Below are 119,740 nucleotides of genomic sequence, written 5' to 3' on the forward strand. Positions count from 1 at the left end.
AAGCTGAGCATCCTACCCTCCTAAAACAAGGCAAATAAGGTGCCTTCGAAATCAAAGGTCTCTCTGTTAAAAAATGATAGGGCTGAGCTTGGTTTCAGAGAGCCAGGATGACAGAGGGAGTTGGAAAGAAGCTGATCCAGGTGGAGAAGGAGAAAGGCCCTTCATCGGTGTGCCACAGTGCACAACCCATGGGAGAGGTGGAGAAGGGGTTTTTGAGCTAGGGAGAAAGTGACAGGAAATGGAGATTCTGGATAAAGAGGCAGCCTTCTAGTGTTCGACTGCTAATGAGTTCAGGGTAATGCAACCTTGTACATGGGAGGTACCATCTAACTTCAGAGACAACTGAATTATCTATCAGCCTTTTCTCCTCCATGGAATAACTTTTGGCTTTGGTCATTATGTCATATTTAACTGATGGAGAAAAAGCAGACCAATTTTGGTCACTGAACAAGAGAAAGCAAAAAAGTCCTCTAGTGAATATAATGCACATCCAGAAAGTTTTCTTTAGCTTAAAGAGTGGGTGATTTTGGGCTTGGGGCTACACTGACCCTCAAGATTTCTGCCAAGGAAGACTTCATGCTCTGCCCCTTTTAGCAACACTGACACTCCACACTTCCTCTGGGCTGTAAAGCAAAGCTCTCCACACTCCCAGCTTGGGGAGGAAAAAGATGGACATTGGCAAAGAGCAGCAGGGTGAAGGTCCTGGCACCTCCCAATTAGCATGTCAGCTCCCTTCAGAAAGTCACATATCCTTGTTCAGATGTGGCTGGGGACTCAAGGGGACAGGAAAGTTTTACATTTCACCACTGAGACTCCCAGAGGTTTTGCCAAGTACTTACCAAGTTATTTAGAAGAAAAACAAGAACTTGTCTGGGCTTCTCCTTTGTTTCAGTCCTGCTCTGGGTTCAGGCACCTGAGCTGGCAGCTGCATCTCTTTCTAATGACACGAGAGAGAAGGGACATTCATGCTGTCATCCCTGCTGGCATATCCTGTTTCTATAAGTTCACATCTTGTAACTAGCCTAAGCTAGTCAGCACTGTGTTTTTCAAGGAAAAGAAAAACATCTGAACTTTGGCATCAAAACTGCTCTGGAAACTGTCCATTGCCTAGGACGTAACCAAGCCCTTCAGCTCAGTTTTCATTACAGCAAGATTTCCCAGAACAAAGTGTCTAGAGGTCTGACAACAAGGAGTTTTCTTAGGATTTACAGTGTCACAGACCAGGTTTCTGCAGCACTAAAACACACAGACACACCACCAATCCCACTCAAAAGCCTTTCACTGACCCACATGACCTCTGCTGGCAGCACACAGCTGTTATCAGCCTCCCCCCAGGCAAGGTAGGAGGGTGCCTGAGGACCGGCTGGGTGCCAGTGGCAGTGAGCAGGCTCTCCCAGGCATCCCTTTCAATGTGGCAGCAGGCAGCACAAAGAACAGACGGGGGCCAGGGTCCAGGCCCAAGCATGGTGCCAGTGATGCCAAGGAGAGGTACCCTGCCCCAGCCAAGGCCTGTAGGGTCACTCCCCGCAAGGGAAAATTGAGGATCAGACCAGACCAGCAGAGTCTGACCCTGCTTCCCTACATGAATTTGCAAGGTTACACTCTGTCCCCTAGCATTATTTAATCTACAAGGTACACTGGCCAGCACCAGGTCCCAGTGATAGCAACAGCCCCTATATGGCTCCAGGCTCCACAAAATAATAGAGCGGGGCAAGTGCCTCATAGTGGACAGACGCACTGCGCCGTTTGCCATTCTAATCTCTTCCCACCATACCTAGGAATGGTTATAAAGATAAAAGAGAGGCTGGAAACTGTTATTGTATCAAAGCAGATCTGCCATATCCAGATTTTGTGTGGTTCTATCGTATTCTCCTGTGCTGGCTCTCTATTTTTAAAATCTGAGGTACAAAAAATAAATTACTCTCGACCTGAGTGTGAAAAAGAGTTTTCTTTTATACTGGAATCTTAACTTTATCTGATAATGAGACCCAAGTAATTTCCTTGAGTTTCAGCTGCAGAAAGTAATGAAACAGTGAAATCTTTCTTCGCTGATTAACAGTATTAGGCTTCCAGGGAACCGAAGCAATTCTCCAGTCTCAGGGAACATTAGAAATTTGCAGGTAATCCTAACCTCATCCATGTCCCCTCTGACTCCCCAGTTTCTGTCACACTCAATATGTTAGATTGGCAGCAATGCAGCAGAACATAACTTCCCAAATCATTAAACTGATTTAAACCTCTTGAGGAGAAAAATTATATGGGATTTGTGTTGTTGTTTTCCAGGGTTTCAAATCCTTAAGGGACACACTTCAAGATTTCTCCATAACTAGGAAAGAAGGCCTACTTAGTCTCCCTTGGTATTTCTAGTTGTGTCATCTCAGCTAAAGTACATGGAAACTCAAGGTGAGACGTTCTAATAACTTCAGTGGGCTCTCAAGCAGTAGGATTATGTCAAACACCAAACATTGTTTTCATCCAGAAAGAAGCCTATCTGCCTACAAACCTATGTCTGCATTCAGGCTGTGCTGTGAATCCACATCTTAAACATATAAATTACAGTTTGATTATCATATAATTATAAATTATCTGCATTTTAATTATATAAATTCCACATCTTCTCTTACAGGTTTTCTGATACATCAGCACATACTCCAAGCCTCAGCACTCATATTTCAGTGATCATCAGCCAATCTCCAGTTTTCTTTTTGCAGCCAGGAGATCATGGGCACTCACAGGCAAAAGCAGTCACATTTTGGGAAGAAGTAAAAATGTTGTAACCGAGACCAATTAAGACAATAACCAGAAAATTTCTTGTTACAGAAAGAATAATCTGGAGTCTTTATAGAGAAGCTTTTTGGAAAATACCTAGCCATTTTGGTGCCAAATGGGATATAAGCATCTGGTTTCCAAAGGACACTGAATATCTGTTCACTGGCAATAAGGAACCTCTGCAAGTTTCACAGGCTAGCCTTTAAAAAAAAAAAACAAAAAAACAAAAGGGCACCCCAAAATTTATCAACCACTTGGCTGCAGCTCGTTCTTTTTCATAGTTGAGACAATTATGTGAGATGATGAAGCTGCAGACAAAACTTCCAGAAGGTTTTTTTTTTGTTTCCACATGCTGTATCCTCCGTGCCGATGCTTGCAGACCTGCTGCTCATGGTGCCTGTGCAGCAGCGTATGGTAACTGAGCGTGACATTAATGTTCAAGTCTGTGGCAACCACATGCCTGCCTGCAACTGAAGTCAGTTGCACACACTCATGTATAAGCCTACTATTTGGGTATTAATTGAATAAGCTTTCAGAAATAGTTTAAGCAAATTAGTTCCTGACACATTGCACATCTTGAGCTTTCCATTTGTGGCCTTTCATTCATAAGCGATCATCCACAGAGTGAAAAGAAGCACACTTCACTCTAATTAGGGAGGAGCTAATTATCCTCCATCAATTAGATCCTACAACACTTATCTGTAAACAGTTGCTGGAAAGGTACATAACAGATTAGTGACTGAAGACCTAATTAATAAGGAATAATGAGCTCCTTCCTGCAGGAGATGGAGGAAATGTGCTCTCAATCCTTGAAAATGCCTAGTGATAAGAGCCATAAAACAGACCATAAACGTGGCAGGAGTCATTTTGTACATAAGAGTTTTCTAATTTTTACATCCGATGTGCAGCCTGTGCCTTCCCGACTTCGCTGTGCAGCCATGCCACACACTCTGCCTGCCACCAACAGGGCTGTGCAAATAAAGGGAAGGAAATGTTGGATTTCCCAGCTCTTATACCTCATCTGCTATTTGTACTTCTTTTCATTAAATTGAACATGATTTCCTCTGCCTATTTATAGAAAGGTGGCATTGTAGAATTTTTTTCCTAATTGGCTTCACATTTTTCCGATTACACCCCAGCAGTTTTATGCTGCTCTGTTGCAGTCACTGTCAGTTCCAAGCCCCCATTTCTACCTGTCACATAAGTCCCTTTGATTTCTAGGGCTTGGCTCATGGTGTGGTTGGATGCTGCTCTCCTTCTCGGTTTCCCCTTTCTTTCACATCAGGATAGCTTACCTTTCTGCTTTTGTTAACAGCAGTTTCAGTAACTGACAGTTCATTTATCTTTAGGATTATCTTCCCAGAAGACACACATTTACCTGTTTCCCAGGCTTGTTGACGTCTGCTTTTTGAAGTTCACTGCTCTTTTTCTGCTCCTTTCACTCCTTTCTTTCCCCAGAACAGTGATTCTGTTGTTTCATGGTTGCTTTCACTCAAATTTCTTTCTGACTCTGGTTTATCTCCATCCATTCCTCCCTTGCAGAGTCAAATTTTAAAATAGACACTGCTCCAATACTTTCAATATTATAAACTCTGATCTTGGATTAACAGGGAAGTTGAGTAGATATGCATGAAAGTGATGCTCTGGTTTTTATGCACCAATGTGTCTCACCAATATGTTTCTCTTACACTGCATCCAGTGGAAGAAACTCATCAGGTTACAGGAAAACCAAACCCTGTATTCCTTTAGAATTTCTTAACTCTACCAGTATTCAGTTTAAAAATATCAGTTAATATATATTCTGCAGATAAATAAATTATATCAGTCAATGTAAAATTCCATTAATGTCCTACAAAAATTGTTCTAACCCACATCAAACAAAAGTCTAACTTTGAAGCCTTTGAAAAAGTAGGAAAATAAATTATTCCTGAGGAATCACTGAGTGAGGTTACATAGAAATAAAGCGAAAGGGCAAAAAATAAATTAAAAAAAAAAAAGGAAATCACTCAAAAGATCTCAAAAAACCCAGAAAATGCCCTCTTAGTAGCTGCCTGCTCCTGTTAAAGAATCTCCACTAGTGATTATAACAGTGCAGATGGACAAATATTTGTAAGATGGACCTGGTCCCAGGCTGCTCCAGATTTTAGACCAAGAAGATTTTGTAAGGGATGAGGTGCCAGTAGCCCAGATACGATCTCGCTGGGAGGGAAGCAGCAGTGGAAAGACCAGGCTACTTCAGCCTGTTTCTCCAGCATATACAGGCATTACACACTTCAGCATTGTTCCTAGAGTGTGTGTTAGCCTGCACAGCCAGGAACAGGCAGAACATGGGGATTGACAGTGATTTGATGCACATGAAAGCCACATACACTGAAGCTTCAGAGATTTGAGGAATGAACGTACGACAGAGCACTGATAATTTTCTGGAAAACAAAAGCTGGCCTGAAAAGGCTAACATTAGAAAGCTGCATAGGAAATGGAATGAAAATTTTCTGCTCCTACACATAGCAGTTTGTTCCTTCTGCTCAGGATGATGAGTAAGGCCTCAGCTGGAGTACGCTCTCCAGTTTTGGGCATCACACTGCGAGGAAGGTAAGGACTAATAGTAAAATATTTAGAGAGTCACAGGAACAATCAGGTCTCGAAGGGATTACTTTATGAGAAAAGTTACTTTGAACAATGCCAATTTATTCAGAGGAGAGAGAACTGAGAGAAGAATTGGAAAGAGTTTAAGAATTAAAAGGGTTTTATTCAAGGAAATCTGTTTTACACACTGAAGACAAGAAACAGATGTCCTGCAGTACCACTTTAGGGAGGGGAAAAATCAGGTAAAACAACAGGAATGGGATTAGTCTGACTAAACACAGGTGTCTCTGCTGTAGGCATCTTGAGCTGAAGAAATCAACATCAGTGAAGGCTGGGGTGAGACTCGTTTTGTCCTCAATAGATAACTACAGACAAATTCAGCTACGCAGAACAGAGAGACTGAATGTCCATTGAGCACCATGGCAGCCAACTGCTGGGTCAGAACACAGAGAACAAGGAAAGTCTGGTTTCATGGAGGAGGTTTCATTCCAGCCAGAGACCAGAACTGTGACAATGTCCACTGCAACAGATACAGAGCAGCTGGAACTTCTCGGACTCTCATTCAACTGGGCATCAGTTAAAAGCAAAACTTATATTCAAAATACTTTTAAACCAAAAAAGTGCCCATGTGTGTCAAGATGTAGTTTAAGGCAGCATTTAAAAAGCATCTTAGTAATAAATTAATATAAGTAAACTTAATTCACTGAAAATATTTATATATTTAGTAATAATACACACAATACTTAGTTATAATATGGAAAAGTAAAATAAGGTTTCAATGGGAATATGTTTGAGAAGGCTGTTACTAACTCAACAAAACAGGGAGTCTTGGAATACAGACATTTTATCAACCAACTGCCTGCTTGGGTAGATCCTGCAGACATCAAATTAAGCTCTAAGAAATCCATTCTGAGTAGGGCACAGACAAACCTAAATAAAACAATACAACAAGCCTCTGGTGAATTTGAGCCAAATCCCTGTTGCAGATCAAATCCACAACACTCAGGGCCACCTCTGTGTTTTCCAGGTCCCACAAGGCACAGCTGAATGGCACCAAAGCTGAAAGAAGAATTTTTGCTCTGGACCCAGACCTGGCACTTCCACTCACCCAGCTGTTGTACCAAGTCCCCACCACAGAGCCCCTCTGCCACCACAGCTGCTGAAGAGCCAGGACCATGGACATTGGCACTCTGGCCACTTACAGCAGTGTCCCAGCTGCTTCTGCACACATACACAGCTTGAAGGAAGTTCTAGAAATGCATGATCTCGGACTCTGTGGGTTACCTAATCAAATACTAAATTCCAAAACACTTTTAATCCACCCGTGGTTAAAATCTGGGCTTGTCAAAAAATTTCCCTGGGCAAGACCAGCTCCCTTTTCAATTACCCAGCTCAGATACTGTCTGACAGAGCCCAGAAGTGCAGCTTCCTTGGGACAGAAAGCAGGGACTTGAGCTAATGCTGATGAGAGGAGTAGGACTGGTTAGGATTACTGTGTCAGGAATTTGTCCCTCATTACCTACCACAAGAACTACTGGACAAACCTGATGGCAAACCATTACATTTCCACCTCAAGGGTACTGGAAGAAAAGGCCAAAATCATTCTCATTTATATGAAAGCAAGCATGCCTTCAGATCCAGAACGCCTCAGTGAAGAGGCTTTCATTAAACATTATTGTGCAGATAGAAGCACTGATTTTTTAAAACATCTGCAAGGCATCATGACCCAGTGAAGAGACAAAAGGCAGTATCTTGCCACCAAGTCAGACAGAAAAGGGAATCTATGTGGATGCAGTGTCTGATACTCCAGCTGCTCTTCTCACCCCAAGAATGCTCCAGCTGGGAATGAATAGATCACAATGTTAAAAACCAAGGTGATCACATCTGTTTTATTTCTGCACGTATCCACCACTACAGGCCATTGCATATCTCCTCCTCCGGGGAAGGCTGCCCTCAGTTAAACCCCTGTGGCTGAACACAACAAAAAATTACATACTTTTAAATCAAACTCTCTGCTTGAGGAGTTCCAGCCCAAATGACTGATAAGAGATGACTGGCTGAAACTTTAAGCCTGTGATTTTTCCTGCCTTAGCATCTAACTCTCAGCCTGGGGGCTTTAGATTTGATACATAAACTTCAGCAATCTCACTTAGGTTTCTTGTCCAACTTATATCTTCTGGCATCCTTTTAAGACAAAGCCAGACCAATTTTTTTTTTAATCCATCTATTTAATTCAAACAATATCAGAGGATTATAGTTCACCCGTGTGCTTACACGTGTTTATCCAAGCTCCAAAAGACATGCACAGTTTTCTGCCTGCCATGCAAGTAAAGTAAATCACTTTCTCAGTTGTTTTTCATTAGTTTTACAAGGAGTTCTGAGGTCCCAGTTTTGGTCCTCTGATGCAGCTGGCTGTGAAGTTGATCTGAATGCTTGCCATGTGCACGGTTCCTAGCATGAGGAAAGGCTGTGAATGGGACTTTGTACATAATATAATAATTCTCTTTTTCCTCTGCCTCAAATGTTACTTCACTGGAGTCAGCTTCTGATTAGGTTCATTGAAGCCAGCTGGTCATTTTTGCATCCTCAGATGTATTGGGGGAAAGAGAAGATAGAGGGCAAGAATTTGAGTGTGACCTCTGCTAGATTCTGCTCCCCTATCCTTATTCTAGCAAAAGGTAAAAAGTAACATAGAACAGCTCTGGAAATGTAAGGCACCTGAATCCTTTGTAAGGAAGGTATTGCAAACATTAGGATTTGATAACACCAACGTAAGTTTCTTATGAACTATCATCTAATAAGTTTGGGGTATAGGCTACTGCTCTTGCTATGCTCTGAGCCCAATTACTTATGGCTTCATTACACCATGACTTTGGGAAAGACATTGCATCTTGATTTGGCAACTTAAAATGATGGATATTTCACCATACAGCCCAGGAAAACTGTTCTAAGAGTAACACTCCTAGTTACAAATTGGGTCTGGTTTCCAGTCTGGACACGCAGCACATATGTTGGATAATGCTCCATTAGAGTCTTTTCCACTCATAGCTTGCCATTATCAAACCAGTTGGGTGCTACATGCCCAGGGTTTGGTATCTGTGGGCTAAATTCCTCCAGACGGTCTCAATGGCACAAGGCAAAGTGCAAAACCCTTCCTGAGCAGTGACTCTTGGCCACCAAGTGTGACCAAGGACATCTCCACTGCTGCAGAGGACACATCTCCTGTAGCACCCAAAGTTCTGCTCTGCTTCAGAATTAAAGCCCAGATGTGGTGTGGCCAGACATTTCACCAAGCTGCCCTCCTGATGGGAGCAGCAAAGGAGGGATGCCGTGGCCATCAGGAGCTGGCTGTGCCCAGCAGCAACTCTGCTGCCCCCACGCTGCAGCCTCCTCAGCCACAAGCCCAAAAGCTTACAGGCACATTTCTCATGCTTCTTACTGGAGATAAACTGGGGCAAAACACGGGCTCATGAAACCCAGATGGACCTTATTAGTTATGCAGTGTGGTGGTACATGCCAGGGAAGGAAAAGTTCAGCCTGTCTGTGTGTGGCAGGTGCGGAAATGGCAAGTGTCTCACCTTGTGAAAGTCACTGCTCTGCTTTTTGTGTGCCTTTCACCACCTTAGTCTCATCTGCACTCCTCCAGGTTACCTCTGTCCAATTTTGTACCTCCCCAGCGATCGAAAAGTACAGAAAACCTATCATGGCAAAGGTAGATTCACCTTCAGAGCAGGGAAATACTTCACCACCATCCCCTCGTGGGCCTGTCTGACCCACCAGCAGCCCCAGTTCACCTCTCACATCCCCACCCGAGTGCACTGTCAGCTCCCCTGGGTCACATACACATCACCTTCCTGTGTCCAAACAAACCTCCCGACTCCAGTGAAGGGGACTGTCCTCTCTAATTCCCTTGTAAGAGCCTTTGAAACATTATGGATGGGTAAACAGACACCACATTTTTAAGGCCATTACACATTTGTTCTCTTTTTAACAAGAGATCGTTAACCTTGTTTTAAAAATACACAGGTTGGAGAGCAGTCGTTCAAGTATTATATTCCTGCTTGGCTACATGCACTGCCCTTGGTGCCAGCAGTTTGCATCTTATCAAGGATTTAAGCTCTTCTGGGATGATGGCAAGGTTTTTTCTGCTGGCTGAAAGCAAGGGTCACTCCAAGTAATTACTACGGCTGCCCCCAAAGACACCAGCAGCAGCAATGATTTATCACTGTTGGCACCACTACTCCCTGAGATGCCAGGGAACAAAAAGGACTGAAGGAATGGTAATGGGATACCTGCAGTATTCCTAGGCATCCTGCTTTCAGCAGCTAAGGACCTCATAGTGGGTCTCCCTGCAAAGCTTCAGGCTGGAAGGAAGGCACAGAAAAAGGGGATATAAGGAAAAGTCATTGTCTAATATGTTGTTTCCATCACAGCTCTTGCAAGGTGCTGTTTGGAGCTAGGGGGAAGAAACCTGCTAGGTGATAACAAGATGCAAAGGTGGTTCTTGTCAAGGGTATTTAGAGACACAGGAGAAAGGTTTGAGTACCCATAGCATATTATACTGGGATGAACAGGCCACAGCAGCAACACACACAAAGAAGCTCCAGGAATCTTTCTAAAAATGTTTCCAAGGTAAAAATATTATCTTCATCATGTTTTTATTTCAGAAGCAGTACAAGGACTCACAAGTTTTATAGTGATATCTTGGCCTAATCTAAACTTATAGAAGCTTCTTTAATTTCTTTAGAAAATGCACAGATTTTCACCTGTAAGCTCAAGAAAGTCCAGTTTTAAAAGTTAAGATGAATTGCAATCCTATTAATTTTCTAGAGCTGGGAGGGTCAAGATTTCTGTGATCCCAATAAGCCATTTTAAACAATCCATCAATGCTCTCTTTCTCTGATTTTTTAGGTCTGCCCTACACCTCTTCATAGGAAAAAAAAATGTTATGGGTCATGGTCCATCGTTATTAGGTGAGCCTGAAGCATTTAAAAGTACAAAAATAAATTTTTTTTCCCCTTTTTTTTTTTTTATTGAGATCAACCCAGATTCAACAGCAAAGTTTATATCAGGGGCTCCTTGTCATGTCAGGGGCATCACCAGGGCACTGTTATAAGAAATGAGCACAGCCAGGCAAAGCAAACCTGCTCCAACCCAGAGCCACGACGCTATGGAGGAAAAAAACCCAGCTTTAATTTTCTCTCATATTTGGGAAAAAAAACTTATCCAATAACAAATACGTTTCATAACTAATAACCCACCAAAACCTGTCTTGGCATGCAGAGCTTCCCACGGTTGTTTTGCAGGAGATACAGAATCCAAAGATCACGGTATTTCAGGATATTTCCCCCGCCGTTTGTCTGTGCCAGTTCAGCGACTCCGCTCGCAGCCCGGCACTACAACCAGTCATTTCTCGACATTCTTAGGTACCCGTGAATGTCACTAGATGGCAGCAAGAAACTGCATTTGGAAACCCGACGGGTTTCTCCCACCTGCGTGCCCCCAGCATCCCCTCGCCCGCGGGCAGGGGAATCTTCTGGGGGCTGCGAACTCACTTTGCCCGGGGGTATTAATCCCTTTTACCCGGGACACCTGTCCCTCGGGATACAGCTTGCTGCCCATCACAGTCCAGCAGCTTTACAAACCCTGTAGCATCCTTAACACACGCTAAGATCCCATAGACGGAGCCCAAACCTCACAAGTTTCACAAAGCAGGCACGCATCACCTTTCCAAGAAGCTGGAGGGATGGTCCCATTTCCAAATTCTCTTTATGCTCTTTTTATCACACCTGCCTCACATCACTGCTTGCTTTCCCAGCAGTGACTGTTGTATATCCAGGTGGCAGATAAGGATCTGCTGGAAACGCCCTCAACCAGCTGCATCTCCTGTCCGTCCCAAATCGGGACCTCCAGCAGGAAATGCCTCCTCAGAGCATCTTTCATCCACTGCCCTGGTTTCTTTAGTGGATGCCTTCTCCAGCTGTGCTTACAACAGCAGAGGTCACACGCACTTGGTGTCAGCAGAGTGCTCTGCCTTCCTCAGCCACCAGGCATCTGTCCTTGGCCTTCCATCCCCCCCCACCATCTCTGTCTCTTCCCCTCTGATTGGGCTGTTTTCTTCTAAGGATAATTTGGAGCAGCTTTTCCAGGGTGTACCCACACACTGACTTCTCCTTCAGCTCTAAAGCCTCTGTTTCTTTCACCAGCCTCTCTTTTGATTTATTTTCTATTGGAGCCATCTTTTTATATAAATGTACTGATCTGCATGACAGAATTGCCTCTGGCTGCCCCAGCTCATCCCTCTGTCCTGACATACCTACAGAGATGCCCTCCTCACCTGTCTGATGGGGCGGAAGGCCAGAGGAGAGAGCGTAACTGGAATAACCCATTGGATTTGCTTCATTCTCTTTTCAGTATTCACTTAGAGGCAATGGACAACTTTGGTCACCCACCTGACCATGCACTGTGCGTTTCTTCACACCCTATCCCATGAGAGCTCCTCTCAAAGGGCAGGAGGGTCACTCATACACCCTGCCTGTGTCAACAGATTGGTGCCTCCTATCCAGGGGTAGAAAGAGTAATGTATGACAACAGGCTCAAACTCTTCTGTGGCACAAGAACTAGGAGCAAGGAGGCTGCTCACAGGTTTGCTTTCCCCAGCTTTATTTCCCACATAGAGGCACCCAGCCGTGCAGCTTCTCAAACTGTGCACCCTTTGTAAGCCTCTGAAAGCAATGACAGTCAGTGGCCACCTTGAGAGATTATTTTAAGGCCCTTCAAATGCTGCTCGAGGGAAGCTGAGGAGGTTGTACTGGGGTATATCATCTGTCATGCTCCATTTTTAAGCTCGTTCTTTAGGTGAAGATGACAGGACAGGACTGAGGCGAATCCTTTATCTACAGCAGCACAGTGCTTATGTTCATGCCACACAATATAAAACACATATGCCCTGTATTTACTTCTGCAAGCTGCCTGTCTCTTGCTGGGGGCCCTCAAACCTGGCAGCACCAGCCTTGAGCCCCTCCTGAGTCAGCCACAGACGGCAAAGACAAGCACACAAATCAGTTATTCCCCCAGTCTCCTGTCCATAATAACCACATTTCCATCCCTTACTGGCAAAAGGGGAGATGATGAGCACCTCTTACCAGAGGAGGGACAAGATCTGACAGACAGCCAAAGCTCCAGTTACAATTTCCCTTTGACATCAGATGCATTTAGCATCATGTGCACATAATTCCCTTTTCCGTCCTCTCCTCTCCCCAGCACCCAACCTCTGACACTTATTCCAGAGCAGCCCACAACTCAAGGAACCCCATATCTCATCTCTCCTCTGCAGCCTGCTCTGCCACAGGTGCCTGGCACAGGAGCCAGGACCTACTTGGGCAGGGCTGGGGTGTGAGTTGGGAGGTGCTGCATCCTTGAGCTAGAGACCCAGTCCCATGGCAGGGGGTGCAAGTGTGAGGGCTGCCGGTGCTGACAGAGTCAGAGGTCATTTGGCAGACCTGTGCTTTGTACCTTAAAGCTGCACAAAGTCAGCTTTTTTTTGGCCAGCTAAACTGACTTCCTTCTCTCTTCTGCTAACACTGCACAGGTTCCTTCCTTCACCACACTGGGTTTCTAAAGACCAGGGGAAAATTATAGAAAAACAAAGTGAAAATAGGGGGTTAATTCATACAGTCTATGTGTGTTTTTCCTTCCTTGTTAAGGCTGCTTTCCTCCTCTCTACTAGAGCTGCCCCTTCAAAACACACTCTCTGACCTTTGATGTCTCACCCAGACCCAGCTAGTCTGCTCTGTACCCCTAACTCTGGCATTTTCAGATTATTCTGTTCAGAGAGCCCCATTTCACTCAGAGGCTGCAATTTCACCTTCTCTCTCTTTCTCCTAGCATTTAATCCAACCTGCTGCAGCACTACTCACTGATATTCGCTAGTAGCAGCCAACCTTCAGCTTCACCAGCTTTCTATCCAAACCAACTACAGTCCCAGGGAAACCTCACAGGCAGCAGAAGGGAATCCTTGGCATTTCCAGACCCTTCAGAGCCCATGCCAAGAAGAAAATAAAGCCTTTAGCAGAAAAAGTATTACTCTGTTTTCTGGTGCCCATCCAGAGATAAATAGATATTAATTTTCTAAAAGGCACAATACTGGCTATCACCATCAGCTGTATTTACCCCCTGCTGGGAAGGTCACTCCCCAGCCCTTGCTACAGTGGCTGCTTCGCAGTTCCAGAGCACTCAGGCAGCTTTGGCTCCAAAATAGTATTCGGCTGAAACCTCTGGATTAGTCTTCTGCTTTGTCCCGTGGGGAGGGCAGCTGCCTGGCAGAGGGGCAAGAACATCAGTGATTTCTCCTAACCCTGCCCCTTGCCATCGCCTTGGGTCACATCTGCAGAAAGGGGAAGAGCAGCAAAGAAAAGTCCCTAGAAAGCCCTTCAGTACACAGAAGAAAGCCAGGTTGTTTCCAGACTTGTAAAGGCTCTGTTCCTGCAAATAATAGTGAAATTTTCCATACAGAGAAGTGTCTGAAATATTTCAGAGACATCCTTTAACTTCCATGAAAACTCTGTTTTGCTCCCACAGAGCCTCACACATCACAGCTGAAGTGCACAGCAATCCATGGTAAAACCCTTATCCCAGTTAATGGGAAGTTGCATCACCCCAGCAACACAAATCCTGTTTGGATGTGTCAGATGTTATGGCATTTGGACAACATAACCTACTTCCACTGGCTGAATTTTCTCTTATTTCCAGAGAATCAACCACTGCAGCACAGCCAGGCAGGGGAGCAGAGCTTGCACTCAGCTGTGCTGCAAATCAGTATTTAACCTTGCCACTCCTGCAAAGGGGAAAATTGCTGTGAATGAATCTGTGTAGGGCCAAACCTCACTAGTTTATTCCATTTCTATCCCCACCCTTACTAGAGGTCAGAGAACAGAGAGATGGACACCATCCGGCAGCTTTCATGGCCCCATCCCCTCCTGCCCTCTCTTCCCAGGTATGGGGAGTTGGCACTTGCTGAACGAGAAGCCATGAGGTGCCCCATTATCCTGTCAGCAAGCCCACACACAGGCATGATTCAACTTCCTCTGCAACCCATCCAAGACCCTTGTTCTCACTGTTGACAGCCCCCAGACTTGGCCCAGCTGTGGCCGAGTGCATCACCATGGTGGGACCACGGCACCTCTGAGAAAGGGTATCCTACTTTCTGGTGCAGGAATGTGGCTCTGTCCAGTGTCTCAGCTTCACCCTTCCTTGAGGCCACACAAGGAAGGTCTTTGGGGGAAGTGAGGGAGGAGAACAGGGAGTGACAAGGACATTAACACAGCCTCCCATAATCGCTCAAGGATGCTCAAGTCAGGGGCCTACAGGTTTTACACAGCAGCGCCTCATCTGCAGGGTCAAGTCAAGGAAGATGTGCCCACCTGAAAGTCCCACTACAGGCTTGAAAAATTCCCCCAAATATGTTGGAGAGGAGAAGAAGATTAGGCACTGGTGTCCAAGATGTCAGCTAAGGACTCTGTCCCACCCCAGTGCTGGATCCACTAGGCAAAAGGTATGACCTCATGTGACATCCCATGACAGCAGGGCAGAAGGGTCCCCACATGCCCCCCCTCTGTGGGTAGCTGTACCTCCCTTGTGCCCTGTGGAGCCTGCCCCAACACCCAGCTCAGCAACACACGCAGGTCTCCATGGGGTAACACATGCTGTGGTGTCTATCCATGTGCCAGTCCCTGAGCTACCACTTTGAGAAACCCACCTTCCAGACACTCAATACCCACCTCCAACATCCAGAATCACTTCTGATTCCTCCAGGAGCATAAAGTCTGACACTGTGCCCACATCAACTATTTCCCAGCAGAGACTGGGCAACATTCAAGGAAAAACAGCTAAATGACTTTGTGAAATCAGCTGGCGAGAATCCCACATTGTTTTTTTGCCTCTGAGTCAGACAGTGATTGTAACCTGCTTTTTGTTTCCTGGCCGCTGTTTTGCCTGTTCGCCCATGTAGTCCCTCACTTACAAGTTGTTTCCATGCCGTGACACAGGCAGGAGATTCAGAGCAAGGAGTGCAGCCAGCAATTGATGCCTCTCTGCAGCTTTTCTGCTCTTCTGGCTGCTCTGTTGCTTCCTGGGAACAGAGACGATGTAGCACAACCTGCAGTCACATTCCCATGGTGGTTATGATGGAAAAGGAAACACTTTAAAGTCCAAGACAAATCTCTCTGACACTCATCACTGTTCCCTCTTGCTCTCCTTCTCCCTTCCCACACTCACTTTCTCCTGCGCACAAAGTCACTGGTGAGCAGTCACTGGTCCTGTGCTGCAGCTGCTCCTCTCTCACACATCCCCTGCCCTGTGCTCCTCAGGGATGCAAGCAGGGTGGTGGGCAGGGTTTTACCTCAGGGCGTTTGACTCTCAATATTCCCAGCTTAGCCCAGAGATGCACTGAATGGAGCCCATGGATTTACTCTGGGTACCACAACAGTAAATGGAAGAATCCTACATCCGAGGCAGTATTTGGTTTTTCCTCTCTCTTTCCCAGCTTGGACTTGCACATCTTTCCCCCACTGCTTTCCCAAAGATATAAGTGAAACACAAATGATACAGCATGAAACAGTACAAATGGTTTCTGGTTAAACCCTGTTTAAAAATAAATGGCATCTTTGCTTTTAGTACATTAGCATCCATTTTTTAAAACAAATCTTGGGGAGGAAGCTATCATACTTCACGTGACGCAGTCCACAGAGTATAAAGCAGTCTCGTCTTCTTCTGTCCTACCAGGCCATGGGAATGCTGCAACCCAGCAGCAACCCCAGCAGGCCCACATCAGTACCAGCTTTACAGGAAGCTTTGCATGTGCAAAATCCCGTAACAAGAGGCAGAGGGCACGTCTTCAGCCAAAATCACTGTAATTTTAAAGAATGAGCCAGGGCTAGGGGGGACAAGGATGATGGTGACACGTGATTTGCAAAGAGCAAAATTAACTTCATCTTCTCCTAGAAAATGCCTCCATCCTGCCCCAGCAAAGCAATGTCCTACATAGCTGCAGTGCCTTATCACCCCTGGACTTCTCCAGGCCTCAGGCAGCTGCCATGTATTTACTCTCAGATGCACTGGAGCATAATCACATCTGGGAAGAAACTGGTCACTTCAGGTGTTCCAAGATCACCATGTGCATATAAATATATAGTTAGATAATGGCAATTATATAAAATTATGCTCTGTATGATAGTATAATGATAACATATGAGTAATGGGGCTTATAATAACACCTCCACTGCTGTGGTTATAAACAATCCTGGTTGTCACTGGTGCTTATCCTTCCAGTGTGACCTCAGCTTAATGACAGTCGCGGACATGGACTAACACCAAACCCTGGCTCTGAGAGGGACTCGCCTTCCCAGAGCAGTGGAAGCAGGATCACGAAGTATCTTGCTGTTCCTGTACAGATCAGCCTGGGGTAGAAGAGATGAACTGCAGACATACCTCCCTGCAAGGGTATGTGTGGTGGGGGCACACACTTCCCTCTAGGCCACCATCACAGCCTGGGCCAGACAAGCCCTTGTAGATACTTAGAGCTGTAACACCCCCCTATCCCAGCCTGCACAGGCTCCAGGGTCTGCTGCAATCACTCGGGAGTGAAGGTGTTTACTGTTCACTTAGAAAAGCCATCAGTAATCTTTCCTTGATTTTAACTAGAAGGCTGGGTCTCACCGTGCCTCAGTAACACCCAAAATACACGGATGCAGGACCAGGAGACACGAGCTGCTTAGGAAGAGAAGGGGGCACCACCCTCCATTCCCTTGGGTGCTGTCAGCAACAGATGAGGCTGCTGGAGGGAGGCAGGCATGCAATCCCACCAGTCTCTGTGCCCACTGCCATACAGGGCTCGTCTCCTGCAGAGCTGTCATCCCACAGAAGTTTATACACAGGCACAAACTTGACACAAACCATATTGGCAGCAGTGGGACACACATGCACACATAATATTACGCACAACCACAGGCCTAGACCTGGCACTATCCAAACCCAAGCCACAGCTGGGAAGAGTGACCAAAATCCTTAGAGGGATTATGAACCACCAGAAGCTTAGATTTAGGGGGTTGCTTTTAATTAACAAAGAAGTACACGCTTGATTTTTGCTGAGTTACCCCCTGTTGTTTACATACATGCTCTCTTATTTGAATTCTTTTTATTGATCCCATATGCCTCAGCTCTGGAAGCTGAACCAAGTCATCTTACAAAAATTAACAAAAATAATGTAGTCTTACACATTACTCCCATGATTTGTTCCCCTACACAGGTATTTGTCTTTCCCTACTTTGAAATTGCTTTCCTCTCTCTGCAGTCAGGTTTGTTTATTCTCTGCAATATTCATTTCCAGAGGGATGTGGAGGGGCTTGGAGGAAGGGTCTTGCCGCACCAGGAGCTGCCAGGAAGCAAATGTGAGCAGAGCCCTGGAAGGCAGGTGAGACACTGGGGCAGCAGCAGCAGTCAGGCTTCTCCCTGGATCCCCAAATCTGCCTCCTCTTCCAGGCTCTTGTGAAGCATCTTTCATAGGCCCTGTTCAGGTCCCATAATGGGATTCAGGACATTGGGAAAAGCTTCTACAACCATGCCCACACCCCTTGTGTTTCCTCTATAAACTGGTCTTACCTTAAGCACACTGATAATTTTACTGACTCATCTAAGATGGGATTAGGTCATTGTTGAAAGAAGTTGACTCCTACACGGAGAAGAGAGGTGAAAGGACCAAATTCATGGCAAAACTCTCCCTTCATCTTGCCATGGTAGGACCCTGTCCAAGCTCCATACAAGTGATGAACAGGTCCCAGCCTAGCCCTGTGCAGCAGCACAGCCCTGCGAAGAAGACACATTTACCACCTTTCACAGCACTCAGCCAGAGAGATCCTCCAGAGTGGCTGCACTGGGTGCCAATTCAAATAATGACATAACAGCATGAACAGCTGTGCCACTTGTCTGGAAGGAACAGGCAGAAAGAAAACCCACAAGCATCACAGTCTGTATGACGGACGTGACATTATGGGAAATCACTCATCTTCATAAATAGGGTAGGTAAGAGGGTCATATTAACCAGGTGAACTTTAATCAGGACACCTCCAGCTAACTAGTGAAGTTTTCCTCCAAAACCTACATGCAATAGAGACTGAAGCCTTTGATTAAACACACATATTACCATACCAAATGTTACACACTTGGTGGAAGACAGAAGAGGAAAGTTTTCTTACAGCCAGCCCAAGTCCCCACACTGTCTCCCAGAGCTCTCCTGTGGCTGAGAGCCCTAGACCACATATCAGGATGATGTGGGGTGATGTGAAGACAACACAGCTCAGAGGTAGTAGAAATGAGTGCAAAACCCAGCCAACCCACCTCTACCACAAGCATTCTTCTGGTTTCTGGGCCACCACAGATATATCAGGCCCTGCTGCACTTCCTCACCCAGCCAAGAGGGACTCAGGTCTGGCTACAGCCCAGAACAATCCCGTTACCACTTTGCAATCACTGCCCCTGAGGAGCCACCACATACTGCTCCCTACTGAACCTTGTGATGATACAGGCTGGAGGCCCCAGGGCCTGTCACATTTTAGTTGTTTGTAGTTATAGCCCGAACAAAGATAGAAGCTTCCTTTCCATTCTGATTATGTTTTTTAAATGACACTACCTCATTTAGTGCCACTGGCACTACAACACCGCTCATGTCAGCTGACTTTGGCAGCAGACATGCTGCAAACCCTCTCCAGCTAAAAGATCATCAGGAACACTGTCCCTTCCAGGCAACAGCTAAACAGGCAAAGTATAGCTCAGCAAAACTGAACACAGTGTGGCAGAAAAGAGATTAATTCTCCGCTCCTGGCAGTGCTGAGGGCAGAACAACAGAATTTAGACAAGCCTCAGTATCCCATGGAGTCAGATATCAATCCCTTGATCTTTGCCATTGCATGTCTCATCCTCCACTCTGACTGGGATTCCCAGGGAGACCAGGAGGAAAAACCTCCAAATGGGAGCAAGTACAGTTAAAAAAAACCATCAAAGCTTTCTTGAGAGACGTTCAGGAAGGTTCGAGGTCCTGAATTACCTCCTCTAGTATCTAGAGCACTGCTCCTGGGCACTTTCACAGGGCATTTCCAGGAGCCCTCTTCCTAGGGCCTGACCCACAGACCCCCATTCCATGGAATGGTTTGGGTTGGAAGGGACCTTAAGATCATCTAGTTTCAACCTCTTGCCATGGGCAGGGACACCTTCCACTAGACCAGGTTGTAAAAGTCTTATCTAGCCCAGTCTTGAACAGTACCAGGGATAGGGCACCCATAACGTCTCTGGTCAACACAACCAAACAATGGGATGAGACACACTCACACAGGGCAATCCAACAGCTCCCAGATGTCATACATGAAATCCCTATTTGTGCTTGGTCTTTGCATATTAAGTGCTTTAAGTAATTAATTTTGAGTTAATTATTTTTAAATTGAATGTTACAATTAACCCATCAGCCCAGGTACAAAAATCCAGTTCCATTATCAGTGTTTCCATTTGTTTAAAGTTTATTAATAGAGTTGCACCCTTCCCAGTTAAAATTTTTCCCAGTAAAAAATCACAAACTTGCCCCTTTTCAAGCTACAAAACACTGGTACACCATAAGAGTTACCTTTCCTGTGTTTACTGTATACTTTTACAAGTGTTCTGAGGTGTGTTGGATGTATTTTAATACTTTTTGTAGGTGTTTCACTTGCATTTTGATTCCAAGGCCAAACCCCCCACCCAGTCTTAATAGCCAGCAGCCATTTTTAGCCATCGCCATTACTCTGCAGGCAAGTTCCATGGCAACCTGAATACCTGAATTTTAATAAAGGCATTGTATTCCCTTATCTCTAACTGATACCACCCGCCTTGACAACGATGAGCCATTGGTGGACGGAGATGATCCATCAAAGGGAAAGCACCAATCGCCTTGGACCGAAGGGGCGGGCTGTGGGCGGACTGGGGGCGGAGCAAAAACTATAAAAAGAACGAAGCAAAGAGGTGGGCTTTCTCTCCCTTCTCTCTTCTCTCTTCCCCTCTTGCTCTGTCCAGACTAGCTGTGGGAGACGTCGGTGCTGGGCATTAAAAGCCTTACCCCTTTTAAGGGGCTTTTAGTAATTTTTTTAAGTCAACCCAGCACTGCAAGTTTTTTTTTCTCTACCTGAGGTCTAGTGCTGTCTCAGCCAGAAGATCTCATATCCCTGCGCTCCTGGGGCATACCATCTACTGAGCCACAGGATCCCAAATTTTTATATTTTTCTGATTTCTGTAATTTTTCAATTTTTCTGTTTTCAATAAATTAATCTTTTTAAGAGTTGTCTCATTTCTCACACCAGAGCAGCTTCCCCACTAGCTGTAGTGCCCAGGATGAGCAGGAACTGCTGGAAGCAGCAAGAGTCATCTACCTCTCACAGCTGGGAGACACACACACACTACTACAGGCATCTGCGCCCACCTGGGCTTAAATACAAGTTTTTTAGCCAAGACCCAGGAAAACACAATTACCTACTAACTGGGGCCAGTCCTCCAGGTTTCTCAAAGTTTGTCATCTTGACACTGGCATGGATCTCAAGAAGGTGAGACCGTGAAATTACCAATGTGCTTGGTAATGGATTATGCTAAAAAAGGGTCAGCGTCAGGAAGGATTTTTCATTTGCTACATGACACTACTAAGGAAGAAGACATGGGGTGCTCTTTCTCAGAGGCTTCACCCTTCTTCAGACACATTTTATAACCCCATTCTGAGAAATCAGAGATCCTGCAATTTCCCCTTCTTGGATAAAATACGAGCACATCTTCAAGGTGTGGACACAAGACTTGTTTGAAAGCTCTGATACAGTTATTCCAGCATCCCTGCTGAATTTTAAAATGCAGCTATGTCTAGATGCACTGCTTGCTAGCCCAGCTAGTGCTCAGATTAGGGAAAGGAACGACAAAAAATGATTTAGGTTTTTTTTATATTGAGTATCACAGTACAGATTTGAAGCCTTGAGTTTGCCTGTTGGACACCTGTGAGACTCAGCATGGCAGTGGCTGTAGACATAGCTTACTACATAGGTGTTAACAAGGTGTTCTCTGGGCTGAGAAGCTCAGCATGAGATGTCCCATGCAAGAAGTAATCCATGGTACCAAGGGGAAAGTGTTTCCTCTGAGAAGTATGATTTTGTGGGTGGTATGGGATGCTGGTTTGGTTTTATTTTTGTTGTGGGTTGCTTTGGGTTTTGGGATTTTTTTGGGTTTTTTAATTATGAGATATCCATGGAAAGCTCTGTAGAAAGACAAGCCTTTTTGTTTAAATTTTCCATGATTTCTGGTTTCTAAAGACTAAGAAGCTTTCAGACCAAAAAAGTTGTGGAGCTTGAAAGAGAAAGAACTTGTAATGCAGGCACCAGCATCAAAGGACAGTGGAAAATGTACTTGCAAGGGCAATCCTTCTGAGAGGCACGCCTTCAGTGCCTAAAGAGGAGGAAGGATTCCCAGGAGGAGTCATGGGCCTCATGGAGAAGCATGACAGAATGATGATGGAGTGGGTGGCACCACCCACAGGGTCACCCCAGAGCAAAAATGGGAGACCAGGAAAGGTGTTTTAAGAGGGTGATGTGGGTTGTGTTTGTCAAACTGGAAGGATGGATCAGACTGAGGGTAGTGTAGAAGGGGTTGTGGGTGTGGGTGGGTGGATGGATGTGCACACACACAGAGGTTAAGAAGGTAAATGATGTCTTTTGTAATCTCAAAAAAGATGGAGAGTTTAAAATCAAGGTATTTGGTTACAAATAGCTCTGAAATAAAAGGTTTTTGAAGAAAACTAGTCTTCATGACAAGTGCAGGAGTTGGGAGGGGAAATTGCACCTTGAAGCTGGGATCAAATCAAATTTGAATCCATTGACTTTTTTTTTATTTTCTGAAACTGGCCAGAAGATGTTTGGGTTGCTTAGACTAGTCTGATTTGGAATTTTAAATAATGGAAATTCAGAAATGTGTATCTTTTTCTTGGAGAAGACTTGTTGGTGTTTTTCTTCAAAGTTGCCAGGTGAGGAGCTGGCAGTTCACTCATCTACCAGGTGGGAAGCTGGGCAGTTTGCCCACCACTAGCAGCTGGTAGGCTGGCAGGGTACCAGGCACATTGGCTGCCAGCAGCTGGTGTCCATCATAAGTCTGACAGAATGGACACATTCCCATCAGAAAGCTTGTTCCTCAGCAAACAGCAAGATCTTCTGAAGGAAAAGTGCTGTGCTGGAAACTTTTAAGTCTGGTGCAAGTCATCATCTGTGTTACTGTGTGAACTGGTAAGTCGCTCCTGCTTTGTTGCACATTCACAGAACAAGACAAGAGCCTTCAACACGCACACACGAAAAAAATTACTGTGTTTAAGTGGAATAATATCAGTGCTGAATTTACTCTAAGCAAACTGGTGGGGGAAAAAAATGTACATGCATGACCAGAATTTTGAGCTGCAAGTGACAATGGTGGTATTCTCCCCAACCTTCATCCTGAAAACCTGTTCTCAGAGGCAAAACTATCATGACCTTTCAGATAACGTATTGAGGTGAAGAGCCCCACAGATGACACATAGGGTCTTCAAGGATGTGTCACCCAGTTGGAAAATCCTACCTTCAGATGCTGAGTAACTGTAGCTAAACTAGAAGTATTTAACAGTAAACATCGCCCTCATGTGTGATGCTCAAAACCACAGCTGTGATTGTCTCTTGTAAACACTGCAGGATGTGGGTGTGCAAGGAAACTAAGGAGCATGGATGTCTGAAATTGCACAGCAGGATGCAGCCTCCCAGCAAGTCCCTCGGGAACTCGGAGCAGGAGGCCCCATTCTGCTGCAAGGACAGGCAAGGCTGAGGGAGCAAGCAAAGAGAAAAGGGGGCTGTGAAGGAGCAGACTTTGCTTTGTGCAGCCTGCCACACATCCCACATCCACTGCCTGGGGTAGCTCCAGCTCCTCCAGGTGCTCCTGGTATCTCCCAAGCCACAGTCTCCACCAGACTTTGCAGGGGAGCAGATCTTTAGTAATGCTGCACTCCATCTACAGAGAGCAAGCACCAACGCTGTCTGCACACCACTGCAGCAGCTCCCAGGGCTAATCCAGAGCCTGCCCCACACTCTTTAAAAGGATTTTAATGTCATTTACTCTTGAGAAAGTAAGAGCCATGACTCTTGATCCCACCTCTTTTACCTTCTTTTATCCTCAAAATTTCCATTAAGCACCTCTGATGTATTCAAATTCTTACCACAAATTTTCTATGTTATCTTTTTAAAGGCAGTCGAAGATTACAGCAAAATGAGACAATGTCTTTACACTGATTTTTTATGTTGCACATATTGCATTTTGTAACATCAGAAGAAAAAAACCCCAAAGTAAACCTTAAAGACAGAAAATAAATATAATTTTTATGAATATATGCAGAGAGTGCAAAAAACTGCATCTGTAAAACATTTAAATGCTGAATCATACCACAAAAAAAAAAATTTACAAAAGCACTTATTTTTTTATACATGTCAGCTTTCTTCTTATAAACACAAAAATATTTTAACAAATCTTACAAAGATCAAACCCTTTTGCCCTTCACCAGGAGAAAAGTGGTGAAGAAAGTGTATTACCTGGAGGAAAAGAAAAAAAACCCCAAAAAATAGATAAACAGAATGTAAAACCTGCGAGGGGCAGGACAAGGGTCCGTGGCCACTGCTGGCTCATGCCGCATACACAAACACACCCAGTGCCAGACTCGGACACTTCCATCTACACACACTTAAAACACAGGCTTTTTTCAGAAATAAGCAACACTGGGGCAGTCAAAAGAGCTCTCACATGGTGACCTTTGGTGCCTATGGATGTCAATGCCAGCATGGTACGGAACAGTTCTGCTTCTCTTCATTCCCAAGCCTTGCTCATTAGGGAAAGCGAATGCTTAGACCAGCTGAGCTCCAAACAGCTCACATGAACTGAAGCTTCTGTGAAACTGGACCAGGCCAGTAGCAAGAGACTTGGAAATGAAAGGAACAGAGATTTGCTCTGGATTCTGGGCAGTTTTGGAGGTGGGTGGGTGGCTTTGGAAAGGGCCAGCTTGAGACAGGGCCCTGATGAAACTCCAGGATACGCTTGCACGTGGTGAGAAGGCCCAGCATGACATGTGCCATAGAAATGGTGGCACTTGAAGCCTCACCTGGATGAGTCCCTTGTGCACCACATCCACTGCATGGGCCCCAGAAAGCCATAAAGCTCAGGCACCTTCTTGAAATTTAAGCAATTCACTGCACACCTGCTGCAGCATTGCACATTCAACCTGTCTGGGATCTCCCGGCACATGGCCACCAGAAGCTGCAGCTTCTGTCTGGACATCCAGAAGGCACAAGCAAATTACTGACATCCTTAATTTTCATCCAAGAAAAGAGAAAGTCTCCTTGGAAGAAGGGAGAAGAATTAGGTTGTGTCCTCTAAAGAGCTGGTGGACCTTGTCAACCAGTATCATCTTTTATAGCTCAGATTGTGATGGTCAATAAAATTCCTTGCTAGGAAATTGCCTTTCCTAACAATAGAGATTTGCTCAATTCAAAGAACTAACTTGAGGGATCATAAAAAACTCTCTGATATAACTAGAAATTAGTAAGAAACATTTACTGTGGACTGCACCAGATCATAGGAATTTACCTTGCCAAGAACACCATATCTTTCTCCACAGGAAGCAGAAAAGCCTTCCAGTATGAATGCAATTAAAATAAATCTATCATATGATAAAGGCAATGATACTTCATCCTTAATATTTTATAATTACTAATTATAAATTATATTTGCATTGTATAAATTATAATAATAAATTATAAAACCACATTGGTTATGAGAAACTTGATGCCAAGACACAAAACAGACCTTTGGACTTCCTGTTCAGCAACATGATTCAGCTCTCACTTCATTACTTTACTAACTAGAGGACAAATGAAAATGAGAACAAAGTTCTCCAGAGCCTCAGCAGTAAGTTCACCTTCCAGCAGACTACAGAAGAACCAACTCTTGCTGTTCCAGAAAAGGTAAATTTTCACATCTTTATTTCCAGCCATGTAAATTACTATCTCATCCCACACACGCACATGTGAGAGATGTCTGACAACTGTTTTATAACTAGCACACTCTGTTCAACTGCTTCAGCATATTTTTAAGATTATCCTCCTGTGTAAGTATACCCTAAAAAGCCTGCAGAGAGTTTGAATCCCTAAATTATGAATCTATGCAAGGGAAGTCTTTTTGATTTATATAATAAAAATATGTATAGAGGATGTAGATTTTTTTAAAAATTTTTTTCCCAGCACATGTCCAAAGTCTGCTTAACAATAGAAGCATCTCTTCTGTGAAGCTCAGAAGTTGTAAGGCTCCCTTACCTATGAGCTCTAACAAAGCAGTCCTTATTTAGAACTTACAAGAGAACTTCAAAAGTCTCAATAGGTTTTTCTAAACAAGCCAAGTCTGGAATTTCTATCTTTGGTCAGGTATCTCAGCATCAAATTTCTTATTAAAACCTGGGAGAAATGGTTGCAAGATTTGTATCCTCATACAAAGAAATCTACTAACTTTGCTCTAAGAATCTTTGGCCGGAAACACAGGATGAAAAATATGATCATAAAAGGAATTAGTTTGAGAAAGAATGACTGGGAGAAGATTACAGTGCAAAACACATTTCAAATTTTTAAAGCGGCAGGCACTACAGCACAACCACCCATTGTGGTACCAGAGAACAGAGCAGCCTAAAGTTGATTTTATTGTCCCATTGTGGAAATGCAGTTGTTTCTGTCCACCTGTATTTATTTATTCATGCAAATATGGAGGCAATATCCAGTTTTTCTTAGTTCATTCAAGTAAAACTTGTCTTGGGACATCATGCTGTGTTACTGGACAGACAACAAGACGTAGCATTTAGCATCATTAAAGCACGGAGAAACATTCATTACTGTTATCCCTCATGCTGCTCTTTGGGGTAAGTAACTCCATGCACCAAAAATAAACCATCACTTACTGGAGGGCAGGACTGAACACCTACCATAGTTCTGGAGTAAATACTGCAGAGATGCACTTACGCTGTAGCATGACAAGTATCTTCTTTTTAATAAGAGATGGATTTGGAAAGAGATGTCATCATCCTCATTTTAACACAAGGACATGGAATGCTGAATGGGATCTTCAGCTGTATTTAACACAGACCCAGTGACTGATGGGAAATGATGTGATATGTGGCCATGGAGATTTGTGGCCAGATGCAGTACAAATCCAGATTTCTAGCACTGCTCTCTTAGGTTGAGAACTGACCTTTAAACACCTAGAGCCCAATTTTCATAAGGCCTGAATGCTCCTGGTTCAGAAGGAATGAAGTACTTCCCACTTCTGTTCTCCAAGAGAGACATCTGTGAATGTTCTCAATGTAACATTAAAGGCCTAAAACCCCCAAGGTGTCTCTCAGTGGTTAAAGGCCCAAGAACAAACTGGTGATGATTCCAGGGTGGGTAATGTGCTCCTGTGTGGTACCTGCACTGCTACAGCCCTGAGCTCACCCCTGGCTGCTGCCCCCACGCCAGCCACCTACCACAGGGGCAAGAACAGAGATGGGAAGAGCAGTGAAGCCTGGTAGTAACATGCACCAAATAACATCATACTGATGGAGTTCAGGAGGGTGGATCTACAGATATATTGATTAAGAAGAGTCCCATGTAGTCAGTCCTGGTTTTTTTCTTTCTCCCTAATTACTACTAGTATTATTTGTCATGCTTGCAATAAATCTTTTATAAAGTGACTTTAATGTTTCTTATAAAGTTAAAAAAAAAAAAAAAAAAAAGGCAACACAAAAGCAAAAGCCAACACTGTAAAAAGATTCCTGCTAAAATGTTTCTTTGGAAACTCTGTGAGCATAGCCAGTTGGTGCAAAATAGCTGCATTCTGGAAAACAAAGCAACGGGGCTTTACTGCTCCCAGCACTCTGCACAGCTACTGCTCGACTCGGCCAGGTCAGGGTCTACTTAATGCATATGCTCAACTATTCCCATGCAATGAAAAGCCAGGACACATGGGGCACTGGACACGGCCTTTTAAAGAAAATCATTGTTGTAAAGCCTTAATTTTAAGCTCTAAAGTGTCTAGGGCTTCCTTCTTGGTCCATTTGTTGCACCCACACAGCCAAAGGAAGGGGTGCCTGTAGCTCATGCTCTCCTTATCCAGTTTTTGTGTAAAGACCTCCAGCTAAAGTCTGGGCTACCAATCCACATCCAGACTTTTTAGATGCCTGGACTGGGGCTGAGACTGCCAGGCTGTGTTAACTCCTGCATGATTAATTTATACCAGTTTTGGTACCCCCACCAGGCATCTAAACTGATGCAAGAGAGCTGCCTTTAGCTGCATTTCTTTAACAGAGGGAAGAACCTGGCAGTTTCATTAACACAACAGTATTAATGAAAAAAAAATCAAGACACCTTCATTCCAATAGGCATTTCAGCAAAAACAGACCAGCAGAAAGAGGGAAGAGGACAAGGCAAGAAACCAGACTAGCAAAGGATGCATCAGTCATGGGCAAGATCACAAAACATGAAAAACTCTCAAATTTTAACATGCAAAAGATATTGGTGCATTGCAATGCTGGTTATGGTTAAAGAGACTGTACAATTCCTACATCTTTGTCCTTTATGCTTCGTTGAAGTAAGACTTGCAACTTCAAGTTCATAAATAAAATGGAAATGACAGTAGTGCCATAAAAACATAGGTAGAAAAATAGTGCAAAGCCAAGGGCTGGACACTTTAATCTGTCACAAGTACCCCAAAGCACTACCATTAGTGCTCTTCAAGAAAACACATACAGAAAACATTCTTTATTTATTATAAATGGCAGTTGCCTGCATTGCACTCTGTATTTAGAATGTACTGACTACCTTTCTGCTTCCCTTCAAAGCTGAGGATGAAGAATAAATATAGCCTTTTGCACTGAAGAGCACTGCCTGCCCTCCAGCCACGACTGGTAGCAAAGTCAGACAGTATTTAAAAAAGAAATCAATTAAAAAGTAAAACAGACAGTATCATTTAAGGCCTCTGTCCTTGCTAGTCTGCTCAACAGACTACACTTTCTCAAAAGAAGAACACCAACCACTTCTGTTACAGTAACCAGAGAGCAAAGTTAAACAGAAAACAGGTCACATTTACAGCTGCCAAGAAGGCAAGGTTCCTGAGGCTCGGCCAAACACCACACACAGACGCTCCTCGCAGCACTCTGGGTGACCTGCGCTGTGTGCTCAGAGAGGGGCAGCCGGGCGGAGCGCGAGCCCGACACCACACTCGGGCTGAGCATCTCCTTCAAACTTCACAGCCCTTATGGAAAGGGGTTTGGAATTACAACCAATTATATAGTGCAAACTTGTATCTGTTCCCACAGATATAAAATGCACAGACTGGAGTCCAGAACAAAAGCGCTACCGGCCCCGGTTGTGAGGAGCACCATCCATTAAGGAAATAAACTCCAGGGAGAAGAGTCTGATCTCAGCCACTCCTGAGTGAGCCTGGAGTAACTCCACCTCTTCAGGTGTAACTGATACCAGGGTCTGAATTGGTTTGGTGGTGAGGCACCAAATTAAAATGAAGCACTTACTAAATGACAGCCTTCCAGATTTAGAGTAACTAAAAAATATCAGTAACAGAGTTTGTTAACCTTGAGCAGGACAAAAGAAATACCCACCAATGGATGGAACTCACATTTACACAGCATTTCTCAAGTAAACACTTCAGCAGGTCCATAAGGTTTTAAAGGAGGGCTTGTCTTGGCCTGGTTTCAATAACTTTTTAACAGGGTTCTTGCTGCCACCCCACGTAAACTGTTGAAAAAATATACTGACTGCCTAGAAAACGTATTTCCCATATGTACTTGGTATATCTGCACCCATGCTGCCACTCTGTACACACACAGCCAAGATCCCAACACTCTGCACAAATGGGAATGGTATCACAGTCTTTCTTACAGTATTACCTTCACTGTGAGTTTGCTACACCCATGGTACTGACAAAAGGCATGCCCAATCATAGGGAATTATGCATATTCCTAATATTTCCTGGTACATAGGTCATGTTTGATGTGAAGAAAAAGCAGCTTTCTCAAGGTAGTGCAGCCTCTCAAAAGAGAGCCCTATCTTAGAAACAGTTTTGTTGTTTTTCTACTTCTGTAGTTGAGATCAATAGTAAAAATCAAATGGATTTCAATGCTGAAAGAAATGCCATGGCAGTCAATTGACAGGAAACTACCAAACATATTTTCTTAATGGTTTGTTACCTTTAACGGGACACACGCTAGCAGACAGAAGAACCTAATCAGGCTTCTCCCTCTTCTATAAAAGACCCAAAACTTTGTGAGAAATCTGAGTGTCGTCAAGAACCAACAGCAAGCATGACAGTAATGACTGGATCTGCAAAGACAGAGTAACGCAGCAGGATCAAGTCATGTGCAGCTGATGGAAAATGGGAATGTTCTATTAGTCTTGAATGGTAGATCATATTTATGTTATGAACTACTGAATGGCATCCTGTTTTCCTCTTGAGGAAGCAAAAACCTACACCATATGTACTGCACAATAATCTAGACTTTTCCCCCACTAGGACTTGTTAGATAGCCTGTAAAGAATAGGCACTTATCTCAAGGATTGGCAAATAAAAGGGAGCATTATTTGGTATGTATGGCACCAAAACACAACCATTGTGCTTTCTCACACACAGATGCTGTACAGATGGAGACTCAAAAAGACACAGAGTTTTAGGTTGTTGGTGGGCTGTGTTTTTTCTTTTTGCTCCGGCAAGATTTGCAAATGCAACAGATGATGCATGGAGATGCCACGAGCAGCAAGGGAGAGGTCACCAATGCTATGATACCTAGTCCAACGAGGATCCCCACAACCTGAAAGACACATGGGAGAAAAATATATATTTAGACAGCATGGAAAATAAAACACACATGTGCATGCAAAAACATAGCATAGGTCACAAAAAAGAGAAGATGAAAACATGAAAATAATCATTCTGGTCCTCCTCTGAAGGGTAAAATGTATGAGAGCTCTGCCCAGCTGGCTTGGAACACACCTGTGTTCTGTTCCACATCACTGAAGCCCGCGAGTGGCCCAGCTTGTTTCTGCAAGGGCCTCTGTCGTAATGCCGTAAGAAGATATCATTCTGAAAAACAAAAGGAGAAGCTGTAAGAGCAGGTTACAGAACTGCAGGGAGAGGTTCAAGACCGGAGTGGAAACACAACCTTCCTGGCACTGCTTCGAAATTGCCAGCTGCCAGCAGACAAGTTCACCTGTCTTCTAAATAATTACCTAAAGAAACTTCTCTATGTTTGGCATATGTTTGGCACCTGAGCTATCATACAGCATCTTTCTTCCCCCACTTTTAAAAAGCATAAGCACATGAGTTTCACCTATTGCACAAGCACCTGGTCTATAATTTGTTGATGATAAAGGAGACTGAAAACAACAGGCATTTCTGAAAACTAGCAATGTGAGGGATCATCTTCCTGAGGTATTCTACCTTCTGTCCTCCTGCTGTACCTACACTTCACAGAAATCTTCTTCTAAGACTTAATAGGAAAATATTAAAAAGTACAAAAATCCTGTTTCATTTCTCTTTTACCATTAATACTTATTAAATTACTCATTTTTTTTCTTCAGTAGGTGACTCATGCCCTGCATTACCCTCCCTGAACCACTGTGCTGTAACCTGATGCTGCTTCCCCTTTCATTTTTCAGCCCTACTTCTCTGGCTTTACAGGTATTACCTTCACCTATGCCTGGAGCTCCTGTAACCCCATACATTTAGAAAAACTACATTTGAATCACACAACTACAGTTTCTTTCTCTCTTTCTCCCTTTGAACTGACAAAAGCTCAAAAGGGCATGTCTGCAGAGTCTGTAAGAATCTGACACTCCTCTAGTTCAGCACAGTGTTAAGCAATCACTGTGTACTGCATGTACTCTGAGGCAAGCCCTAAGACTCGTGTTGAAAAAGCACGTTCACCCACACAGAAAGGGGACATAACACTAAGGGAAACTTGTTTAGCATGCTGAGTAAAAGAAGGATGAAGAATGAGGAAGTCTCATTGTTTGCTGGCTGTGGAGTACAAAAAAGAAGACAAGAAAAGCCATACAGCACAAAACATTTTATTTCAAGTGCTGGTAAAAGTCCTTTTCACACTCCCACGGTTGTTACTGACGACTGTGCCAAAAGGGCAAGCTGCCATATATACAAGTGCATTACTTCTAGGACTCTTATTTCTGCTAGGATACTTGAAGTCCACACGAGTTGAGAGTGGTTTGCAACCTTTGAGAAATAACTAGCAACATGCACTTTACAGTCCACGTTCATGATCCAACATTTTTATCCTCAAGCCTAATAACCACTCTCTTCAGCAAACATGGCACTAGAGATGGAGCAGTAAAGGAAACCTAGCTCCTCCTCGCTAGGAGTGAGCCCTTAAGCACCATACCATGGAACAACCCCCTTCACCCAGTACCATACCATTTTTTGGATAGTCTGTTTCCTTTGCTGTTGAAACAGGGGGGAGACATTTATTTCCCTCACTCTCAACCAAACTGTTTTTAGCTACTGGAAGAGGAAATCAGAGCAAGGTATTGCTGGAACTAACGTCCAGAAAGCAACAAGTCAGTCCCATTTCCCTCAAAGAACAAACATGGGATCCACAGACACGGCTATAACCCTTTATGGAAGAAATAAAAATGATATTGATATAAATAAAAGCACTGGGTGAGAGAAGAGAAAGAAACTGAATAAGAAGCTGAATTGAGCCAAGAAATTAGCTAGGACAACAATGAATTAACAAAGAGCTTGCACAGAGCCTCAGACTAACCCTAACCCTGTTGCTCTTTATCTTGGTGTTTTTTCTGCAATACTTACATCCAAGTTCTGTAGACAGTACCAGCAAAACGTGTGCTTGCAGTTCTTGCACATCATCTGAGCACAGCCCTCGTTTCGCTCAATATAGATCCGACAAACTGGGCACTGCTTAATTGGTGCCTCTGTCGCTGCTCCAATAAGGAATCTAGAAAAGTAAGGAAACATTAAAGTGAGATGTGAACATAACTGTTGGTAGTCAGGTCCACTGCCTAATGTATATTGTGCTTATTTTCCAGAGAATCTCATGTTGTTGTCCTAATGTACTCAGTGTGTGAAGCTTCTTATATTCAGTACAATACAATGAAGCATACCCACTACTAGGTGTAAGACTACTAATATCACATAAAAGTGAAAATCCCTTGCCTTGTTCTTTTATGCTACATAAAACCAGCAGTCACTACACCCACAATTAATCACCTATAGCATTAAAACTTAAGACTTTGTTACAGAGACCTTGCACAATTCACTTAACAGGACTGGATTATGCAACTCATAACATTGTCCTTGTCTGAATAAAATAGGCTTAAACTCCACCAAAGCCAGAGATCACACCTAGAGAAGAAAAATCATGGCAAGAGCTTTTTGGCAACTCCTGTTCCATGAAGTCTCTAGCAAGCAGAATGCTCTAGGTTTTAAGTCTTTCATTTCTTGAAAAAATATGATAGAAAACTTAGAACACATGACTCAACATAACCTGATTCTGAAAACAAAGATGGATAGCCAAAGACATGACCATTTAAACACAAAAGTGCTTTCTTTCTGTAGATTAATGACTCTTACAACCTGATCTGTAGGTTGTTTGCACTTAAGGAAAATGACCATAAATCGGGCTTCTCACACCAAGTGAAATTTACACTCTGTGCAGGAGTTACAGTTTGTCTATGCAGAGATTGTATAAATACTAAGCAGGGACAATTTCTTAATCACAGTACAGGCAAAATTTGGATCCTGCAATATTGGTATATTGGATTTTTTGTATGGGCACAGGTCATAAGTCTAGCATGTGAACAAAGCCTTTAGGCAGATTTAAAGTCCTGGAGGGCTTCATCTTTCAGAAGTGTCAGTTGCAACCCAAGCTTGACAAATATACAAACAATAAGTATTAAAAAATAAAATTTATCATTTAAAGTAGTATTTAGACTGGAATTGTATTTAGGAAACACCAGGAGAGATGGACAGTCTCAGAGCTGAAGCTGTGGACCTAGAAGGACGTTGTTCCATGAACCTGATGTGACGCCCTGTGATGAAAAGAACTGAAAGACTGCATGGCCTCCATGGATTCCCATCTTACCCCTGCTCGGTTGGTACTGGAGCAGTTTGGTTTTCCTGGCACAGGTGCTGCAGGTGCCACGCCTCCTTGCAAGAGGAGCAGAAGGTCAGGTGGCAGGTGGGGCACTCCACTGGCACCGGTGCTCCCGACTCACTTGGTGAGATGTGGCACACTGTTTGGCAGTCGGCTGTGGGGCACCATGTTCGCTGGGGGTCCAAGTGGACTTCTGAAATGCAACAGAGAGAGAAATAAAACTCTTTACACAGTCCCCTGCTTGTTCCAGTGACATGTGTCTAGGTATACAACACCCAATTCTGCACGAGGGTGTGGGAGCCAAAGCACTCTGCACCCATGCCGAAGGGCATTTGGGCCTTCTCTTCTTTAGGCAGGTCTGCATTTGTGCTCTGCTCAGCAGTTGCACTGAAAGCATTGCAACAATAGAAATATACTACACAGAACGTGTCCCTTGCCTTTTCATAGGGAAGTTCAAAATATGAACCTAACTGCTGTTTGCTGAGAAGCACATGTCTTTTGTAACACTAGGTCACTCCATGTCTTTCACGTGTGCAAGCCATGCAGTAACTTCCATATAAACAGCAGAAAGACTGCAATTAAATTAATATCAAGCTACTTTCCATGCCTTATTTACTCTCCTCTATCCATAAACTCCAGTTAATATTCACTGTATCATATCATTACTATTTGTCTGGTATCAGATTATTACAGAAGTCAACATTCAGGGTGGAGACACTGAGTTACGGTCATCATCACATGGCAGAGAATGATAAATGTTGATCCTCTCTCTCACTTCCCAATCTTTATTCAAGGAATTTGGACTTGCAACAGAAACCCAGCTGGGACACATTCAATGTTGTTCATTTGCTACTCAATTCCATGAGATGCAGCCAAACACTCACACCCTGCAGAGCTTCCCCAGAAAAGGGGGAAGCCTTCAGGAGCTACCTGCCCCTCCTCCCTCCCTGGGAGCTCTCTGGTACCACCACCGAAAATAAATAGATGGAGGGGATGTCTCAAAAGCCAGTGGAAATCCTGACTGTCAGATGGCAAAAGCCATTACAAGCAGATAAAGTAAGTTGTCCCACTTGAAACAAAAAGGTGCACAAGGGCCTCATATATACGTTCTCTGGCAAATTTTGCTGAAACCGCATGCAGATGTTCATCTTCTCTGCTGCCTGCAGGACACACAGGTATATGGTGCTCTGACTTCAGGTAATTTCTGCGTCAGAGCGCTCCAACAGATGTGGAGAATTTCTATATCCATGCAAAGGTTGTCACCTATAATTTAAGCAGTGACAGCAAAACACCTGTATCATCTACCTTCAGCCACTTCATAAATCTAGTTTCATTCTTTCCTCTTACTCTCTTGCACATGCTTTCTCTGCCTCCCAAAACAAACAAACATTTTGCTTTCAACTGAATGAAAGCCAAAACAAATTGGTTCTCAGCTTCATTTGTGGGGAGAAGAGACACACGGCCAAGCAAGTAACTTTTCACATTTTCATACTTTTAAAAAGTAGTGTCCTGACTGAGAAATCTTTATTTTTCTAGGTTCCGTTGGTGTCTCTTAAAAGAAACTCTGAACTGGGTAAGGCCATGGCCTAGTACTTGCTATTGCATTTAGTCCTTCACACAGTAGGTTCTGTATGTTTTCTGTTGAAAACGCAGCTTTGGAAACCTAAATTCCCCTATCCTGTTTTTGGGAGAAAGACAGGGTGTCTGGTTTTGACATCATTGGGAGGAGGAGAGTTGGGTTGCAAACCTGTTTTTTAACAATTTGTTACAGCAAGATGTAATGCATGAGATGAAACTCCCTCCTCTCCCACTTCCTCCATTTTACAAAGAACCTACAGATGGTGTTTTGCAATCCACGCTGTCTCATACTGTTTGGTTTACCATGGAGTACAAGCAAAACCAGAAAAAACTAAAAAGGCACAGCCAAAAAAGGGAAAAAGGCTATCATCCTGCTCTGGCAAGTTGCTCCGTCTCTTCGTTAGGGCCATTTCTCTCCCAAGCCTTTCCCCTGCTTCCCTGCAGCCAGTTCAGCCACAACTCCCTCTACTCTCAAGAGAAAAGCTTTCCCAAACAGTGCCAGTTTTGGGCAGGGATCTGGCCAGTTTTCATAAAACATGTGAGCAAGCAGGTGAGATGTGGGTGGCAGACAGGGGAAATGCAGCACCCTGAAGAAAATAACTTCCAGCTCAGGAGAGGTACTCAGTGAAAGGATGAGTTCATGATTCTTTTTCGCAGAGTATTAGCAACATCTCCTTTTAAAATGGACTACTTTTGAGTCAGGCATAAAATGGAGATTCTTTTCATCTACCACTCGGCCTACTGAGCAATTGTCACAGAAACAAACAGAATGCATGTGTCCTACCTATTTACCATTTCTCTGTTTCTTCACTTCTGTTGACTACCTCAACCCCATCCTAAATAGACATAAAGCAATTCCTGTTTCTTCTACTAAAATATGCTTCACAGAAGCTCTGTGGCTTGGCCCTGACTGGATGCAGAGAAGTTACAGATATGCAAGAAAGCTTGTTTTTTATTTGCATTCTAAGAACATAAAACCCACAAGAGAACAGCATATTGTCAGTGCATTCCTTATTAGATTTAGTGATTGTCCATAGATACACAATTCTAAGCTAGTTACTTCTCACTACTTTTTCACACAATGTTATTGGTCCATTAAAAAAAGAAAACAATGAAATTCAGAAGAAATATATTCTATTAACATAGCTAACACACAGATGGGGTAGCACAGATGGGGTATGGGGGAAATAACTTTTGGATGTGTAAGTCCTTATTGGGGTTTTCAAAATTTTGCTCAAAATTTATCTCACAATGGAAAATGTCTGGGAGGGCTCTACCAATCACTTGAAAATCAGTAAGGAATCTCTGGGTAGATTCTGGGTCAGAATTCATCCCCAGCAGATGCCATCAGCAAGGTTTATTGCTAGTTTCAGAAAAAGACTGCCAGACCAGGGCGGGCAGGCTTTGCAGGTAAGGCTCAGGTCTGAGAACAGAGCTTCAGGCCAGCAGAAGCTAATAAGCCAAGTCCCACTGATGAGTGCAGAAAGATCAGCCTTGGGGACAGGACTAAATCCAAGATAGGCAAAAGGTCTTGGCTAGGGCTGGCATTAGTGCTGGGTGTCTGGGTCAGAGCTTTAGCTAGCAGGAATCGTTGTTCCCAGACATCAGTAAGCTGGATTTATTGCTGGGGCTGAAAGGCAAGGCAAAAGGGCTATGTCTAAGTCTGCTGCTTGGACATCAGTTTTACTCATCATAAAGGAGCAAGGACAGATCTTAGGATCATAATGAAGAAAGATAGCAGAGGTGGAAGAGGATTTGTCCGATTTAGGCAAGAAAGAAAAGTAAAAAAGGATTCAAAAAAGAGACAAGTTTCAGGCTTCTCTGCATGGGAGGCAGTAAAAAAAAAAGACATAACAGTGAGTTTGACAAAAGATCATGAGTTCAGCTTTGGCTAGTTACAGGGTAGGAGATACCAGGAAACCAGTAGTTTCAGAATCTTCAGTTAAAAACAGTTTTACATAAAACAGATGTACTGCAAGAAAGTCTCTCTTTCTTAACTCTTTAATATGGTGATTTAACAAGCTCTGATTTCCACTGTCTAGGATTGTAGACAAGCCACAGATTAGTTCATGAACTGGAGAGACTTCCTAAGGAATTAAGAATAAACAAGAAGGTGGTAAAACAGGAGCGAGAAATAAAAAATGAAAGCAAGGTTTGGGATTTTTTTCCTTTCTTTTTTGACCCAAGTGCCTGAAAATCACAGCTACGATCTGCACTTGCCCATAAACTTTGGGGTATATTTGAGTATTTGGCAGTTTTTGTACTTTATGGTCATTCACAAGGACTCATGTCAGATGAGATTCTGTAAAAACCTATATATTCTTCTATCCGATCAAATTTTCAAGTGCATTGCTTTGCCTGACTTTTATAGACCTCTGCATTGTCTTCAGCATTCCCAGTCCACTGCATCTAAGCAGGCATGCAGAGGAAGAACATAAATACAATCTCCCAAGGAGAGTTTGAAAACAGGCAGAGTCAGGGCAGTGTCTCAGACACAGCACTCTGCACGGTACCATGCACTGAGTCCTTTGAAAAACACCGCACCTTCCAGCTGAGACTTTCAAGCTGCTGACAGTCTTTAAAACCAGGAATGGGATCTCATCCTTCTGACTAGCAAGTTTCTTCTTCAGCCTTGGCAAGGAACCATCTCCAGATGCAGAAGGGTGATCTCTGGGCATAGGAAAGCTTGGCCTCAGTGAGACCTTCACTTTCAAACTTGTTCACAAAATAGGCCTTACTCAGGAACGAGGGGACCTACTAATCCTCAGGAAGAAAAACTCTACGAGGTGAACACAGATGAGGTTTTTACGCAAGCAAAGCCATTTTGCAGGGATGCTTGCAGAAATCTGCATTGGATTTCAGAATATGTGTCCCCCAGAGGCTCTGAAGATCCCCATGGATGTGTAAAAGAACTGTGTGCCCTGGCCTGCACCAGCCTCTAGCACCTTGCCAAGTTCTACCAGTACAACCACCTCAAGGATCCAAGACGAACGTGCTATTGGAAGAACAGTGGAGCCCCAGGCAAGCAACTGGAGACTGCTGCCCACAAGCTTGAGTAAAAGTCTGATAATTCAGTAAGATGCTGCTTTTTCGATTCCTCAATACTGAAAGAATTTTGAATTTGTCTGTGGAGCACCATCAGACCTAGTGACTGCTCTTAAACTATTTCAAAGCAAAGGCATCTTCTCTGTCTCTTCCTTAACTCACTCAACAGGCTCTGTCTGCAGTATATAACAGTGCTGCCTCCACTGACAAAAGAGAAGGTAATAGGAACAAAAAGGATCGCACCTCGTTCAAACTTCAACCTCTTGTATAACTGAAACTGGTCAACAGGAACCAAACAGGCAATCTGAAATGAGAAACAAATACACAAAATAAGTATTATAAATACAAACCTTAAAAAGTTAATAAGCACTGTGTTCAACACACCTGCTTTCCTGAGCTGGCTCTCAAATTCACCTTTTTGTTCCTGCTTGCTATCAGCACCATGTTCCTCCATACCCTGACTACTTCTCCAAAACTTAAAAGCAGTTCTTGACCTCCTCTATTTCAGCCACACAGTCCAGTAGTTCAGCCCACGTCTTTCTTACCATGCACAGGAAAACCTTCTCTGTGGATTCTGTATTTACTTCAGACTTGTCAATTTTATTTCATGTTGGTTTAGTGTAACAAAGGGTGACATGTTTCCAGCCCTGGAGACTGCAGCATGCTGTTTGTGCACAAGAATATAGCTCAAATGAATGGTTCTTCATTCGTGTCTCCTGGCGTTAATGGCAGGGGTCACTTAGCTCTCAGGAACTGAAAGCCAGTCTGGTTTCCATTTTTTAGTCATTTCATGGGGCTTAGGCCAAGACAGCTAATGCCATCGCTGCTGGAATTTGCCTTAGACACGGAGCAGCCTATTGGGAACCCGACTGAAGTTAAAAAATGTAGTCGGCGTAGACAAACAGGCTTTGCTGATACATTTTACACATTACCATAATTAAACTAGCAGCCTAAAAGGCTAAATGCCCTAATCTCCAATTAACAGTCTATGTAAGAAGACCAAGTGCCCTATTTAAACCTAATAAGTGAACCTGCACACAGGGTATGGAGGGTTTCAAAAGAAACTTCACAGGCATTTCAGGAGTCACATGTTTGTCAGATGCAGAATGTGGGATCATTCTCTTTATCTGATCTGTTTGTAATACTGTACTAGCACTGGATATACGTTTTCTCTTTCACTGAAAATAAACCTAGACTAATATAAGACCTGGGACCTGATCATTTGAAGCACTGTGAGACAGTGTAGAACTGACAGCTTCAAAGTGACAGGCTTTCAAATCTCACATCCAGTATCCAACCACAATCCTTCAGATTACTGTAAAGGACAAAATTTGCCCTCAGTCAAGTGGACACTGGCCCTTGCTGTCCTCCTGGGTTGCGGGACATAGCATTCATGAGAAGAAATATAATGTCAAAAATCCAATATATATTCAATATCATGCTGTGAATATATTTTCTTTCACAGATGGAAAAAAGAAAATGAATTTGTATTATAAAATATGAAATTGCTTTATTAATATCTCAAATTGATTGGACTTGATTGCACAAAACGGCATTTTGTAGCAGATGCTTGGATCATTTGCTTAACCTAAGCCAGTGTAATACAAAAATGAATCCAAATTATGTCAAGATTTAATAATTTAAAGATTCATACTACTGTAATTAATTAATATTTAAGATTAATATGACTGTAAGACAGATTTTTCTGGAAAACTCTTCACCTGTTCATCAGAAGTCAGCTGAAACACTCTTGGAGAACAAAAAATAACTAAATCAAATGGCTAAAAAGAGTGAAGCTTAGCAGTTTCAGAAAAGACACATCATTTCAGTACTGCCCACTCCTCCCCAGGGCAGCTTCACATATAAATAGTTTGGAAAATGAAAAGAGTCATCTGCATTTCTCTAGCTGGGTGAGCATTGGCAACCACTTTAAATTTTTCTTCATTACAACTAAATTAAAACAGTGAGTCTCAATGCTGTAAGAGCCACTTGAGTGAATTGTTTAGCTGGCCAGGGTCCTTCTGTACTTGCTTTTGCTTTTAACAGACAGTTTTTTCAAGAGCAGTTCTATTGAGCCCAGAATTTCCCATGTATTAAAAATCAGTCTTTTTCATTACAGTGGGAGTGGAGTTATGCATCTTAACACAGGTTTCAATAGGAAGCAGAGACGGTGCTGAAAGCTTCCCATTCTCCTGGGGAAAACTTGAGCTTACCATGCCAGCTTTCCCCACTGGTTTCACTTAGCTCCATTCTTTTCCCCACGTATCCTCTTCACAGCTCAGCTTCCCCCTCCCTGCTTGCAGCTCGGGGCACTGAATGCACGCAGCCCATCACCTGTGCCTGACTCCCACAGGCTTGGAAAGACCAGGTCCTGAGGCACCCACACACAGGTCAACCTGAGAGGTGCTGAGCCAAAGCCTCTCACAGATTTAGTACCTTTGGGCATGAAGAAAACACAGAAATTCCTGCTGCCCGAATTCAGTGTCATTTAACAGCTGTATGTGCAAACTTAATTAAAGGAAACATGAATATCAGGTCCCCATAAAAACCAGCAAATCCTTTCCTCAGTGAACTTTTAATCTCATTTACACCTAATCGAGGACAGTCATAAGCACAGTAAGGGGATTAGGTGTTTATCTCTTCCTGCTTGGCATCAGTCTAAATGTTCATTTCCAGACAACTTCTCAAGCCCCACCCGGGTGTTTGTCCATCCCAAACACCTCCTCTCCTGCACAACTCACGTCTCTGGGCTGGTCAGGGCATGGAAATCTGGGGAGGCAGCAAACCAGCAACCCAGCAGATGGCAAAGAGCCAGAAGAGAAAGACCATGAGCATATCAGAAAGAAGGCTTTTCTTATTCTAGGCTATGAAATTATTCCATGTAGGAAGAAATGCTAGAGGACAGGTTTGGGGAATTTTTTTTTTTTTTTTTTTAATACTGGGAGTTTTAATAAAAAAAAAAAAAAATACAGGCAAGAACTCTCCTCTCCAGAAAATATCTTGCTTTGAGACTTATCAGATTGTTAGGAGTTGAAATAAGTTTTCTGATTTTCCAAACCCTGTAAGCAGTATCTGCAGTTAATATACTCTTGCTATAGAGCACAAGAACACACAAGAGCTATTGCTAAGAACAGCAGCATTCACCTGAAGTAAAAATCCATGGACAAAAGCAAAATTTTGAAGGCTTACTACCACAAAGGGCTCCACCTGGACCCCTGCCAAGCATCCAAAAAGATCATGTCATCAAATGTGTCACAATAACAAGCATCCCTGCTACTACATGAGACAAAAGAGCAAAGAAAGGAAATTGAAAGGGTTCAAAATAATTTAGTTCAGTACACACAGGGGCAAACTTTTCCAGGGAGTGCAGTAACCAGGACCCAAGGAAGAACAACTCCCCTGTTTTTAAACACTGGCTACCACAGTGGAAAGGGAAAATCACTACTCCACCTATTCTCAGGCTTTCAAGGGAGATGCAAGGAGGCAATCTAGCAAATTGAATAGATCTTACTTCCTTTCACACCCATATGAATCAAACCTTGATAATGCCAAGGGAGGGAAGTTCAGCAGGACAAGGCTTCTAGCAGACAGGCAGCAAGGGCAGATCCTGCACAGGCAGCAACAACAGCAGTTTTGAAAGGGTGGCATAGCCCACCTCTGCCAAAGCCCCACTCACAGAGGCACTGTCTTGTTTTGCAAGGAGTGTAAAACGGTTTCAACAGGGGCTGTGGTTTGCTTTTGAAAAGGGTATGGGAGTTCAATCTCTTTATTGTGAGAAATTACACCCACAACTTTCTTCATCAAGCTACCATGCTCACGAGAGTCATAATTAAATACTAAATTATTCATGTTCTCCATTAAAGAGCTCTTCTCTTATTTAGTGACAAATAAAAACAAAATTAAGGCTCTCTCACTTGCTCTCCTAGGTTTTATTTTAAAACAAGTAAATAAGAACAAAAATTTTTATTCTGACCCTGAAAAAGATAGGTCAGCCTGCAATGTTTTCTCACGTTCCTTCTCATTTTACCATTTCAATCTCCTCGAGCAAAATGTACACTGACTTTGAAATTAAAAATAAAACTGATATTTTAAACCGAGTCCCAGTGGGATTTTGTGTTTGGCTATGTATGGAATATAACGCAATTAAGAATTCTAAGATCTGGGTTACTGTCCTATTTCAGCATTGCTTTACAAAGTGCTGACAACCCTCTGTCAGGTTAGCACTGGTGTAGATCATGGATTTACACAGACAGAGGGACAATGAGCAGGATCTGCACTGCATGCAAAGGTGTAATTCTTTACAAACTTAAGAGCCCAAATCAGTACCTCCTTTAAGTGACTCCTGCACAGTTTTAATCCAAATCAGATTATGTATACATGGATCACTGCATCAATGTTATAAACCTTAGAACAATACAGGAATCACAAACAGCAAAGCACAATGCCCTAGATATTATCTAAGTGAGTATTGCATTAAAAATCCCTGTATACAGTGGAGATTTACCTTGATTCATAGCTTACACTGGTGACTGGATTCACACCAAGCAAAACCATTTCAAACCATGATAAATTACCCCTTATTTAGATTAGGGATATTAACTGGTCCAATTAAATCAATGGAGCAAGTTCCCAAGAGAGACAGGAATATTCCAGACAGAAGAAGTCTGCATGTTTAAAGAGAACTGCATTAATGTAAGATGTTTCTTCTACCTTCTGCTTCCAGGAAGAAATCCAAATAATCTTTGTTTATTGTACCATTAGAGCTTGAAAGGGCAAACATTTTGTTTAACAAGACTGCTTTTAAACTTTCCTTGTTTTGTGTAACCAGCTATTTGAGAGTCTGTAGCCAAAACCATTGCCTTACCACCACCACCCCTCATTTATTTCTGCTAAAAGACAGCTATACTACAAGCAGCTGCTATCTAGATTTAATAGGTCAAGATACGACCTCGGATTGCACTTGATTTCAAGCACTTCAGTGGAACAGTTCCTTCTGTTTGAATGCACTATTTGTCAAAACAAAAAAAAATGCTGGGAAATATACCAGTTTCAACTAGATTTTGTTGAAGGAAAAAGCAACCCAAGCCAGAGGGGTTTCAGAAAACATATTTTCAAAGTACTGGAAAGTACAATTTTCTAGTTCAAATAACTTTTCACTTTATGCATTTTAAAAACCTGGAACATTTTTTTTCGAGGTCCAGAGGGACCCAAAAAGTTAAGCCTTAATTCCCAGCATCTCCTTTGAATAAGCAGTTTACTCCCCAAGTACTGATGAAATATTTAACTGTTTTAGAGAAACACATTCCTGCTATTCGCACTTGCTCATTTCTTCATCAGACATACAAGAAGAAATTCTATTCTGTGTTTAAATTGTTAACCAGAGTTTTTGCCTCCCTCCATCCCCCAAAAGCAACAGAAGAAGCACATGAATCAGAAGCAAGGCAAGACCTTTGAAAAGGCTCTGGTTATTTCATACCAAACTAGACAAACCCTTCAGAACTTTACTGGGAAGATAAACAGGACTTCATTCTGATTTGTCTTAATGAAGAAAAACAGGTCACTGGAAAGCACTGAAGAAATGTTACACACCTTGAATAAGGACCTTGAGAGGGAGAAGAAGAGGAACTTTCATAGCTATACTGTGTTGATAGCTATACTGTGTTATAAATGCTTATAAGCTTTATTATTAATTGTTCAGTTTTCTTATTGAAGAAAGCTCAATCCAAAATGCACTGAAGTCAATGAAAAGGCTTTCCTTCACTTCAAATTATGCCTAAATTCACCTTTATCGCCCTTGTGCAGGCTATGGCAAAAGGCACTTAAAGAAGCAAACAAAACAACTGTTCTAGCTAACATAATGAGATGCATTTAGCCCAAAGTATAGGAACCAATTTAGCACCATGTCCATGATAAAGAGATTGAACTGCTATTTTTTCTCCAAACTGTAACAGTACCTGATGAACAGCAGTCACAGAATAGTCTGAAATGAACATGACATGAAAAATACACCTTTTCAAAACACTGACGCTATCACAGAGGAGAAAAAAAAGGACCTTTTATTTTTATTTTTCCCCGCAGTACAGGCAACATGTCATTCCTCATAGCACTGTCCTGGTGAGGAACCTTGTCCTGCCAGAAGGCAGAGACAAAAGCTGCAGACCCTCCAGAGGTGAGAAGCCTCATACTTTTACACCAGGAGTTTGAGAGTGTGTAAGGAATAAACTGTAACTCTAAACAGTACTTCCACGCCAAACAATAGCCATAGTTAAACACGTTCTCTATCATCTGATAAGGTTCTGGATTTTTAAGAAAGAGCTTTTAAAAGCCACATTTTCACAAAGAAAAGCTTTTCTTTATAGAGGGAAAAAAAGGAATAGAGAATGTTCATACATAAATCTGTAGTTTACATACTATTCTTTCAGATTGTTAATGGAGTCAATCTATTCTTTCAGTCATTCCTGGTTTTTTCTGGGTGGTTTTCTTCCTTAAAGAAACAGGTATTTGGTAAAATACATAAGCAGTAATTTTAACCAGGTTGGGGATTTGTTTTCTATTCAAGCAGAAGGCTTGTGTTTCAAGCACATCGCCAAAAGGGAGTGTCAGAACATTCAGTCATCCAAGGGACACTAATGCACATTTGGGCTGTTTAGTCACTCTGCTGTCAGCCCAAAAAACACCCAAGGATTAGGCCAGTGGTCCATTAATACATGCCCCTGGAGTGTCCTTTACTAAGGGGAAATACATCTCTCTTAATTCCTGTAGCATTAGAACCCTGGTTGAACAGAGCAGAATTCTCCCTGTCATTTGTTAATTTTCATTTAAAAATACATTTTCAATAAAGGCTAGATGCCTCCAATCTGGTGCAATGGGTGGAAGAACATTGCTACACACTCTCTGTATCTTTGTAGAAAGAGGAGGAAGGGAAACAGCTGGCTACTTTTAACAATAGCTGGATTCAGCCAGAAAAAAATGCTCCACCATATGCCTGCATGCTGTAACAAGAATAGCTGTAAGTCTCATGCCCTGATTCAACTAAGCACAACATTTCAAATGTATGCTGGAGAGCAGATCCTGATTTTTTTCTGGAGAAAAAGGCATTTTTCAATGCAAGGTATCAGGAATCACACTGTCACTGATGGCATTTGAATAGGATTATATAGTTCTTATGGCATCTGTATGCACAGGGCTCAAGGGAATCCAGAAGACAAACTTCTCTTCTTCAGATCAGGGATGAAGATCTAATTCTCCTTTAGTTTATTCCTGCAAACAAATGCTGAGAGAATGCGCGAAACCAATCAAAATCCCTTAGCCATCTTATTTTTCCTGGGGTTTTTTTTGTCCTATTTGTATTCTCAGGCCCAGCAGGGACATTCCTGCCTCACAAAGCAGGCAAGCAAGCATCCCTTGGGTGTATCCCAAGAGACACCCTCCATATCTCTTAAGACCTACTTCTACCTGGTGCTGCGCAGACACCTTTCTTTCCATGTAATTATACAGCCCTGTGTGATTATATTGGACTGAAAATTGCTTGTTGCAGCCCAAGACCAACATACACAAGGAAATTCTGGCCTTGCATATCATCAGTCTGAGTTCTTGCTCTTAAGAAAGATCAAGAATTTCAGTGTTTGCAGTCAAATCAAATCTGACTGAACTGACAGTCTAATGGAGGCTCAGCAATTCCAGGATACAGGGTATTCTGGTTAAGTCACCTGCATGGGTAATTCAGAGGTTGTCCAGATGCCAAGTAAACCTTTCCCCAAGGCACAGAGGGAGGGGAAAAGGAGCAAAACCCTTGAAAAACATCTGTTTGTTCCTATCTCCTCTTGTCAGTCAGGCCTCTTGCCAAAAGCTCATCAAAGGTAATTAAAGGGAGGAGAAGGTGTATGATTATATTTATTACACAGATAAAGAAATTTGGGGGATATATGTTAAAAAAGAGAGAGAGAGAAAGAAAGAAGTACAAGAAGTATAGATACCTCTGCTTCTTGTAGGGTCCCATGGTTCAAGCATACCATGTCTGGACATGTGATAGGAGAACCACAACCTTCTTGAATTGCCAGCTCCATGTACTGTTTTAGACACTAGAAACAAGTAAAGAAGAAAAAACAACGTTATAGCCCACATGTTGGTAACAACCAGATGGCAGAGATGTTGTGCAGTTCCCACCTTCAGCGCCTTAATTGGCTGTCCTGAAGCTCCAGCACACAGCAAACATCAATTATTACAAGTGTGAATGCTACAAGTCATTACATTGGAAAGAACGCAACAAAGAACAATTAATTATGCATGACTTCATCTGCTGAGCACTGCATTTACCTAAGTCAGCAAGTCAGACCTTTCAGCCCTAACAAGCCCTGTGCTTCCCAAACTGGGATTGGAGGATTTGGCAGGGGGGAGTATCTTTTATCCTAATTAAACAGACTTCGTTCCTTTGTTTTTCCTCCTGTTTCTTAATTCAGACTCTCAGCCAGCATTCTCCATTGTAGGAGAACTCATTTACAAGAAAGAGATTACTGTTCTCAGCTACACAAAAGGGGAAGGGGGTTTATAACCTGGTTGGGAGGTTTAATCTGCCCTAGAAGATGTGCAGCTACCAGTTCTTCCTCCCCCTCAACCCCCCACATAGATAAAATAATTTCCATGGTTTATCATGATTTATCATCAGCCTCTACTCTTCCCAAAGTCCATTTCCAGCATGGAGGCCACCTTACAAATGTTTCCAAATTGTTCCATTACACAAAAACAGCAGGCTTCCCCTCCATGCTCAAAAAGCCCTCTACTCTACTCTCCCCACCCTTGATTTGGCATGCCAGTTTCAAATATATCCAGCTTGTCTTTATAGCACATATTCTAGAGTCTTCAGTAAAATCATGGCCCAAAACTCATGCAATATACCAAAGAACAGTACTCGAATTGTTCCTCCAAATTGCACAGGTAAGTAAGTAAGGTCACTTCTAAATAAAATGAAACAACGAAGTCTCCTCAAAATAATGGCAAAGCATACAATAAATTGCAAACCACCATTAGCAAAACAACAAAGCGTGGACTTCTGACAGATTTTGGTATCAGCTTGCATAGTTAACTGTAAATGAAAATAAACATATGACATGAAAGGTAGGACTAATGTAGTTTTTTCCCTATAGTTTTTATATTTCATGCCCACATGACAAATCCCCTCCCCAGTACTGCTGACTTCTTCCCTTATTGCCCCATCGGTTTTCAAGAAATATGTCAAAGAGAAATATGGTTTTGAGACCTCTGTCTCTTTGCCAACTTTTGGAAGAGGCACTGAGTTCAAAAGCTAATGGGTGGGTGATGGGGAAATCACAGCCCTTCAGAGTATGGTATCTTTAGAATCCCCAAAATCATTGTTTTATTATTTATAGGTATTTAACATTCAAGTCTGTGTCAGTTTAGACTATTCTGAGAAGGCCTTGCATACTGTGCTCTGATTAAAGAAATATCCTCATTTGTATTTTTTATTGGAAAACTGATTCCCTCTTAACAATCAGGATAATTAGGACTTTTGCAAATGGAAATGAGATTTCCTTATTATTCTGTCTCTCTACTGAAATGTCCGCATCCACATTTTGCTTAATTCTGATGAGCTATAGAGAGATATTAGTTCAAGCAAGTAGAATCAGCTTAACTTAGTGGGATTTTAAATTAACTTACTTTTGATACTGGAAGTGTATTCTCTTAGAAGAACGTTGGGATACAACCTAACTGGTAAGCTTTAAGTATGTAGCTCATTAAGCACTAATGTATTCAGATCCAGCATGCACCCCTATAAGAAAGCAGCAGAGACGGTTGATAAGGAATTGATGGTGCAAGTAGCATGTGGAAAGTGAGGGAGATACAGGTGAAGAGCAAAAAAGAAATCATGTCAACAACTGAAGGCAATATTAGCTCCCTAGGGATTATCAGCCCAGATTTAACCAGAAGCTATTATTTTATTATTCTAACAGCAGTCTTAGTGCCCTGTCCCATCTTCTCCCAAAGGCATCTATGCACAGTGCTTTTACAAAGTCAGTTTACCCCAGATCAAATCACCCACCAGCACTGCAGCTCCCTCACAGAGCAGTGAGCAGTAAGCAGAAGCAGGTATGGAACCACAGCAGTGCCTGTGAGCAGAATCCTGGTGACAGTGGAGCTGCCAGCAGCCCTGCCCACATCTGCCACCATGGTGTGGGCAGTGGCAGCAGGTGACATAGGGAAAGCCCACAAAAAGCGTGCCCAGAGGCCAGGGTGGCTCCCAGTGCCATTACTGGTGCAGATGAAGGCTGTGGATGACTTTGTCCTGCAGCTCCATGTTCATTAAGCACTGAGCATTGCCCAGTGGTATGAGCTTCAGCACATACCACAGGAGAAACAGGGCTGCAGGTGCTCACTCCCTGCACAGATTTCCTCCCTGGTTTGTACCTGTACCAAGCCTCCTCCACAAATAAAGTAAACAGAAAATTCTGCCCTCAGAGTCCCGTCCCCAAGGCCTGTGCATGCTGCAGTGCGTCGAGTGCATTTCTTGGATATGTGGGCAGAGCCTCCTTACACCTTGCTCCAGCTCCTCATGGGAGACCTGATTACTTTCTGGATCAAGTCTCAGGGCAGCATTTGGTGAAGGGCAAATGTTTCCCTCCCACCAAAGCATTTAGGTTGCCTTAATTCCTCAGCAAGCATGGGAGAGCAACATTTTACTTTTGCTAAGATCCTGGGTTCTGTCTCCTCTGTGGTGCTGCCTGCTATTTAGTAATTTGTTTTGACAGCATGGTACAGTGGATTTGTATTCTGGGGGCAGCTCAGGTCAGGTGGTTACAGAGGGAGGACAAAGCCTGAGAAGCTACTGCAAGCCCAGCAGCAGCCCAGAAGCTTGTTCTTAATTTAGACTCTCAGGACAGAAGCTCGGAGCACTGACGATTACGCTTCTGTTCAAGAATGGGCATGATCCACAGTAAAGATTTTGCCATCAGTTTCAATATGCAGTATCTAAGTCATTAGGGGTACCAAGGCAGGAGAACAGAGGTTTCTGAGGATTGCTAATGGACCTGGATGATTCTTCTCTTCTAATCCAGTGCTTGGTTGTAGGTGAGCACAGGTGGGCAACCAAAGCCTTCTGTGTTTTCAGAGGGAGACTTGGACAGATTTTATAATTGAGCTGTGCAGTGCCACAGATCTTCAAGTAGTTCCCAGAAAATCTCCCTGTTAAATCATTTTTATAGGTGTGAAATCTTTTGTCTTGACTTTCTGTGCTTGGAGGTGCTTTGGGTGCAATACAAAAAGGACTTAAAGGTGCCAAGAAACTTGAAAGAAGCATTTAATATTTTCCGCTGAAGGATTAAGCTTTTTTACCAAAGTACATACATGAATGAAGATGTGAATTTCTTGTTCCCTCTTAGCACCAAAGAAGAAACATTAGAAAAATCACTAAAATTGTAAAATATGCCTTCAACTTTTGCAGCGAAACTGTTTTCAGAGGGGTTTTACCATTATTTACAGCTCAGCCACTAATTCAGCTGCTTACTTGAGAACTGGCAACTAAGAGTATCTGAAAAGATGCAAGCCAAAAACGTGATGAAAAGTTGTTTCAGTGTCTATATAATGAATCACAACTGACCTTCTCAGCAGTGTGTCCTCCCACACTTTAGAGAGTATATTATTACAGACATAAAATGGCAAGATTTTTTGTGCATTTTGTCTACAAAAACCAGCAGTATCTCAGGAAAACTGCACACACTACATATGCTATTTAACTGCTCTTCAAAGGGAAGGAAAAATCAAGATGCTCTGTCTTCTGTGATACAAAGTGTTGCCTGAAAGGGTCTTAATCCTGACATCCAAGAAATCAGGAGGTCTCAACACCCTGGGCTACACTCTCTCACCATTTTCCTGCAGTGTGGTGACTTTTGAGTATGGAGAGCAGTCAGCGGCTGGAGTGACCTCAACATCTAAGGATCTGCAGCTTACAGTGACATTAATGCCATCCTGTTACTTTCCATGGCCAGAGCCAGCAAAGTTTCCATGAATGTGTCACATAGCCGAGGCAGATGGTTGAGACAACAAACTAAAAATCTACCGAGGTCTTGCTGAACAGGTTAGAATCCTGCTGACTACAGATCATACACTGGAGGCTTGATTCCATTGTGTTCACCCCTCAAAGAAAAGGCAGACACCAATACAAGTAGCATTTATTCCCATACCTGCAAGTGTGCTCTAATCACTTACATACAGTTTACACAGATTTTCCCTACTGAGCATCTCTATGATGTATATATCTGTGTTCTGGGAAACATAATAAAATCCTGAGGCATTCCAGGATCAAATCAAATGCAATAATGTAATTCCACTAGTAAAACTCAGTACACCTAGCAGAATGTTTTGATGCTGATCTAGCTTTGCAAAGCACGTTTTGCTCCTGCTGGACTACTGTCAACTTCAGTCAAAAGAGGACTACAAGTATTTTTTTCTCTGCCTGAGATTCATAATGTATAATGATATTTTTTTTCCAGTAATTTGCTGTCAAAGCTTTTTGGGGCAAGATTTTTTCCTCTTATGTTGGTTTTGTCTTTCAGGCCATCACCTTCCTCTATTTAATAAAATAAGATCAATATCCATTTACCTGCTTCACAAAATGCTACTCATGAGTATCTAGTAAGTTAAGGCCTATAAAGTACCTGGATAAAATTATCATGCAACATATATGCATCTTTTTTTTTTTTTTTTTTTTTTATCTTGCAGGAAAGATTATGATTTAGGCAAATAATTACTAATGCCCCAAGTACACATTCACCTCCTGGAGCTAAGGGTTTGTTGAAAGAGTACATTGAAATGTGACGGAAGCATCTTTAAAAATACACTGAAAAGCCTAATCTAGGAATGGACAAACTAGTAATAGAAAAGATTCCTTCTTCAGTAATAAACAGAAGTGTTTTCAGTGGTCAGCTTCAAGCCCCAGAAAGAAAATTCTGTTCAGGCTGTTCATTGATTTTTCATTTCAACACTTCTGCATGCTGCTCTAACTTCAACTTATTTTTCCCCCAGGTATATCGTACAGAGGGGATTTTTAATGTACTGACCAAGAAAAAGATGTCTGTTTGGAAATGTATTTGCTCTGCAAAGAGATCATAACAGTTCTGCATTTTAACATAAAAATGAGTTCAAAGTATAACTTCAGTGTTATGTTGCTAGGTAATGATGTGACAAAGGTACTACATACCTTTCACTGTGAAATCTGAAGCTTCTTGTCAAATCCACTTTCAGATAATTTATGTATCAAAGACAAAATATGGATCTCAATCATTCCTACATACTGCTTTTCAAGTACCCGGACATGTTCCATTACCTTGCTCCTCTCCCACCTGCTTACAGTTCTTCAGCTCCCAAAATGCAGTCTCATTAGTTTGGATGCAAAAGCATAAAAGAAACCCCATATGTGATATGGCAAAACTGAACAGGTACCTTTCTTAAGAAACATGGAGGGATGGCTAGGAAGAAGAAAGAAACGGAAAACACTGGCATTTTTTCCTGTCGAATGCCACAGATATTGCTGCCAGCCACTCTGTAGCAGTTGGTACAGGATAACTAAGGGTATTTGTCTTTAATTCAGTTATGCCAAGGTAAAGAATAGATCTGCAGTATTTCCCAGACAGTACTAGGCCATGATCTATATTAAATGTGAAAACACACAAAATGATTGAAGGCATCTTGCCAAAACAAGGTCTTTCCTCCTAACATACAACTTGAAGACTATTTCCATTAAAAAAAAAAAAACCCTAACAGAAAAATTCAGGTCTCCCTCTTAAAATCCACAGGAATTATTTAAATTGTTAAATCTCCCTTCCAGATTTGTCCACAAAACTGTATTTGTTTGGGGTTTGGGTTTTGTTTAGCCTTAGCTTTTTTACAGACTCCAGATTTGAGGGAGGGATGTGGAAATACCGTATATGGAGAGGATACTTAACTTTTCAGTTGACATTCCGGAGTGTCTCATGATTCAAAACAGATGAATAGATAGGCATTCAGTTTTTATTTTAGTTCTGAGCCATGGTTATGTACTTTTTATTTGGTAAAACAACATTCATTTATTTCTTATGTTCTAGAAATGTTACCTGTCCTTCGGTGCATACACAATCTCGTATTACTAATTTCAGTGTGACAGTTCACGTCAGAACCTACATTTAACCACCTATCTACCCAGTATCTAAATCAACTGTGTACTAAGATAAATACACCCCCCCAGACAGTACTCATAGTGCTTATGGCAGATCAATATAATGTTTAATAACATGTTCATCATTGCCACGACATCTGCACTTCAGTATGTTCAATCTCCAAAAGGGATCAGTCACTTTCAATATGTGGTACTCAAACTCCTGTAGTCTCTCAAGTATCTCTCAGCAGGTCTTAAAACTAGATTAAACAAGTGTATTGGCAATCAGCTTGAAGGCATTTGCACTTCAGTTGGAAAAAAAAGTGAGGCTTTTCCAATTAAAGAAAGTTTTTAGAAACTACACCACAAAACCAGTCATTTCTTAATTTGCTACAGATAAACTTATAATAGGCACGGTTTCAAGTGAGAAACAAAATTCCAATGAAATATGCATAATGCCCAGTCTCTGTTTTAACTGCTAAGGACCAGATACAGTGGTACATGAATGTATAGAAGATCAAATGGATAGAAGATCAGGCCACGTAAGAGCCTTATCAGGAAAGACGCTTGAAAGGAAGTGAAAAAATGCCCCTGTAGCTTCAAAGAACATACAGTCAGCTCATGGCTCAGTATAAGGGAAGGAATAACATCTCTAAGAAGCATTTTATTTTGTCACGACCAAGTGAAAACACCAAGCAACCATGACAATGGACCAGAACATAATTGCCTCCTCTTGGTCGACGAGCGTATTTTTTATGGGATCTTTCAAATGTACCTGAGAAATACACAGTCATCAGCTTTGTTCCAAAATATCTACCAGTGGTGCTAAATTCTGCTCAGAAGCACAGTCTGAAACCAGTTTACTCATGGCCCAACACATCCTGGCAGCCGTTCATAAAAATCATGAAAGGTTCCTGGTAATCGTTGCCATGTGGTACCACCAAACAAAAAAGGACCAGAGAACAGGACCAGAGAAATTCACCCTTCACAAAATGTAACCAGCTGCAAATATAATTTCTCTTGCCAAGAATCCATGTCAGGCCAAACCTGGCCTTACCAATGGCTACAAAACAGACATGACCATAAGGCTTATGGCCCAGTCTGGCTCAGTTACTGTGGCACTTTGAGGCACTGACAACTTACTTCACATTGACTTCTTCATTGGTTAAATGCAGATAACACCAACTTCATTGATGCAATGCTGTCATTAAAACATTAGTTCCCTCTTCCTCACCTGTCTTCCCTTGACCACCATCCAGAGACTGCCACCTCTAGTGACTTCAGAAACATGCAGTCTCCTCTTCCTAAATACTAGTATCCATCAAAAGGCAATGGCAATCAAAAGGTGATCTGTGCTCTTTTGGTATCCCAACTCTGCCTCTGGTGTCACTCTGCACAGAAATACAGGCAAGAAGATCTTAAACCATCTAAATTACTACAGACGTGCTCTGTGTTCAGTGCCAATATTAGCAGGTGTAGGAATTCTCAACTTGAAAACAGAATTATTCTGAAACATTTCAAATGTCGAGCTGGGAAAAAAAGAATCCCAAACGTCAACACTTCCAAATGGAAAACAATCTGAGGTGAGCTTTATATAAGTAAGTGGGGCATTGCAGCACAAGGTATATTTAGGAAGAGGAGAAGGTAGTGAGTGTTCTGGTGCAGCCGTGAGAAGATTTCTCCTAGGATGGGGAGAAAAGGAGGAAAAAGAGGAGAACAAACCCCTTCTTGAAAATTAGCACAAAGAAACAGATGCAATACTAAAACCCAGTGTTGGCTAGATGATGGCAAATCCAAATATTCCCTTACTCATAAGTTTTACTAAGTATTATTTCAGTGGATTATTCATATACATTTGCTTCACTTAGCAGGTATCCCATTCTTTTTGCCATCTGCCTCTGCCTAGTCCTTCATCTACTCAGTCTCCTCTGCTCTCAGACTTTTCTGCTCATGTTTTTTTGCTGAAGACCCTTCACATTAATTTTTCCAGTTTTTCAGTGCTCCCCTCCACAAACAATCTGAAATTTCACAGCACTAAGGGCAAAATGTTACTATTCAGCCACCCAAAGGAGGCAGGACAATGCACAGCTGTTCTTAAGATTAAGGAAAGCAGAGGAGCCTCAGAGTGCCCTGTTGATGAAGTACCAACAGAGAAACTGCTATTTCTGTAAGAGTTTCTTCCTCTCCTCTAGTAAAAGCAGCTGGCAGCAGCCTCTTTCTGAGGCTGAAGCCCCTCAAGGCCCAGGCAGGCAGCTGCCCACAGCACCATGCTATCCACTGCAGCAAAGGAGCCTTTTTAGCCCAATGTCTAGCCCTAGCCTTGCTGTCACACATAGCTAAAAGTGAGGCAGAAAATCTTGTTGTCCAATTGCCTTTGGAACACCTCCAACTTGTAAGCACAAGACAGCACAGAAGCTACCCAGTCTTACATGCTGACTTCTCCTTTTAAGGCTGCATGAAGTTTAATCTCATTTGGACTGCATTGTGTGCATCAAAATAACAAACAGGTAGATCATCATGGTATTTGTTTTGCACATTTTGTAACCCAGTTGCCTCATACACTTCTCAGAAGTACAAGACTCAACAAAGAATTTGCTTGGGGGAAAAAAAAAAAGGGGTGAATCGTGCTAATTCTGCATAAACCTGTGCCAACAGTACAGAATAACATACTCGAAAGCATCTTCTGTTTCCAGTTTGTTACATGTTGTCTTCGGCATCTCAAACCCTGTGCCAGTAAACAAAATAGATGAACATAAGCTGCTGCTTGACATAAATAGCAGCAATCCTATTTATTGCTCACCTGTCACTGGGGCTCTGAAATTCCTAGGAGGACGGGAGGAAGGACAAAACCAGAAAGAATTGGTTTGCAGAGAAAAGCCAACCCTGGGTTTTTTACTGACCCCTAAGACCACGTTTTGGCAACAGCACTGGTTCCCTTCTGTCACCACTGCCACCAAGGCAATCTTATCACACCTGCTAAAACCTCACATCCATGACTGCATACAGGCTACAGACTCACACCAAGTCTTTCATAGGGCCCTTGGTATTCCCAGTGTTACTGCTAGTCCTGCACTCCTCACTAGCACTTCCAAAGGGTAGTTTATGCTGTGCCAGACACCAGGGCATTTCTAGCTAAGGGGATGCAAGATGCACATGATCACATCATTCACTGTCTCCCTCTGCTGCTTTCCCAGTTTCAGCCATGTTTTGAAAAGGTAGGAGTCTCCTAGATGCACACTTTCCAGACAGTCTAATGAGCACCAAAGCCTGGGCAACACCCAGTGTGCAGTGCAAAGGCAAAGCAGGGAGGGTGGCCTGTCCATTCCTGGCACTGCCCCACCAGAGCACACCTGAGTCTTACCTGAGTGAGGCACGGAGGGAGGAAGGGAGGATTTAGGAAATTTTATTAGAAATAAGTATAATATTCTAAGTATTATTCTGTAAGTGGATCAATCAAGATATAATTAATATTTGTCTGCTTTGGACCCAGATGCACTAAAGTGCACTAAAATACTGTATTTTTTAGCACCATTATGGTGTGGTCAGACACACTGTATAATTATTTCACATACATATGTGAAAATACCATGACCACCACGGGGGCAAAAACCTGAGTAGTTGCACATCCAAGGAACAAAAAATTGCAACAAAAGGTAAACCTAAGGGACTGCTGATAAGAAGGACATCCCCCCTTCAAAACAAGGAACAAGATGAGCAGTATGAGGAACAGATGAGACCCCCTCCCCTTTTGGAAATGGGACAAGTACCGTAAAATTATGCATCTTGAGCAGTACTGAAGCTGAATATCCGCATGTAAAAGCGTGCACCATGGCATGGTACTCTGCAAAGGTTTTATAGATACAGGAAATGAACTGAATAATGTAAAGTGCAGTCCTCTAAAACTTTCGCAGATATATTTTATCTCACATCCCTGCCCAACCATCTTCAGAGATCAGTCTTTCATTCAAAACTAATATACATCCAAACACATTGAAACCAAGTCATTAGGTACACTACAGCCACTTCCAAGTTCTTGGGATGTGTAAATGTGTGCTTTATCTCACACTGCAGTGGAGTCTTATGCCAAGTGCAACAAACGTGGAAAAATACAAGGCTGATGCCTCTTCAGACCTGATCGGGCTACCAAGTAAGATGACAAGTATGTTCTGCAAGCCATCTGCTTTTTCTGCTCAGAACAGAGAGAGTAAAAATGTTTACAGTTATTTGAAAAACTCCTGCCCTACTAGCAACATTCCACCAAAATGCAAACATGGACATTCTAAAGCACAGTTTACTTACTTTGGCTAGAACACAGCTTTTATGGGATATATTGTTTATTGCAAGAGTTTCTAAGCTGAAAAAATAGCTGTACACCATTCTAAGTAGTTTGAATGCCTTGGTTTTACAGGCTACAAATGGAAAGGAAATACATCCTCACCCCCACAGATATCTAAATAGTAACAATTTCCAATTATTTCCACAGCCATAAATGCTGTAGTGAAAAACAATCATACTTGCAGCACCATTGTTACAGTTAGGTGGGGAAAAAAAAGACCTCACATGTAATAGAACAAAAAATTAACAAAAGCAATGGTTTCAGCTTATTGGATCAGAATCTATTATATCCATGTCAACCCCTTTTCTATTTCAAATTAAATACTACTCTTGGATCTATAAAATTACCTGTAGTGATAGAAGAATAAGCTATACAAGCTGAGAGCATTGCTAGCTGAAAAACTAATAGGGGCTCAATCCCATAGCTCGCAGTGGGTATTCTTACCCCAACATCTTTCTTAAGTGCAGTGTGAAGGTATCTAGATGTCCTGGCATGAGTGAGAGGAAATTTAGGGCATGGCACAACAGTACAGCTGCTGCAGGCTGTGCCCTGAGCAATCCCCCATGCAAGTCCCAGCACTCCGTGTCAAGCTGCTCCTGACATGGCTTTTTGGAGGCTACCCAAAAGTGCAACTCATATGGCCTCCCAGAAACTGCTTTGGCTTCAAGACAGAAAGCCATGGAGTCAGGTTAAAAGTTTCCAGAGCCATATTTCTTATAGGATGCAAGATCTACATGTCTGAGCATGCATCAGCTCAGACACATCCATCGGAGGATGTTTGGACACAGACAACAGTCAGACAAAGGCTGGACTTGGAGCATAAGCACAACTGAGACATACTACGCCCACTGAAATAAATAGAGCATGTCTAAAGGCTTCTCCCAGCTGCATTCGGGCTCACTCGTGTCTGGCTCTTGGTTCACACAAAGCCAGAGAAGTTTGCACAGGTGCCAAATCACCGTGACTGCACTCTCCATGTCGCTGTCACAGCACAGGAGCACCAAGTTCACAGTGGACGTTCTTCCTGGCGCTGGCCAAGTAAGAGGTGTATGGATGTGGTGGCAGTTGTGGCACCAACAGGGGGGGAAAGCAACATCCCCAGCCATCAGTGACCCCTTTGGCCAGTGTTCTGGAGAAGTGTAGAGTCCTGGCACAGTCCTCAGCAGCCCACCCTTCCCTAAGGGTTACTCTGCCCAGCTAACACTGAGGTTAATGTACTATTAATGCTACTAAATCAGAGACACTGAGCTCTTGGATAGGAGTGGCATGGGACCACGGTGAAAGTATCAACTTTTCCAATTTTATTTTTTTGTATTTATAGCAGTATCTTTACACCTACCTTTTAGGTATGTGCTCTTAAAACTTGTTACAAACTAAAATACAGAAATGTTTTGTGCAAGTCAGTATGGAAAACAAACTTCATGAAGTTCAGGTTGAAATGCATATTAATCAATCTTATCCTAGTTTCTTGAAACTCAACAGCTAGATCCTCATCCTGTTTAAGCTACCCTGAATTCAGCATAAGTGAAAATATTCTCACCCTAGCTGGCTTCACAAATACCAAATTTCTTCCACAAATTCAAAGAATCAAGGGTAAAACTTAAACATACTTGCTTGATGCTTATCCAGAATTTGTTTTTAAAAAATAAAACTAAGTACATTTTTTCTAGAGTAAAAAAAACAACAAACCACACCACACCCCCCCCCCCCCGTAAAAACCCCAAAACAAAACAAGCAAACAAATGAAAAACAAACAACAACAAAACACCACACCAACATCCTCCAGTGAATTCTGACCTGTTTCCAAAATCCATTAGTCAGGTACATCAAAGGCACTACCACCAGAGAAACTAGGTCCATTTTTCCCATGCTGACAAAGACACCAGAAGAGTACTACTATCTGCAGGGCTTTTATCGGCTCATTCAAACTCTGCCTCTATCATTTCCACCAGCTTTATTTGATCTGAATTTGCAGGCCAGAAAGTCTTTACTGACAACTATAAGCAATGCATGACCTGGGCAACATCTCTGCAGCACAGAGGCAAAGGTTCAACAGGCCAAGGTTCATTTTTTGTTTAGGTTTTCTGATTGCCCTTAGAAGTTATATAAAAGACTTTAAAGGTCTCTGAGAACTCAGAAAAGGATAGCAGGGAAACAAAAGCTCACAGCTATCCTATGATCTTTCAAAATTTTGCTTCAGAAAAAAGTAAATACTGAGATTGCATGCAGACTGTGTATGTTCTCCAACACTCCTACACTGCATCTTTTCCCCCTTTATTACTGGGTGTTACTATTACTTGCTATGGGAACGTATGTTAGAGTTACAAATTATCAAAAGCAAAATGACAAGAGAAATCTTTTAAATAAAGCAAGACAGGCTAACACCAAATGCTCTTTAGAAAAGCATCCTGTGTCAACATAGGCAACACATGCTTCTTGTACAAGACAAGCAATCCCATCTCACAGTTCTGTCCATCTTCCATTACGCTGCTTCTGTAATGTAAAGGCACTGACAAATCTTACCGCTGTACAAAAGATGCAGCTGCATTCCTGTAGAGTGGTCATCTTATCCAGGGAATATTCACAGAGACATAGCTTGCAAGTGAGGAGAGGCTCCAGAGCTAACTCTCCAACTTCTGACTCGTCTGCTGTCATGGTGTGAGGACAAGCCTTCCCAGCAGAGCCCATTCAGTCATTAATGGTCCACTCAGCCTGAAAATATAAATCGGCAGCTGAAACATTGCTCAAGCCATGCAGTCACTTCCACTGCTCTGAGAATTTACATCTCAGATCCATAAAAGTACCTGTGCACCCAAATGTACTGCTCAACACCTTGGGGCCAGTCTCAACTTCAGGCCGTTCAAAATTTACAAAGAGAGCACACCTCCTCAAAAGACCTGAACTGGCTGGGTTCTCTGAAAACATTCACCTTGCTGGCACAAAGCACCTCAGACAGGCTGCTTAACATCAAAATAAAGGAAAAAAACCAAACAAACACAAAACTCACACAGATGGGGCATTATATATATATATATCTGCCTTTTCGAATGTGTTTCAGATTCATACTCCTCCCACCCAAATGGGATCTTTCAGTCTTCACTGCACCCACACAGCTCCAGTGAGTGTCTCCACTCCCGCTTTCTATTCCAGTTGGTGGCTTGGGAACTCCCCTAGGCAGTGCAAGACAAGAACAGATTCTAGGCAAGCACTTCAAACATTTAGTCTGTAATGTAGGTGGTGGGTACCATGAACTCCACCTTCTCCATGAGTTGTCACTAAGATAGTGAGCTGGCACTCTATTGCAAGAGGGGTGGTGAAGGCATCTAAACCCAAAGGGCTTCAGATTGCATGTGTTACTTCATGCAGGGCTGGAGCTTAAAACTAAATTAGTAAGAGCATTTCATGTGCAGTCCTCTTCCTTGCATTGCCTTAATGATGCCAGAAAGTAGCTTTTGTGCATCCCACTTCCTGGCATCCACCTCTTCTATTTATTTCATAGGCCCCTGAGGCATCTACCTGATGTTTGTGAACCAAGAACTAAGTGCGCTAGCACTTCGACAGGGAGATGCTCAGCAGAGCCATGTTTTCACTACACACAGCAGTGCTTGGGGATGAAACTTCTATTCTTTGATGAGCAGCAAATGGAAATATCATGCTTGCATGTAATGCTTTCTGGCCTAAGCATTTGAAAACACTGCACCATAATCATAAAAAATCTAAAGACCCTCCTTCTTACACAGTAAAGACACTGAAAAGGAATTAAAGAGAAAATCCTTGTGCTTAAGCTGAAACAATGGAAATCCATTTTGCAGATTTTACTCACCTCAGCACAGACAGTGGAGTTCATTACAGTATTTAAGGCACAGGAAAATCTATCCCCACCTCTAAGAAACTTGGCCCAACTTCCACAGACCTCCTTCTGAATACACTTTGCTGATGGCAAGACCTTCACGCATATTTTACAAGCAGAAGCCTGATAACCAGCTGTGCACAGCTGCTTGCAGCAGCACCAAGAGTGCAACTCTAGTAAATCAGAAGAGCATGCATCACAAATGAAGGCTGCATGAACACGAAACTAATCAAGACCAATTCAGGGGCCTGTCAGATCTAACATCTCATGAGGCAAACCAGAGCCTTGAGCCCTTTGGTCCACTTCTGCTAGCCTCCCCTGCAGTCCTGAGCACCCTCTGGGCAGGGCTGTCAGGTCACATTTGGCAGCATGACCCTGCTGCCATTCTGTGGCTCCCAGAGTGGCCAAGGCAGCTGCAGACAGTCAATGCATATGTGACATGCTGACTTGCAGTACCTGCTGAATTCCTCCCTAGGGGGAGAATGATGGGGCTCTTGGAGTTTGTGGAACCTTTCCCTGCAGCTCCCACCTCATAACCTGACTCCCAGCTGAGCCCATCCTCAGGCTTGTCCCCTAAGCTTCATGCCCTATGCTCCCACAATCTGCAGGAAGACATTTTCTCTTCAAAAGTCACAAAATCACAACAAATCTGGGAGCACACTTACCCTTTTTTAATTTTTATACTTTGCAGTTTCCTAGCCTTGCTTGTCAGAGAAGCCATCAGATTTGTACCTTGGAATGTCTCTCTTGTAAGCACATGGTTTTAAGAGATACGAGAGTCATGGCCAAGATTCTGGCAACCAAATTCCTGACCACAAATCCAAAGCAAACTATCTTTTTATGGCTTGCTATCACTAGTTTAAAACATATGCTACTCCCACATTATTCTTGTTGCAGTCCAGGGACCTGCTACTATGATGCCCTTCACGATTTGCTCCATACAGCTGCAGAGCTGGAGCTCCAGCATGGCCAGAAGCCTCAAAAGGAAGCCTCTCTCTGAGTCAGGAACTGCAATAATTTTCTATAATTACTGCAGCAGGGTGGGGGGGGAACACTGAGTCACTGGAAATGCTATGGCAGATCAAGAACTACCTGTTATTTAACCTACATGCTAGACGTTATCTGAGTATTTAGGGGAGTTGTAACACATTTACTCAGGTTGCTTTTCAACAGCAGCCATGTCTGTACAGGTGAGCTACTCACTCTGACTCTGCACTAATCTGAAATGTCTTCATTTATACAGTAAAAGGCAGCAATGTTAAAAGGAGGGATGCACAAAAGAACACGTAGGAATATTTCGGGATGTGGGAACAGATATAAAATGGATACAGCTATTTCAAAAGTCAGTGTTCTTCTTATAACTAAAAGGGTTGTGACCCTGCACGCAGGCTGCACTAAGCAGCTATAGGAAGATTCAGGTGTATGATTGAGGTTTAGGGCTAGGGGATAATTTTAGATGGTCTAAATCCAGCACTCAGTGTGACAGTGACGAGCAGACTCCTGATACACTGCTCTTCACTAGTAGCAACCTAATGCCACAGTGTGCTGGCTGTAGGGACTCATTATGATATCCCATTGTCACTGATGATAACCCTTGTCCCCGAAGACTGTAGGTTAAATTCAGTTTTGCTCCCTGTCCCACCACACATTTGCCCTTCCCTCACACCAGTATGCCAGAGCACAGCTGAGGTTCTCCCTAAAACAGGCAGAGCACCCTGTGGAAATCTCCAGCAAACAACACCAAGCTAGCCTGGCAGATCAGAGGATCTACCCCCAGACAGCCCAGGCTGGCTCACCTCACCGCAGCCTCATTAAATCCATCGGAGTTCATCAAACGAAGCAAACAGGATCAGAGGACATGGAGGCAGCTCCATGTCTTGCCTGCTCAGCCCTTAAAGGAAACACTGTGGGTACCAGGAAGAGCACTCCTTCCACGCTCCCTGAGAGGCCAGCTTGTCCACAAGCAGCTCTCCAGGTCAGGCTGGCACAGGCAAAGCCATCCTGTTAGCACTGAACACCTGCCTGTCAAAGGGAGAGCAGACACACGGCCTGCTTGGCCAGCTCCTTTTCCCAGAGCAACCCAACCCACTGGTCCTTCCATCTGCCCATCAGAACTGGGACTTCTGTTACTCCTGCCAGGGGAAGAGCTCAGGGCTATGGAGAAGGGTAGCCCCATCCAACTGCAGCTGGGCTCTGAAATCAGGTCTGCAGGGGAGGTTCATTCTCATCATCATCAGATCAGATGGCAGAATCAATGGGGAAAGACACATCTTCCTCCAGTTCTCAGCCTCTACTCCTCCTGTTCTTCCCCAACGCTTCAAAATGCATTGTCCTCTCACAAGCTCTCCAACTATCTCCTCAACTTTACCAGCCTGGCAGAACTCACTTTTCCAGGTGCTGCAGGGAAGCCATGAAGTTCTACCTCAGCTGCTCTGAATTTTTATGGCTTTCACTTTGCTACGCTTATCCCACAGACTGTCATTAGTTAATTACACATTCATCAGTCCTCTTTACAGAGGATTAAAATTCCTATTGTAATTACAAGTGAGTTGCCAATAGGTTAGCCTGAAAATAAAGCATCTTGGATGTATGTGTCGTGCAGGGGAAGAGGGAGTCACTGAAGAATGAGTTAGTAACAAAGAGGAAAAGACCATTCCAAATTTGGTTATATGTAGAAAAGTGATCAGAAATTAAAGTAAATGGAAGGTTTCTGAAAAACAATGGACCCTCATACAAATAAAATACATTATTAAGCATTAAAATGTCCCCTTTCATGCTCACAAACACAAATAACCTGTTTAGGAAAGCATCCCAAACAAAGCATGAAATGTGTCACCAAAACTGTAGTGCAGCACCTTAACTCTGCAAAAAAACCTCCACTGAACAGGCTCCATGAGATGGTGTGGAATACAGATGAATACATCTCAAGGGCACTCTAATCCAGAGAAATGTATTAGTCTGAATCCTGCACCAGCATGAATCATGGCAAGGAAGAGTCAGACTGGCCCCGGTACGCGTAAACACTCAGGAACTCTAAAGACCCACTTTTTTTGCCTACTTCTACCAGTCACGTACATGCACACACACGCATATCGTACTCCTTTCACGTTGCACAGGATTTCCTGGAAATTGGACATCTTTCCTCAAATTGTATGCTGCTCATCTCATAAGGAGACTCATACTTCCCTGGCTCTGACCCTGATGGTGCTGATGCCAAAGGATAAGGCAGGACCAGAAGGTCTGAACCAATGTGAGTAAGCTATGGAGGGTCAGCCCCATGGGGTGTAAACTGCACAGTCACGAGGACCACAGCTTGCCAAGCACTCAGACCCGTCACCGGTTCCATTTCACTCATCTGCCTGGTGACACTTTCGCTTTGTCTCTGGGAGGTGACAAAGCTTTGTGCTTTCCTGTAGCACTGAAACATCTCAACACTACCCGTAAGCAAGAAAACATTAGTGTGTGCTCAAGGCAGAAAGGGTAAGTACAAGAAGAAACACAAACATGAAAGCATGGAGATTTTGAGTGAAATATGAAAAACAGAACACAAGCACTGGAGGAAGGAATGCAGAACTTGTCTGCCTTCAGTGCCTCCTGACACCACACTGTCTGATGTCTAGCCTTGAAAATGACTTCCTAACAGCAAGTATCTGCAATGCCTGCTTCTAGGCAGGTACCCATTGCAAATCCTGGCATTAGTGTCCTGAAGTGGAAACTACTAACTCCCTGTGATGGGAATGAGAGATCACCTGTGTGGGTGTGTGGCACACAGCCAAGGTCAAGCCACCACAGCTCAACGGAGGTGTAAAAAATCAATGCAACCTAGGGCTGAAACTTTCCCTGTAAGCACAAATTTTAAGGTAACATGCTTGTTACAGTCACACAAAGGTTCACTTGAGTCTGCCCAGCTGCCTCAAACCGTGACTACTACCAAAGAACAGAAGTTACTCTGTATATGGGATAGAGCAAACAAGCCACGCAGTCTCCTGAGCTGCAACATCAGAAGGACATTGTCAGTGTGCCTGCAACCGACTCACTGTATTTAGCTAAAAAAGGTGTGTCTGGATGTGACTTTCACCACTTAGAAACATCATACACAATCATTAAAGCCTCCTGCGCTGAAGCTGGAAGAGAATGAATGGAGCATGTTCAGCTCCACAAGTCATCCTTTCATTTTTCACATGCTGCATCCAACTGCAACAACACACCTCTTGCAGAAGCTACTTCAAGTTGTGAGAAACAATTCTGCTGAAGTTAGTCAGGCTCTATGCTTTTATCTACAATTAGAGTTTAAAGGAAGCCAATAAATGCACAAATGCAAGACACATTGCTCCAGGAAACATTAATGGAACAAAAATGGTCCTTAATGTGTTTTTCCCCATGGAATGGCATGTCCATCCTGTGGGCAGGGTGAGACCTGAGAGGCCCGTCTGCCCCAGTACACCCTAAGCTTGCCATAAACCAGCACCCAGGCATGTGAACTTGCATACACATGGTGAGACTGAAAAGAAGTATAAGGATACATGTGGGTCTAACACCAAGCACAGCACTTCTCCCTTTTACAAAAAAAAAAAAAAAAGACATTTAGTATTAAAACAAACTCACAGCACATGTGCTACACTCTTATTTAGTGTACCAGGTATTTCCTAAACTTTCTTCGAGAAACATTTGCAAGCACTGCAAGTAATTCTTTCTCACACCCTAAAGATTTTTCAAATACTTCACCCATTATGAAATTACTTCAGTGCTATACAAAAACCTGGTCTGATATTGTCCACTCATGATTCTGCTGTAGAAAAAGAAAACGACTTGAAAAATACAAGTGTTCAAAACCAATGCTAAAAATCAGGCCCTTGGGGAAAAAGAGCAATTACAGAAAGATTTTAAAAATATAACAAAGTGGTACTAAGATAATGGGGTCAAATTACAAGATATAAACTGAGCTATGAAATTAGGACACGTGAAGACAGCTGTCAGAAATCCACACTTCTATCAGTTTCAGCAAAATGCCATCATTACCAGTTTTGGCTGCAAGTCCTTAGCTATTCCAACTCTCTCAAGATAATGTTGTTCAAAATTCATTTCTAAGACAGCTTTTTTAAACTCAGCAGCTCTGCTCAGAGGATTAGTCCGAACCAAGTGCACCAGAGCTTCTGTGGTCTCACAGACAGATCAGTAACCCACGGTGCATTCATTTCTCCTTATGATACGCACTGCCTACAAAGAGCTACCTATCCAGTCCATACTGCACCACTTATCAGGCAGGAATTCAGTTAGGCTGCAAAACATATGATTAAAGCTTCAATTTTAAAAAGCCTTCATCTTCAAGAACAAATTTTAATCATATGTTTAAGTGCTCCTGTGTATCAAAGCCTGAATGTTCTGCTTTATTGCAATGAGATTATTAAGTTAAACAAGTACTTAGATTTTTCTGAAATCATGGTCTCAAAAAAAGCAACCAGATCCACAAATAGAAGGTCTCATTTTAAATACATTTTTTAATATATTCAGAATTACTCTATTACATCTAAGCCTTAAAACAGCAAGCACTTGATTACATGGAGAACCCATTTCTGGATTACCATAATATGCTACCAAGCTGAAGCATTAGAGTGAATAAAAGCATTTCAATATCTGTTCTCTTTGAGCAAGGCTTAAGAAAAGTCAGGTGTATAATATTTCATGACAGCTTTCTGCACTGTAAAATTTTTATTGTCAGAAGACTTGTTTAAAGAACAAGCAGCCTAAATAAATGTGCTGTCTGGTACATGAGAACACACCGAAGGCAATTTCTCTCACTTGTTTTTATTGGAATGCCTGGGAAAAAAACCCAAAACTTTGAGCTGCTGTTCAAGAAGCAGTAGCTATATGGAGTATTTTCATATCATGCTAGCAACCAAAAAATAAATATATCAAATACTTTTAAAGGAATGCAGTGAGTGAAAAGCTTCTTGCACAAAAAAAATGTCAGGGAACTGACCATACTAATTCAGAATATCATCTAGATTTCTGCCAGGAACTTTTATACCAGTACTTTAGGAATGTTAAGATACACATTGAACAACTTCCCAAATATCACATGCACCCAATCATTCCAAAACATTCTAATAAACCAAAACACCACTAGTTCACACATGTATCAGTCTCCACAAGTCTCTGAGAGTTCACTTGTCAGGTAACTTCTCTACTGTACTGTAATACTGTGAGGTATGGGTAACTTTGAAAATTGAGAACAGCAGCTTTTCACAGTAATTTCTTGTTACCCGAAGTCAATATGGCCTCAAGGAGATGGGGTTTTTTGCAAGAAGACCATGGATATTAACTGAATATAGCAAATCTTTTTTTTTTTTTTCTGAAACAGATGTGACTCTGCAGTTGTGGGAACCCTTTATTTATTTCCTTGCAATACTTTTTGAGAACAAGCAAGAGGAAAAAAAGTGGGTTTTTTCCCCCTTCCACTCTTAAAAAGCAGGGGAGTCCAAGAACAGGGAATCTAGGAGCTAACGATGAAATGAATGCTGCTACTCCCAGCTGAAGGGAGCTAGGAAAGGCACTTTTGGATCACTTAAAGATAAAAACATGTAAACTAAAAGAGAAATAACTCAGCCTGTTACTAAACTGAAATGCATAATCAAAACATGGTATTTGACTCTTTTCAATACTGACAGGAGCCACACAATACTCATTGAATCCATGAGGATGGGAGCAAGCCATTCTGCATGGGATGAGGTCAGACCATATCACAGAAGCCACCACTTTCACTCAGTTCTGTGCTTGAAACTAGGACACATCAAAGTTCAGGACACAGCTCTATCAACACTGGGAGGCTGGAGAGACACAGTTTCCTGCACCAGATCTATTGGATGTGAGTCCTGGGCAGGCCTGTGGGCTTCAATCTTGGGGGGATCCAGATGTATCAAGCTTACTGTGCCTGAGCAGTGGGATGGTGCTGGCTGCAGGCACAGGCTTAGGGTGACACATCTGGTCCTGCAGGAGGTCAACAGCAGGATTCTCCTAAGGTTTTATGTTCATCCTGGTCACTGAGCTCAGCAAAGCTGATCAGCACAAAATGCAGCGAAACAAAGTGCAGTCAGACAAGAGAACTAGAATGTTTTGGCATCAAACATTTCCAAAACATATTCAAACAACAAAATTATACCAAGTAGAATTCCAAGTACTGGTTACCAGGTCTAAGATTAAAATCTAAAGCTTTTCTAAATAACATCCTCTGTTCTTAATGACACTGTGCAATGTATGCTAATGCTAAACTACAAGGAATTTCCACCCAAACTAGTTTGGTGCACTTCAGTTTTAACATCCTGTTGACAAGAGGTAATATACCACTATTAAATAAAAGCACGTTCTTCAAAATGACAAATGATAGATCTTCCTCTCTGACCACGTGGAGGCTTTTGGTAACTGTGGCATTTACTAAGTAAAAGGAATTGAGCTTTTGGGAGGTCAAATGGGTTGATAACTTGGCTAGCTGTCTCTGCTGAAACAGGAATAGGAAGTCAGATGTAACAATTTGCCCTTGACACAGAAAAAATGTTTATTTTTGTCAATCGGATAACAAAACCTTGGGATATGCTAAATCCCTGAGCTGGGATGTTTACAGTTTAGATAGGGTGTGTTCAGAAGACATTTGCAACACTGGCCTGTTCTAACATCAAGGATTTTTAGGAGATATTTGTAAACACACATTGTTAAAGTGAAAGCAGTGGAAAACAATGGAAAAGCAGGGGAAAACAGAGGAACCAGCTTCATGTGATAGTTCATAGTTTGCACTCCTCTTCTAACAAGAAACTAATTGGGCTCTCGGGGTCCCCCGGCTGGAGACTGCCAAAGCTGGGTCTGGAGCAAGCAGCGTCCTGACTGCAAGGCAAGCAGGTCAAAGCAAATAGAGACATGACACAAAGCCAGGAAAGGGCCAGCAAAAAACTTTGTGGCATCAAGAGAAGCATGCCAAGTTTGCCAGAAGCGAAGGAACAACTTAGCTGACAGAAACAATGAAATTTCCACTGTGATCCTCCACTGAATTCTGCAATATGTACTGAAAGCCATCTACTGAAAAAAAAAAATTAACGTGTTTATTTTCAGAAGGGCTGATCTGAGAATTTTTTTTCCAGTGCTTGCAATAAGGTAATACCTTTAACATCTGTCATTTCATTTTGTCGAGCCACAGAAAGCACAAACTTGCAAGAATATGGTCCTGCAGACTTTTTTCACTGCAAGCATTGAAAAGCACTTTTAACTATTTTAGATTTACATCAACAGAAATTGCAGAATAAGTTGACTTTCCTTTGATAACAATTTTTGTGTGACTGCTCAGTGAGCAATACTAATACATATAATATTTTAATCTGCCCCTATCTAATCTTACAGTCATATACACAGCTCATTATTACAGAATAACTATGTTATTCGAGGTAACCAAAATAAAACAAAACATTGAAAACTACCCTTGATCCACATACATCTCAATGACTTAGAAACCTTACCCAGTGGTAACTTTCAAGTCTTAGCTCCAAGGACAGGCAGTGAATCAAAGACTGGGAGTCAAACCTGAGGATTAGACCTCGGGGAAGTCACTATCTCTAACATAAGCCTTTGCCATTAAGAAAACAACATGAATAGCTACTGACTGTGCTGAAATTTGGCAAGAAACAACAGCAGAAGTTTGGACCTGGACATGAGGCTGTTTTGAAACTAAAAGCATTTACTGAAGTGACTACTACTACTGCTTTTCACGACTAGTAATTAAACTAGTCAGAGTGTATCCCTAAACCATTTTTCTGCCAGCTCCTCAATGAGCCTTTCCAAAGACAACTGGAGACGAGGAAAGGACAAGTTCTAGCTCTGGCCAGATCTGCAGAGGTAAAAAAGAGAAGTAAACTCCAGTAACAATTCCCTGACAGAGCATCTCTCTGTTTGTACTCTCAATGTTCACATTTCATCTCCCTCTTGCCCAGCCCATGCATGGGAAAAGGTAAGAGCCCAGCATGCTGGGAGAGAGATCCTGGGAGGAATTCTGCTGCAGGCAATTCCTTCCATATTGCCTACTGCTCCAGTGTGGAAGAGGACACGTGCCCAGGCTTTCAATTTGGGGCACCTCTAACCTCTGATAGCCATCACGTACATGCTACTGAACAGAAGCTGTGAACTATGCTGGAACAGCAAAAATACCTTCAACTACTATTAGTCTTACACTCTTGGCTAACAGCCATGTATTTTTAAAACAACTGTATATTCCCACTTTTATAAATAAACACTTGTAACAGATGTGATCTATTTTGCTCTGCACTTTATTAGCAGTGTAAGACAAACATAACATTTTCTTAAACTTGAGTAAAAAAGCTGTTTGACTGATGACACTGTCTATCACACAACACAGTATTGTCTCACTGCTGCCCTGCCCTCTCCCACCCTATTTTCCACATCTCCCTTCTGTCTCTGTGTTTCAAGCTCCAAGCATTCACAAGAAGATTTCTGCCTGTACTGGGCTGAGCACAGGGAACAGAGTTAGTTTCTCAGGGGCTCGATGCAACTACTTAGAAATCCAGATGTTAGTGTAAGACATGTAATAAACCAGAGGTGTCCATCAAACGCAGTCAGAGGCTTGCATTCATCATTCCCTCACTTCAATTCCAAATTTCAACCTTCATTACAGAAATAATTCCAAGCGAGAACAGCAACCTGTAAACATATGAGGTTTCAGCCTCAAGCGCCTCAGCATCTGGTAACAACTGGCTAGTCTCTACATGATCTTATCCACGAAGTCAAAGTATTGCCAATGGGAGCATTTCCACTGGAGCATTTTTCAATGGACCTGTGCATTATGCGTGCAAAGATAAGCAATTGGGAGCTTATCTTGGAAAGAAGCTGCCCCACCTCCCAAACTCTCAGAAGAATGAGTATGTAGAACAGAGCACTGAAAGAACTCATATACTTATTATACTACAGGATGACAGTTTTACAGAAACCTTTCTAGACACCTTTCTGCCAGCTGGTCTTTTAATTATGACCATGACAACAAGTGCCCATAGGCAAAATAGGCATTTTGTCCTCATTGCGGCAGAATTTGGGAAAAGACAAGAATTCTTGACTTTTTCTCCACTCTTCACAAGTGTATGTTTCTGTAGTTTGTTGGTCCATCCTCCCAAAATGTGGTAAGCAAAGTTAACAAGGGGATTGAAATTGCTCAAGCCATGCACACTGCTTGGGTATTTTGCAACAAAAACATTGACCAATCCAAAAAATACATGTCCTTATGGCAGTATTGTCTAAATTAAGCACATGTATGTGGCTTCCACTTCACTCCAGGCAAAGGGCATGACTGCCTTTCCCACAAATCCTCTGTGGAGACAGTGATGAAGAATCCCCAGCACTGAAACCATCAGTGCAACCGTGGAGAGGTCAAGAGGGTGCAAGATTGCATCTTCTCCATTGTGCAAAACTTCAGCAAGCAAGTTATTGCTGGCCCTGTGGATGTTATCTTAGCCCTAAAATGGGTAAACCCCATGGGGAGGAGTTCCAGGATCAGTGGTTGGCAGAGCGCCCGCTGCTGTAAGAAATGTTCAAGGGAGTGCAATGGTAAACAGCCCACAGGATCAGCTCGATTTCCCCACGACTACAGCTTCGTAACCTTCTTTTTTTTGAAAGGGGCGGGAGGGGGGGTGGTAAAACTGGCTTTTTTCCCTTCATCATCTCCCCACCTCCATCAGAATGCTTCAAAAATTAATCACAGGCAGAACACATGAACTCTCCCATCTACTGCTCAGACAAAACCAGTGCCAGCCTGCGTGTCACTGATTCTACTTAATTCTGGAATTTTCTTTGCATGCAAATGATTAGCCTGGATACTAGTTGTCATGAAATGTGTTTTTCCTTCTATGTACATAGGAGTTTAAGAGCGTGCAATTTTGAATTATTTGCAGCTATATATACATGTGCAAAGAATTCTCCCCTATGCCACAGCAACATTCAGTACATAAAAGTGCAAGCAGAGGTAGCCTCAAAGGAATCCTGCCAGTCCCTGAAAACAGACACAGCTTTTCTGTTGCAATGACTTTCCTTTTTGCAAATATATAGAGCAAATAAATGTTTTCAGATCTGCAAGTTTAATTCCTGTCTGTCTATCTGAAAATACAACCGTTTGTATAACCAAACATGAATATCATCAAAGCTTCTGTTGGATACCCAGACAACGTCCACTCCTTGAGTAATGACTTGTGTCTTATACTTTCCGTCCACTCCTCATTTTTACAACAAAGCAAAAGGCAGAAAAGCTTGCAACAGACACAAATACTGAGACAAATACAGTCTCAATTAAAGGGCAGAGGCATGAGCATGACAGTAAAACAGTAATTTTTTCCTTCTAATAAAAAGTGATTCTGTATTCTGTCTCCTAACCAGCATCTGGACAAACTAGAGAACGAGGTCCATAAGAACTAAATGGTTCAAGTCCAAGTGCAAAGTGCTGCACCTGGGTCAGGGCAGTCCCAGACATGTGTACAGAATACGAGAAGAATTCATCAACAGCAGCCCTGCCAAGAAGGACTTGAGGGCTCTTGTGGATGAAAACCTGGACATGAGCCAACAGCATCAGTGCTTGCAGTCCAGAATGCCAACCACACCCTGGGCTGCACCTAAAGCAAAGTGGGCAGCAGATCAAAGGAGGGGGTTCTGCCCCTCTACTCAGCTCTTATGAGACCCCACCTGGAGTTCTGAATCCAGCCCTGGGGTCCTCAGCACAGGAAGCATACAGACCTGTTTGAGCAGGTCTAGAAAAGGGCCACAAAGATGATCAGAGGGCTGAAACAACTCTCCTCCAAAGACAGGCTAAGAGAGCTGGGATTTTTCCACCTGGAGAGGGGAAGACTCCAGGAACAACATCAGTGTGGCATTCCAGTACCTAAAGAGAGTCTATAAAAAAAGGGAAAGTAATTTTTACACAGGCATATAGTGATAGAACAAGGGGAATGGTTTTAAACTAGAAGAAGGGAGATTTACATTAGGAGCTAGGAATAATAAATTGTTTTCTCAGAGGGGTAGTGAGGCACTGGAACAGATCGCCTAGAGAAGCTGTGGAAGGCCAGGTTGGATAGGACTATGAACAACCTGGTCCAGTCGAAGGTGTCCCTGGCCATGGCAGGTAGGTTGGAACTAGGTGGTCTTTAAGCTCCCTTCCAACCCAAGCTGCTCCATGATTCTATGACCTCTCCTTGCAACAAAAAGCATGTATAAGAAGTACCCATGACGGCTGTGTCTACAACAAGCTCAGGAAGTACGCAGGAAGAAACAGAAGATTTGTTCTACTGTGCATGAACCCAGAAGCCAGATTCCCACATCCCAAATTGCTGTGCCTGGGGCTGGCTGGCTTTGGGACTCCAGAGATACTAATCTGCTCAGAAACCCAACGAGCAAGGGAGCTTGTAGGTCCCATATCTGAGTTAGTCCAAACTCCACCAAAGCTGGAGCTGTACTTGCAGGAACCAAGGACACTCAAAGAAGAAGGTAAACTGGTGACCTTTCTAACTATGTATTATGGGTTCTCTCTTGCGAGCTGAGCAGATTCCCCTAAAAGTACAGAAAAAAACCCCCCAGATCTTGGGCAACTCATGACATTTTTTCATTATTATAATAGAATGAAAGAAACCAGAAATGGGGAACACATACGTCATTATGCACAAGTTTCAACACATATGAAGAGATCTAGGAAACTCCAAAAACAAAGTGGTTTTTTACATAGCTACTTTTTTTATTTGACAGTGTGGTTGCAATGCAGTTAACCTAGTTATGCTCTCATGCCTAGAAATTTCTACTTGGCACCTCTGTTCCTCCTGGAAGACTACAAGCTGGAAAAGTCCTACTTCAGCAGGAAGGGAAGGATGAGGACCTTTGTAATTTGAGACTATCTTTTTTTTTTTTGTCTTTTTTTTTTTTTGTGTTTTAGTATCTCCTTGCAGTGACCTACTTTATGAATGTAAAGCCCATTCAGTTCCCACTGAGCCGAAACCATTTAGAAGACACAGAACGATTACTGAACACTATTTTCTTACTGATCAGCACAAAGTTATTTGGCACAAGCATCTCTGTAAATGTTTGTCCAAGACTAGGTAAATTTGCAGTGTTCGATGGCCCTCAGACCTGTGCTTCTGTCAAGTGAGAAGGCTCATAGTCTAGCACTGGAGCCCAGCTGTGCTTCAGCAGAAATACAGAATGCTAGAGGCTGAGCTTAATATCACTGCTGTCTTTCCCTTCGGATCTGTTCTTTCTTGTTTTGTTCAATGTTTCCCTTTGCAAACCAAAAGAAGATTAATTTTCAAATGGAATGAATGTTAAGGGCAAAGAAGAGAATTTGTGAAGTGCATTATACCGGGCTCTGCTTTGGCATGGAGAAACGCAAGGAAGAGGAGGGAACTGTACCCACCTCTGGGCAAGGACCCAGAGGAAAAGCACAGCTCCAGAATCAGCCTCACGAAGCTGAAGGCAATGTCTGCTTTAGGATGTGCAAGGAGGTCTGATGGACTGAGTTCACAGCAACACTGGCAGCCTGCCACAGTATTTTGTTCACGTGTGCCTGAGATATCCATGGGCCCAGAGCTGTAATTATGGTCTCAGATATCACAGTACTACTAGCCCAGGAGATATTTATGGATCTGATATGTACAACCTACAGGCACTGTGAAGTTTCAGACACATTCAAGAAAACTCCCCACTCAACAAGAGGGACAGCAAGTCTATATCAGTTCTTTCGAGCTACATCAAAGCAACACACTCCGCTGGGTCTCACCACTAAAAGTCACTGAAAGGTCTGGACAGGGTGAACTGCAGGCACAGGGCTCAGGCTCACACCACCGATATTATCAGAGGCATACTAATGAGCTGCAAACCAGGTTAAGCATTAGCACTGCTTGTTTCCCTATGGAGTGACTTGCTGCTTCTCACTTGCTGCATTTTAAAGTAACAATAATAATATGGACAAGTACATTCTTTCCTCCACCAGAAGGGAAAGGGCAGACAACCACTTCTACACTATTTGTTTCTACAAAGCTTATGAAGCATTTAGAGAACAGAGTGCAATCCAAGAACCTAGCTAGAGAGAAAAACTCCATATTGTTTGCTATTTATATTGATAACTTCTGCCCCAAAGCATACTATCACACAAACAAAATCACCAAAATGTCACATCTGCAGGAAAGATCATGACCACCAGCAAGGTGCACGCAGAATACACTTCAGCATGGGGAACAGAAACTTTACCAGGTTGCCAAATGCTAGTTCTACATGAAGACTGGGGAGGTTTCTGTGTCCTTGTGTGAGCAGACAGGACTTTGTGTGAAATACCCCCATCAGACAGCAAGATGCATGGGAGAAAATGAGTCTGATTCTCATCATACTGGCTTGGCTCTGGAGTAGCTCTGGTTTATTTTGAAAGAATACCTCCCACTTTACTACAGCTTTAGACACTTTGCAAACACACACTTGTCAATCCATAATCTAAAGCATTACTTTCAGCAGTGTAACTGCAGCCATGCCCTTATCAATGTGGTACTTTCTCCAAAATAGCTTGTGTTTATTGACGGAAGGGTTCCAGCCACTTTCACGTTAAAGCAACAACCCAGACCCCCACTCACATTCAAGCACAGACAAGTCCTATACAGGACAAGAATCACAACATTTTGAAAAATATTTCAGGACAGGATTTTGAAACTTCTGTTTCCGTAAATATTGGAATCCCAAACCCAGTGCCTGCCCTTAACAAGTCCACTTGCCCTTCAGGCTGAGGGCAGCCAAACATATCAGACTGCTCTGCCTGCTCACACGCAGTTGGAAAGCTGCACGGGGTATTTCAGTCATGGCCTGTATCTCTGCTAAAATTTACTTCTTAAAAGCATTCAGTGTCTATTTACCAAGAGGATTGGAAGTCACCCTGCAAGGCATTCTTTACTACAGTAAATCAAAATATTTTACAACTTACAGTACTCTCTGAAGGAAGACATTTGATATTGCTGCATACAGTTAGGAAGCAGAATGCTTTTGTATTACAGAAATTCAGAGCTCTAAAACAAACTAGACTGAAACATCTTCATTACTAAAGCTTCTTTGCACTGAGAAAGCCTTATGATGAGAAAGCAGTGCAAGCATTCCAGTAAATGCAGTTGTCTATTCTTCATGTCAAAAAAATTTTAAATGCAAACTAGAACACAAAAGTATGGTATATTTTGTATGTGCTTACATAAACCACATAACCCTAAACCCTGAGCAGATTAGAAGTGTACATTAACACGGATTAGAAGTTAACACTTACAATACCGATGAACGTATGTTTTCCTTCCTGATACCAGCTGCATGAGACTGTGGCAGAAGAAATGCCTTTAAAACAGGAGGAAACCTCAGCATTTTATACTCAGCCTTCTTCCAGCTTAATCAGGCATTTTTTCAGTATGAAAGTTCTTCTATTTAAATTAAAACATACTGATAGTATGCCATTTCAGCAACTGCCTTCCACACAGATACATCCTAATACTGCAGCATTTTTAAACACAGATCTTTTCACACAGATATTTCTTTGAAAGTTACACTGACAAAAGTCATTTCACCCTTTTGGGAAGTACTTGATGTCTGTTTATTTTCAGCCTTTAACAGTCAGGACACCAAGGTTTCCTTTTGCTTCAGCTCTAAGCACCACATAGTTTGATTTTACCTGAACCACAAATAACATTTATTTTAGCTATTCAATAATTCTAGTCCTTACCTCTGGAGAAAAAAAAAAAAAACAAAAAAACAACCAACCCTCTTCTACTTTCTTCCATTAGAAGCAAAGGCTGGCTTTCTGCTCTTTTAGGCTATCCTTTGCTCTCAAGAAATAAAACCGACAGAAAGCTGTATTCCAACATACCTTGAAAGGAGAGCAGCACTCACACTCACTGCCAGCTGTGTGACTTTTCAGTAGCTGCGCTCAGACTCCGGCGTTCCCAAGCACCACGATGTCACAGACCCCTGAAGCTCGCAGTGAGGAGCGCAGCAGATTGCTCCCACACGCCCTTCCTCTTCTCTGGCTATCTGACAGCTGTACACTTTTAAGGACTGCAGCAGGACTCGTCTCCCAGCCCCTGTGCCACTCCGAGAAATCATCCCCTCCCTGCTATTAAGTGCACGCTGCCATTAGATCCTAAAAGCACGTCGCAGCTTGTATGCAGTAGCTGTGGGAAAGCCGCATTTATTTATACAGGAAGCGTGAGTACAGCACTTCCTACTTCCCATCCGAGACTCAATTCAGCTGCAGGTGATTCCTTAAACCCTGTCAGCTCCCAGCCAATGCACACCTTTACGTTCTGATTTGGGTATCGGTGCAGCTTTTAACCACAACTCCCATCTGAGCCCTGACAAGGTAAAACTGAAAGCAGCAAGGCATTAGATGCTACACTCATAAAAGCCCTCCCAAATTAACGTGGTTTAGGAGAGCAGTTTGCATAGCAGCTGATGTCTGAAACCTTGCTGGCTTCTGCTTGTGGAAAATGTCACCTAAAAAAAAAAAAAAAAAAGTGATTTCTTCACGTTGGAGGGGAAGAGAGCAAAAAATCTAAACTCACAAGTAAAGTACGAGCGTAATTTCAGATCTGAATGTTTAATGATGATGGTGCTCATCTTATTCTGTCAATACTAAAATTTCACTCTTTAAGCTGTCCCTGTGTGCAAGAGGGGTTGGGAATCCTGCATTTCCGTATTCCAGCAAGGGTGTGATTTACAGCAGCCAAGTAGCAGGAGGATATTTAATTGTGCCACATGACACCAAACCCTCAAGAACTTTTCCTGCTGTAGGAAATGCACCACACCCACAGATAAGAAATATAGATATATCAGAGTGCAGGGGGTGCAGAAAAACAGAAGGAAGTATAGATGTTAATCTATAATTTTCTCCTTATGATGAAATAAGTTTACTTTGTACTTCATGCAATCATTGCTGGCGTTTTGCCTTCAGTACTTTCCTGTGAAAAATTATATATAGGCATTTCTTCCGGGGTGTATAAAAGCTCACAGCTGAGCTTTTAGTTATTTTCAGACAATTATACTGCATAGATTAATTTAGGGAAAAGGCAGTAAACTTGTGCAACTTTCATTCAGCCTCCTTGCTGAATTACTCCTTTATATTACAGTTTTGCTCAAATTACCATCACATACTCTTTTCCTCTCAGAATAAGTACAAACTTAGAATTTATCTATTTAACACTGGGTGTTATATATAATATAAAATATATTTATATAATATAATTTATATAATTTATAGATACTTTTTAAATATTTATATATTATTTGTATATATTTAGCAAGGGAGGGAGGGAATAATCACCAGAAAAAATATAGCTGTTCCAACATGTGGAATCTTGTTGATCCCTATGGTGTTCATCAACAGGGTTACAACAGGATTTGGCAAACTAGAGCCATGTCACATATACTGCCACTTGAGCTAGCAGAGCATTTCCCAGCAGAAGCAGACATATATAATCTCAGCAGTGGCCAATCCTAGACAGGACTCAAGAAACACTTAGGGCTCAGAGCTATTTTTTTAGGCTCTAGAGCAGCAGTGAAAATGTGAAATTCTTTGTAAAGCTTTATGAGTAGAAAAGGATTCTCCTTCAGTGGTTACATTTTTATCCTCCATGTTCTGTTTTAGTATGAAATAGCTTGAGCCCCTGTCACTACTCTCTTCACTACCTCCTCTCTGTTCCAGCTCCTCTATTTTCTTCCTGCAGCTGCTCCCTTTGCTACTCTGCCTCCATCACACAAGTACTTGCTAGACCACAGATGAAGCTCAGCAAGAAAACTCTTCCAGTTCTCAGCCCCTGTGCTCAGCACCACAGCACTCAAACAGCAAAAGGCAATTATCTCAGGAGAGTGGTGAGAGAGGGAGGATGAAGGAAATCAAGTCATTCATGCAGGTGTAGGGAAAATGGCAGGGCAGTAAGTTCAGAAGCAGAGCAGAGCAGAGCAGCTGCCAGTAGCAGAGTAGAAAAAGTAGCATCTGTTTTGGTACTTACTCCTTGCTGGCACAACAAAACAAAAACAAGCTTCACTGAAGCAGCCTCCACCAGTGAAGAGACTGAACTGCAACAAAGACTAGTCATCTTCCCTTCAGATGAATGATGAGGCCCACTTGTATCCTGGGGGTGGGGGGGGGAGCTGTTCTTTTGAACTATGAAAACTAGATTTAGTACATTAAAATGCACACAAATTCTGGAAACTTCAGCTACAAACATCCCATCATATTTTTATCCCATTTCCTACTATATGTCTCCATGCAAGTTATAATGTGATTGCACAAATGTGCAAAACTGCTTACAACAAAATTATTTTCCCTTAGACATCACAAAATCGGTGAGAAAAATTAGGGATGTTTCTCAAGACATTTAATTAACTAGAAGTGTTGAGATATGCTTGTTCCAAGTACTCCACTTCATGAGTATCAAATCCTAAACTGTGGAGCCCAGATTAACACACTGGACAATCACTTACTGATGCTGTGTGGACAGCTGGCTATGCCCCTGTTTCCATCTTCTCTTTGGTATTTGCCCCTACTGTGCTTATCCAGGATCTCCGCAGCAAAGAGGAGCTGAAGGTGACGTGGCACTGTGCAGGAGCTCAGGCTATAAGGACTTGACATGATCAATACTGATGATTCTTTCAATTGCCATCACCAAAAGACGTGAGCTGGACTGTTAGGAGCTCTTCTGCCAAAATGATTTCTCTTCCAGCTATACCTCGAGCCCAGGTACTTCACAGTTTCACAGAAGCACATCTTCTTGGCAAGCTAATTTTGTGAAGTGTTATGAGTCATGCTAAAACTGCTACCCAGCTCAAATCCCTGAATCTCTTAACCCAGATTGATTGGTTTCCTTTTTGAGCCAACAAATAAAAAAAAAGTTCAGACTGCCACACCATACCAGACAAGGCACAAGCTAAATTCTCCCCATTTGCTTTCTTCTTGGGTAGCAGTGATGTAAAGCACAGAACTGAGACAGTCCAATTAATCTTTTGGACACTCTTAAATGATGCTTTTATACCTCTGGGCTGGGGGAATGGCTGAGCCTTTGAGATGTCAAAATGCAGTATCACTGGAAACTTTTAGTTGAGTTACTAGCCAGAATAAAAATAAAGGGTGGCATATTTAATTACTAACATTGCTGTGTCATCCTTGCAGCGACTTGAAATACTTCAGAAATGACTAAGCCACTCTGCATTCACTGAAATTACTAATTAATTTTTGACATAGATGAGTAAAAAAGTAATAGCATGACCACTGAAAAGATTGCTCACATCCCACGAACAAAATACCATTAACAGCAAGTGAAAACACTGAGTTAGTGTATAACTAACAGTTTCATTGTAATTCTACATAAAGAAATAGGACTAGCTCTGAGGAAAAAAAAAGAAATTTTCACTACCCTGTTTCACAATTTTCAACTAAAAAACCCCAAATATCCTGAAAAACAATTGCTATCCATAGGTGTAACATAAAGACAGGTTCTGTAACAAGCTTTCTAAAACCAGAGCCTAACTAAAAAAAAATTAGTCTTTATCCATCTGACTTTTGTACAGGCAAATAACCCATCTCCCTGTGGAAAAAGAAAGTATTTGTAGATGTAAGAGAGACAGTTTCACAACAAAAATAGATACTAATGAGTAACATAACTAATGCTGAAAACTAAACAGGAAGGGGTTTTGCACAGGGAGTATACATATATCAACTGAAGCTGCAAGTGTGACGCCCCTGATGTCATGGACTATTAATACTTGTCTTCAGTGGGTACTATTTTAAAGAGGGATTACACCATCAAAAGTCATTTGTGGTACCTTCATAAACCAAATGTTTTAAAAAAGAATCTCTATTCAATATATGTGTTTATATAATCACACAATGCTAGAAATAATATGTCAGTGCAAAAAAATACAGAGCTATGTAATATTTTGCATGCAGGCAAGATTTAGTCAGTATAGCTACAAGAAAATCAGGATCACATCTTTTCCTGTTTAAATAACCCTATTGTTCTACAATTCTGACTTGGTATGCAAGTCACTCACTGACAAACCAGGCTTGAAATCTTCATTAATCCCTTTAGCTAAAACATAAAACTTTATTACAAGGAGTTTTCTATTGGAGTGAAATAAATCAAGTTAAACTATTTCAAAAGAATAGTAGGTGCAATCTAAAGAGCTTTTTATTTTACAGTAAAAAAGGGAGTGGGATGGCACACTGTCTACTGAACATTTATAATGATTATGATCTCAAAATGTGTGGATTTGTCTCAGATACAAAGAAAAGTGGTAGGTGACTTACGCTCATCCTGCTCCTATGAACAAAGCAAAATGCAATATTCATTAAACTTCACTGGCATAGTGGACCAAACAAAATCATATGGCTTCCATAAGTTCTGTATTTCTGTGTTTCTTTTCTATCCATATTTTTTCCTATGTTTATACTTGGAACTATCTTTTGGTATTTGATCCATACAGAACCATGCTAGAGGAAAAAAAAATAGAGCCTGAGCAGAAAACTATGAGAAGTCAGCCTGCTACCCCAGTGGGTAGGTTTCAGGTGCTTAGAAATCTCAGTTTAAAGATCAAGGGCAATGGCTTTGACAGTGTATTACTGGAATTCCAGTGCAACTCCTCTTCTTGGGGCCACGAGGCATCGAGACAAAGTGTATTTGCTCCCACAGCAAAACCTGCTGGTGGCAGAGCTCTACTGGCAATGCCACCAGGAGCGAGCATTTTGCTACTGGCAACCAAACAGTTCTGCAGCAGCTCTACAGAAATTTTTGCATAGGCTAACTCCTTCCTGCTCACTAAGTGTGGGAAGAACCAGCCTGCAAAAAGAAAACAAGCTAAGTTGCCATGAGCCTGCCATAAATAAGACACTGATGAGCTGCCACTGAACAGCAGACATCCAGCCCAGGGGCAGCCAGAGCAGCGCCCTCAGCCCAGGGCACATCCTCAGCCACCTCCTTGCACTCGAAATGCAGGGAAGAGGCAGGCTACTGTCACACTCCCCCTTGACCTTCTCCTGTGACATGAGACATGCCAGCCATCGTTTCACAAGGCACTTGTGTCCCTCCCCAGCTGCACAGTGATCATCAATGATGTGACAGCACTGCTTCTGCAGCCAGGGACACAGGATACCTCTCGGGCTCAGAGGCAAGCAGGTCCAGTTCCCCAGCTGGACAGCACATGTAGCTCCCCCCAGACCAGCACCACCTCATGAACTGATGACAAAAAATAAAATGAAACCGAACAGCTTGCTTTGCTCTCGTGTTCATGTGTTACACATACAGAAGTGGAGTTGCTCAGCTCTTATGGGCAGCAGGTAACAGGCGAGACCTTCTAGCTGCAAAAAGAGGAATTTATAAAGCAGCATTGGAGGAACCATACTAAATACACATGAAAGAGAAGACACTGAAGTTGTCCTCCTGCCTTCTCTTAAAGTCAGCACACATTTTCAACCAGAGTATATAAAGATTGCATGGGGATAACTTAAGGCTCAGGTAAATTAATTTATTTTCTATTAATTATGCTCATAGCTAATTTCAGAGGATGGCAGAGACTTTCAATTATGCATGGATATTTTTCTTCCTTTTGATTGTGTGCCCAAAATGACACATTGTGTTGACTTTTAACAAAGTGTTTTGGTCATGTACCTGGAATTGCAGTGATTTCAGACATCAGAATCACCATCAGTTTAAAAATTGAGAGGGGAAAACCATCCTGGCAGCCACGACAGAAAGCTTCCTCTGTAACAGAGGAGGTCACCAACCTGTCCTTGTCATAAGATAAAAATGTGCAGAATGTTTTCATGTCTCTGATTCCACTGTGTTTTCTGTCCTGCCTCAAGCTCTTAACTGCTTTTTTTGGAAATATTAAGAGACAGCTTCCAACCCAAGCCAGTCTCCTAGGTGATGGCTTTGCCTTAGCCTGAACTCCATCTATAGATTTAAAAGACAGCTAGAATTTGGAGGGGAAGCTGGCAGAGGTCACCTAATAATACATTTCAGCCCAGACCTTGTTGTTTTAACTAACTTTTGAAGTCAAGGATGGGCAGATCAGAGATGAGAGAGAGCTGAGACAATTTTATGGCTATAAAAGCCAACAATAGGATTTTCACAGACATCTGGCAGGAAGGACCAAGGTGTGCAGCTAATGTATACCTTTGATTCATAACTCTTCTTTAGTATTTAAGCATGACACACTTAGCCCTTGATTAATTCAGGGTGAGAAACAGTTTCCAAGTTGAGAGGGGTTACTTCAATGGACTGGCAATGCAGGGAAATAATGGAACTGAAACATACCCCTAGAGGAAAACCAAGAACTTGTCCCCCTCTCCCAGCATCCCTCTCCTTACTCAACTTCCAGGAAGGGTCTCCATGCCATTCCCCTCCCCTTTTACAGTCTCCTTTCCCTACCAGAATTTACATCTCACCCATTTATGGTAAGAGCGGATATGAAAGGTTTGCCCAGATCCACTTTTCTCTCTATGGAATTTAATCATGTGGTCACATAACACAACCAATCCTAAGTTTCTAAGGATTTCAGTCTCTCAGCAGGGCTATTTGAGTGAGCCTATCTTCTCCCTGCTGCTTTAGGCTGGCCACCTTTGTAATGGCAGCATCCAACAAGGACACAATACCACTTCCCAGATGAGAAGCAGCAACGTGTTAAAACACGTGCAACTGTTTGCTGGCAGCATTCTTATCACGTCACAGCTGTAGTAACAAAATCCAAGATTGCTTCACATTCCGGTCTTTTGTTAGGATAGTGATAAAACTTTTTTTCCCTCCTCTGCTCAAAGCAGAGCAGACGGCAATTACAACAATCTCCTTGGAAGGACATCTTTAACACGCACCACCTAGCAAGAAATTGTTAAATTCAACAATCCCAAAATTAGTATAGTGGGAACTCAAAGCCAGGCACATTGCTTGCTTGCTGCACGTGACATAAGGATTTATTCAGTTGCACTGAAATAATTTGGGAGGGCTTTACTTAATGTTGTTTATTTTTGTATCTGCTACAATCAACTGCCAGGTAACTTCATTAAAAATATGTGCTTTTTTACCTAGAAATTTGTTTAAGTCTCTAATAAAATTAGGGATACCCATCTGGGCAGAGAGAACATCTAGGAAAAGAAACCTGAGCTTTACAAGTCTCAACAGGGGCAGAGGGTAAGAGGCATACCAAAACCTTTGCTTTTCCAAACACTGCTAAAATCCAAGCAAATAGTGTTTTCCGCTTCAGTACTATCTGCGGTCATTGAAGAAATGACAAGTGAACTCATCTTTTTGTTAAGCTTGACTTCATCTGTGAAAAGCCCCTGGTTCCACTTAACTGCTCTATACTCATCAGGAAGAAATTTAAACAGATCAAGTACTTCCTCCAAGTTTATATTTTATACATATACACTTATTTCCTGGGATATGACAAAACACAGTCGGGGCAAAATGCATCAATAAATCTGTTTCCACAGAAAATTACTTTGCATTACACAATATAAACAAAGCTTGAAATGTGAACTCTGAATTTTTAGTTTCCATGAGTTCTGTCTTTCAAGGTGAAGAAACTCTGCTCAGTGAACTTTGACTGTGAGTAAACAACTAAATTTTTCCTTTTATTATCCTTAGGATAACTCTCTACATGATTGCAATTTACATATGTTGGGAAAAACAATATCCCAAATCATAGGGAATAGAAATGCTGTATTGTGGAAGAAGAGAAGGAGGCTTTAGACAAAAGGAGAAACAACTGGCCTACTTCCAAAGAAGTCCTGAACACCTCTCTCACTTACGATGTGATCAAAGCTAGGTCAGATCCCACCTGCAGAAGGCAGATGGGAAGAAACTTCCAGAATCTTGAAATCTGCCAAGGAGATATGAGACAACATGAAGTTTAAGGAATGTTTGGTGGATGAGAGGCTGGACATGACCCAGAAAAGCCAATTGTATGCTTAACAGGAACCATGGCCAGCAGGGTGAGGGAGGGGATTCTTCCCGTCTCTGCTCTCATGAGACCCCACCTGCAGTGATGCATCCAGCTCTCCGGTCCCACACACAAGAAGGCCAGGGACCTGCTGGAGTGAGTTTGAAGGAGGACCACAAAGATGATCTGAGGGCTGGAGCACACCTCCTATGAAGACAGGCTGAGAGAATTCGGGTTGTTCAGCCTGCAGAAGAGAAGGGTCCAGGGAGACGTTATGGAACCTTCCAGGGGCCTACACAAGAGCTGGAGAGAAACTTTTTACAAAGGCATGTAGTGACAAGTCAAGGGGGAATGGCTTTAAACTGAGAGCTGATTTAAATTCGATATTAGGAACTGAGGGTGGTAAAACCCTGGAACACATTGCCTAGCAACGTGGTGCATGCCTCATTCCTGCAAACATTCTAGGTCAGGTTGGATGTGGCTCTGGGAGATCTCATCCAGCTGAAGATGCCCCTGCTCACTGCAGGGGAGTTGTACTAGATGGGTCCCTTTAACCCAAAATGTTCCATGACTCTAACAGGGGCCAAAGGCAGGAAAACCATTTGACTCTCCTGAATATGAAATTAACAGCATGAAGAGACTGAGCATAACACTCTCTGGTCTTTCTGGTTTTGGTTCATGAATAGAGTACATTTGCTATAATGAAAAAAAAACAGGTAAAAGGATAGAAGAATCATAAGCACTTACAGAATATTTCTAACACTGCATGAAAAAACACTAAGACCTTTTAGCTTTGTGTATCTTCATGGCTTTTTGAACAACATAAACAAGATGACAAACAGCACCTCCCAGTAGCCTTGCAGAGAGCAAAACAGTGTCAGAATCCAGACATGTAGCATCCCCAGGACCCCTGCTGGTGATCACAAACATCTCACCAGTCTCTGGGTGTCCCAGGGAGCAAGCTGCCACAGGCTTCAGCTGGGAAAGCAGCACAAAGCACCTCTCTGGGCTGATAAAACTGGAACAAATAGGCTGCTTCCTACTGAGCAAACTTCAGGGTAATTATACAGCACAACTTGGTAAAAACCAAGAAGCTCCACCTGAGACCCTCTTGAAATATGGTGATCATCAGACTATGCCACAGAAACAGGGTTCACAATAATGGCTTCTTGCCTTTGGGTTAAAAAAAATACCAGATCGTGATGTGAGATGTAGCACTGAAACTTTGTATGTGGAAACAGAATTTGGACAGCAGGAGAATTTAGTAGCTTATTTCAACTATGGATTCATTCCTGATAAGGCTTAAGGATTTGAAGAATTTCTGGCAGTTCTGTTTAATTGTTTATTTAGGAATAATTACTTCTCTTCCCCCAAGCAAAATGACAGGAAACATGAATCAAGACTGTTCAAAAACTAAAATAACAACTTCCTTTGTCCTTACTGATAACATTTTTGGTTTTGTGACTTGAGTGGGTATTTGTGTGTGTGTTTACCGTGAGAAATCTTTTGCCAGTGAATCATTATTTTGATGCAATATTTTACATAAAGCCTACAGTTGATCTTTTGGGTAATTTCTTTTGCTGTCAGTAGGATTAGGAAGGAGAGGAGAGAACAGAAAAACACGTAGAAAGAATAAATAAAATTAATGTTTTACAGGAAATCAGATGTTCTCCTGATGTTCTGCTGCAGTTAATTTCCACTAAACACAGCAATATATGACGGGAATGGAGATAGTGACAGTGACGAAAAAATTCCAATAATGTGCTTTCATTCTTTGATTGTCCTTCCAGCAAACAGAGAAGTTGCTTCAGCCTCCTTCAAATGGCAACAAGTGCACAATAAATTTTTTATCTTTTAGTAATAACCCAAATGTGCAACACTCCACATACCAAGATGTTTTCAGTTTCAATACTATTATGGGCCATGAGGCCCATCCATCACTCTGCCTAGACCACAAAAAGTCTGTTATTGGCACTGTGTGAAGGTTTAAGATCCTCTCACATAAAAGCATCCATAAGCTGACAGTCAAGACCTTTGCTGTCTCTATACCATCCACTGCCAAACAATTTTATTTTTTCTATTGTAAAAAGATTACAAAAAGCTTGTGAATTTAAAATAATGCACACTTGTACAAGTGTTTCCAGCATGTTGCTGAAAAACAGTCAGTGAATAAATTATTTTCCTCATTCAAAAGGCATTGTAAACCATGGTTTTTCTCAGGAATGAAGGTTTATTAATTTGGCAGATTTTATGCTCCAAGCTTGTATGGGAAGAAATGGTTGAGCAGCAAAACTGATGAAGCCTGGTTTCTAAGGGTTTGTGTGCCCTAACACTACTAGAACAATAACCCTATTTCCCTGGTATCATTTCCAAAGTGCCCCTGGAGCAGGGGCAGTGCAGTTTATGACTTGTGCTGACCCACATGCACACTGATCAGTAAGCCTTCTATGTGATGCTGGGTTTTTGACGGGATGTACCAGAAAAGGTACAACAGGGGAGCCCTGCCTGCCTTTTTACATTGATGGCTCAGAAAGTTGTCAAGTGTACCAGCAGAAGAATAGTGTAATCCACATGAGCTCTATTTCCCTAAGAAATTCAGTTAAGCAGGAGACTTAAATCAGCTCAAACCTTTAAGGATTAGACTGATCATTTCACAAAATCATAGCTAAAGTCAGGGCACTTTACTGGGTACTCTTCAGACGTGTGACTACGTACAACCTTTCTGTTTCATTATACACAGTAGGAAGTAAAGAGGAAACTTTCATTTGACATTTTGGTTTTGACCATTTGGAAGCCAACTTCAGAAGTTGTGCAATAGGCTTTCCAGCTCTTTAACAAAAAACACCTGCAGCACAGATAAAAGGTTTAGATTTTTTTTCTTTTTTGTAGGCTTTGCCACCAGCACCCTCTGATCTTGGAAAAGCACAGTAATTTTATCATCTGTAACACCACAAAAAAACCCCACAACCTTACTTACTTGTATACAAAGTATAAAACACATGCCCCAGCTGTCCTGTATGCTTTGTTACAGACTGTAAAGTGTCTTGCATTCAAGGACAAAGCAGTGAAATACAAATTTCCAACAGGGAAATCTGGAGTGAATTAAAAGTTGTAAAGTTAAGTCCCTATAAAAAGAAGTTTTCTAGTGAACATCACTGATCTGATGAAGTATATTTGTTTGGAAGATAATAGAAATGACCATTCAAACAATACAAATTATCTATATGTGTTTTTATCAATCCTGCCTTAACTAAGGTAGAAGAGATAAATGCCATATACATTCAACCTGCTTAAATACTAGATGCTAATACAAAATAAATACAAAATGCCTGCAGAGGTGCCACGGGATCACAAGGGGCCACTGATACCTCTCATTTCTGAATCTCTTCCTGAGTTCTTCCTTCCACCTTCCCACCATCTTCCCTTTCACTCATGCCCTTTCTGTCTTGTTATCTCAGCCACACAAAATCTTTGGCAGTCAGTAACTAAAACTTCCTGCACTACCTGTCTGAAACCTGTCTAACTCTATTCTAAAAGTCTAAAATCTTTTCACCTTTTCTTTAGAATAGTTGCTTCCATCAGTAAGCAAAATCCCAAATATCCCACTGTGAATATGGCATTAGCCCAAGATTTTTTGTATCTGTAGAAATATATAACATGCTCCAGTGTGCTTGATCTTGTTTTTGTCTTAAAGGCCTTCTTGTGAAATGTGTTGAATGGTTTTTCTTCTAGTATTTACATCTGAGTTCCTCTTTTACTGCAAATGTAACATGCATGACCATGATATTTTAATGTTTGTCATTAATGTGTGCATAGGATTATCAGAAGGCAACTTCTTCAGGTAACACCTATTTGACAACTCCTAACTGTTAACATTTCTACTTTTAAAAGAAATGATAAGAGGCTGTACTTTGTGAGACTATGAAGTAGCCTGGTATCAATACTTTTTATGTTGTAGGGTTTCCATACCCAACTTCAGACTGTGATCCCCCAGCCAGGCATCACCCAAACACACAAGAAGCTGCACTGTCAGAAAGAGTTCACAGTCTGAGTTGCAGTCAGAGGGAACCAGAGGAAGAGTTGTGAAATAACATGAAAAGTAAGGCAGGAAGAGTGTGAGTGTGACAGGAAGAAGATACAAGATACCTTTGTACACAATGGAATTAGTCAGAACATTTCGCATTTCTTCTTCAGCCTCTTTCCTCCTCATCAAGAAAATAAATAAGTGCAATTCTTGACCAGTACTAACTAGTCATCACCGTTGGCTGGCCACTGGTACAAGTCATAGAGGAAGTAAAGAAGCTGAAAGAAGAGATGTTTCCCTTATGAATAATAAGGCAAGGTGCTTTTTTTAATAGATGAACATAAAAGTTCATAACGACACAAGCAAGGATGACATAGATGGCAGAAGACAAGGGAGTAGCAGTGAGTTGTGGAGGACCAGAAAAGTAGAGAGGAGAAGCAGCAATCCTCCCTGCTGAAAGGCTGTGGGAGAGAGGGCTCTCAGCATGAGCTACAGGCCAGCATAGGGACTGAACCAACAGCTGAACAGCCACAGCCAGCACCACAGGATGTTTGATGGTAACACCTAATGCCTGAAAAACACTCACTACAAAACCACATATTTCCTTTCACTGTTTCCAGAATCAGTCATTTCATCACTTTAAAAAAACCCAACAAAATCCCCAAAACAACAAACATTTTCAAGTAGATCTTAGGCATTGGCCAGAACATTTTTCCAGACTCAAGAGCCACATGAAACACTCCTGCACCAGTTGATCTCAAACATTTTAACACAAAGCTGACAGTCCCTGCATGGCATGAACTGAATAATTACTGGGAGATTTCCCCCCTTTTCAGCTTTTCCTTGTTCATCCACCAACCCTTTCCCCACCTGCCCCCTCCCCCTCAAAAATCCTCTCTGTTTCAGACAGGTCTGTCAAGAACCTGTTTTAGTAATCAGTCGGGTGCTCCAGTTACTTCATCATGACACAGATATTGCCAACACCTCTAATGCGGAGGTGTTTCTGGCAGAGTTTGTGTTTTGCCATGTAGCCTTCCTCCACAATGGGAGTCACCTCAATAACAGAAGACATTTTGCTGACAGTCACAACTGAGAGGAACTTTCCCTGGCATTTGTAATTGGAGCTTCAGTAACTGATTGTCCTGAAAAATGATACAAGGAAACTATTCTAGGAGGGATTAGCTCTTAGTTAGGAGATAGAAACAAAGCAGTGTTTAAATGCCATGAAATCAAGGACCACTCCAAAGACCACTCTGGAAGAACAGTTCTGTGTGGACCAGCTTCCTGAAAAACAGATGTAGAAGGATGTAGAGACCAGGCTCTAGAAAGCTTCTGTTTGTCCATCTGTCACTGGGGCTGGCAGAAGCCAGGCAGACAGGTTAGTGATCCCCTGACTCAGCCTCCTTGCAAAGTCACACAAAGCTTCGCCTTTCCTCAGATACAAAGTCCCAAGCTCTGCTAACAAAATCAGCAAGGGATCAACTATCCCAGTCCTTAGCTAGACACGTTTCTCCTTTTCAAAGTCTGTTTAAGCCATTGAATCATCACGAATGATGTCTTTATCAAGCCTGCCTCCAGTCAGGTGGCAAATGCAATACTATTCAATACTGCCTGGCAGAGTAATTGAAACCCAGTGTGTGCAGAACAGTGCTCTGCTGCCCTGAAGCTCAGATCAACTCTTGAGCATTGCTTTGCCATGATTTAAGACACTGGGAATGATTTTTGCCTTTGAGAAATATCATGGGCTCCAGAGCTCCTCCTCCATTTCCACCTCCACTTCCAAGTGAGAACAATTAATCTTTTTTGCCAGCCAGACCCAACTGAACAAGCTCTCCTCTTTTTTATATATATATATTTTTTTTTCAGTCCATTCCCCCCATATTGACATGCACTACAAGAAAACAGTATTGGCCCATTTGTGCTCCCTGCAGCTATTCAGCCTTTTCTGGGCTGTGTTGCATTTATAGACTTCCTCTTGGGACAACTGCTCCATTTTGGGTAAAACTACAGTAAAACAAGAAACAGCTGATAGAGGGGTCTGGCCTGAAAGTCAAAAGGTTCACACAGCATGTTACCAACATCTGGAGTGTTGGACAACCTTTAGTTAAGTACTGTGATCATACAATTGCATAATTTGTCTTAATATCATGCACAAAACAAACCTGATGGTATCTAATGAGCTTTTCAATTTCTGCAAAAGGCAAAATCACCAATCCATACTAGCACTGTGTGGGAATTTCCAATAAGGTTTCCAAGAGGGAAAAAAAAAGCCCTCTGCTGGGATAAAAGCCCTCTGCTTTTATACCCCATCTCTTTCAAACAGCTGCTGAGCAAAGTGCTAAATGAACATGCTACAGGGTCACCTGAAAACCAGCCCTGACCAGTTATTCAGTGGTCCTTCAGAACAAAATAAATATTGAACACTTCAAAATGCAGGTCATATTTATTCTTTACCCTAGTTTAAAAGGGGAATAGTCAATAACGTAGACTACTCAGTCAAAGCTACTGCAGTAAAAAAACACAGAAAACATTAATGAGAGAATGCAAATTAAGAGCTGTTGTGATAACTGGATAGTGTCTGGCATTAGCAGACTGAAGAAAAACACACTACTGTGTAAAAGGTGAATAATGTCTGAAAAGAAGTGCAATTAGGACCAGCTATCACAGGGTTTAACACACTATCTCTTCAGACTACACCAAACAGGTTCATGAGGATCTTTGCTAACTGAAATCAGATAGATGCTGCTGGAGGAGGAAGTTACTGGTGTTCCCTACGGCTCACTTGCAGGATAAATGCCTTTGAGATCCAGAGCACCAAACAGGGCACCAAACTACACTTTCCTTTTCTTTTGTTTGTTTTGCCACACTGTAGCTACTTAGTAGCTTGCTCACTAAGCTTTATTCACTCCTCTTTCTGCCTTCCTTTTATTTTGCTCTGTATTACAAGGTGCGGGATAATGTTGTTAAACAATCGCATTTGTGAAGGTCAGAAAAAAGTACCCTTTTGAAATAATTCAGTGGGAATCAGCAGAGGAGTTGCACACAAGGACCAAAGACGATTCCATCCCCTCTGAAACTGTGGCTTGTCATAGGGGCATACCAGGCTTGAATTCCCCTTTTGATACAGCTACATGCCAGTCTCGATTTTAAAGATCCATTGCAGTAGAACTACTGCCTCTGCATTCTTTTAAACTATTGTGAAGAAATACGAATGCAGAAAGATCTATTTTCATATCAATATTCTAAAGGCATATAGAAGGGAATCTAGCTTTGTCCTCATGATTTATACTGTCAATAGAAAGCTTTAACTAAGTTACAGTATTATTATTCAGTTGGATTTGGTTTTTTGTATAGCAAACATATGTGAGCTATAAATCTCAAGAAACAAAAAAATCTATTTAGCTGTAGGCGCTTTTATATCACCAGCAGTCTTAGGTATGTTTTCAACATTTTGTCTGTTCAATGCTAATGGCAATGGATTAGGCAGATTAGATATGCCTACCAGTGCAGCTCCCCGATAAATTACAGACTTTCTATCCACAGCAGGCCCTCAATAATTCCATTTACTGTAGAAATGAAAATGTGTCTTTGGAACAAAAGAAAGCACTCAGCCGTAGAGCCATTCACAGGAAGTTTTGCTGGTATACAGCTATATGTCAAAGCATGCCTACTGTTCTGTAAGTCACCCTGGGAACAGCAGGACGAATGAAGCCTGGTTTCCTACAGAATTATGTCCTACATTTAGCACCCACAGTGTAAGGCAGTCCCTGAGCCCTCCAGTGCAACACAGCAGTGTTCCCTATGCTCCCTCACTGCAATCTTACACAATACCTGAACTTCTCCATCCCACACACTGCTCTGCCCAAGTGTCCTCCAATAGCATTTCTCCACTGCCTCCTCTCCACGCCCTTCCCCATCCTAGAGTCACCATCCTCATCCTTCTTTCTCCTCAGCTCCTGCCAGCCTAGTGCTACACCTGCACTGATGGGTGACCAGCAGCAGCTGAACATAATGAATGAGACCTGAACTCTGTCTCCTCCAGCCTGGCAGGAACCACTACAAGCTGGGCAGTGAGTCCAACACCATTAGAGGGAAGATGGACAGACAAAGGAATGCATAGGGTGGTTACACACACAGTGTTTTCTTTGAAAGCTAAAAATCTAATCTCTTCCAAAGGTTGCTGAGATGTTTCTCGGTGCTCCTTTTCAGGAAACACATCAGCATGAAAGACTTACCAGAAAATTCACCCTTCAAAAATGTGCTGAGATAATTATTTTCATTGCACAACTTCTGCTTCTGGGAGTTCATTTGTACAGCTAACTCAAAAGAGAGAAAATATTCAGTAAGTGTGTTATTAAGTTTTATGCATTTTACTGAAGCCTATAAGAAGTTATCTAAAAAGATTAGTGCTGCTGCCTCAGACTGAGGTTCTCAGCCTTATCTTCCACCTACAGAAAGGCCTTGGCATGACAGAAGAGGATGCACTATGCGATTCCTCAAAAAAGATGGACTTGTGGCAAGCTTTTCAGTTTACTCTAGCTGCGAGATATCAGAGCTATATCAGCAAGAGATTTAACAAGGTTTTGGCTGCTGTGTTATAAGAGAGATCTCAATAGCAGTCAGTTTTTGTGTTTGTATTTTCAAACTGTGTCATGGAGCCTAAAGCAAAATTTGCTCTGTGGAGGAAAAAGTATGAACTCTTGGCAAAACCAACATGGATAGTTGGGGCAAGCCCACAGGACCCAGCCTGTCTTTGTGAATCTTTTGACAGGCTGTCCCATGAAAACTAAATAAAAAGCAGGAGTGGAAAAATAGGGACACAGTCATGGATACACTAAGTATGTCTGTATGCTTTCCATTGGAATGAGGGTTATTTTTTACCACCACCCACATAAAATTTCCCACTTCCTGCTGAACTTCTCAGCTGAAAACTGGGAGACATCAATTTTAGATAACGAGTAGAGAAAAATATATCTACATACCTATCACAGGAAAGTATTTAACTGTGATTATAGACACCAACACCCACGTTCTGAGATTATGAATAAGCTGCATTTATATGAAAAGCTATTACCATTAATTATATTGCTTATATGGTTTACTAAATATCTGTAGATTCTATAAACTTCGTCGGAACCACGGACCTCCTCAACATTCCCACCCCTACTGGTATACAAAGTAATGAGAATTGGTTTTGGCCTATTACCACCATTTTCTATTGGCAGAAGTCAGGGCCTAACATTAACATTTCACTTTCTTCACTCCCTTTTCTTTCATTCCCTCTCTACAATCCAAGAAGACATTACCTTTTCCTCTACAAACAGCTATGCCTTTGAAGGATGATATTAATATAACTTGTTATAAACTAAAAGAGGCATTGAGGCAAATAATACTATACATGAAAGAGGATTCCCCGCGTATGTTAAAATTCCCAACTGAATTTTTTCATCACAGAGACAGAGCTCTAAATGTGCTTTTAATTCTTGATTTTTTTTTTTTTATGATTAAGCTTGGCATAATTACTTATTTACAAAATGTCAGAATTATACATTTCATTAATTTTTCAAAATGTTTTTACCAGCAATATTGTCAAATGTTCTCTACAAGTTTTTGCTTCAGAATTTATGTAATACAGAAGAAAATTATTCTCCTTCAAAGAGTCCTGTCTTCAGATAAGTAAGCATTTTAGAATTACTTGATTCTTTTAAACATAATCCTTTATCTTCTAATGATGTGAAATACATTAATCTTTCCTGACTCTATTTGTCACAATTTAGTTTCCTCCTGACATGCTACAATTCTTGGCAATTATTTGAATCTTGCCCTAAAACCCAGAACTGAAAAAGCTAAAAATATTTAAATACATTATTTCAAGTATAAATTTTAGATACATATAAATTCACATTGGCAAAAACTTAGTAGAACTAAGAAATGAGCTTGAGCTTCCCAGAATCACAGTATTTTGTGTTCTATTTTTATTCAAACAAAGCCCAGTCAAATAGAACTAACCATGACACAGAAGACTGAAATAATTTTTAAATGCATTACCTTCTTTTCACTGAGCATTCAGTCTGTTCAGCTTAGTGCCAACACAGGCTCTCCTTAAACCCTAGTCTGCACTCATGGGATAAACTGCTGATTATATCAAAGGAACCTTCTCATTGCCAAAGCATTTGATACCTGGCTGGCATTTTCCCTAGGCAAGTGTGTTTTTCAAGGTCTATGAACTTTATTGTAGCTTATGCTATTTTGGTCCTATGATAGTTAGAAGCAGCAGCTGAGACAGATCCAAGCCTGTCATTTTCTAATCTAAGTCACCACACACATCATGCTTCATCAGTGATGAAAAATAGAAATACAGCAGCCAGACGTGTCTTTGGCCAGAGAGTGTCCAGAAGACATTTTAATGAAGTCTAATGTCCATAGCTCAAATTCACTCTGTGTGCAGCAAACTGAACTACACAGACAGTGCATTCATCCTCAAAGAAAACTGAAATTACTTTGATTCTGGTAATTGTTAGGTCTAATATTAGCAGTGTTTAGGGAAAGAGAGCTATGCTAGCCTATCCTCCATGGAATCACTTCAAGGTACCACAGCAAGATGGGTAAAAGTAAATGCTACTGCCCCGAGGATGAGAAGAAACTAAGTATTTCTGTCCTCATTCCTGTGCCAGCAACATTTGGAAATAGCAGCAGAGCAGGGATATAGGTAGGGCAGAGGTGATAGGAGTAGGGTTATGGTCGGTGGGGGAGTTATTGGACTGCAGTGGAGAGAGAGTGAAGACCTGAAAGACATCTGGAGGGATTCCCAAGTGTCCCTAGGGAGTGGATACCAGCAAGGAATTAGAGGGTTCTGAGAGGGGTAGAAGATTTAGGAGCAGTCAGGGACAATTTGTGTCTGTAGCAGGTTTTCTTCCCCTCCTCTCCCCCTAACCTTTCCTGCTCCTCCTCACAGTCTGACCTCAGTACAGCTGATCAGCTGTACTCAGCTTATAGCTTTTCGACGCTGTATCTTCTTTCCCTATCTTTTTCCCAGGCAGGCAAAGCACCCCAATTCCACCTCCCTCTCTCTTAGATACCATTTTCCACATATTCCCTTTCTCCCACTTCCCTTGAGAGTTTCTGGCATGTAAGAACAATAATGTGAGCTTGATGGGACTTGGAGGAGAGAAAACTATAAAATGGACCACAATGTTCTTTCCTTGCTCTCTTTTCAAGCTGTTCTGGTCAGTTAACACTTCATTCACCATCAGTAAGAATCTTTCCTGACTAGTTTAATTCCCTCTTGTAAATTCATAGCCCCCTTTTGGACAATGGATATTTTGAGTCACCACGTCTCAGGAACCTGGAAGAAAAGCTAGATGGGAATAGATCACTCTGACCTTGAAACATTTCAAATAGATCTCCTGCTCTTGTGCCCACTACACCATCACATTTCTTTACTTCCAAAAATTCCACTTGGAGGCAGAATGTTTTGTACAGAACAACACCACCAAGAGCTAAAAATAAGCTGCATATACCTGTGACTGGAAACAGTACATCAAGGCCAGGAAAATCCAAGAAAATGGGGAATGCTTGACAGACAAAGAGAGTCTGTCAAGTAAAACTGCCCTTCTGCTGCCAACATTATTTAAGACAGAAGAATCTCCACTGGTTTCCAGGACATTGGTCCCACAAATAAACTATCTCCCAGCCTATATTTCAAGTCTCAATTGCTGCTTTGATGATTGACTTGCTATTGCAAAAAAAATGCCCTTCATTTTTCTAAATAAGCAGCCTACTCATTGTTCTCTAGAAACTTTTCTCGAAACAAGTGTACATTTGTGTCTATGTAAAAGCTTTACATTTGAAAGCACAGTTGTACTAATTTTTGTTCATAATTTCAGGCTTCCCTCTGGCAATAAAAAATTATGCTACCTAGAGTGATGTAAATTGGGTACCATAATAACTAACTCAATTTTTAATGTCTCTCCCTTTCTTTAATATCAATTACCTTCTGCAACATCACAGTGTCATTGAAAAACACTTGAACAAATTATGCACTTTACAAGGAAAAATCAAGAGGATGTAGGAAAAAAATGTATCTGACTACAAAGACAGTGTAAACCAAGGCAATGAGATCACTGTTCCCCTACAGCTTATAGAGTGGTCCTCTTTTACGCTTTTTTTTCCCAGCAGCATAGAATAGGTTTTACAGCTCCTCCTCTCCCCTCAAGTGGCATCAATTAACACTGGACTAAACACACTCTGTCCACATTTCAGCCAGGGTAAGGTGGCAAAGCCTTTTCAGGCTGCATGAGAAATTCAGACCAGCTAAGAATCATTTCTGACATTAATGAAATGTACAATGTTTGGCCCTTTTTTGAAAAGCAAGTTCAAAGTGATTGAAAAACACTTCCAAAGAAGCATAGCTACATTTTACATTCACCTCTGCATACAGTAATCACGTTTAATAGAATGTAAGGCAGACTTGGGCTTCATCATACAGGGGCTATTATAAATTAAACACCATGTAAGGAAAAAAATTTAAAAGTGCACAGACAAGCAGAAAGAAAGATAAACCATGCACATAAGATATCTTAAAATAAACCCACTTGGAAAGGGAACATGAAAAAAATCTTGACTGCTAATCAAAAAAATGTATAAAAATTTAAACTAATTGGATGACTGCATATAAAGGCCACACTTCTCAAAAATTCCAACACTTGCTACATAACAACAGGCTAAACTCCTCTATTTTTGAAGACACTGATTTATTTTTTCTTGAAAAGGGAAGCCTTACACTATTCTAATGAAAACAGTGGGTCTGATTATTTAGTTCAAGATACCAAAATGCCTTAGACATATCCGTGATGATAAACATGACATTGTATTCTTTTGCTTTAGTCTAAAGAGCCCTCTAGTGCTCACCAACAGCAGCCATAATATATTTTTTCAAATAAGTAAGGAAATTCCTTGCATATCTCTGCCTATTAGCTCTACCAAACACCTCCAACTAAGGGAAAGAAAATTAATTTTAGGCACTGGGTGATACATCTGCATGAAGAAAATAACTTCCATAGTTAAGACTGTTATTTGGAAAATATGTTTATGATGCTTTCTGTATAATTTTAAAGGACTCATGGGTTTAAATAACATTTCAGTCATCCACTCACAACATTCATTGATGAAATTTATTTATATATAGAAAAAGAGCCTTCAGTTTTCAAAATTATTTAGCTCTCTCAGTCACCACTGATGAAAGTCAGTGACTAATAGATCACACTGCAATTATCTCCGGAGAGGTATTTTTTTCCATAAAGGTTCTATTCAGGTAAGTTCATGAAGGACCACCCCATTCCCCTTTAAACAATTAATTGCAAAAACCTTCAGACCATGTTTTGGAGAAAAGGTGCTATTAGCTTAAGATTTCTCATTCATTCACATGCCCCACTCCCTCATCTCGGTCAACAAAATTGCCTGTGGAGATAAGCTGTGAACCACATCAGGACATTCCTCAGTGCTACCACAGGCTGTAGAAAAAACATAGAGAATATGCCTTCAAGTTCCCTATCCACCATCCGAGAAAGGATTTTAACCCATTACTCCACTGGAAAGAACTACAAGACAGAGATGTGGCAATCCATAAAATAGCACAAAATATTCTTACATTTTGTCCAGAAGGAGGCTACTGATAGACTAATGTGATCCCTCTGTAATGTCCAATGACTTGAGTCCCTGCTCCTAAAAAAGTTTAGTTTAGCAGTACAGCACTTGTTATTGAATCTCCTACCAGTAACAATGCAACAATGGATTTACCAGTGAGGGGCGGTTGCCAGGTATCACAGAATGAATACCATTCCCTTTTTTAAGGGGAAACTGATTCTTACCCAAGCAGCTATAATATTAGAATGAAGTTAGTACAAGATTGTAACTGATTTCCTTTTCTTATCCTAGCATCAGCAAGTTACTGTCAGTTACACCTTAGAAACACTATTTTGTCAACTGCAGTCACAATCCAGATGTGAGAGAAAAAATGTATTGTCTGCACTTCAAATTTAAGAAACTACTTGTATACTTACAAACACATGCCAGTGTGTTCTTTCACTGTGCAACCATTATCATACAGAATTCCATACCCAGACTTTGCAGTAAGCTTTCAAAAAAAAACCCCAAAAAAAACCCTGCAAAGCCCCCCCCAAAGCACCAAACCTCCCCTCTAGTTTAGCTGAAGACCTATCTATGTTCTATTTACAGAGACACAGACAGAGCCTTTGGTCTTAGCAACAGCAAAGGGCTGGAGAGAACACTGCCACCCTTAGAGACATGAAGCTTTCACAGGAGATTATGAGGTTACTTCAGATCTCAAAATCTCTAGACCCCACCGTGCACCCAAAATTGTCCAGGACAAGGTACCTCTACTACCTACATCAGGAGTAGACAATATATGTATCTAGAGGATAATGAGATGGCAAAGACAAAACTATTATGTTCCTTAAGCTATAAAAGTGTAACTTGTATGGACTGAGTGGTTACACTGGTACTTCTACATAGCCTTGATACAGCTCTTGAAAGTGAATTTAAATTTAGTTTCTCAACCTGAAGGATACTTGTTGTCAGCAAGAGAGGCAATTCTTCATCTAACCGAAGCATTTTCTTTATGGGGATAATGCAATAAATATCAAAGTATTATGGTGTTTTATTCCTGCTTCTTTCATGATTTATAGTAGCTTTTTATATCCACTGCATGATTGCAATTGAAAAAGGGCCAGAAATGTAATGCTGCAGTGAGATAAAAGCTAATATATTAAATACTTATGCAAAAAAATATTAGATTTCTATAGCTTCTTGATTTCTAGAAAGACTGTGCAAAAGTTTTGAGAATAAAGTTTGACAGCAAAGGCATGCCCTCTGACAAGACTGATATTCATCCTTGAGATGTCATTTCAAAGTCCACATTTAGATTTGCTGTAGTATAAGGATATATTATGTGCAATCAAAAACACTGCTAAATGAATGTGATTAGGAAGTGTAACATCAGCCTTTGTCTGAGCTCTGTTAGGCAAGCTGGACATATGAAAAGGCACTTCATGACTGCTTGTTCACTCTTCCATTAGGAAGAATATAGAATATACAACACAGTCTTAACTCCTGTATGTTTACTTAGAGGATTCTTACTTCAGGGACTTGAAAGGATACATTCGTGTTGTATTACTGTAAGAACAAGAAGTGTAAATTATTTTCAATATGGAATGAAAATGTCAAATCACTTACCTCAGTTAGAGTGTTTGTGCAAAAGCTTTAGAACTGTTCATAACATCCTAGCATTAGCACAAGCTGGTTATCTGAAAGTAAATGAAATTGATGCTTCCTATGAAATCAGTAAAATTATCTAGGGAATATAAGAAAAAGGAAAACAGATAAAATCCTGTAGTGAATTTAAGTCGATGGAATTAATCTATTGAGGTCATTAACTACAAGGTCAAAGCGCATACAACTTCACCAAGAACAACAGTACCAGAGAAGAAAACCTTGTTTTCCCAAAGGAAATTTACCAATGCTTTACTATTACTATATTTTTCCATGTAAATTAGAGTTCAATTCTCAGTGTCCTGTTATGATTTCCTTCTTCCTGTAACCTCCATTAGAAAATGAAATGCAGCATGAAAGAAAGCAGACTGACACTAGAACAAATTAATTATGATGCTCTGACATGGGGGATTGGATTGTTTTATTATATTAACGATAATACAGATTAATTTTGAAGAACCCTACTGGTCCTAATTCACAGAAACTAGAGATGCCACAAGACTCTTTTGTTAAAACAAGCAATAATTTCCAAGGTCAGGAAAGAACTTCGCATGCCATTATTTGACAGGAACATTTTCAAATACTTCCATGACTCAAAAACATGTTTGACAGCTGCTCTCAGGTCAATTGTCATAAACACAAGGTTTCATTTTTACCCTGACATAGTCAAAACTATCAACTAATCTATCCCTTGAGAATGACACAATATTCCAAATTTATTCAACATTTTTTCTTCTCCTCCTTGAAAAAAGGTCAGGGTAAGGAAAAAAACATGAACTGCAGATCCCTATTGAGAGATGACTCTGCAGAGGTCAACTCATGTAACCATGCATATTTTCTTCATCTGAAAACTGAAAACCATAGCATGAATATGCATCTTCTGCAAAAGTTTTAAAGAGAACTGTAATTTGGAAGTTACAAAGTGCTTCTGTCTTCATCTTTTAAAAGCACATTGAACAGAAATAATTTACAATATGTAACTTCATACTTCCTGTTCCACGTTTGATTAATGAACTATTTTTCTTTTCCACTTCTCAGAGCGATTTCAGAAATGAACGCATTTTCCTTCTGCAATCAAAAAGGTTTATGGATCTCTTAAGACTTTACAAAGATCTCTTCAAATGCACGTTAACGTTACATGTGAAAGATGAGGAGACTTACATATTTGCCTGAGATGTTTTCAACCCATTTCAAGTAAAATAAAAGTCAGACATAAAAATTTTACAACTGTTTCATATAAAGTCAAGTATGAACTGAGCTCCTAGTTGAAACTGAAGCTACTTCAAATTCTGTGCAACACAGACCAAAGCAGGGAGCCGCTGCACAACAGCAGTACATGCTATAGCCACCATCCTGCCTGGCAAAACCAGGCTGGAGCCCTGTACTCAATGTGCACCTCTAGTTACAAAGCTTTAAAGAAAGCAGCCACCAGTACTTCACAGGCCTCACATGGGAAACTGGTGGGATTATATGGAATTAAGAATGGTGTGACACTAAAATTCAGCACTTCAGCGCAGATAGTAATAGTAAACAACTAGAAAAGCAGCCAAACTCTTGGACCTTCCAGAGGCAGCTGGAGTGCTCACCTGTCAGCAGTGGCTACTCTCCTGGTCCAGCAGTGCTGTTCTGAGCACATGTCCAGGGGCTGCCTGCAACTGTTCACAGACTTTAGACAAATGCAGTTTTGATTCCCTGCATTTACAGCATTGTTCCTTATGGTAGCATATCACACGATAAGCAATATTTGGCACATAAACCTCCAATATTTAAATAACATTAGGAAACCTGATTTTCATCAGTTATTAATCACAGTCTTGTGTCTGTAATTGTCCTTCCTACAAAAATACACTCAAATCTTTATGGTCATGCCTTGAAAGCACAAATTTACCAACACTGACATAATAAAAAAGAAAAGAATGAATTAGAATTCAGCTCCATACATTAGAACCAACAAGTTTTCTCTTTTAAAATAAACGTAATTGGGAGGGCAATAGGATTTGGGAACTTTTAAAAGTGTTCTTTGTAAAAGTCTTTATATACCTTTAACTACTTGTTTAAAGTTTAATTAAGAAGGGGGGGGTAGGGGGAGGGAGGAAAGAACCTCTCTGGAAAGTTGTCCAGCTCCACAATGCTTTGCTGTCTACTTTAGTATCTGTGGCTCACATGGCATAGGTAAGCCCTCTTTAGGTACCGGGAGACTGCTCTAAGGTCTACCCAGAGCCTTTTCCAGGCTGAACTACACCAACTCTCTCAGCCTGTCCTCATATGGAAGGTGCTCCAGGCCTCTGACAATCTTCAAGGCCTTCCACTGGACTTGCTCCAACAGATGCACATCTTTCTTACGCTTGAGGCCCCAAAGCTGGACACAGCACTCCAGGTGGGGTTTCACCACAGCAGAGCAGAGGGGCAGAATCCCCTGCCTCAACATGCATCACACTTCTTTTGATACAGCCCAGAATGCAATAAGCTTTCATGTTTAGTTTTTCATCCACCAATTCCCCTTATTTCAATCCACTTGTTTCCCAGCCTGTATCCATGTTTGGGATTGCCCCAACACAGGTGTAGGATCTTGCACTTCGCCTTGTTGAACTTCATGAGGTTTGCATAGTCCCACCTCTCAGGCCTGTGCAGATCCCTCTGGATGGCATCCCTTTCCCTCCAGCCTGTCAACTGCACCCCACCGCTTGGTGTCATCAACAGACTTGCTGAGTTGTTTTTGCTTGTACTACTCAAGTACAAGCAGTAGTCCTAAACCTAAAATAATATTAGTGAACAAACAACTCACTGTTTTCTCAGAACACATCCCCCATTTCCCTTGTTGTTAATGTCATCAGGTTGTCTGAGTTGAGCTTGAACTAACAGCTTTATATCCCAAACTCTTCTGTCAGAGGGCCAAGGGGAGAAAACAGATAATGAATAGGCAAAGGATAAATGAGTGCTCAGTGGTAATCACCCAGGAGATGGACACAGAGAGGCAGGAGCTCAGTAAATCCACACACACAAGTATTCTGGATGAGGGAGGTCCTCAGAGGTCATCAGTTCCCTACTGCCACCCCAAAGGTATCACCTTATGCACGCTCTCAATCCCTCTATACATTGTGCCAGTCCGGCTTCTTCCTGTGCTTTAATTCATTCCTGAACCCCTTCATTCACAAGTTGGATCTCCTGAGCTGATGGACAACAGGACCATCAAAGCTCCCTTAATTCCCAGGCAGCAACTCAGGACAAAGCAGCTCATTCATCTGTCTTCTGAAAATAAAGGACCAGGATACAAACCACACAAGGGGAGTCAAAGGCAATGAGCATGTAATCAGTGCTGAAGGGCACGCTGCATACTCTGTGACTTTTTTTAATGCCTACTTTTTACAGCTTTTGTGAATTAACACACTTAACAGGCTGGTGGAAATCTGAGTCATCTGTAACATAAAATCAATGTATTCAAATGTTAAAAACCAGCAAGTACAAGTTTCAGGTTTTAGGAGATATTAGAATTGTAATTTATTTTGCTATTAAAAATATGTCTACATATACTATGTAAAAAATCTAATGTTTTATTCAATAAATAAAATGTAGAACTGTTATTCATATTACTTAACATTTGGTTTTAAGACCCAAGTCAGCTAATCTCTGGGGATACTGCAAAATCTAATGATTAAGACTGGTTTTATTAGCACACACAAAAAAGAGAAACATTTCATAAGAGCTAAAAAACCTCAGAAGGATTCAAAACAAAAGAGTGGTTTGTTTTGCTAATGACAAAGTAGTTCTAATTCTTATTAAATTTTCCCTTTATGACAAAAGACCAACTTTTTGATTCAAAAGCAAATCATTAGAACTGTGAGGACAGAAAGAAATGTACCCTCAACTGAAATTTTACTCAAATTTTTGCATTGTTATTTTAAATATTTAGATATAATGCCTCCAACACATTCCAATCTGGTGCAACGGTGGGCTTCCCCTGAAAGATGAGCTCCTACTTGCCTCCTTCCCCCTCACATCTTTCTTCCTTAGCTTCTTCTCCACCAGACCTGGTAACTGTGCAACCACCAAGTAAGACAGTCCATCTGACTCATCTGACAGAAGATTTAGTCAAGTCTTCTGCCAAACTCCAAAAAAAGAATAAACATTTGTCATCAGACCAGTTTACTGGACTTGCCCCAGCAACAGAGGAAGTTTATGAATTGGTACAGAAATGTAATAGAAATCCACTTTTTCCTACAGGAATGGCAGTTGTACTAGACAGCATCATACCCATGGCTCAGGGCATAGTTTTAAGCTAAAACTGACCTAACTTCATCTTACCTCCCAAAAAGAAAGAGGGTCCTGACTTCTAATTTGTGCCAGAATAGAACTGGTGCAGGCATGTGATCTGCAAAGTCTGGGCACTGAGCAGAACCTTAAATGACAAAAAACCTGATCACTTTCCAACTGCTCCATGTCTATTATCCAGTTAATCATGCTGCCAAGAAGAGCTAGAAGTAGCATAAAAGAGAGCAGCAACACTTGGTGGGTGGCCAGGAGGAGGAGGACAGAGACACCCCCTCTGGCAGAAGCACAGACTGAAGGTATTTTCATGCAAAATCGAGGACAAGGGCAATTCCTCCAAGGGCCCAGAGTAAGGTAAGGAAGGAGAGGAGCTCCACCTCGTGAGGCCAACAGGCACCAACGGGCACGTTCGTCCTCTGTAATCCTTACACAGTCTCTGTGTGATGGATGAAGGGTCAGGCACATGTGAAACTTTCCCGTGTTCGAGTGGGTTCTACAGTTTTCACATCCTTCCACTCCCCAGTATTGTTCATTTTCTTCTGACAGTTTAATGAATGACACAGAGTGATCCCACTAAAGCAGCACCACTTTTGCAATAAAGAAATAGGAGTTCTCTTCCTAGGCCATTAATATTTTAATAAATAAATAAAACAAATTGTTTCACTTATGCTGTTTTTGGTTTTTTCTTCCCATCTTCATCTCATTGTACACTGGAAGGATCTGGAAATCTACTGCCACACAAACGTACAGTAAGAGCACAAGCCACATTTGTCCCTTCACCTGTCTCCTCATCAGCTATAAACATCAATTAATGCATTTCTTAAATTACCTTCAGATTTGCTTTTAAAATATCCTGAAACACTTGAGTTCTACTGGATTTTTCCAAATGTATCTGAAAACGTCAATTGGCACAATCAAATATAGACAAATTTACATATTATACTATATTTGCCAGAATCAAATACAACACAGAAAGCAAAATGGACTCTGCAATGATGACAGAATGCAAGTAAGGAAAAAACCTGCATTCAAAAAAACAAGTTTTAAAAGTCCCAATATACTGTAAGAATGAAACATTAAATTTACATGAGAAAAAGACAGACTAGAAATGGTTACAAGTCTATGAACACTGCTTATACTAGCCTTTACAGAAGAATCCCAAGCACAAAACCAGATATTGTCAGAAGAAAGCAGAAACCAACACCTAGTAGTATTTCCAAAGAAGCTGCTTCCAACTGCTCTGGACTGTTTCAATTAATTTTCATGACTGTTTCTCTGAGGTCAGGAGCAGAGCCCATGCCAAAGAACATGATCTGTTTCACTAGTCAAAAGGGAGTATTTGGTTTGGGAAGCACCAGGAATGTTTAAGGGGGCATATTTTGGGGCTTTTTGCAGGTTACTACCAGAAAAATCCAGATTATTTGGTCTAGATTACAGAAGAAGAAAGTGATGTGTAACTACTTACAGGTTATAAAGAAGTTCAATGTACATTACTACACACAAAGTTTGAAAAGTAGTCAGTGTTCCTAGCCAGAACCACATAAGCAAGAAAGATTCCACATGTTCATCCAAATGAATCTGTACAGAATGTAATCATAACTCCAGAGAAGGAAGCGTGCCTTATCCCACCACTAACTGCATTCAAAATTTCTTCTTGCAGTTTCTCCAGGATGGCCTCACTGTGTGAGGATCTTTGGAATCAGAGATGTCCACATGAGAAGCAGACTTTCATACTGCTTGAAAAGTGTGGGAAGATATTCAAGAATACATTCAAGAATTTCATGAATGAAGAAAAGGACTCTTACAATTTATCTACACAAAGAAGTTACTCTTCTTTGTATTAATTGAGGGTATGAATATACAGTACAAATTCAAACACTCAACAACTACTTCCATGTGCAGTGAGCTGAACACTCCAGTATAATGAGCATTATGATTCAGTATAATTTACATTGAACAAGAATATTCAGTAACACCCAAAGCAGGAGCCAGTGTGGCACAACAGGTGTTGTGTACCTTCTACCTTTTTCCCCAGCAACCTCTCTTGGAAGAAGTGTTTTCAGTGTCAGTAAAATACAAACTTACACAAAACGAGCAAACAAACAATCAAAAAACAAACAAACAAAAAACACCACAACCAACCCCCCTATACAGTTTAGTTAAACACAGATTTCCAGGAGAGACAACATTCCTACTTCATTGTTTGTAGACTGCTCATTTACAGAGATGTTCTTGCTACTGATGCAAGTTCTGCCAAAACCTGCAGCTGAAGATGTTAGGGAATGCTGAATATGTTACCCCTTTTTGCTGCCTGCCCCACTTTCTGCCAAAGATGGCCATTGCTGCAGCACAATAAGCAATATGTCCGTGCCTTGTGCCCTCCCCCACTGTATTTGCTTTCTCTGAACATGAGTTTAAGTTATGTACCATCTGTGAACCACCCTGGCTGCTCAAGAAGTATCCATTTTGTTCTGCTGCTCTTTGTCCAGCAGACTGAGGAGAGGAGCAGAACAGAGAATAAGACATAGTAACCTCTGCTATCACCCTACCACAACTTAGAAGGGTTTATTAGCCAGAACTTTCAGGAAGATTAATTTGAAAAAGCTTTTAAAATGTATTAGTTAAACCATAACTGAAGTTTAAAAGTGATTGTAAAATGCTCGTTTAATTTACTTTAGAAGTAAATTTAACTTAATTTACTTTAGAATTCACAAACAAAAATCAGTTCCAAATAAAAGAATCCATAACAGATTTGAATGTGATTTAACTGATAAACTTTTGAAGTTAGCTCACATTCATAATATAGAATGTCCATGAAGTAATCTGGAATATTTTTCCTGAATGTTCCTATGTACGCAAGCTTAGAGACTGCTATTCATTTTTTCTGAGGCACAAATTGAAGTGAAGACAGAGAGCTGTGTTTAGCACTGGGCAGGAAGGTAGCTATGAAGAAGTGTGAAGTGAAAGCATTTCAAGTAAGTATTTTTGTAAGGCACTTGCAAAAATGACAAAAATGGCTCTGTTGCCTAGCTTATTTTTCAAATGAATTACTTAACCAGATGGAAAGCCAAGATATGTGACCTTCTGTGCCAAGTAAGGTCACATATCTGGGTTTGGGGTTTGGTTTTTTTTTTTTTTTTTTTTAATGAAGTTTAAAAGTAGAAACTACTCTGAAAGACAAGGAAAACTTTTTTTGAAAACTAAAGGTGAATGCATTTTCTAAAGGGTAATTGCTTCGGCAATTAGACACACAAAAAAGGTGTAATCTAACAACACTCAAACTTCTAAGAAAATACATGTATGATACCACCCCTGTATTATTGACCATTCTGATGCGTACTACAGGCCAAAATCTTCCTTGGCAAGTCACCTCTTAAACACACCATTTAAAAAAAAACAGAAAATTACATATATACACACCTTAAATAAGAAATAGCCACAACATAACTAAATTCTTACTCTGATGACAGCCATGGCATTCATTTTTAATAAGGCTTAAGTTCTATAGTTAATGCTAGATTCTGCTTCACTTTTCAGCATCTGGATTCCCTCACATCAAAGCCTGCAGCAGATTAGATGGAGGCTTAAACTTACAAATTGAACTGACCTTATAAGTCAGAAGTGACACACAGCAACTCTGCAATTGAATCAGTCTGTGTACACTCCCAGCTGGTTTCAGTAACAGGATACATCAGATTGCAATTTACCATGGACAAAAAGACTTTTCTCACAGTTGCTACATCCAGGACTTCATTAAAACATTGGAGAGATTTTACGAGGCTTTAGGACCTGACAGACCTTATAGCAAATTTTAAGGAAAATTAAGCAAATTGTTAGTGTTTTGGACATGTTTACTTTTAAAGCCCAAAATGGGAAGTGTTACAGAACAACTAGACCAAATAATATTAGGTAGTACAATCTTATATAAAGCTTTAAAACCTGTTACAGAGATGTCAGCTATGTTACATTATTAAGGTCTATGATCCTGCACACAAACTGTAGAAACCCTGAGTATGTGAATAATCCATCTTTTTTTGGTGAGCAAATCAGGAAACCACTCTCATAGGTACTTACAGCATTGGGGTTTCAGAACCTATTTCTGAGAGGCAAGAGGACAGACTTCTTCCAACACATCAGTGTTCAGGTTACAAAGCTCATGTGTGATCAACGCTGCAATCCACCACCAAAAAGTTTAATTCTCATGAATAATAAAAGCTACTTTACATAGTGGGCATTAAGTATTTCCCTTAAGGCCTAACTAAGCATCCAAGGAAGTCTCATCCTACTGAAGACTGCAGCAAGTGTAGCAGGTATTAATTTGTACTAATTGACAGCAGTTTAAAAGCACAGTAGTACAAGCCTCACCAAATGGTAGCAACCAGGTTGTAAGTCTTTCAAAAGACAAAATAGCATAAAACAACTAAAAGTAAACTAGAAACAGACACCAGAATTTTTAAATATTTTTTCAATCTTTTATTTCCAAAGTAATTAAACTCTCAATGCGAAATGGCCAGGCTAAAACTGTCAAATTATACAGTTGTGTTTATGTAACGCCAGTCTCTTTTTCCAGCTACATTTCAAATGGGAAAAGCATACAAATTTTTTTTTTAATCAAAACCAGGCAAAGTATTTTCCCATAAGCTTTCCAGGAAAGTAAACCTCTGGACTAAAACCAAACATAAAACTTTCATTGGGAAAGGAGACTATTCCATTAAATTGTAAATATGCAAAGACAACATTCAGACATAAAATGATGGAGAAAATTCTTACATAACTTTCCACTTAGCAGCTACTACAGACTACCACCTATTATAACACGAACATAACATAATTTATTTCAAAAAAACTCAGCTGAATTCAAGGCACAGGCATTACATTGTGTGCTCTCTACTTCCGTCTGATTTTTGTACACTGATCTCCAGCATCAGGAACAAATGCTCAAAAAACATGAGAACATGTTCTACTCCACAAAGCCACTTTTGTCCACATAACTATGCATGTTTTGTTCCAAAAAGCAGTAGATAATTTCATAGAATCATAGGATTTTGACAAGTTTGATGGTTTACATTTTTCCAGTATTAAAGACTTTTAGCTTATTTATAAAATAATTACTTGAAGAAGCTGGGATATTTATTTTGAAATAGGTATCACCTTCCTCTAAACTGAAGAAACAAAAAAAAATACCTGCAACAACAAAGGTTCTGTAAGAAGAAAAGGTCTGAAGTGTCTTGTAAAATTATTTATATAAAAACTGTAGAATAAAATTTGAAACACTCCAGAAAATGAACAAACCCAAGGTCTATTTTACCAATTCTTATATCTTTTGAAATTATTGCAATACACCTATCTGTGGATATTGGATCATTAATACGTTTAAGTGAGACAATTGTTCTACATAATGTTTGAAATAATGCACCATCTTAACCAACAGAATGAAAAAATACCAGTTTTGAAGTGAATTTTGCATTTCGAGATCTACCTTAAAATCTGCTCACAACGTACAGAAAAATGTGGGAGTGAGAATACAGGAGACATCAGACCTGTGGATACTTTCCTCTCACTAATACCTCTTTGCCCTAAAATAGGGCACCTACAGTAACAGATGTTTGCTGGCTTTGTGCTGAAGTCCTGAAAAGCACAAACAGCCAAAGTTCTAAAATCACCCCCAAAAACTGAAGAAAATAATTGTGTTGCAGTTTTCATGCCAACAAAATATGCATAATAAGACACATACACGTTCACAAACACAGAAAAGAAGATTTGGAAGTGAAAAGTCATCAGTTAATAACCAGTAAACGTTCAGGTTTCTGTCCTGAATCCCAGCTGCCTGCCATGGATCGCAACCCAGTGTTTCATCCTAATACACTGAGCTGTAGAGCATGGTGAGGCTGCTGCTTCATAGGCAGCAAAACCACCAAAGGAGACAGAATGGGCAACAGAACCATTTCCAGATAGCAATTAAAGGTCTCCTGGGACTGTACAGCTTGATCGGTTTACTCTGCTCTTTTCTACTGACTTTTAGGAAAGATGTTGCAAATTTCCATTTTCTTTTTCCACTGCCCACACAGTATGGATGGAAATCAGCAGACTTGCAGCCTATTTCCAGTTCTGCTATTAAATAATGTTCATACTACGTTAATCCTTATTTTACTAAGACATAAAATAGGAAAAAGAAAAAACCCTAACCACCACCACCACCACCAACAACAACAACAACAAAAAAAGAAAAAAAAAAAAAAAAGCCAAAAAACCACTGACTTTACCTGAGCAACTAGTCCAAATTTAGTGTTTTGGAGGTGGTTTCACTTAGAGATACTAACTGGCAAATTCCAACTAGTTTAAGAATTTTACTTAGCTAGTCTGTAAATTTTCTGGAAAAGCTTAACCAGCTACCCACAGACGCATGTAGGTAGCGATGTAATGTTATTCCTTGAAAGTCTATTTGTAACGTCCACATTTCAGAAGTGGTACCACTCATCTTCAGGCAATTTAATACTCAAATTCTGCCTTCTGTGACATTCCTGCAATAATTTGGACTTGTACAGGGATTGCTGTAACCAAAGTATTTTACAGAGCAATCTAATTTTTAGAATTACATCAAGTAAAATAGTGTATTGATACAATCTGCAAAATAAATAGGATACTTAAGTACTGATTTCCATGTAAGTGGATACTCTTGTGTTTGAGTATTTTGACCAGAAAGGCTTAGCCCAACTTTACAGGCATGACTTAAAACACAACATACAATTCCGTTAACCATTTTGAGAACTTACATAGCTTCCATTCACTGGACATCACACAATGTTTCATTTTTTGAGCAGGCTTCAGAATATCCCTGTTAGAGCATGGTGCTAACAGCACCAAGGTTGTGGGCTCAATCCCTGTATGGGCCATTCACTTAACAGCTGGACTTGATGATCCTTGTGGGTCCCTTCCAACTCAGAATATTCTGTGAATGTGTAATTATTTACTCCATATTATACCTACAAAGCCCAGGTACAGAAACCTTCACTAATTTGTCTTTGATCATACAGGATGTGACTATCAGATTCATACATGTAGGACTTGAAACTTCTGGTTCCATACTGAAAAAGCCTTTCCACTTTTTCAAAGATGAAGATTTAAGCAATATTTGGTAAAACATATTTAAATCTTGAGCAAATGTTTTCTAAAATCCATCAACACATTTAAATACCCTACTTTATACTAGGAAGATTTCAGAATGTATCTGTTATTGTCATGTGAAAAGGACTGAAATATGAAAAATCTGTTTAAAGGAACAATAAAATTTACAACTACAAGCTTCTCTTCTGCACAGAAAAAAAAGTTGAGCAGCCATTCAAGATCAGTGTGAATTTAAGTCAGTGTCTTCCTCCACAAAGAATGGCTGAAGTCCTAAGAGTAAAATTTGGGAGAAGTCAAATTCTGCAGAACTGGCTCCAGCCTTCCCAGTAAATATCCAGCTACCTTTCCTTTTGCATAGTAGCATCTCTAATCACTCCTACTCCAGCATCTTCATTCCTTTATACCATACCAAAGTAATATGTGTCCTTGAATTTCATTCCCACTTGCTACAAGCAAAATTATCCACCTGACGTTTTAACATGGGGAATTTTCTCTTACCTATTATATATAATTCCTGCAAGCCAGATCGTTTTATCTGGTAATTACCAAGGTGCAGTCTTTATTTTAAGCTCCAGTAAGAAAGAAATTTTTATCACTATGTCCACAGCTGCTAGTCAGGAATGATTACTTTCACAGCTTTCAGACCTTGCTACATCATTTGAATGCACTATACAATAGCACATTTCAGAATGATGAGCCTCTTCAGCCAGTACATCCACTGGAAAGAGTGGTGAGTGATTCAGTCCTCTCAGACTAAATGCACTCTCCCTTTTCATGGTTTTTCATAATCATTATTGCATATGGATACCTCTTGGAATTATGTAACATATGATGTCAGTGCAAATCTATCATGCTTCAAACTTTAAATAAAAGGCATCAATCAAAGTTTACTTGGAAAAATAATGAATGAAAAAGCAACATGGTGGAGAAATGTAGTGACAGAATCTACAATTACCAACTTCTAACCTTTCTATAATATTTAGATTAGGCTGCAGCTCAACAAAAACTTCAGAATGTTTCTTTTAATTCTTTAATTTCCCCTTCATGTAACAAAGAGTTGAGTCACACATTCAAAATTAGGTGTTAAACCATGTTTTCTCCAAAATAAGGATACTTCTATTAAAAGTGATATTTCAGATAAGTCTTACAAAATTTGTTTCCACTTAAAAGTATTGCAACAACATTTAACTAAGACTTTGCCAATCCACTTCCATGCAATCATACTTGAATACCAAATTTCTGTATAATAAAAAGATAAGGCATTTTCCCTTTACATACATTAATAATTTAAAATATACCTTTCTAGGTTCTTACACTGCAAACAAACTTTACCTACATGCCTCCTTAAATATGCATTAACATAGAACAAGAGCAAACCAAGACCTGACTTACAAAACAGTAAATCTGTCCTCTGCTAAACCCCTGGAGCTCTCTACAGGCTTCCTGCAACTCTCCTTGGTGTCCTAGGCCTTGGTGGAGCCCACCTCACACTAAGAGGACGCCAGATGCAGAAACCAGTGAAGCCTCTGAAGTCCAGCCACCAGAGAGGAAAATATGAGCTTCCTATAATTAAATTGTCTCTCTTTCAGAATGTCATTGCTGGAATCCTTTCAAGACTTTAAAAGTCTTTCTCATCTCAAATTTGCATGCTTATTTATGTGTGTGCACATAAAATAGTTTCCCTAAAGCCTTCACTTCTGTCATATCTGAATTTCCACTACAAAATCACCAGGACTGAAAGCTTATAGCTTTTAGCTACACAAAACAGCACTGTGGTTTCTTGTCTCTACTAAAAGCATGTGTTACACCTATATTTCCAATTCAGCAAGTCCTAGTAAAGAGGGGAATCAATTAAACTGTGCTTTATCCAATTTACATACAAATCCTGTATTAAAAACTTCAACTTGAGCTGGCAAAGTAAAAAAATATGACAAGCTATTGAACAAATTCAGGCTCCAGTTACGGTCAGGTAACTGCAGTAACAGCTCTGAAACAAATAAAGTTACCATGGTGTAAAGTCTGAAGTAGCTGGTAATAGAACTTGATCACCTGGCATTTACTCACTTCACTAAAGTTAAAGCCCTGCAAGGGTCAAACAATGAATAACTACATAATTTGTGAGAAGAAATGCCTAGAAACCCAGGATACGGAGGTGAAATGAGGATAAACACTTTGCTTCCATACTGAACTTCATGGCTTTGTTAGTCTAAGCCAGGCTATGGATATTGCTTTAATATGCTATGAATATTTTCTGTGTAAAATTGCAGTAGTTTAAAAAGAAGGCATGGTTCATACAGAATTCACATGGAATTTTAAAGTAGATTGAATATTACAGCCAGATGTATAAACCCTTAAACAACTTCAGTTGGGATTTCTTTTTCCATATAATAAATGTAATTGTTGCAACTATGGACTGTGACTTGGATACTTTTTGTTTCTGCATCTAGTTTATGTATTTCATCGTAAATACTAAGAGACTGAACCTGAAAAGTGTGCAAATTAGTCATAGCAGTAGTCTCTTCAAGGCTAAGAAGCTTTTGTAGAGTTACACTTGTACCTTACATGTAGCAAAGCACACCTAAAGAAAAGGTATGAGAAAAACAACTTAAAACTGTCAAATTTACAGAGTACATGCTGACATTAATGTTACCTAAAATTAAAATGAAACCTCAGTTAGGCTTCAGAATATTACTTGAAAGTATACAAAATGAAACCCCCACTAAATGCCACTATCCCATTATGTTAGCCCTGGAGCCAACTTGCATTCCGTAGCTTCCAGTCGAGAGGAACCACATGCAAGTCCCAAAGTAAACTTCAGTTAAAATTTAAAAGTTCGCCTTTTTTGCATAAGATAAAGCAATTAACACTCATGCCTCGAGCCAGCAATCACCTCCTGTTCACCTGAAAGGCGGGGGTGGAGAAGCTTCGGGAGAAGGAGGGAAAGGGCTCGGCTCCCTTGCAGGTGGCGGTCGGTGCCTACCCGGGCCCTCCGGGGAAAACCGAGGTCCCGGCGCTGGGAGCGCAGCGCCTCCCGCTGCCGGGGCGCGGCGGCCGCTCGGGACGGCCCCGGCACCCGCCCGCCGCTCCCTACCTGTGCCTGGCCGTGGGCTTCTCCTGGGCGCGGGGCGGGCGCGCTCCGGGGGCGGTATCCCGCGGGAGGGCGGCCGGGGAGCTGCTGCGAGCCCCCTGTCTGCGCTCGCCTCCTGCTGCCCTCGCAGCTCCTGTGCCCCGTCGCGCATCCGCCTCCCGGTCCGGGGACTGCCGGCGAGCGCAGGGACCGGGGGTGCTCCGGCCGCCGAGGCCGCTGCCGGCGGCGGTCCCGGGCGTGCAGTTGCAGGCAGCGCTGCCGCCGCCGCCTCCCACAAAGGGCAAATTCATTTTCCACGTCCCGAGCGCGGCGGCGGAAGGGCTCGGTGCCGGGTGGGTCTCACCGCTACCGGGCGGCTGCTGGGGGGAGGACCTCGCTCGGGAAAGAAAAGCTTCCTGTCTTCTGGAAAACGTCGCACTATATCATGTCAGGACGATAAGTTATTACCAAGATCACCTTAAATTATTAGAAAGCCACAGTGTTTTAATTTTTCTCATCCTTGGTTCTTTGGTGGTTTGGTTTTTTTTTAAACAGAGGTTGCCAATACCTGTACACAATGTGTGTGGAAAACCACCAGTTTCACTGTGTAGCACAACTTGATGATGGGCTAGGTGCAAACTGTTCCTAGGGCAAAGTATATTAGTCCCAGCAATGTTTTCCATTTACGACGAGTTCAAAAATGTGTAATTGTAAATGAATTGTACAAAAACCTATAGACCTGTCAAGTAGAAATTTACAGACTCAAACCTTTAAGGCATAAATGAATGGACAGTGTTTCTTTTTCCAAAGTGTGAGTTACATAATATTTGCATAGCTCGCTGGCACATCCACGCACTCACTATTCATTGCAACACTCTCCCAAGGTAGCAGGAGGCCGGTAACTGAGTGAGCATTCACCACGGGTCAGATTCTGTCCTTGCCATGCTTTGCTCTGGAACCATCCTGCGAAAACAGCTCGATAGTGAGAAGCGTGTGGGACACTAAGGCAAGAGCCCTTTTACACTCCTCTCCTTTGTGTCAACAGCAGAGTTTTACAGGGTTGTTGCCTATGGGAGCTACATGTCATCTGTGCAGATTTTCCAGGCTCCTCCCCTAGAGATCTAAATATTGGATCTAGCAGTAGATCTAAGTACTTCATTGAACACATAAAAGCTGTGCATCCTTTGACTGAACATAGAGTTGTAGTTGTTACCAACCACACACAAAACTGTAATTTTCAAACCCTGCAGAGTAAGATTTGACTTCATGGTAACTTGAAGGTAAACAGAAATCCCCACATGGAGCTCAGTCTGACAACACAGACACAGATGGAAAACGTGCCTTCATATACTACTTTGATTCATTGTCTATCTCTGATGTTTCTTAGTACTTTACAATTTTGTTGAATCTTGCACATACTTACCCCGAATCATGGCATAAAAAGGGATTTCTGAAGTATAGTGAAACTGTTTAGATTGATTAATATCAATTACACATTTCATGTTTGTGAGTATTTGTATTTACAGGGACAACTCCTTAAGCTTCTTAAGGGTCACACATGACAAGCGTGGATGATGCAATAGCCTGCTAATCCTGAAACGTTTAGATGGTGTATAAAAAAGGAAGTGAATGCAGGATGCTGGACCCCCTTAGGAAACACTGTGCAAATTGAGTGTTCTTATCAGTCAACAAATGCAAAATACCTTGCACGAAAATGCAGTTAACACTTGGAGATCCTCAGCTTGTGTTATCGATCACACCATAACTTAACTGCATACTACTCAAATAGTTTTCAAGTTCTCGTCTTTTAAATTGTATGAATTAATGCAATTATTGGTTCATATTTAGAGTCCTGCTTTCAGCAGCAATTAAATAACCCTTAGATTCAAAAGCTGTACACTGCCCCTAGTGTTAATAAAGAAGTACTTGGCATTTGCACAGAATTTTCTCAGAATTTCACAGGCCAGGCATTTTGACATTTCTAGGAAACATGTTGTCACATGACTGTTAAAAAACCCCTGAAGTGTGGACACACACGCACACATACATATATTTATATGACTCATACAAGAACAGAAAGCAACAGTACCTACATTACTAAAAAGTAGCATTCCATCATTTGTTGGTGTGGTATTTTACTCTATGGATAAAATTCCAAATGAGTGGTACTTAGTGTCTGATGCAGGGCACTTTCTCTGCAATTCACAGAAGACCTTTTCTGTAGTTCTGCCCACAGCAGACTTGCTGGTTTCTGTGCTGACAGCGGGACACTGCAGTAACAGGTCACTTTGGAAACAAAATAAAGGCACCCTGGGGGACTTTGTATATCCTGGGAAGCCTACATTTCTGCTCCCAAAAGCTTCTCATACATTGCTTTGTGCTCTATACCGAAAGCCAATAAACATTGCTTGCTAATACAAGCTGCTCTGAACTAACTGAAAAGAGCTGGTTTTATTAATTAACAGTGGCTGGTGACCATGTTTAAAACTGCACTGCCTGGTGCACTTCAGCATAAAATACAACCTTGTAATGTATGCTCAAACATGCAGCTGCCCCTTTTTACAGCACCCTCAAACCAGTTTTCACCATTTAATGCTACTGAGCTATGATGTCTAAGAAACATACCCTTTGATGTCTAAAAGTGAGCCCCAGGTAGCTCCAGGACAACTATGTTTTATAGAACTGGTGTCTGCAGATGGAGCTAGCTGTCAAAAACTCAGTGTTCCCTATCATTAGGACTGTGATAGGAGAGGAGCAGCCTCTCTGTGATGGAATAAGGAGAGCAGGCTATAGGAAGCAGCTCTTAAGAACTGCTTACGATGACTTACTCCTTTCCAATTTGTCCTTCTTCCAGGACCAAGGCTTTTAGGTTTCATTTAGAACCTTTCGTTACACTGTCTGAACACCTTAGATGATGCTAATATTTTATGCTAATACGACTATCCCATCCAGGTCTTTCAAATCTCAGCTGAAATCATATAATTAAGTGAACTTCATCAGACTGGGAGAAGGCAGCAATATAGAAGTGTTGACACAGCAAAGTATCCCAAAGCAGTATACTGAGAATGAGCATTCTTACTTGTGGGATATGCCCAGCCACTGCCCTGGAGGGATGTCTGCTGAGATAAAAGATTTTGCAATCGCCCAGCAGGACTCCCTGGAAAGGCAACTACTTTGGGTCATGGCGAGGAAAGGTAGACCCACAATCCTTTGGAAGACCCTATGCAGATCGTTCTGTAACCCATTGGTCTGTCCCAGACCCTCTGTAATCAATTGGTCCCCTTGCTGATCCCCTGTATCCCTATAAAGGCAAGCTCCCTCGAACCCCTCGAGAGAGAGGTCTTCAGTGGCTCTTCCCTTTGCCGGAGGCGATCCATAATAAAGCTCCCTTCGTGCAGAACCAGCCACACGAGCCTTCTCATCTCTCTCTCTGGTCTGGCTTGGCCTGGAGGCTGCCCTGCAGAGCTGAGTTGAAAACACGAGCTGATATCACTAAAGAGCTGACAGCTTCTGCAAGGGCTCCTCTGCCAGCAGCTGAGAGGAAGACACCGGACCTCAGGAAGGCGATTCCTTTCGGGACCATCTCCCCGAACCGGTCATCTCTTCCTGGGTCACAGCCTCGGACCCCACCACCAGCTGTAATACTTACTCATAGTCAATATGGGAAGATAAACCAGTTTCAAACTATTTTCTTGTACTTAGCAATTTCCCTTTAAAACATATCTGATTTTTTTTTTTTTTTTCAAATTGGTCCCCTCCTCCCAAATTCTAGCTTTGCAGATTTTTTCTGAAAAGTCTTCTTAATCTGTACGGTCTCAGCCTTATCTGGGAGATGCAACAACCAATTAGTAAATTGTTAACAGCATACTGAAACTACTCCATAAACTTGTCAATCAAAAAGATACTATGAAGGGCTTAGAAGGTTTCAAAAAACACAATCAAGAGAGTTGTAGCTGTTGAAGTTCTGCTGGAAGAACCTGGGACAAAATGAAATTTACCTTCATTGAGTATATCCATTCCTAAAATACTGGATTCCATTTATGTTTAAGGGTCTGTCAGCTACTACAGTGGTATGACTTCACTAAAAGGATCAATGAAACCATTATCTTCTATTTCTCCTCAAGATGAAGGTGCATCTAATATGGTATGTAGAGAATATCTACATACGTAATTCAGTTAGGCGAATCATCTCCACTGGGTAAATATCTTTACAAAATGATGATCTAATTTATCATCACAACCTGCAGCACAGCCTTTGGATGTCTTCTGTCACAATTCTGAATTAATCCAAACCTATTCATCTTATGGGAAGTAGTTTGTTGTCTTCAAACATCTGTCTTGTGCCATTTGTGTAGCCCATGGCTCCATGATATTTTTGTCTCCTTATTGTGTGCTAACAATAAGCTTGTCTAATTACATATTGTTGGTAAATAATTTACATTTTCCCTTTTAAAACGACTGCCATCTGTGATTGCACCAGCTTTAAAAAAGCTTTAAAATAAGGAATCAGCATCTCTCTTGCCTAAATTGGGCGGTGACTAATTTTCCTTTTGTACACAGTATATAAATCGTAGTCTTTCCTAGTACCTTTATCCTACACATTGCCCAGAGCAGCTGTGGATGCCCCATCCCTGGAAGTGTTCCACACCAGGTTGGATGGGGGTCTCAGCAACCTGGACTAGTGGAAGGTGTCTCTCCCCACAGCAGGGGGATTAGAACCAGATGACTTTTAAGGTCCCTTCCAACCCAAACCGTTCTATGTTTCTAAATATTTTGTAGTATTTGTGTTACACGTATTTCCTGGGTTTACTACCACTTCTATGGGACTATGCTTTACATGCATCTAAGATGAACAATTCACAGGAGTGTGACACTCTTCTCATTTCCTCTCTTTTACTATTCCTTTACCTGGTCCCTCCCAAAGTAAGAGCCACATACCTACAGCTTGTCACACTAGCCAAGAAGCTGCTCTTGGGACAACACGGCTTTGAGACAAGTCACCGGCACTGGCTAGTTCGGGCTGCTTTCCTTCTCCAACACACCGTCTGTGTACCCCTGCTGAAGGCACGTGGAGACCAGCCTGGCCTCCTCTCAGGCTCCAAGACTAAGTCTTAAACTTCAAAATTAAACTCAGGCCACAGCGCGGGGACTGGGAGTGGCCCTCGGCTCATTCGGGGGTCGCCCGTGACCCTACATTTTGCAGGAGCAAGGAGGCGACCTCACTCCTCCGCCGTTCCCTCCCGTTGGCCGCAACCCCCGTCCCGCCGCGCCCCGAGCGAGACGCGCCCGTTGCAGCCGCCCGGGACCGCCCGGCGCCGCCTCCCGCCCGCGCCGGGGCCGCACGGATGCGCGCCCAGATCCGACACAAGGAATCGCGGCAAGGAACAGGCGCTTTAGACCAGCCCCCGCGGGGAGGAGCCGCGCT

At 41.6% G+C, this 119,740-nt stretch overlaps 1 protein-coding gene across 3 annotated transcripts; it reads right to left on the reverse strand.

Moving 5' to 3' along the window:
* Positions 1-23,774: 23,774 nt before the first annotated feature.
* On the reverse strand, positions 23,775-94,685 carry RNF144B (ring finger protein 144B). Of its 3 annotated transcripts, none has more exons than XM_082290010.1 (8): positions 94,617-94,685; positions 59,251-59,439; positions 46,225-46,329; positions 38,492-38,552; positions 33,614-33,818; positions 32,323-32,467; positions 30,493-30,582; positions 23,775-30,310 (listed from the first exon to the last, which is right to left on the reverse strand). In XM_082290010.1, the coding sequence occupies exons 2-8, from the start codon at positions 59,413-59,415 to the stop codon at positions 30,170-30,172; spliced, it is 912 nt and encodes a 303-aa protein (XP_082146136.1). In that variant the 5' UTR covers positions 59,416-59,439; positions 94,617-94,685; the 3' UTR covers positions 23,775-30,169. The 3 variants fall into 3 exon arrangements, with proteins under 3 accessions (XP_082146136.1, XP_082146137.1, XP_082146135.1); XM_082290011.1 differs by lacking the exon at positions 94,617-94,685 and adding an exon at positions 92,804-92,886; XM_082290009.1 differs by lacking the exon at positions 94,617-94,685 and adding an exon at positions 76,482-76,682.
* Positions 94,686-119,740: the final 25,055 nt, after the last annotated feature.

The sequence above is a fragment of the Coloeus monedula genome (genome assembly GCF_965178545.1).
Source record: "Coloeus monedula genome assembly, chromosome: 1".
Classification (NCBI taxonomy): Eukaryota; Metazoa; Chordata; class Aves; order Passeriformes; family Corvidae; genus Coloeus; species Coloeus monedula.

Excerpts from the sequence above, each read along its gene's own strand:
- RNF144B (XM_082290010.1), bottom strand. The coding sequence starts at position 59,415 with ATGGGCTCTGCTGGGAAGGCTTGTCCTCACACCATGACAGCAGACGAG. Across the intron at positions 46,330-59,250 it reads GCTGCATCTTTTGTACAGCG|TGTCTAAAACAGTACATGGA; the intron begins GTAAGATTTGTC and ends ACTTGTTTCTAG. Across the intron at positions 38,553-46,224 it reads GGACCCTACAAGAAGCAGAG|ATTGCCTGTTTGGTTCCTGT; the intron begins GTATCTATACTT and ends TTCTCATTTCAG.